A 144,179-nucleotide genomic window follows, 5' to 3' on the forward strand; every position below is an offset into this window, starting at 1 on the left:
CTGTGGGCAGTGCAGTTACTGGATTTGTATTTTTTGACCTCTGAATATAAGCATAGGGAAAACAAAAAAAATGTGGACTATGGTTCTGAAAGGGTTAACATTCTCATTTGTCGACTGGCAGTGGGGGAGAGGAGAGAGGGAAGGAAGGAGCAGGGTAGAGAGGGGGGAAGGTGAATGACTTCTATTCGATGAATAAGCACTGCAGATCTAGCTGAAAGGGGTTAAGGTTTCTCCCTGTCTAGAGAGCAATGATGGATAGCGAAAGGAATTTGATGGGAGCAGGGTTTTTCAGTATAGAAAACAACCTTTTAGAGAGAGCGAGAGAAAAAAAATCTGGGTCACATGCTTGTTGTTGCTTTGCCATCTCTTGTTTCCTGGGTTACCCTGCCAGACACACACTCCACCCACTGAATTTAGTATTTGCATATTAATGAGTGGAGGCATTCCGCCTTTGAGGGACGAATAATTTCTGCTTCCTGTTTCTCTGATGGTCCCTCTTTTTTTCTCCTTCCCAGAGATTTCAGTACGTGACATCAACACACACAGGACACCATGAAGTAGAGAGAGGCTGTGCTGTCTGCTTGTTGCAACCAGAAGAGGAAAAAAGGATTAAACAAAAACATATATACGTATAGGAAGGGAGTTCAGAGATGTGAAAAATGTCAGGAGGTTGTTCATGTCCTGGTGAGTACAGTATACTCCAGTAACTAATGGGTAACCAATTAACTTTATTGATGTGGAAATTTGTGATTTATGTGGGGCTGGGTTGAGGCCTGTGGTTCCACATTATTTTCAGTTCAAGCATAGCTGTGGAAGCAGAGAGAGGGAAAAAGATCCTTAATGTGTTTCTTTTTGTGGTTGAACCATTTTAGGTCTGATCTGCAAGAATTTTTTTTCCCCCTGCAGTAGCACTCGTAGTGTGTAACAAAATGATGCCTGATTGTTTTATTTTAGATTTCTGTGCACACACACGTGTGTGTTGCACTTGTGGTTATTGCGTATTTAGTAATCTTGTAAAACACAAAGTAAAATGGGTTTTATAATATCCTCCAGGAGGCACATCATCAGTAAACTTTTACATTTGGTTTTGTAAGCGTGTGGCACAAAACTAATAATTCTCATTTGCTTTTGTAACTGTTATGCTTACCTGCCATTTCATTCCAATAAATATTGGAGATATTTACTTACCATGCTTTTTAAAACAATTAGTGAGCTTCCTGGAAGCGAAAATTTGTTGGTGGCTTGGTACAGACCAGGAATTTATGTAAGCTTGTATACCACAAGTATTTGGGGTGCTTGCGCCATGTCCCACAGATGAAGAGCATTCCAGATTTGGCTCCCTATCTGCCAAGAGTCTCACAATTGTATTGAACGGTTCTGAGCTAGTGAAGGAATAAGTTAGGTTGGTTTCTTGCTTAACTTTGTTTTCAAGACTTCCTAGGCTTCACCCACTTCTAAAGCCTCCTCCAGGCAACGACCCTCCAAGGTACCAAGGGATTGTCAGCTGGAGGAGGCTACAGAGGTAAAGTGGACTGGAGACCATGGATGTATTTGAAATCTTATTGCCTCAACTCTGAAAGATGTGCCTTTAATTCCTGAGTCCTAAGCTCTGCAACTCCCTCCTTAAACATGTTGAGATATCGTTATTCCACCAGCATTTTCCTTAAAACCTACGTCTTTGAATGAGCTTTTGGCCACCTGTCTAAATATTTCCTTATGCAAGGTATCTTTGTTTTTACCCTTTTTACATAGTTTCACTAGGTCATTGCCTCCTCAAAAACAATGATTGCAGATGCTGGAAACTAGATTCTGGATTAGTGGTGCTGGAAGAGCACAGCAGTTCAGGCAGCATCCGAGGAGCAGTAAAATCGACATTTCGGGCAAAAGCCCTTCATCAGGAATACAGGCAGAGAGCCTGAAGGGTGGAGAGATAAGTGAGAGGAGGGTGGATGTGGGGAGAAAATAGCATAGAGTACAATAGGTGAGTGGGGGAGGGGATGAAGGTGATAGGTTGGGCGGGGAGAGTGGAGTGGATAGGTGGAAAAGAAGATAGGCAGGTGAAACAAGTCATGGGGACAGTGCTGAGCTGGAAATTTGGAACTGCGGTGAGGTGGGGGAAGGGGAAATGAGGAAACTATTGAAGTCCACATTGATGCCCTGGGGTTGAAGTGTTCCGAGGTGGAAGATGACGTGTTCTTCCTCCAGGCGTCTGGTGGTGAGGGAGCAGCGATGAAGGAGGCCCAGGACCTACATGTCCTCGGCAGAGCGGAAGGGGGAGTTGAAACGTTGGGCCACAGGGTGTGTGGTTGATTGGTGCAGGTGTCCCGGAGATGTTGCTGGAAAAGCGCAGCAGGTCAGGCAGCATCCAAGGAGCAGGAGAATCACTGTTTCGGGCATGAGCCCCTCTTCAGGAATGATGAGAGTGTGCCAAGCAGGCTAAGATAAAAGATAAGCAGGAGGGACTTGGGGGGAGGGGCGGTGGAAATGTCCCGGAGATGTTCCCTAAAGCGCTCTTCTAGGAGGTGTCCGGTCTCCCCACTGTAGAGGAGACCGCATCGGGAGCAACGGATACAATAAATGATATTGGTGGATGTGCAGGTAAAACCTTGATGGATGTGGAAGGCTCCTTTAGGGCCTTGGATAGAGGTGTGGGCGCAGGTTTTGCAATTCCTGCGGTGGCAGGGGAAGATGCCTGAATGGGAGGGTGGGTTGAAGGGGCAGGGGGGGGGCGTGGACCTGACCAGGTAGTCACGGAGGGAACGGTCTTTGCGAAAGGCGGAAAGGGGTGGGGAGGTCTGTTTGGAGGTGGCGGAAATGTCGGTGGATAATTTGGTTTATGCGAAGGTTGGTAGGGTAGAAGGTGAGCACCAGGGGCGCTCTGCCCTTGTTACGGTTGGAGGGGTGGGATGTGGATAAGGTGCGTTGGGGGGCATCTTTAACCATGTGGGAAGGGAAATTGTGGTCTCTAAAGAAGGAGGCCATCTGGTGTGTTCTGTGGTGGAACTGGTCCTCCTGGGAGCAGATACGGCAGAGGAATTGGGAATACGGGATGGTATTTTTGCAGGAGGTAGGGTGGGGAGAGGTGTAATCCAGGTAGCTGTGGGAGTCTGTGGGTTTGTAAAAAATGTTGGTATCAAGTCGGTCGTCATTAATGGAGATGGAGAGGTCCAGGAAGGGGAGGGAGGTGTCAGAGATGGTCCAGGTAAATTTTAAGGTGAGGGTGGAATGTGTTGAAGTTGATGAATTGCTCAACCTCCTCGCGAGAGCACGAGGTGGCGCCAGTGCAGTCATCAGTGTAGCGGAGGAAGAGGCGGGGAGTGGTGCCGGTGTAATTATGGATGATCGACTGTTCTACGTAGCCAACAAAGAGACAGGCATAGCTGCGGCCCATACGGGTGCCCATGGCTACCCCTTTGGTCTGGAGGAAGTGAGAGGATTCGAAGGAGAAATTCTTAAGGGTGAGGACCAGTTCGACCAAACGAATAAGAGTGTCGGCGGAAGGGTACTGTTGGGGACGTCGGAAGAGGAAGACACGGAGGGCTTGGAGGCGCAGGTCATGAGAGATGGAGGTGTAGAGGGATTGGATATACATGGTGAAGATGAGGCATTGGGGGCTGGGGAAACGGAAGTCTTGGAGGAGGTGGAGGGCGTGGGTGATGTCTCGAACTTATGTGGGGAGTTCCTGGACTAGGGGGGATAGGACAGTGTCGAGGTGGGTAGAAATGAGTTCAGTTGGGCAGGAGCATGCTGAGACAATGGGTTGGCCAGGGTGGTCAGGCTTGTGGATCTTGGGAAGGAGGTAGAACCGGGCAGTGCGGGGTTCCTGGACTATGAGGTTGGAAGCTGTGGGTGGGAGATCTCCTGAGGTGATGAAGTTCTGTATGGTCTGGGAGATGATGGTTTGGTGATGGGGAGTGGGGTCATGGTCGAGGGGGCGGTAGGAAGAGGTGTCCTCCAGTTGGCGTTTGGCTTCAGCAGTGTAGAGGTCAGTGCGCCAGACTACCACTGCGCCCCCTTTATCTGCTGGCTTGATGGTGAGGTCGGGATTGGAAGGCTGCGTGTTGTGAGGGTGAGGGGTTGGAGTGGGGGTGGGGGGGTGGACAGGTTGAGGCAGTTAATGTCCCGGCGGCAGTTGGAAATGAAGAGGTCAAAGGCGGATAATTAGGCCAGCGTGGGGTGTCCAGGTGGATGCAGTGTGTTGGAGGTGGGCGAAGGGGTCCTCGGAAGTTGGTGGGAGTCCTGATTGTGAAAGTAAGCTCGGAGGCAGAGGCGGCAGAAGAAGTGTTCGATGTCACGGCGTGTATTAAATTCATTGATGCGTGGACGGAAGGGGCTGAAGATGAGTTGCTGAGGACTGACCGTTCCTCCTCAGTGAGGGGAGAGTCTGGAGGGATGGTGAAAACTCGGCAGGGATGTGGAGCTGGGAGTGGGGGGGGTGGAGGTGAGCGTTCCAGCACCACTAATCCAGAATCTAGTGAAACTATTGCTGGACTACAAATCCAGAAATGTAGCTAATGTTCTGGGGATACGGATTCGAATCCCATCACAACAAATTGTAGAATGTGAATTGAAGAAAAGAAATCTGGAATTAAGCACCTACTGATAACCATGATCTATTATCAGTTGTCAGAAAAACCCGTCAGGCTCACTAATGTCCTTCAGGAACGGAAATCTGCCATCCTCACCTGGATTACCATGTGTGTGGCTCTAGAGCCACAGCAATGTGGCTGACTCTCAACTGCCCTCTGAAATGGCCTAGCAAGCTGCTCAGTTGTATCAATCGTGACAAAATCACAATGAAGAAACTAGACCACTTGGCATTGACCTAAGATTGGAGATGACAATGGCAAAAACAACACAGTGACAAAGTCTACCTTACTAAAATCTGAAGGCTAGTGCCAAAATTGAGAGGGTAGTCTCACAGACTAGTCGAGCAACAACCTGACATAGTTATGCCCACAGAATGATACCTTCAAGACATAGACGTAGACATACCACCATCGTTATCCCTGGATATGTCCTGTCCCACTGTCAGGGACAGACCCAACAGAGTTGATGCACAGATGGGTGGGAATTGCCCAGGGAGTCCTCAACATAGACTCTCAACCCCATAAAGTTTTGTGGTTTTAGGTTAACCATGGGCAAGGAAACCTCCTGCTTTTTTCCATGTAGAGTTCTCCATTGGCTGATGAATCAGTACTCTTTAATACTGAACAAGACTTGGAGGAAGCACTGAGGGCATAAAATATAATTGGAGTGGGAGACTTCAATGTCCACCACCAAATGTGGCTCTCCATCAGCAATACGGATGGGTAAGGTCCTAAAGGATATATCTGCAAGATTTGTCTCTGGCAGTGATGAGGAAACCATCAAGGGAAAAACGTACTTTACCTCATCAGGTTGCAAATGCATATTTCCACGACAGTATAGATAAGAGTGATCACTGCATAGTCATAGAGTTATAGAGATGTACAGCATGGAAACAGACCCTTTGGTCCAACCCGTCCATGCCGACCAGATATCCCAATCCAATCCAGTCCCACCTGCCAGCACCCGGCCCATATCCCTCCAAACCCATCATATTCATATGCTCATCCAAATGCCTTTTAAATGTTGCAATTGTCTTTGTGGAGATGACATCCCAACTTCACATTGGGAATACCCTCCAACCGGAGGCACTAACACTGTGCTAAATGGGCATCTTGAGGCTATCAACAGCAGCAGAATTGTACTTCAGCACAACCTCCAACCTGCTCATCAGACAGTGCAGGAGGCATGATAGGAGCAACATCAGGCATACCTAAAAATGGCATGTCAACCAGATGAAGCCACCAAACAGGGCTACTTGCATGCCTAATAACATAAGCAATAAGTGATAGAGCAAAGTGATCTCACAACCAGTGGATTAGATCTAAACTCTGCAGTCCTGCCACGTCATCCATTCAGGAATGGTGATGGACAAGTAAACAATTCACCGGATGAGAAGCTCTGCAAATATCCCCATCTTCACTGTCAGAAAAGCCCAGCACAGCAGTGCAAAGACATGGCTGAAGAATTCACAGAAAACTTCAGCCAGAAGTGCCAAGTTGATGATCCATTCAGCCTCATCCAGTGGTCCTCGACATCACAGATGCCAGTCCTTGGCCAATTCACGTGATATCAAGAAATGGTGCAAAACACTAGATAGTGCAAAGACTATGGGCCCTGACAACATTCCAGCAATAGTACTGAAGATTTGCTGCTCCCCGAACCAAGCTATCCCAGTACTGCTACAACACTGGCATCAACGTGACAAGGTGGAAAATTGCCCAGCTATGTCCTATACACAAAAGGCAAGTCAAATGCTACATGGCTAATTACCACTCTCAAGCATCTGAAAAGTGAGGGAATGTGTCAGCAAAAGGGCTATCAAGTAGACCTGTTCAGCAACAACGTGCTCAGTGATGCCCAGTTTGGGTTCTGCCAGGACCACTCAGTTCCTGATCTCATTTCAGCCTTGGGTCATTCATGGACAAAAGAGCTGAATTTCAGAGGTGAGCTGAGAGTGACAGTCCTTGATATTAAGGCTGCATTTGACCAAATGTGTCATCAGGGAGTCCTGACAAAAGTGAAATTGATGGGAAGTGGGGCAAGCTCCCTGCTGGTTGGAGTCATACTTAGCATACAGGAAAATGGTAGTGATTATTGGAGGTCAGTCATTGCAGCTCCAGGACATCTCTGTACCAGTTTCTCAGGTTAGTAGAAAAAAGTATAAAATATTTTTAAAAAAGGATAAAGTAGAAAATATTCTGACTCTTACAAAATAGATTCTTTTTGGAGAGTTTGGAGAGGGAACTGATTGATAGAAGGATCAAAAAGAGACATTTGAGCAGATTAACAAAGGTTGCAGAAAGTATGCAATTCTACAATGCTTTTTAGGCCCTCAATATGTCTCAAAGAACTCTACAATGATGAAATATTTTTGAAGTCCCCATGATTTTTGTTAATGGCAGAAATGCAGCAACCTCCCATAAACAGCTATTCTGTAAGAACTTAGTTAGGGGATAAATATTATTCAGGATGCCAGGGAAACTATCCCGTTGTGCTTCAAAATAGTGTTGTAAGATCTTTTACGTTCACCTGGGAGGAAGACAGTACTGCACTGAGAATGTCATTCTATATTATGTACTCCTGTCTCTGTGGACATACCTGAACGCTGAACCTCTGACTCCGAGGCAGGTGTGGTGCCTACTGAACCATGTTTGACATGAAAGGTCAGTGGGGAGGAGCCTTTGAAGAGAGAATTCTATGGAGTGGGGTCAAGCAAAGCACATTTGGGTTCACTAGTGTTGTGGACATGGTATTGAATTGGTAACCTTGAGTTCAAATCAGTGGCGAAAGTGAATTAAGAATAAGTCTGCTAACTTAGGTACTGCCAGGGATAGAATGAAAATGAAAACTGATGGATTGTTGTTAAACAGGGATGGAAACCTGCCACCCACTACAACAACAACCTAATTGTTTGTAGCACCTTTTAAAATCTGTCAAACCAATGGTGGTCCTTCAGAGTAGCATCACTGTTTAGTTATGAGTTTCACGGAATCCCTCCAGTGTGGAAACAGGCCCTTCGGGCCAACACATCCACACCGACCCTTTGTAGAATAACCCACCCAGACCCATTTCCCTACCCTATTACTCTAGATTTACCCCAGACTAATGCACCTAACTTACACATCCCTGAACACTATGGCAATTTAGCATGGGCAATTTAGCATGGTCAATTCACCTAACCTGCACATCTTTGGATTGTGGGAGGAAATTGGAGCACCCAGAGGAAACTCACGCAGAAACTGGCAGAATGTGCAAACTCCGCGCAGACAGTCGCCCAAGGCTGGAATTGAACTTGGGTCCCTAGCGCTGTGAGGCAGCAGTGCTAACCGCTGAGTCACGGTACTGCCACGGTGTTGTTTTAAATAGAGACTCTGGGAAGTGCAAAATGAAATTTGCAAAAATGGCATCTTCTAACAGAAAAGGATACAGATTTTATGGGTTAGTTGATAATCACTAAATATCGTCTACACAACTCAGGAGAAACCTTCTTTGATCAGCTGAGAGTATGATACTTGCTACCACAAGGAGTGCTTGAGGTGAAAAGCATAGATGCATTTAAGACGAGGCTAGATAAGTGCGTGAGGGAGAAAGAATTAGGATATGGTGAGATAAAGGGAAGTTAAGGGGCCTATTTCGAGCTGAAATGCTGTCATACACTGACTTAATTGGCCTGTTTCTTTGCATGTTTTTAATGTAACTTGATCGTATCAAATAATATTTGACAGTGAGCAACATAAGGAGACTTTATAACTGGTCATCAAAACATTGCTCAAAAAGGTAGGTTTTAAAAACTTTCTTAAAGCAAGAGAGCTGATTGAAGAGGCAGAGACATTTAATGGGAGATTTCTAGGGTTCTGAGCCTTGACAGCTGGAGACATGGCTGCCAATAGTGAAGCAATTAAGATCAAGAAAAACTGAAAGAACTGTGGATGCTGTAAATCAGATTTGAAAACAAATTGTTGGAAAAGCTCAGCAGGTCTGGAAGTATGTGTGGAGAGAAATCAGAGTTAACGTTTTGGGTCAATTGTCCATTTCTCAGAACTGAGGAAAGGTCACTTGACCTGAAATGTTAACTCTGATTTTGGTCCACACATTCTGTCAGACCTGCCCAGCTTTTCCAGCAACATCTGCTTTTGTTTCCAATTAAAATCAAGGATGCACAAGAGGCCAGGACTAGAAGAGTGTAGTAATCTCAGATATTAAAAGGGTTGCAGCAAGTCAAAGAAAAAAGGGTGAGAATTTTAAAACGAAGGCATTCCCAGACTGAAAGCCAATAAAGGTTGGTGGGTCCATCAGGTGATATGTGAGCAGACCTCTAAGGAATAAAGGGAACAGAAGGCAATTTTATTTGAAGTTCATTCTTTCGATGTAACAAGGCTGACATTTATTTCATGAACGTAAGTGCCCTTAAAACAATGGCCGCACTTCTTTGAGACCCTGTAGTATATGTATTGCGGGGCTTCTCACAGTGCTCTTGGTTAAAGGATTTTGACTGTGTTGGAAGAGATTGCAGTTATGTGGTGGGTAGAGGCTACAGGGCAAAATGGTTTCTCATTAATGTGTTAAGGGTTGGGAGCAAGTGGAGACAAATGAGCAGGACACAGCGTGAACGAAATTTGGGTGACGGGAGGTTTGGAGAAGTTGAAGTTTAAAGAAGATAAAGGATGTCAAGATAATTTTGAGATACTTTTATCACATGTATATTACTGGACCAATAATTATGACACCTGGACTGAAGATCTCGTAACCATGTTTTCAAATTCCAACCCTTTACAATCAGTTAAATCTAATTCTGGTGACCATGAAATTACCAGATTCTGGTTAAAAACCCCATCCAGTTCATCTGATGTCCTTTAGGGAAGAACATCTGCATTATCTGGCCATGCCCATGTCTCCAGCAATCTCTTTTTATTCTTTAATATTGAATTGGCCAAGAAGACAAAAGTTGTATTCAACAAGGTGGCTAATGATCACATTTACAAAGGCAGTATGGGTGGGTAGTAAATGCTGGATGTAGCCAATGTCATTTGTATCCCGTGAATGAGTAAATTAGGAAATATAACATGGAATGGTGAGGGTCTGATGAACTAATGGACTAACCACAGCTGCTACTTTAATGTTAGACAAAACTTCATTTTTGTACACCTCTCATGCCCAGACAGTGTAGCATATCCAAATCTGTGCTGTTCCCAGATCGTCTTTAATCTTCACAAACCGTTTACTCACTGATTCCTGTGGAATAGCTCCACTAGCACTCTTCACAACTTCAAGGTAACCAACTTTTAGAATGAGCAAATTACCATGAATGTTGGACATCTGATTTAAAAGCTGTTGTTTACATGTGAGCTTGGAAAACAATTGTCAGCTGTGACTTAGAGGTGGCATTATTCTCTTTTGAGTTGGAAGGTTATGCGTTAGAGACCTGAGACTTGAGTATGAAATCAATATGTTCCCAGCGCAGTACTGAGGAGAGCTGTATTGTTTGAATGTGGCATGAACCTGAGACTGTGTGTGTCCTCTCAGATGGACAGAGGTGTACCACCCCAGCTGGGATCAGTTAACCCAAGACTTGGACCCTTCATGGTTGATATCTGAGGAATTCCCCGTGTTTAGCTGTTTAGGCCTCAAAGAATAATGGTGCCGTGATGAGATGATGGAAGGTGTAGAGCATCCACACAGTCCTGAAGATCGCTCTCCTTGACTTTTCATTATGTTCTGAGTGAGGTGTTCCCTGTGTTTTTCCTGCTGTTTACTGTTAAAGGCTGTAATTCTTCTCCTTTAATTAAATGTCTCTCTTCCTGAAGTTTTAATAGTCAAGCAGGGTGGAAGTCTGCTCTAGAACGTGACCCTGCCAAATGAGGTTGTTTAACTATCAGCTGAGGACTGCAGAGCCAATTTTTTTTCCTTTTTGATTTGGAAAAGTAAAAAAGCCATAGTAGAACAAGGAAGTTTTCAAAAATCCTGAGAGGCAAAAGTAAGTTTTGGTAGTACAAAAGGTAAAATCTTCCCCATCCCATTTGTCATTTCCTGAATTGTCAGATGGAGAATTTTTTTTGGGGGGGAATGTGGCCGGGTGCAGCAGAGATGGGGGCGTATCCAAATAGACTGGAACCACTCCTAAATAGACATGAGGCAAAACTTAACCCAAAAGCATTTCATGGTCGGCCCTTGTTTGGTTATTGGATGTATTGTAAGTCTGCCTGTCTGTCTGGGAAGGGGTCATGTTGAAGAGTGCACACTTGCAGGGTTTTTGGGAAATGAAAGGGAGGAGTTAGACCAAATTAAACGGCTCTTTCTTAAATGAACATTGGTCCTTTTAAGAATAAGACTGGGGAGTTGATAGTGGGAACACAAAAATGGTGAAGTCATTAAATCAATATTCTCTCTCATTCCTGATGAAGGGCTTTAGCCCAAAACGTTGATTCTTCTGCTCCTCAGATGCTGCCTGACCTGCTTTGCTTTTCCAGCGCCACACTCTCTACTCTGATCTCCAGCATCTGCAGTCCTCACTTCCTTCAAATCAATATTTTGTTTCAGTTTTCACAGTGGAGGACACCCATTCCAATAGTAACAGGTAATGTGAGACTATAGAAAGTGAAGAATTTAAAACAATTCTCATCACTGGCAGAGAAAAATCTACCGAGTTATCTATAGATGGCAAACCTGTCCCCAGGGCATAATGGCCTACATCTCAGGGCCTTAAAGGAAGTGGCAGCAGAGTTGGTGGATCCAACATTCCCTGGATATGGGAAAGGTTTCAGTGGATTGAGAAAAATGCTAATAGAACACCCTTATTCAAAATGGAAGGAGTCTGAAAGTAGGAAACTATAGACTTGTTAGTTTAAAATGTGTCATTAAGAAATTGTTAAAAATTCGTTATTAGAGAAGTAATATCAGGACATTTGGAAAATCCAAATATAACCCATCAGAGTCAGTATGGTTTTATGAAAGATAAATTGTGTTGGACTAGTTTGCTAGAGTTCTTCAAAGCTGAAACTGGGAAGATCGATAATAAGAATTCTGCAGATGTAGAAGGGATTTGATAAGCTGCCATCCAAAGGTTAATCCAGAAGCTAAGATCACATGGGGTTAGGAGTAGTTTATTAGCTTGGATAGAGAATTGGCTAATCAACAGAAAGTGGAGAGTTGGAATATGTGGGTCTTTTTCTGGTTGGGGGCCCCAAACATTTGCAATATATACTAATGACTTAGATGCAGAAGTACTGCAGCCAAATTTGCTAAAATAGATGAGAATGTAAGTTGCAATGAAGAAATAAGAAATGTACAAATGGGTATGCATAAGAATGGTGAATGGGCCAAAGTTTGGCAAATTAAGTTTGATAAGTTTGGAATACTGAATTCAATTCTGATTCTTCTGCTATAAGAAAAATGTCATTGAGTCCTACAACATGGAAACAACAGGCCCTTTGGCTCAAACTGGTCCATACTGACCAAAACGTCCATCCACGCTAACTTCATTTCTCTGCAATTGGCCCATATCCTTTTCATCCTTTTCTATCCACAAAAGTTGACCCTCAGGTTCCCTTTTATTCTTTTCCTCCTTGTCCTCGATTCCGCAATCCTAGGAAAAAGACTAAGTGCATTCACTCTATTCGTGTTTCTCATGCCATTTAGCTTGACAGGGTTCAGAAAACATTTACAAGGATGTTGCCAGGGTTGGAGGGTTTGAGCTAGAGGGAGAGGCTGAATAGGCTGAGGCTGTTTTCCCTGGAGCCTCAAAGGCTGAGGGGTGACCTTTTACAGAGGTTTATAAAATAATGAGGGGCATGGATAGGGTGAATAGCCAAGGATTTTTCCCCAGCGTAAGGGATTCCAAAACTACAGGGCATACATTTATGGTGAGAGGGTGGTCTGTGTATGGAATGAGCCACCAGAGGAAGTGGTGGAGGCTGGTACAATTGTAACATTTTAAAAGGCATCTTGATGAATATATGAATAGGAAGGGTTTAGAGGTTTATGGGCTAAATGCTGACAATTGGGACTAGATTAATTTAGGATATCTAGTTGGCATGGAAGAGTTGGACAAGAGGATCTGTTTCTGTGCTGCACATCCCTGTGGCTCGATGAATTTATGTGGATAAATATGAGGTTATCATTTTGGTCAGAGGAATGAATAGAAAGACAACTTATGACCTAAATGGAGTGAAACCTCTGAAAGCTTTGGTGCAAAGGTTTCTGTATGTCCTTGTGCATGAGTTGCAGAAATGGAGTATGGAGGTACTGTAGGTAATAAGGAAGGCAAATAGAATTTTGGCATTTATTGTGAAAAAGTAAGGTATAAAAGTAGGGAAGTGTGCTGCACTTTACAAGGCATGAGTGAGACCGCACCTGGTGTATTATGTACAATTTTGGTCTCCTTACTTGAGGAGTGATATAGTTGCATTGGAGACAGCTCAGAGGAGTTTGACTAGATTGATTCCAGAGATTAAGGGGTTTGTCTTCTGAAGAGACATTGAACAATTTAGGTTGTCTGGGGTTTCGAGGAATGAAATCTATTTGAGGTCTATAAGATGCTAAAATGGATTGACCCAATAGACATTAGAGATGATGTTTCCTCACGTGGGCAGTATAAAGCAAAAGGTTTTAGGGAAAGGAATAGCAAATTTAAAACCAGGATGAAGAGAGGTTACTTCTCTGTGCTGTAAATCTGTGACCTCTATCTCAGGGTATGGTGGAAAGGGGAGCATTGAGAAAATTTAAGAGAGGATAGATAGATTTTTACTTAGTACTGTGTTGAAGGGTTATGGTGAGTGGGCAGAAAAATAGATTTGAGGCTGAGATGAGATCAGTCACAATCATATTGAATGGTAAAGCAGACTCGAGGGGCTGAATTGCCTATTCCTGTTTCTAGTTCTCCTGCTCAAATGGCCTCCTTATGTGTTGTAAGATTCTATAAGTCTAGGATAGTATCAGGTTTGGTTGTGATGCCTTATATGGTTTAATGCTTAGTTGGACTAACAAATCATGAACAGCCAACAGTGTGAGAGATCAGTAGTTGTCACAGAGTAATAAAACAACTCTAGGACATGAATTTAACTCTGGGCACACAAAAGGAGAGAGAAATCTATGTTTATGCAATACTGCGTCATCCTCTGGAACAGTGGGGTACAATGGTAAAACGGCATTTTTAATGGATTAATAATCCTGAGGATATAGGTTCACAATCTCACCATTGTATTAGAGTCACAGAGATGTACAGCATGGAAACGGACCCTTTGGTCCAACCTGTCTATGCCAACCAGATATCCCAACCCAATCTAGTCCCACCTGCCAGCACCGGCCCATATCCCTCCAAACCCTTCCTATTCATCTACCCATCCAAATGCCTTTTAAATGCTGTAATTGTACCAGCCTCCACCACTTCCTCTGGCAGCTCATTCCACATACGCACCACCCTCTGCGTGAAGAAATTGCCCCTTAGATCCCTTTTATATCTTTCCCCTCTCGCCCTAGACCTATGTCATCTAGTTCTGGACTCCCTGACCCCAGGGAAAAGACTTTGTCTATTTATCTTATCCATGCTTCTCATAATTTTGTAAACCTCTAATAAGGTCACCCCTCAGCCTCCGATGCTCCAGGAAAAACAGCCCCAGCCTGTTCAGCCTCTCCCCATAGCTCAAATCCTCCAACCCTGGCAACATCCTTGTCAATCTTTTCTGAATTCTTTTTCAAGTTTCACAACATCTTTCCGATAGGAAGGAGACCAGAATTGCATGCAATATTCCAACAGTGGCCGATTCAATGTCCTGTACAGATGCAACATGACGTCCTAACTCCTGTACTCAATACTCTGACCAATGAAGGAAAGCATACCAAACGCCTTCTTCACTGTCCTATCTACCTGCGACTCCACTTTCAAGGAGCTATGAATTTGCCTTCCAAGGTCTCTTTGTTCAGCAACACTCCCTAGGACCTTACCATTAAGTGTATAAGACCTGCTAAGATTTGCTTTCCCAAAATGCAGCACCTCGCATTTATCTGGATTAAACTCTATCTGCCACTTCTCAGCCCATTGGCCCATCTGATCAAGATCCTGTTGTAATCTAAGGTAACCTTCTTCACTGTCCATTACACTTCTAATTTTGGAGTCCTCTGCAAACCTATTAACTGTATCTGTTATGCTCGCTTCCAGATCATTTATATAAATGACAAAAAGTAGAGGACCCAGCACCGAGCCTTATGGCACTCCACTGGTCACAAGCCTCCAGTCTGAAAAACAACCTTCCACCACCACCCTCTGTCTTCTACCTTTTAAGCCAGTTCTGTATCCAAATGGCGAGTTCTCCCTGTATTCCGTGAGATCTAACCTTGCTAACCAGTCTCCCATGGGGAACCTTGTTGAACGCCTTACTGAAGTCCATATCAATCACATCTACCGCTCTGCCCTCATCAATCGTCATTGTTACTTCTTCAAAAAACACAATCAGGATTGTAAGACATGATTTCCCATGCATAAAGCCATGTTGACTATCCCTAATCAGTCCTTGCCTTTCCAAATACATGTACATCCTGACCCACAGGATTCCCTCCAACAACGTGCCCACCATCGACGTCAGGCTCACTGGTCTATAGTTTCCTGGCTTGTCCTTACCACCCTTCTTAAACAGTGGCACCACGTTAGCCAACCTCCAGTCTTCCGGAATCTCCCCTGTGACTATTGATTCTACAAATATCTCAGCAAGAGGCCCAGCAATCACTTCCCGAGCTTCCCACAGAGTTCTAGGGTACACCCGATCACGTCCAGGGGATTTATCTACCTTTATGCGTTTCAAGACATCCAGCACTTCCTCCTTTGTAATATGGACATTTTGCAAGGTGACACCATCTAATTTCCTACTTTCTATATCTTCCATATCCTTTTCCACATTAAATACTGATGCAAAATACTTGTTTAGTATCTCTCCCATTTTTCTGCAGCTCCACACAAAGGCTGCCTTGCTGATCTTTGAGGGGCCCTATTCTCTCCCTAGTTACCTTTTTGTCCTTAATGTATTTGTATAAACTCTTTGGATTCTCCTTAATTTTATTTGCCAAAGCTATCTCATGTCCCTCAAGTATACTCCTACTTCCTTTATGCTCTTCCAAGGTTTCACTCGATCTATCCTGTCTATACTTGACATATTCCTGAAGAAGGGCTTATGCCCGAAATGTCGATTCTTGTGCTCCTTGGATGCTGCCTGACCTGCTGCGCTTTTCCAGCAACACAGTTTTCAGCTCACTGTTGATATCCCATCCAATAAGCTAGTGTGATAATGCCTGGTGTCTGACAGTGTGTGGCTGCAGGTTAATTTATAAAGGAAAAGGGTTCTCGTAAACCAGCCTGTTACTGGACCCCATCTACTGGATCCCAAGCTCATCAACCCAGGATCATCACCTTCCGACTTCACAGTGGAAGTTTTACTGTTGGATCTACCTTGGCTCACAAAAATGAAACTTTGAAACATTTGGTTTTGTTTTGTGAACAGCCTCCAGATAGTCCTCTCATTTACATCACTCAGCAAATCTTGAGTAGATCTAGTAAGTGCATTCTTTCTCCGTTTGTTATTCTGAATTGAATTCGAGGTTCACAACAGGCAGTTAGAATTGGCCTCCGTATCTGTAACTGATCACTGTTTAGCAGTTAACCCAGATAGAGCTCCCAAAACAGCCCAGCAGATGGCAGAATGTTCACACAACCATATACATTTGCACACAAACATGTACCACAACCACGAATACAAAGGAACACAAAAATATGGTTGTGCACACTCATGTACAGACAAACATGCATTCGAACATGTCCACACAGGCAAAGTACAGCACCAGTGGCACACACATACATAAGTACTGTTATTGCACTTGCTAATCTTCCTGTTTATGACCAGTACAGGATAAACAATGCCATGCACGCATACACTGTGATCCCCTGCAACTCAAAGCTTTTCTTTGCGGAACAGGGGAAAGGTAGAATTATAGAATCCCTGCACTGTGGAAACAGGCTATTCAGCCCATCGAGTCCGCAACAACACTCTGAAGAGCTTCCCACCAGACCTACCCCGCTACCATATCCCTGTAACCCTGCATTGCCCCATGGCTAATCCACCTAGCCTGCTCATCCCTGGACACTATGGGTAATTTAGCATGGCCAATCCACCTAATCTGCACATTTTTGGACTGTGGGAGGAAACCCGTGCAGACATGGGGAGAATATGCAAACAGCATACAGCTGCCTGAGGGTGGAATCAACCCTGGTCCCTGTCGCTGTGAGCCAGCAGTGCTAGCCGCTGTGCCACTAGATTTGATTAAGAACCATCTTAATACTGTCGCAAAATGCGGGGAACATCAGATTACCTGGACTGCATGATTTTAAAGAAAAACCTGCTCACAAACTATGACATTGAAACAACAGCAATATTACTGTAATAAATCAACTCCAGCACCAGGGATTAGAGCTTTAGACTTGTACTACAAAAATAAACACACATGGTGCAAAGTAAAGACTAGAATATTTAAACTTTTTTATTTCCTCATCCCTCATCCCCTTGTTCTCTGTCCAACTTCTATTCCTTTTAATTTTCAATTTTATCTTTTTGTTTTCTGACTAGGGCATACATGCTTAGTTTTCTTAAAAATGCTCATAAATTCTTACAATAGAAAAATTAAGCAGTGGTGAACATCAGTCATAATCTAACTGAATGGCAAAGCAGAGTCGAAGAGTTGAATGGCCCACGACCTTACGATTCAGAGTTAAGAGAGGTGATGAGCGAGCCATGGTTTTCATTGGTGAGAGGAAGTGAATCTCAATAAATATGCAGAGAAAACCTGGGTGGAGGGAACTGCCAATTTGTTGTCTTGCAGTGAAATATTTTCACCATACCAAGGTCTGATACAAGGTTGTGTTTGAGATTCTCTGTATTCTGACTAATCACAACTTTTGCTAAGTCTTTCTCTGACCCTCTATCCGAGCACACTGCATCAATAATTTCACACAGCCATTATATATTTAACAAAAGGTTTCCAACCCTTCACAATGCACTCCAGGAGGCATGCACATCATTATTAAAGATTTATAGAACTCAGTCCAGCTTCACTAAAGTTTACCTATTATGAAATAGATTCCTATCAGGTACTGAATTTAATGTTAAATTAAGACTGGACTTCATATGTTTTCATTGTTTTTTTTAACTGAAAGTATCTGTCTCTACAAACTTCCTTTATCTCCACAAGTTTTTATCTTTCCAACTCTGACTGGATTGGGCTACTAGGACTACTGACCAATAGTTGGTTAAAGCAGAAGGTTTTAGTGAAAGGAACCATAGTTTGAGATAACCGTAGGCTGCTTTCTCTCATTAAAGTGACAATTGATGAGTTTAACCTGAGTCACATGCCTCAAGTGAGGGGTGAGATAGTGACTTCAGTTTGTATGGGAATTGATCCCGTGCTTGTGGCATCACTGTCCACCACAAACCAGCTGCCAGTCAGCTGAGCTAATGAAGGGTCCAAAAGGAGGAGAGAGAAGTGGAGATGTTTAATAACTCCATTTCAGAGCTTCGGGACCAATACCTAAAGGATGGCCACCGATGTTGGAATGACCAGTGTCCAGAGCTGGAAGAATGCAGAGAGGGATTAACAGTTCATGAGAGGCAAGGCCATGGAAGAGTAGAATATAAACATATGGGTGAGGCTTTTAAGATCTAAGTGTGAAAGAGTAGATTATTGCTGGCTGGTGAACAGACAATTAGAAGCCTGTCGTGATGAGTCAGATCTTGTGCTGTCCGCAGAACCTAGTAACAGGAAGACAATGCTGTCCTTGAGAGGGGGAGGGGACAACATGCAGGAAGATTCTAAGAAAACCAAAACAAAGAAGGCCATTTGTAGAGAATTGTGGAACGTTTAAGTAAATTAATGGGATATTATCTTCAATTTCATAGAGAAATGGCCACTCATCAATGCATTAGGGGAACCTCTATTGCTAAACCTAATTGTACAATTCTTCTCATTGTTTATTCATAACTTTCAACACACACCTTAGTCTGCATTTTCTCCTCTATTCTATTTTGTATTTTAAACTCCAACTCAATTCCCAGTTCCCAGATTCAGTCTTTATTGACTTGCCTTCACTATCGTTCCCAGTTTCTCCCTGATGCTGCTGACACTCCAAGGAGTTAGACTGCTGTTTATTGTGGCCAGCTCCGAGAACAATGACGGAGACCAGTAGTAACATTAAGGGTACAACACAAAGAAAAGTCCTAATTAGTCAGTGTTGCTATTTATATTTCACACAAGCCTCCTCTCCTTCACCTGACCTTATCAGCCTACACTTTTATTTTCTATTCAATTGTGGGTGGTACGGTGGCACAGTGGTTAGCACTGCTGCCTCACAGCGCCAGAGACCTGGGTTCAATTCCCACCTTAGGTGACTGACTGTGTGGAGTTGCACATTTTCCCCGTGTCTGCGTGGGTTTCCTCTGGGTGCTCCAGTTTCCTCCCACAGTCCAAAAATGTGCAGATTAGGTGAATTGGCCATGTTAAATTGCCCATAGTGTTAGGTGCAGTGGGGAATGGGTCTGGGTGGGCGCGCTTTGGCAGGCCGGTGTGGACTTATTGGGCCGAAGGGCCTGTTTCCACACTGTAAATAATCTAATCTAATCATATGCTTATCTAGCATCCCCTGAATTGCATTTATACTATTCACCTCAATCACATTCTGCGGTAGTAATTTCCACAGTCTCACCATACTCTGGGTAAAGAAGTCTCTCCTGAAGCTCCATTGGACTTTTTAGTGACCATATTACTCTGATGGTGTCTAGATTTAAAGACCTCCCAGAGCTTTTTCTTTTTGTCTATCCTGCCAACTAATTTTTTTCTCTGTAAGACCGCTATTAGATTGCACTTCAGCTTTCTCTTTTCTGGCGTAAGGAATCTGCAAAGTGACAATGAGAGGTCACATGAGTGCATAGAGTGACTGATAAGAGTGTGGAGCATAATGTGGGAAGATGTGAACTTGTCCACTTTTTGGCTGGGAAAATACTTAATGCATTATCTTATCTAAATTGAGTGAATCTGCAATATTGAGGATTCTGGGATCTATCAAACAAGTTAGTCTGCAGGTATAGCAAATGACTAGGAAGTTTAAATAGAGTATTTGTATTTATTGCAATGGGAATTAAATATAAAAGAGGGAAGTTTTGCCAAGTTGTACAGACGATATCAGGAGTACATTGAATAATTTTGGCTCCTTACTTAAGAAAGGATGCAACTGTGTTGAAAGATTAAATTGTCTGATTCTTGGAATGAAGAGTTTATCTTCTCAGCAAAGTTTTTCAACAAGTTCAGCCTGTAACCATTGGAGATTGGAAGAGTGGGAGGTGATCTTTTTGAAAGTTATAAAATCCTGAGCGGACTTGACAGAGGTGAGAGCATGTTTTCCCTTGTGGGAGAAACAAGAACTAGGGGGTCACAGGTTTAAAATGAGCGCCTCCCATGAATTGAGATAGAGATGAGGTAGTATTTTTCTGAGTGTTCTTCCATCCCCAGACAGTGGTAGAGACAGGATTGTTCACTGTATCTAAGTCGGCCTTCAAAACATTCTTGATTGACACAGGAGTCAGAAGTTACGGGGCTAGTCAAGAAAGTAGAGTTGCAAGTTCGTCATGTAGTGATTTAGGCTCAAGGGCAAAATGGCCTACTCCTCCTAATTAGAGCGCTCATAGCAAAAAAAAGTTCCTCAGTCCTGGTATCATCCTTGTGATTTATCTTTGCACTCTCCAGTGCCTTTTATTCTCTTTATTGTCGTATTCCAAGCATGGTCCAGTCAATGTTTTATACAAATTTAACATAATTTCTCTGCTTTTTAATTGTATCTCTCTAAAAGTAATTTGTTTTTCTTATAGTTGTATTAACCATCACTGCTTTGATCTGTAAACCTGTATCCCTGCATTTGTCTATTACTCTATCTTATTCAAACTTCCAGGATCCAAGTAATAGCTGATCTCCTAATTCTTCCTACCAAAATGTACCATCTCAGTTTTATCTATATATTGGACTGTTATCCAATTATGTGCCCGTTCTGCAAGTTTACTGCAGCTTTTGTGTATGTTGAATCATTTTTTTAATATGTAAATACACCTTTCCAATTTGGCATAGTTTGTAAATTATGAAATTATACTTCTTATTCCTGAATCTTCTTGATGAAGGGCTTGTGCCCGAAACGTCGAATTTCCTGTTCCTTGGATGCTGCCCGACCTGCTGCGCTTTAACCAACAACACATTTTCAGCTACAAAATATTAATGTAAATTGTGAATGGCTGTGGTCCCAGCACTGACCTTTTTTTATATTCACTGTGGAATGTCACTTTCCCACTTCTGTCAGTCTGTATAATTACCTTTTAACCCTGCTCTCTGTTTTGCAGGCAGCTTGTTGTTTATTCTGCTAAATGTCTCCTGACTCCACATGCCATGAACTTAGTCATAATACTTCTATGCAGTTGGTATCTTTTATCAAAGATCTTTTATTACATCTACTGCATCACCCTTATCCACCCTTTCTGTTATGTCTTTGAGGAATGCAATGAGTTTCATCAGGCATGACCTTTCGTTTTCAAGTCTGTTGCTGACAGCTTCACTACATTTCTGGTTTCTAGATGGTGATTTGCTAGTCCGTTTTAGATCTTACCTGATTTCCTTTATTATTGATAATCCATTCCATGCAAACCAATTTCAACCAATATATGTCTTAAACACTAACAAAATAAGATTTCTAGCCAAGGGTTCTCCATTAGTGAGGTGTGTGGTGCAGTAAGTTTAAAAACAATTAGGTATGTGTGAAGAGATGAGTTGAGAAATGTGGTGAGAAGACAGATGAAGTTGATTGACATAGTGAGTAGAATGCAAAGAGAGAATAGATGTATGGAATTAAGAGATATGATGAGAATGTAGTTGGATGGGTATGTGGTATATGGCAGCAAGGTAGGGTCAAGAGAAATGATGGTACTGAGAGATACAAGGCTGGATTTTCATCTTTGACCAAGAAAATTCCTGATTTTGCATGCCTGCCTTGCATGCTGGATGTGTGTAGGGATGGAGTAGTGACTACAGACTCCAGAGGAATACCTTTTCAATCCAATGTGTAGTTGGGAGGTGCAAGAAGGTTAACCAACTTTGGAAAGAGTTCAGAAATGAACATGGGCTCCTGATTGCTGAAGTTGGCTGTTGGAAAAACTCACCTCCAGTGCTTTGGAAGTTGAGTAATAAAACTATTGTGCCCTCTAGCACTCACCCTAACACTCTCTCAATCCCTGTATAGTGGGCATAATTGGGTGCCATACTTGGCATGGAGGATCTGTGGTTAGAGCTCAGTCATCCATTCAAGTGTTAAAGCAGCTGAGCCCTAGGGATAACAATGTTTGATTAACAGCTGTGGCTGTCTGATCTATTCTGTGAATTGCACCTTTTTTTACTCGCATGATGTGGCTGTTCATGTACTTGTAGTTTCTTCTGTTGATATTTTAAAAGTCTGAATGACTGACACTTTCATTGACTGGTAGTGAAAAGAGATTTAAGAAATTAGCAAGTTATGAAAGAATGACTTTTTTGAAAGAAAGTTGTTTTTGTTATGGTAAGATTAATTGGCTATATGCAGTGGGTGAATGGGCATAAAAGTGAAATTACTTAGCGTGAAGGATATGACAGGACCATAGAGGTCACTAGGGGGCAGAGCTTGGCATGAGGGTTTTGAGCAAAATCTTTTGAATATAGCTTTCAAAAGGTTCCCTCAACCAGACTGTGATTCATGACAATTCTGAAGTGCTGTGAATTCAACCATTTGAAAGCTGGCCTGACTCCCAAGAAAATTATCAAGGACTCTGACCGTCCTATCTACTCAATTAGTGCAGACCATGTTTGGATGCAGGAAGTGGGTCTTGAACCAGATTATACCATTAATTGGCATGGACAAAGGTTGGAAATCCTAAGATTGGGGGTTAGGAATCCAGGAATTAGCTCCGGGCCACCATTTTTAAAATCCTTCTTGACTAATGGAAAATGTACTCACCATAGAATACATGGGGTAAAAAGATATTTGGGGGGGAAGCTGGGGTTGAGGGATTTGTAGGGATTATATGGGGCAGTCAATGTGGGATTTAGGGAGTTGGGGGTTGCAATTGGCACATATAGTTGGTAGATAGATGCTTGTGATTAAGATGAAGCATTGTTAGGCCTAATGGCAATTTCCTTGCAAACATTTGCTGAGCTGAAAAATGTCAAACTAGTTCTTAGGAACTAGTTATACATGAATGTCAGAAAGCTGAGTGCTGCTCTGAAATTAATTTGCACTGATAGGATCTTTGACTCTGAGGTTCTAGGGAGGAGATTAATAATCCAGCTGCAGCTGGTTTGGTAATTAGGCATCAGTTACCATGGAAAGGAATCAGATGGTGTTTATTGAAGTGAGCTCTCCCCTTCCTCTGCATTTAGCTTTAATTTGCTCTCTTTCCCTCCCCTTCATTTATTTATTTGCTTTTCTGTATTCAGTTCCTGTTCTTTTTATAATCTCAGTTTGGGAATATGGGGAAGATGTTCGAACTACGTGGAAGTTCTGGTTGCTTTTTCTTAAGATATCCATGCTTCAACAATTCTGACCTCTTGTATACCCCTCACTTTGACCATGTCTTCCTTCAGCTGATTAGGTTCTAAACTCTGGAATTTCTTTTGATAAATCTCTCTGCGCCTTTCCATCTAAGACACTCCTTAAAACAATAACCTTGATCACCTGCCCAAGTATCCCCTGAAGAAGGGCTTATGCCCGAAACATCGAATCTCCTGCTCCTTGGATACTGTCTTACCTGCTGCGCTTTTCCAGCAACACCATTTTCAGCTGTGATCTCCAGCACCTGCAGACCTCACTTTCTCCTATCTCCTTATGTAGCATAGTATCAAATTTCATACGGTGATCACTCCTATGGAGTGCCTTGGGAAGTTTTTCATGCCTTATACTCCATCCAGAAACTTCAAATGGGAAGGAAACACATCAGTTAGAAGTCTCCCACCTGGTTCTGCACTTGCCCTTGACTTGACCTTCTCTCCAATTTGTATTCTCCTTCACTGCGTAGAAGAGTTCCCAATGGATAGCACCTTTGTTTGGATCAGAAAGTCCAATATTTAAGCCTTACTCCAGAAATCTGAAGCCACAGAATCTAGGCTTGTTTTTTGTTGTTAGGATATGGGTATCATTATGAGGTCAGTATTTATTTCTCATCCCTAATTGCTCTTGAGCAAATCAGTGACTCATTCAGTACAATACTGAAGGAGTGCTGCACTGTCAGAGGCACTGTATTTCACATGAGACATTTAAATGAAGTAATGTCTGCATTCTTCCTCATCTTTTTTGAGTTTTGTGCAAAGACTAGTCTGACTCAGAACCATGGTTTCCATACATAGGGCACAATCTATCCTCTTAAATGAATGTAAGGGTTTTGTGGATGCAGCTAGTCGTGTGGATAAGAGGGAAACAGTGAATGTGGTTTACTTAGATTTCCAGAAGGCTTTTAATAAGGTCCCATATAAAAGACAAACATGCAAAATTAAAATGTAAAGGGTTGGAGGTCGTGTTCTGAAATGGATTGAGAACTGGATGTCAGGTGACAAAGCGTAGGCATAAATGGATCTTTTTTCCGAATGGCAGGCAGTGACTCATGGGCTACCATAAGGATTAGTCCTTGGACCCCATCTGTTCACAATATATATTAAAGATTTAGATAAGGAAACAATGTGCCATAAATCCAAGATTGCAGATAATAAAGAGCTGGGTGGGAGGGTGAATTGTGAGGAGCATGTCGTGAAGCTTCACTCTGATTTGGACAAGTTTAAGTAAGTGGGCATATACATGGCAGATGAAGTATGGTTTGAATAAATATGGGGTTATCCACTTTGGGAACAAAACAAACAGGCAAATTATTATCTGAATGGCGAAGGGATTAGGAACGGGGGATTTGCAATAAGACCTGGATATCCTCATATACAGGCTGCTGAAAGTAAGCATGCAGGTGCAGCAGGTGGTGAAGAAAGCAAATGAATGTTGGCCTTCATAGCAAGAGGATTTGAGTACAAGAGCCAGGATGTCTTGCTGCAACTGTGTAGGGCATTGGTAAGACCACACCTGTAGAATTGTATGTGGTTTTGATCATCTTATTTGAGGAAATATTAAGGTTACTAAAGAAAGGTTACCAGACTGGTTCCTGGGATAGTAGACTGAAGTGTGGGAAGAAGCTAGAGTAGTAGAGGAGGGAAGTCCCTTTTCCTGTTGACTGTTGAAAGAAGACACACAACACCAAACCTTTCCAGACTGGATACAAATTTCACCAAGGTCAGTGCTGAGTCCCAACCAAAAAGGGACACGCAACAATGCTGAAAGGAGGCGAATGATCTTTTGCAGTTCACAAAGAGAAGTGCCACTATCTTCTCTCTGCTACCTCACTCTCGAGGGCTAGCGCTCACTCTAACTCTGCCTCTGCACCTGCATTTCGTTACGACCCTTTATATTCTAGTCAAGGGCTTTCACTCATTTTATCCTCCCAAAGTACCAACCCTTCCTGTCCTTTATGCTTTGTATGCACTCACTCGGGACACTTCTTCAACTTTCTTGTTCCTGCATGAGCACTAACTATGTTTGCATCTATTTTCATCATATTCAATCCTTCTGTTTGTCTCATTGCAAGGAAATCTGGTCCACCCATAGTCTGATTTCTCAAGAGCAACCTAACTGACACCCCGTGATCTTCATACTGCTTACTTGCTCTTGATTTGCAGGACTGAGCATGGCCATCTCTCTGGACCGCAATAGTACGAGCCACTTGACTGATTGTAATAGTACCCCCAGCGGAGTATAGTCTCCCTTTGACTTTCACACATCAAATTTTGCTTGAAGCACATATGCGGTGTGTTTCCTGTGTCAGCTGCTGGCAAATGCTATAGTTGTAACATTGATGTAGCACAGTGCAGTAAAGTGACATACTCAGCACCTATATGGCTGATCGATTGACTGTTTGGTGATCCCTATGGTCAAAGGTGCCTGCCCCTTGTCTGTGCTTAAAAAAAGCAAGATGAACCGCAGAGCCTAACAGCACGTAAATTGACTCAGACTGTATATGCTGAGAGGCAGTGTTATCCAGAGAGAGGCTGCCAGTTTTCAAGTAAGCTGTATATTCAATAAGCACTAAGAAAGCAAGCTAAACATCATAGGATCCATATGTATATATCAACACAGAAGTATCCTATGAAAAAGTTTCAGATACATGTCTTTCACAGCATGCGAAGTAACCTGGCAGAAACATGCAAATTGTACAAGTCCCTGAGTTCCACAATAAAGTATTGAAGGCTTGCGAGGTGGCTAAACTTGTATGAGAGCAGGCATGGTGATGTAGTGAGGTTGTGAGTTGCCAAGACTGAGTTGTGTGGATGAAGGGTCTAGGACGATGATGACCATGAAACATGCAGAGATATTGTACATAGAAAAACCCCCATTGCATGATGGCTAGAACAGACATTCACCCATCAACTACCTGCTCTGTTTCACCCCTCAGATTTATGTGCCATTCATTTCCTCACTGGAGGAGAATAGAATTGGATGTGAAATATGAATAGAGCGAGTTGGGGTTGTAATGAGATCCAAATTCATGGAAATAAGCTACCCACCACTTTGAATGTGAGATACTGAATTTGCCATTCAAGGGAAATTTGCATGATTTTTTTTCTCAACAATGAGATCTAATTTTTACATTGTACCCCTATTTTGCCATCTTACTTGCCAAATTGAAGGGGAAAGTTATGTCAGTTACGCATTAGCCTTGGGCTTCTGACTGGGAGCATGTCTGACCGGGCAAGACTTCTAAATGGAGTAAGTAAAAGTTATGCAATATATTTGTGCATTTTGAATCTTTTCCTGAATAGTCCTAGAGCTTGTGCATGATTTTCTTCTGAGAAGATAATAAAACGTATTGCTCAGAGAGGGGCTCAGATTAAAAACAAGAGCCAGCCTTTTCAGGAGTGAAATTAGGAAACAATTTTATTTTTAATCATGGGATATGGGAATTGCTGGCTCGGCCAGCATTGAATACCATCCCTAATTATCCTGGAAAACGTGCCTTTTTGAACTACTGCAGTTCATTTGGTGTAGGTATACACCCACAGTCCTTTTAGGGAGGTCATTTCAGAATTCTAAGCAAGCAACAATGAGAAACTAAGTTATAATTCCAAAGTAGGATGATGAGTAACATGATGGGAAACTTGCAGGTAATGGTGTTCTCATGTATCTGCTGTCTTTGTCCTTCTGAATGAAAGAAATCACAGGTTTGGAACATGCTATCTGTGGAGCCTTGGTGATTTGTTGCAGTGCATCTTGTAGGATTAGATGGGGTGCCAATCAAGCTACTTTGACCTGGATGGTGTCAAGTTTCTTGAGTGTTATTGCAGCTGGATTCAACCAGGCAATTGGGGAACATTCTATTACACATCCTGCGTTTGAAGGTGGTGAATAAGCATTCAAGGAGTTATTTTCAGCGAATTACTCTTTATAGAATTCCCAGCCTCTGACCTGCTCTTCTAGCCAATGTATTTATATCTCAGAATTGTTACAACATAAAGGAAGGCCATTTCACCCATTGTGTCTGCAGCAGCTCTTTAACTGAGCACCATTTCCTCATGTCAAACTCCTGTTTTATCCCCACCTCCTTGCACAATCTTACTATCTAAATAATTATCCAATACCCTCCTGAATGCTTCAGTAAACCTTTCTTTACCAAATTTTCAGACACTGCATTCCAAACCCTATCAATATTAAGCAGGAAGTGCTGAATGTCTTGAAATGCATAAAGGTGGATAAATGCCCAGGATCTGATCAGATGTACCCTAGAACGTTGTGGGAAGTGAGAGAAGTGATTGCTGGGCCTCTTGCTGAGATATTCGTAGCATCGATAGTCACAGGTGAAGTGCTGGAAGACTGGAGGTTGGCTAATGTGGTGCCACTCTTTAAGAAGAGTAATAAGGACAACCCAGGGAGCTATAGACCAGTGAGTCTGATGTCAGTGGTGGGCATGTTGGAGGGAATGCTGAGAGACAGGATGTACATGTATTTGGAAAGGCAAGGACTGATTAGGGATAGTCAACATGGCTCTGTGCTTGGGAAATCATGCCTCGCAATCTTGATTGAGTTTTTTGAAGAAGTAACAAAGGGGATTGATGAGGGCAGAGCAGTGGATGTGATCTATATGGACTTCAGTAAGGCATTCAACAAGGTTCTCTATGGGAGACTGGTTAGCAAGGTTTGATCTCACTGAATACAGGGCGAACTTGTCATTTGGATACAGAATTGGCTCAAAGGTGGAAGACAGAGGGTGGTGGTGGAGGGTTGTTTTTCAGACTGGAGGCCTGTGGCCAGTGGAGTGCCACAAGGATCGGTGCTGGGTCCTCTACTTTTGTCATTTATATAAATGATTTGGATGTGAGCATAAGAGGTACAGTTAGTAAGTTTGCAGATCACACCAAAATTGGAGGTGTAGTGGACAGCGAAGAAGGTTACCTCAGATTACAACAGGATCATGATCAGATGGGCAAATGGACCGAGAAGTGGCAGATGGAGTTTAATTTTAGATAAATGCGAGGTGCTGCATTTTGGGAAAGCAAATCTTAACAGGTCTTCTATACTTAATGGTAAGGCCCTAGAGAATGTTGCTGAATAAAGAGACCTTGGAATGCAAGTTCATAGCTCATTGAAAGTGGAGTCACAAGTAGATAGGATCGTGAAGTAGGCATTTGGTATGCTTTCCTTTATTGGTCAGAATATTGAGTACAGGAGTTGGGAAGTCATGTTGCGGCTGTACAGGACATTGGTTAGGCCACTGTTGGAATATTGTGTGCATTTTTGGTCTCCTTCCTATCGGAAGGATGTTGTGAAACTTGAAAGGATTCAGAAAAGATTTACAAGAATGTTGCCAGGGTTGGAGGATTTGAGCTATAGGGAGAGGCTGAACAGGCTGGGGCTGTTTTCCCTGGAGTGTCGGAGGCTGAGGGGTGACCTTTATAGAGGTTTACAAATTCATGAGGGGCATGGATAGGATAAATAGCCTAAGTCTTTTCCCTGGGTTGAGGGAGTCCAGAACTAGAGGACATAGTTATAGGGTGAGAGAGGAAAGATATAAAAGACCTAAGGGGCAACTTTTCATGCAGAGGGTGGTACGTGTATGGAATGAGCTGCCAGAGGAAGTGGTGGAGGCTGGTACAATTGCACCATTTAAGAGGTATTTGGATGGATATATGAATAGGAAGGGTTTCGAGGGGTATGGGCTGGGTGCTGGCACGTGGGACTAGATTGGGTTGGGGTATCTGGTCGGAATGAACGGGTGGACCGAAGGGTCTGTTTCCATGCTGTACGTGTTTGAAAATGATTTTTTCCTCACATCACTCTTGCTTCTAGAGTCATAGTCATACGGCATAGAAACAGGTGCTTTGGCCTACCATAACCAACAAACACCTAAATACAACAACCCATTTACCTGTACTTGCTCCATGGTGTGCTGTGCCCTGGTATTTAAAATGCTCATCCACATGCTTCTTAAATGTTGGAAGTGTACCTATCTTTCACCATTCTATCAGAAAGCACATCCCATATTTCTACCAATGATAAAAAAACATTCGTTAGGTCTCCTCTAAAATACTTACTCCTCAATTTAAATTTAAGCTGTCTGGTATGAGGCACTTCCGCCATAGGAAAAAGATTCTCATGGTCTCTCAATTTTATATAGCTCTATCAGATCTTGCCACTCGGACTCTGTTCCAACTTATCCAGTTTCTCCTCATAACTGAATCTTCTCATCCCACGCAATCTGGGGTGTGAATCTGCTCTCCCCTCTCCAGTGCAATCACATCCCTCCAATAGCGTGGTGACCACAGCTGCACACACAATTCCTTCTGTGGCTTAATCAATGTTTTATGAAGTTGTATCAAGACTTCCCATATTGTTCCCATATTCTGTGCCCCAGCTAATGAAGGCAGCTATCTCATTTACATTCTTCACCATCCTGTCTATCTGTGCTGACAACTTAAGGGATCTGTGGACTTTCATACCAAGGTCCCTTTGTTCCTTAATACTCCCTAGGGTCTTACCATTCATTTGTATAACTCTCTTTTCCTTAATAGCCCTCCCAAAATATATCACCTCTCACTTATCAGAATTAACTTCCATCTGCCATTGCTCTGTTCATGAGTCCATGAGTGGGTATTGAAAATTGGGCCAAGAAACTAATATTTATTTCTGGAAAAATACATGGATACAGGAATATGGGGAGAAGGTTGGTAGATAAGATTGTGGGATATTTGAGTGGGAAGCTGAGTGAGGTTGAAGGATGTGGAAGAAAAAGTTGGATTGACAAGTTGAAGGCCTGCTGTTTCTCATGAAAGGGAAGTGGAGCAAAAAAGGATAAATGGATTTTGGGTCCAGACCATTTATGATCTAGCTGAATGATAGCACAAACTCAATGGATTGAATGACCTCCTGTTCCTATGTCATCCTTAAATAACTTTGCCATTGCATTTATCTGAGTAAATGTTACAGACGTTAGATTGGCCTTCTTGAGAGTGAATCCACAGACAGTGACTGGCCTGGTTGGAATCCCCAGCAATGCACTCAGATCCAGTGTGGATCAGCTAGTGGGAGTATTCACAGACATCTTTAACCTCTCCTTACTATGATCTGAAGTGCCCACCTTTTTCAGGAAGACCACCATCATCCCAGTGCCAAAGAAAAATCATGTGGCATGTCTCAATAACTACCATCCAGAGGTTCTGACCTCCATAATTATGAAGAATTTCAAGAGGTTAGTCATTGCATCATGTTCACTCCAGCCCACCAAATGGCCTTGATTCTTTGCAATTTGCCTACTGGTGCAACAGGTCCACAGCAGACACCATCTCCCCGCCCCACACTCATCCCTGGAACATTTGGATAACAAAGATACCTATGTCAGGCTCCTACTATTGACTACAGCTCTGCCTTAAACACCATAGTTCCAAACATACTCATCTCCAAACTCCAATGCCTAGGCCTTGGCTCCCTCTTCTGTGTAACTAAATCCTTGACTTCCTGATCCAGAGACTGCAATCAGTAAGGATAGGTGACTAAACACCTGTATGATAATCTTCAACACTGGTGCCACGCAAGGCTGCGTACTCAGCCCCCTACTATACTGTTTTGTACACTCACGACTGTACGTCCAAATCCTGCCCCAACTCCATTTACAAGTTTGCTGAAGACACCACTGTTAGGTGTCGGATCTCAAGCAACAGTGAAATAGAATATGTATTATATAAATACATGAATTGTCAAAAAAGAGATTGAATGCTTAGGGGCATAGTGTAAAGACAACAATCTACCCGTCAACATTGGCAAAATGAAGGAGCTTATCAGTGACAATGGAGCTGAGGTGGAGATGGTTGAGACTGGCAAGTTCCTCGCACTGATGATCACCAACAAACTGTCCAGGTAAAAATAATGTTGACTTTAACCCCAGCAATCTGTCCAGGAACACCCATGACTGTCAAGAAAGGACAACAACGCCTCTACCTCAGGAGACTAAGGAAATTCGGCATGGCCACAAAGACTCTTACAAATCTTTATAGATACATTGTAGGATGCATCCCAGTGTGGTGGCAACACAGAAGAAGAAGACCAGAAGAAACTACAGCCCAATCCATCATGCAAACCAACATTCCATACATTGACTCCATCTATACTTCTTGCTGCCTCAAGAAACCAGCATCAAAGACCTGTCCCACCCCAGTTATACTCTCTTCCATCCTCCCATTGGACAGAAGGTATAAAAGTTGGAAAACACGTTCAAACAGATTCAAGAACACCTTCTTACCCTCTGTTATCTGACTTTGAATGGACCTCTCATATGTATTAAAGTTGATCTCTCCCTCTGCACCTTCTCTGGCTGTTGTGCTGTATTCTGCACTCTATTCTGCTATCCTGATGCACTTTGTATGGTACGATCTGACTGTATATTACAAAAAACAATCCTTTTCACTGTAGCTCAGTACATGTGACAAGAATAAATCAAACCCAAAATGTATTGAGACACAGGGAAATACAACATTGCAAAATCATATCTTAATCCTCACTCATTAAGTCAGGAAATATGAGATATAGGGAGATTTGGTTATCTGGATTCAGAATTGGCTGGCTGACAGAAGGCAGAGAGTGGTTGTAGATGGAAAGTATTCTGCCTGGAGGTCAATGTTGAGTGGGTCCTGTAGGGATCTGTTCTAGGGCCTCTGCTCTTTGTAGTTTTTATAAATGATTTGGATGAGGAGGTTGAGGGGTGGGTTAGTAAATTTGCAGATGACACAAAGGTTGGAGGTAGTATCAAGGGCTACTGCAGGCTGCAGTGCAACATAGGATGCAGAGCTGGGCTGAGAAATGGCAGATGGAGTTCAACCTGGACAAATGCGAAGTGATGCATTTTGGAAGGTCAAACTCAAATGCTGCATATGGGATTAAAGACAGGATTCTTGGCAGTGTGGAGGAACAGAGGAATCTGGGTGCGCAAATACATAGATCTCTCAAAGTTGCCACCCAGGGATAGGGTTGTTAAGAAAGCATATGGTGTTTTGGCTTTCATTGACAGGGGATTTGAGTTTAAGAGCCGCGAGGTTTTGCTGCAGCTCTACAAGTCCCTGGTGAGACCACACTTGGAATATTGTGTCCAGTTCTGGTCGCCCTACTATAGGAAAGATCCAGAGGCTTTGCAGAGGGTGCAAAGAAGGTTTACCAAGATGCTACCTGGACTGGAGGGCTGTCGTATGAAGAAAGGTTGAATAAGCTCGGACATTTTGCTCTGGAGAGAAGGAAGGAGAGAAGAGACCTGATCGAGGTGCTCAAGATAATGAGTGGAATAGACAGAGTCGATAGCCAGAGACTATTAGGTAAAAACAAGGACTGCAGATACTGGAAACCAGAATCTAGATTAGAGTGGTGCTGGAAAAGCACAGCAGGTCAGGCAGCATCCGAGGAGCAGGAAAATCTCTCCACTCTGCAGGCACCCTGCCTCTATTTCTGATGAAGGGCTTTTGCCCGAAACTTCAATTTTCCTGCTCCTCGGATGCTGCCTGACCTGCTGTGTTTTTCCAGCACCACTCTAATTTAACCAGAGAGTATTCGCCAGGGCAGGATTCACTGGCACGAAGAGTCATAGTTTGAAGATATTAGGAGGAAGGTATAAAGGAGACGTCAGAATTAGGTTCTTTACGTAGAGAATTGTGAATGCATGGAATGCGTTGCCAGCTGTGGTGGTGGAAGCAGAATCGTTAGGGACATTTAAGTGACTGGACATGCATTTGGATAGCAGTGAGTTGAGGGGTGCGTAGGTTAAGTTATTATATTTTACATTAGGATGAAATCTTGGCACAACATCATCGGCCAAAGGGCCTGTTCTGTGCTGAACTTTCTATGTTCAACCGTATTTTTTTTAAATTCCATTCTTGAGATCTGTGCATTGCTGGCTGATATTTATTGCCCATCCATTTTTCCCTGAAAGGTTAATTGTGAGCCTCTTTCAGAGAGAAATTAAGAGTCAATCATATTGCTGTGGGATTAGAGTGATGAGAAATACAGAATGAACAAGGACATCCTGAATGTTTGCTCAGAAGCAAAACTGAAAACAGTAACTCTTGCATGTAATCTGCACATACTCAAATGTTAACCGTGTTATTTATTTATATATATTTTTAGGTTGTCCTACCACGCTTGCACTACTTATGCCATTGTGTAATTGAGATACAGCAATATGATAGAACTGTTATCAGTACAGGCCAGGCTTCTGCCTGCGGTTTTCCAGCTCAATGCCTGTGAGAAGTTGGAGCCCAGAGGCCCCATTGTGGTCTTGCTTACTCACCCTACCTCTGTGGTGCAAATGCTAATCTGATAGTACCCAATTGGGTAGTCAGTCTAATACACAGAAACACTCAACTACCCCTGCTCCCCACCCCTGTTCCCACCCCTTCATCACCCTATCTGTAGCCTGGAACAGTCAACAGTTGGAACCGGGGAAGCCATTACAGTTTTGTCCAATAGTAGATAAAGACAAATCGACACTGAGCAAATTCAATTTTGAAAAAGTATTGAAAGGAATACTTGTTGCAGGAGCTGTTTTGGAGTCATGGAGGAGGAGTACAACGCTGGAGGTATGTAACCTGAATGAAAGAAAGAATTACATTTATATAGCACTCTTCACAAATATTGGATGTCTCAAAGTGCTTTACAGCCAAAGAAGTATTTTGTGAAGTCTAGTATGTGTTGTAAAGTGGGATCTACACTCTTCAAACCCCCACAGAGCACAATGTGACAATCTGTTTTCAGTAATGTTTGTTGAGGGAGGGCACTGGGGATAACTCCCTCTGCTCTGCTTCAGAATGGGATCTTTTATATGTCCCTGAGCAGGCAGATGAGACCTCAATCAAAAGACTGTGCCTCCGACAATGTAATTGTGGTTAATTGAATGCTGACTAGAAACAGGATTCTCCTTCACTCTCCATCTGTCTAAGGGCGGCACTGGCAACAATGCCATCTAATATCGCCCCTCTCCCACTTAGAGTAATTAACCCTCGTCCAAATAGGACAATAAGCAAACAATAACAAATTATTGGAGAAACACAGCAGATCTGGCAGGATCTGTGGAGAGAAAAACGGAGTTAGCATTTTGAGTTTAACTGGAAGCAACAAGGAAAAGATAGTATTTAGCTGATTAACTGGGGGTAGGGGGAAGGCAAGGAGTGAATGGATAGGTGGATAGGGAGCCGAGAGAGACAGTGAGAGAAAGAGACGAAGAAATGGATAGGCAGATAAAGAGATTGTTTATAGACCTGGGAAGAAGTAATGCTAGATCAATGATAATGGGGACTGAGTCCCTGTATAGAGCACAGAAACAGGCCCTTCGGTCCAACTCATCCATGCCAACCAGATATCCTAAATTAATCAAGTCCCATTTGCCAGCACTTTGCCATATCCCTCTAAATCCTTCCTATTCATATGGCTTTTAAATGTTGTAATTGTACCAGCTTCCACCACTTCCTCTGGCAGTTGATTCCATCCACGCACCACTCTCTGTGTGAAAACATTGCCTCTTAGGTCACTTTTATGTCTTCCCCTCTCACTCTAAACCTATGCCCTCTAGTTCTGGACTCCCCATCCCAGAGAAAAGACCTTGTCTATTAACCATATCCAGGCTGCTTGTTTATAAACCTCATTCAAGTCACCCCTCAGCCTCCGATGCTCCAGTGAAAACTGCCCAAGCCGATTTAGCCTCTCCCTACAGCTCAAATCTTCCAACGCTGGTAACTTCCTTGTAAATTGTTTCTGAACTCTTTCAAGTTTCACAACATCTTTCCGATAGATGGAGACTGGAATTGCACACAATATTTCAAAAATGTCCTAACCATTGTCGCAACATGATCTCCCAACTCTTCTACTCAATGCTCTAACCAATGAAGGAAAGCATACCAAAGGAATTCTTCATTATCCTACCTACCTGTGACTCCACTTTCAAGGAGCTATGAATCTGCACATCAAGGTCTTTGTTCAGCAGCACTCCCCAGGACCTTACCATTAAGTGGATAAATCATGCTCTGACTTGTCTTTCCAAAATGCAGCACCTTACATTATTGACTGTACTGAAATCAAACCATTTCATTATAGAACTTGGGGTTGTGGAGATAGGTAATGGCTAAGGAACAGGGTGTTGGTGCTCTGAAATTGTTCGACTCAATTTTGAGTGCTGAAGACTCACTTCTTCCATTTCTTCACCCCACATCATGCCATCAGCATAAGCACCATCTTTCCCTCGCTGCTTTTAGTACCGAAGAAGGGTCCAAGGTCTCAAAACATTGACTCTGTTTTCTCTTGTCAGATACTGCTGGACTTGTAAAGCTTCTTCTGCAATTTCAATTTTTGTTTGTTTCAGATCTCCAGCACCTGCAATTCTTTGTTTTATTTTATGGAAAATAAGTTTCACTCTCATAGAGACACAGTTTTACAGCACAGAAAGAGGCCCTTTAGTGCATTGTGTCTGTGCCTGTCATCAAATATCTATCGGTTCTAGTTCCATTTTCCAGCAATTGTTCTGTAGCCTTCTACGTGATGGCCTTCAAGTGATCATCTTAACTACTTAAGTAGTATAATAGTTCCTGCCTCTACCACCCTTTTCAGGTGGTATGTTCCAGATACCTACCACCCTTTTGGGTGAAAACATTCTTCCTTATATTCCCTCTAAGTTTCCTGCTGTTTACCTTAAATCTGTCCCATTGTTTATCGATCCCTCCACTAAGAGCAAAGGTTTCTTTCTGTCTGCCCTATACTTGCTGTCCATAGAGTCAACATCACTTTAGAGTGATACAGTTGTATATCTGTAGCTTGAGGGGGCATTCTCCACAAATATGAGATAAATTGAGGAGATAGCACTCCAGGAACTATAATTGCAGGTACAGCGATTGACCCTGAGCCATTGGCATCATTCTGGATCAAACATTGGCCAACTGAGCAAACTGATCCCTGGCCCAACCATCACCACCACCGCCACAAGCTTAGGGTTTGATCATCTTATGCGGTACAATTGGACATAAGGGGGAAGAAAACAAAGAACTGCAGGTGCTGATAATCAGAAACAATAACAAATCATTGGAAAAAGTCAGCAGGTCTGGCAAATTCTGTAGAAAGAAAGCAGAGTTAATGTTTGTGCCCAGTGACCCTTTTCTGATCAGTTGGTCTCTGAGAGCTGATATCAATGGCTAAATATCTCATGCCGTAAAATGTACTTCCTGGCAAATGATGTAGCCCATTCTGTGGAGAAGATCCGCTTGTGGCAGTGATTATACTAAGTTAGGGAGCTCTGCGCTGCTAAAATATAGCATTATAATACACTAGAATGTAACATGCAGTGTGGTAATCCACTGCTAAAGAACTGCTCTGTCACTTGACATCTCTATCACATTGTCTGTCTCTGTCTTGCTTGGATTGTCTGCTGCTGAAAGCTACATCTAATCCTTTACCTCTAGACTTGATTATTCCAATGGTCTTGTGCCAGCTTTCCAATTTGCACCCTCCGTAAACATAAGCTCATCCAAAAATCTGCTGCTTGTATCCTATGCTCCGTGTTTAATCCAAAACATTGTGTTTCAAGGAGGAGGTAGATATAGTTCTTCTGGCCAGAGGAATCAGGGAATATTGGGGGAGGACAGGATTAGGGTATTGAGGTCAATGATCATCCATGATCCTATTGATTGGTGGAGCAAGCTTAGGGGTCGACCTACATTAATTCCAATCCAGCAATATCTCAAAATTAAAATTCTTATTTTTGTCAAATCCCACTCCGTCCCTATCTCTGTAATCTCCTACAACTCTCAGATCTCCTTGCACCTTTATCTTTGGTTTCCTATATTTCCGATTGAGAACCATTCCAGCATTTATGCCTGTGCCTTTAAATGTCAATAGCCTAAGGTCTAGAACTTTTTTTTTCTAAATATCTCCACCTCTCTACCTTCCTTTTCTTTTAATATAGTCCATAAAATCTACTTCCTTGACTAAGTCTTTGTAAGTGGTGCACACCTGTGAAGTGCCTTGGGACATTTTACTCTGTTGAAGGTGCTACATAAATGCATGTTGTTGCTTAGGTGAAGGTCAGGTTTCCTGTAAGTAACTTAAAGAATAATTGTTTCTTCAAAGACTGACAGTTGCTTGTAAATTCCAAGGTCAGACAGTCACACAAAATGATCGCTTTCTTCTTAAGTTTTTTTTATTATTTGTATTGTATGTCACATTTTGAAGGTAGTAATTTTATATGTATCTTTGTGATTATAATGTTCTAATATGATGTTCATATTTGATTCTTTTCTTTTCTGAAAGTTTTACTGTGAGCTTTGCAAGAGAAGGGAGGGGAACAGTCCCTTATTTTTAATTTAATTTGGCCACAGCAACTAAGTTGATGTGGTCCTATAAACCCAAACTATTAACTGGTCTCTCACTTAATCCAGTGGCTAATTTTCACCTGCAAATGCCATTAATGGATTTCAGAGGGCAATCTACCATAGGAGGCATCACAGCAGTACCTGAAGGTCCTCCCAGATGAGCTTTATAGTTGCACATCATTCAGATAATGTTGGAGAGCTGACAAGAGTGGAGATTGCTGGATGAAAACTGGTGTGAACTGTTGGTGGTTATGATTAGACAAAGACTGGATAATGATTGGGGAAAGGGAGGGTGAGTTGATGACTGACAGTAGTGATCTGGAGAGAACGATTAATGGTGTCAGTGGAGGTTGATCAGGATGAGGGCTGGATGTTGGTGGGGATGAATATTGATGGTGGATTTAGTGAATAGATTTCTTGGAGTGGGCTCAGTGAATATTGATCAGTGAAGGGCGATGGATATGGTGGATTTAAAACAGAGGTCTGCTTTTGTCACTGATTCTGTGGCCTCGGGCGTTACAATGGCAATGTCACTTGGATAGGAAAGAAAGATTGCTGGATTAAATTTAGAAAACAAGGCTGCTCATATGTAATTTTCAGGGCAAGGATATGAGCGAAGGAAAACTGAACAATTTAAGATCTTGACAAAAGATGAATAATGGGTGACTGCCATTTTAATTTTATTATTTTTTTTCTCAATTTGTTTCTTTTTGCAAGAACCTTTTTAAAGACAAAGGCATATTTTCATTTCATTGTCTGACTCATTTTCACACGTGACAGTAACATTCAGAATTGTTTCAATTTATTTCTTACTTTCATTTCTGCCTCTGAGTAATAAGTTTGACCTGATATAGACAGCATTGAACATGAACTCTTATGATTTTTTAAATGTAATTTTGGTCAGCACATAAATATAAATTTGCCATGTTGATTCTCACCAGTAATAAGGAAGGCTGATAGCAGTATCTCTGTGAAGGCCTGAATGCAGTTTCTTTTATAATTTTGGAGATATAATTTTAGCTCCTTTACTTAAATATGCATTTTCTTTTGCATTTGCAGATGTATATTTGTTAGTCCTTCCTTTGTCTTGGAAGCTCTGTGCAAGCAGACGGAGAGGCAGCTTGTCTCCCCTGGGGAGTCAGAGTGATTTGCTGCTGGAGGTTTGGGATGTGAGGGGTGGGGTGGGGTGGGGGTGAGTCATATCCAGGATCCCTGGCTGGTATTGTGTGCCTGGGAGCAGGGGGAGGTGCTGGGAATGGCCAGCTGTCTGCCACAAGCCTCTGTGATTCAGTGTAAACCAGGGCCACATACACACACACACACAGACACATAGTGAGAGGGGGAGAGAGAGAGAGAGAGAGACCGGGCCTTTCCACACGCCTATTGTTGTTTGCTGACAGCTGCCTGCCCCCCCACCCCCTCCACAGAACAAAAGACTTGGGAAGGCTCGCAGAGAGAGCAGACATTTCCTCCTCACTTCAGGGCTTTGACTTGAAGGAATAATAAATAAATAAGATTATATTGCTGAAGTGTTTTATTCTTTGGGGGAGGGATTTCTCGGTTTCCCAGCCCCCCTCTTGGATCAGCTTCTACCAAGGTAAAAAGAAAGCTTCTTTTTACTGTTTCTTGTTGCTCTGTGTGTGTGTGTGATTGCTCCTCAATTCTTGGCACTTCTGTTTGTTTTAACTTGGTACTGCTGCTGAAAGACAAAGTGGGAGCATAGGCCTGAGGCTGGAGTGAAACTGAGGAGATTCCTTGTTGTTTGGTGTGTCTGTGTCTGTGTCTGTGTTTGTGTGTGTGTGTGTGTGTGTGTGTATTCAGGAGGCGGAGGGGGGGGGAGTGGAGGTGGAAGAGAAAGAGAGTGAAAGGGGGTTGGTTCACTGGTCTCAGGCCTGCTAGAGGCTCGGTGTTGCAGAGAGAAAATAAAATCTGAAATGCTGCTAGCTATTTGTAGCTAGTTTTATTTTGAAAGTTAAGTATATTGAATCTGGCTTGGCAGCCTGGGAGGAAGCTGTAAAGTTGATGAAAAACGAGCTTTGAGGCCTGGTTAGAAAGGCACGCCTGTCAGTGATGAGACAACAAAACAAAAATGAGTAAAGGGGTTGGAGATGGTGCTGGTCCGTGTACTGCTTACCATGTGATGTATTAAACAGGCAATGTTACAGGAGTTATTAAGCAGATAATCTTGGACACGATAATCGACAAGAATCTGTAGCTGGGTATCACAAGTGAGCTTTGCACTATTATATCCCTCTAGTCTCCAGTCGTGTCCACTCTCATTTTCGTGCTCCTTTCTAAAAGGTGTATTAACCCGTTAACTGCCCAAGCAAAGACTGAGTTGTGTTGAGGAAATTTTGTTTTGCTGGCTTCTTAAACTGTACAGGGTGCAAGCCTGTTTTCTCTCTGTGGCAATGAAAGACTTGGGATCTTTGGAGTGCTGCATGAAAGCAAGAACATTTTTATTCATTTCCTACTTGCGAGCCCTTAGTACCAACTGTTTCATGTATTGGTGTTAGGGAAACAATATTAACCCATAGCGTTCTCAGGGAATGATAATTCAGCCTCTGGTCAAACCAGTACTACTTTATTTTTCTAGCCTCATACAACAATCATTGAAACTTAATCATGTTGGTGAATCCTAAACCAAGTGGAATTTACAAATATTATATGGATTCACTGTCTGCATTGATTGCTTGCAGGTTCTGTATTTTATTTTGAGCAAAACAGAGTGTATCTACAAATACAGATTCACCCCATAAACTTGTGTGCACGCGTGTGGGAGAGAGAGACAGAGTGAGTATGTGCGTGAGTGCATGTGAGTGTGTGTTTTTGAATGTATGCAAGTTTGGTAAAGTGTCTGAGTGTGCTGGGGCACAAACCTGTGAGAGGGTGCGAGCATGGGTATGAACGTGGAAAGTGTATGTGTGTGCATATGAGAGAGGATCTGTGTGTGTATGTGAGAGATGTATAAGTGCAGTGTGGTCACCTGTAGTGTGACATGAACCCAAGGTCCCAGTTGAGGCCATCCTCATGGGTACCAAACTTGGCTCCCACATTATCTTGAAAATGTGACTTAAAAGAAGTTCTGGGATTTACTTAATCAAGAACCGAAACCAGCAATCCATTCTAAAAGATGAAAGACGTAACTATCTAGATTTGTTCAATGTATTATTGTATCACTGTAATCTTTTGCTATAAATTCTGTCTCTTATGGTCTTGCTTCACAACTACCTGATGAAGAAGCAGTGCTTCGAAAGCTAGTGCTTCCAAATAAACCTGTTGGACTATAACCTGGTGTTGTGTGATTTTTAACTTTTGCCTGTATGGAGTTTGCACATTCTCCCCATGGTTGAGTGGGTTTCCTCTCACAATCCAAAGATGTGCAGGTTAGGTGAATTGGCCATGCTAAATTGCCCATAGTGTTCAGGGATGTGTAGGGTAGGTGCATTACTTAGGGGTAAACATGGAGTAGTAGGGAAATGTAGTAGACTGATTCGCAGGGTTATATAACATGGAATACAGGGAGAACTAGCTATTTGGATACAGAACTGGCTCGAAGGTAGGAAACAGAGGGTGATGGTGGAGGGTTGCTTTTCAGACTGAAGACCTGTGTCCAGTGGAGTGCCACAAGGATCAGTGCTGAGTCCATTGCTTTTCATCATTTATATAAATGGTTTGGATGTGAACATAGGAGGTATAGTTACTAAGTTTGCAGATGGCACCAAAATTGGAGGTGTAGTGGACAGCAGAGAAGATTACCTCAGAGTACAAAGAGATCTTGATCAGATGGGCTAATTGGCTGAGGAGTGGCAGATGGAATTTAACTTAAATGTGAAGTATTGTAATTTGGAAAGGCAAATCAGGGCAGGCTTATACATTTAATGGTAAGGTCCTGGGGAGAGTTGCTGAACAAAGAGACCTTGGAGTGCAGCTTCATAGATCCTTGAAAGTAGAGTTGCAGATAGACGGGGTAGTGAAGAAAGTGCCATCATGTGCCTTTATTGGTCAGAGGCATTGAGTATAGGAGTTGGGAGAACATGTTGAAGCTATACAGTACATTTGTTAGGTTACTTTTGGAATACTATATTCAACTCTGGTCTCTCTGCTATAGGAAAGATGTTGTGAAACCTGAAAAGGTTCAGAAGATAACCTTGGTTTCCAGGATGTTTCCAGGGTTGGAGGGTTTGAGCTGTGGGGAGAGGCTGAATAGGCTGGGCCTTGCTATTTCCCTGGAGCATTGGATGCTGAGGGGTGACCTTATGGAAGTTTATTTTTAAAAAAAACGAGGGGCATGGATAGGGTGAATAAACTAGGTCTTCTCCACACGTTAGCAGAGTCCAAAAATTGAAGGTATAGGGGCAAGATTTAAAAGGGACCTCAGGGCAACTTTCTTCACACAGGATGGTGAGTGTATGGAATGAGCTGCCAGAGGAAGTGGTGGAGGCTGGTGCAGTTACAACATCCGGATGGGTATATGAATTAGAAAGAGTTCAGAGGTATATGTGTCAACTGCTGGCAAATGGGACTAGATTAATTTAGAATATCTGATCGTCATGGATAGTTTGGGCCAAAACGTATGTTTCCATGCTGTACAACTCTGTGACTATAATGGATTATCTACTGTGTGGGAATTTGCTGTCTGCAAGTTGGCTGTCCCATTTCCGACAATAAAAAAGCATTTTGCTGCCTAGTTAAAAGAAATAAGCCTCACGTTGTTCATTAATGCCATCGACTGACTTTATACATAAATTCTATTTTTTCTGACCAATCACACATCCCCAATTTCTCCATTGATCTCAGTCTTAAATATATTAAATGACTGACTATCCTTTGGCCTGAGCTGTAAAGAATTCCAAAGATTTTGAACCTGCTGAGTGAGGAAATTTCTCATCTCAGTTCTATACAATCTACTCCTTAAAGCATTTTGGGATTTCCTGAGATGGTGAAAGGAGTTTTATTTTCTTTACATTCAGTGGAACTAAATTTATCCTGTAGTTCGTGGATATGAAAGATTGACCTGGGCACACATCCGTAATATTAGGCAGGTGATTTTGGGTCAACTGCATGAAGCAACTTGGCTGACTCTTTTTTCACCACAGTTGGAAATCGTTTGTTTCCACTGCTTTTCAGTGTAAGTTAATATAAGCTAAATTGACTGGACATTGGCATGCATGAATATTGGGACCTCAGGAACAACGGTAGCATATAAATGGAAATATCATCAACTGCAAGTTTCCCTCTAAACCACATGACTTGGAACTATATCGCTGTTCCTTCACCATTGCTCAGAAAAATCCTGACATTCCCTTCCCAACAGCACTGTGGGTAACTGACATCATATGGACCACAAAATTTAGAGAGAACAGCTAATCAGCACTATCATGAGAATTTGAGATAGCAACAGATGTTGGCTTTGGCAGTCAATCCCATAAACAAATGAAAAAAGGAAAGAGCCAAGTAAGAGTATACACTTGGCATTTTTGGAGTTACTTTCCATACATTGATACCAAACTGCCAAGGCAAGCTTCCGTGGATGATCAAATGAATGACTGGTATGGAAATGAAAACATGTAACACTAGTTAAACTTGATATGTTTCCAGGGTTCAGAGTGTAGAGAAGCATATTCTGTATCTAACATTCTGCTGTCTCTGGTCTGGAAGTTTTGATGGGGACAGCGTAGAAGTCGCTTTACTTTCAGTTTAAGAGTAGAGGAAGCTTTCCTCTGTATCTAACCCCATGGTGTCCCTGTCATGAAAGTGCTTGATGGGAACAAAGTAGCTGAGCTCTACGTTGTATCTAACCCTGTGCTGTTCCTGTCTTGGGGGTGTTTCATAGGTATAGTGTAGCCAATGAATGTTTTTCAGATATACCTACTCTTGCAACTTGGAAAATTTCCATAGTTTAATGGGTCCATCATGTGTCTTGCTTGTACACAATTAGCATTGTTGCTAATGGCTGGTGAAATACAGTAATTAAACAAAGTTAGGTGAGTCTGTCACTTGTGATTCTGAGGCAGTGCAGTTGGTTCCTATGGATTTTCGAGGACGTTCCTCATCAGGCATTAAGGAGATAATTTGTAAATGTCAACTAGAGGCTGTTGATAAGGCTCTGCAGAAGAAATAATCAAAAATAACAAAGTATGTAATTGGTGGTAACTGGTGATGTGAGTTGGTGGTTGGGAGCTAGGATATGCAATATGGATAAAGGGCTTGGTGTCTTTTTTGTGGAATGTAGCATGTGACGCTCCTCAGGGAACATGTTCTTAGCCCATTTTTTTAATCATATCTATTAGTACCAGAAATAAAGGAAAAGAATAATTCCTCATCCAAATTTGATGGGACACTAAATTAACAGAAAACAGTTTGCCACTGCAGCACACTTGTCTGCAGGTTGAAAGTATCACTTTGCTGTATTTTTCAAAAATGCTGTGAGACAAAACTAGCAGCAGGTGAAGGCTATTTTACCCCTTGGACCTGTTCTGCTACTCAGTTAGAATCATGGCTGATCCGTATCTCCAATGTATTTGTTTGTGCTTTGCTATCTACCAGTGAAAATCCATCGCAGAATTTTAATGTTCTGTTGATCCCCAGCATCAATAGCCTTTTGGCAGAATGAATTTGAAATTCACATTGCCCAAAGCATTTTTTTCCAATATCACTTCTAAATAGCCTAATTCTAATTCTTAATTCCTCTAACATAGCAATAATGGGCCAAATAGTGTATTTTTGTGTGATGTCATTCTACAAATTGATCTCATTTTGTCATATGGAAAAAAATATTAAGAACATTGGAACAGCTCTTAAGCCTGTTCTGCCAATCATTGAAAACCTAATTGATCTGCATCATAAATGCATCTATCTGCCTTAACCCCATATGCTGTAATTCCCTCTGTCCATGAAATATCAATCGATCTTGGGTTTAAGTTATCAATTAAGCTTCTGTTTACTGATGTTGTGCTGAAGCTCCATAATCCTACCATCCTTACTGTGGAGAAATGTTTCCTAGATCCTCGCCTGAATGGCTTTCTTCTGACCATAGACTTTCCCTATCAACTGCTTTCAAAACATTATAAGCTCAAACCAATGATCTCTGCAGCAAACACCAGCCTGCCTTCTGTAATCTCACTTCATAATTCAAACCTTGGAGACCTAGTAATGTTCTGGTGACTTCGTACTTTGATGCAACAAATTTCTATAGTGTGTGAAGTGGGATAGAAATAGAAGTCCAGTTGCTAGGATGAGTTGGATAAGAGAAGACTCGATGCTTGTTGAGGATAAAATCTGAATTGCCTGAAGATCTCCCTGTAATTACATATTTGTGTTTAATTTATTTTTTTCCTGTCTTATTCCAGGGTGCTCGTCTAAGTCATTCAAACTGTACTCGCCAAAGGAACCCCCTAACGGCAACGCATTTCCTCCCTACCACCCAGGCAGCATGCTGGATCGCGATGTCGGGTAGGTGTCAACCTCCTGGGAACAGAGATGCTCTTTACGTTGTTTCTGACAACTTAACATGGTCTGACTCCCAGCTCTTCTCCATGCCTTCTAGACAACCCTAATACAGTCATTGCAGAAGTTGAAACTCACCAGGGTATGAGTACCATGCACATGATTCTCACTGGTGTACATGTCTCTTGCACACTCTGACTCTCACTGTTGCACAAGTTCCCACACTCACTGACTCTGGGTTACAGGTGCCACACACTGACTCTCGCTGAGGTATGGGTGTCACACGCACTGATTCTTACTGGCATCCAGATCCCATACACACCAACACTGTCCATGGTTTAGGCCCCATGCACACTGACTTTCATTGGGGTAAGGGTCCTGCGCACATGGACTCTCACTGGGGTAAGGGTCCCACTCTCATACTGACTCTCACTGGGGTAAAGGTGCCACACACACACACACTGACTCTCACTGGGGTACACATCTAATTGTTATTTGGATAAGAGTTCCATAAACACACTGTGATAAAGGTCCAGCCACTCTAACTCCCAGTATGGTAAGAAGCCCACACATACTGACTCTCACTGGGAACAGGTTCCACACACACTGACTTACACTAGAGAAAATATTTAATTGCATGTGAAGTGCTTTGGCACATCCTGAGAATACGAATAACCCTTCCTTCTTTCAAGTTCAGGAAGTGCTGAAGTGATTTCAAAGAAATGTCTCCAATGGGAGAGTCTGTTATCCCAGCCAACGAATGACAGACGTGATACTGGGCCACACTGACAGAAAGGCTCTGAGTGTGCTGAGTTAGTGGATCTTTGCTGACATTTGTACTACATGGATCTACAATTCTCCACCAGTAGAGGAGGGTTGGAGAATGCTAGTCAGGGTTTGTTTTTTGTCATGACTGAGTCTTGCAACTCCACCTGCAATCAAGCTCAACTACAATGTACCCCATAAGGCTGGAAAACTCGAGTTCCATTCAAAAAGGAGCACTCTTGCCCAGTTGGATAAAGTACCAAGGAATTTGGATTGTGAAGAAAGTCAGCAGGAATAAGAAAGGAAGGGAGATTAACAGGAGCACGGAGTATTGGTAATGGCTGAATTCTGGTTTGAGAGTAGCGTTGTCAAGCAGGTTTGGGAGGTATTGGAGCAAGCAGGTTTACTGTCTGGCTGGCCGAGGACGTTGGAGTCAGAAGGAAACAAAACATTGGATTAGCGAATTACAAAAACAAATGTTGAAATTAAGTACGTGTGTAAAATTTTAGGAATTTTGCAAGTTTCTGCATCAGCATTTGAAATCAAACCACACACTAATGACACAATGAAACTATGTGCAGTGATATGAAGTAACAGTAATGAAATGGAATGTGATTTGGTATCATAGATTAGATTCCAGCATAATTTACTTCTGGGTACTTGTTATTCTAAATATAAACCACCCAAAATTGCATGACTTTGATCCGAGTACATGTATTGGCAGATGAGTTCTTGACCCCTTAAAAGAACTTTTTTATATTGTATTTCACATTTAATATTTAACTATAAGCAAACTTTATGCTTGACAGCGACTGAGGTTAGTTAATTCAGCAAACCAACTGAAACTGCGTTTTCAGTACCTGGGGTTGAACTGACTCTTTAGTGTCACTTCATATAAATACAGCCATCTTCAGAGTCTCCTAGCATTGAATATGACAGAGTGCTGTGTGTTGGCTGGGTAAGGGAGTTACAGTAAGAAGGGAAGAAGGTTGTCTTTTGTATTTTCTACCCTTTTCACCCTGTAGGAATTTGTTCTTGATCTGTTACAGGGGAGGAAGTTAACTGAGTATCTGGGAAATGATTAAGGTTTGTCTTATTCCTGAGTTGTAACATAGTTTAAGAATTGATGATTAAAGTTTATGAAATATATAAAAAGGAAAAAAAATTAAGTAGTTAATTATAACACATTAAGAATACTTTCTGTCGTGTTGCGTTACACATAGCCCGTATCCAAGGCAGAGTTGGAGGAACCTAGCCCAGTGCAGCTTATGTCCTCGGACTTGGAGGGTAGGGATGTAGTGATGGTATCAAGGTCCGAAAGGTGGATCTGTCAGAATATGAGTTCCCTGATTGGATCATCATCATCATCCCAAATGGGGAGCCCTGGCTGACAGATATAAGCAGGAATGTCAGACATCCTGTTCACTCTGACAGCTGGCTCTGAGGGAGCTGGATCATTGTCAAGGACTCTCCACATGTAAATAAAGGGTGACTTGGTTACGGGATGTGAGGCCTCTTACTCAATTTAGATCTCGTGGGACTTGTGTGCTTTCTCAGGTTTGCATACCATCAGCAACTACAGTGGCTTCCTGGCCCAGATCATGACAATTTTAACAATTTGGATGAGGCTTGGCTTTGTTTTGGGGTTTTGCTATGGGCTGACAAGTGCCTTCACCCAAGTAGTGTGCCCCAAGCCCAGTCAAACTGGCAAAGGTATCCATCGGAATACCTTAAAACTCATTTGCTCCTCTTGCTACACATTCCAATGATAAAGCCAGTTGTAGTGCCTGTTTGAAGTCCAGTTGGGCTTCAGCTAGTCGGCAGCTTTTGACTGGTTATATCATCAATCCCACATACCAAATGGTCTCTCAGCACCTCATTAAGGGTTAAACCAAAGTCACATGCCTGTCGTCTTAATCTAGTCAAAAATTCCGATATTGGTTCCCTTGGTTCTTGAATTGCCAAGTAAAACTGTTAGTATCTCAGAATTAGAGGAGGCTTGGAGTCATAATGTTCCTTGATTAAATTGGTCAGCTCTTGAAAAGTTGCCTCAAGGGAAAGTTAAACTCATAATAATTGAAAAAGCTGTGGGTCCACAGGCTGTCAGAATTATTTGTTGCTTTTAATGTCATTTTTTTTTCCTGGGAGGACAAAAATGCATTCTTTCCACGGACTGAGCCCAGTCTTTGATGACAGAATCGAATGAGTCAAGCTTCCCAAATAAAGGCAGGATGTCAGAAATGCTTACCCCAACTCAAAGATGACTGTCGTGAGTGAATTTCTTTAGGAGTATGCTTTTCTTTCATTGCCCTGAAATAACTCCACAGAGGCCGGTATCCTCTCACTAACTCACCCTTTATTTATATATGGAAAATCCTTGACACTGATCCAGCTTCGTCAAAGTGGACAGATGTCTGACTCTCCTGTTTTCAACAATCAACTAGGGCTCCCTGTATAGGGCTGTTAATCTAGTTCAATCAGGGAACTCACATTCTATGATATCCTCCTGACTGATCTCATTACAATAACTACATTTAATAGTTGTGTAGACACCATATTTATGTAAACATCTGAAATCTTAACAAAAAGAGGAACTGTGGGAGTTTAACTTATTTAAAGTCATAGAAATGTATAGCACGGAAAGATCAAAACTCCTATGAAGGCTTTAAGAAAGCTGTTAGCTTTAATGAAGTTCAAGTTGGCAAATCTCCATAAGATGCCATGTTCCCTTTGGCTGTGAAATTCTTTCGCCATTCTAAATCAGAATGAACCACTGAGGCTAGACAAACATACTGATGGACAAAGAAAGGCATGGGACTAATTTGTTTATACAATGGAGCTGAGGGAAATTCAGTCCAAGAGGAGGGATATGGGCCAGGTGCTGGCAAGTGGGACTAGATTGGGTTGGGATATCTGGTCAGCATGGATGAGTTGGACCGAAGGGTCTGTTTCTGTGCTGTACATCTCTCTGACTCTATATGTCGAGCTGTTACTCACAGATGTTTATAGCACAGAAGGAGGCCATTCAGCCAATCATATTCCTGTTGGTCAATAAATATCTGTCTGCACTAATCTCATTTTCCAGTTTGTAACTGTAATCCTGGAGGCGACCACAACACAAGTGAAGATCATAATGCTGCATAAATGTTAGAGTTTCTGACATTTCATAGAATCCCTACAGTGTGGAAACAGGTCATTTGGCCCATGGAGTCCACACCAACATTCTGAAGAGCATCCTACCCAGAGCCACCTCCACCTATCCTATCCTATCCCTGTAAATCTGCATTTCCCATGGTTAATCCACCTAACCTGCACATCTGCAGACTGTGGGACAAAACTGGAGCACCTCAGAGGAAACCGACGCAGACGGGGAGAATGAGCAAACTCAACACAGGCAGTCACCTGAGGGTGGAATTGGACCCAAGCCCCGGTGCTGTCAGCCGGCAATGCTAATCACTGAGCCACAATGCCGCCACCAAAATCCAGACCGCTCGGCCACATTACCTGTAAAACACAACCACCCTTTCAGGCAGTGAATTTCAGGCAACCATTAGGTAAATCTAATTAAATCTACAACTTGTCTCTTAGTCTTCTACCTCCTATCTTAAAATTATGCCCCTTTCCCCATCCTCTCTTTTGACCCCTCTACTGGAGAAAGTGCCTTCCTAGCCACTCCAATTGTGTGGTTCATAATCTTATACATTTCTGGCAGGTCCTCTCTCAACCTTCATTGCTCCAAGGAAATTAACCCCAGCAAATCCAATCTTTCCTCATAGGTCAGACCCTTCAGCCCAGGCAACAACCTGGTAAATCTCCTTTGCACCCTATTTTGAGCAATCTCATCCATCCTACAATGTGGCAACCAGCACTGCATGCAGTACTCTATTTGTGGCCATTCCTGCATTTTATACAGTTCTAGAATGACTTCCCTGCACTTGTACCTGCTCATAATTCCCAGGATTTATAAAGCCATCAGTCTTCCTAGTTCATGCTTCAAAAATAACTTGTGGTGCACAAATTATTTTAATGTAAAGGGCAGAAGGTTTTGCTGGGGGGGGGGGGGTGAGGCATTGAGGGACAAAGCTTCACCAGAGCATAGTGGGAATTTGGAATACACAGTCTGCGAGGTTTGTATAGTTGGGAAGCCTCATAACCGTTAAAAATTACCTGGATAAACACATGTATCATATTCAAGGCGATGGGCCAATGCTGGAAAGTGAAATTCGTTTTAATAAGTGACTTTTTATTTGAAAGGCCTTTAACTCTATAGCTACAACTGCTTCTAATACGCACAGAAACAGTAGAATATGAAAGGGTATTCTTTTATTGACCTGCAATACCACAGCTGCCTGATGGTGGGGCTGCTGACTCGGCAACAATAATGAATGGTACGCCACCTCCTGGCCACACTTAGTAACGTGGTTCAGAATTCACAGCAGCGCCACAACCTGGCATGTAGTTGTAATGCAGTTCTTGTGTTGTAATGTTGCGGTCTATTTCTAAATTTCAGAAAGTTTGGAAAATATTCTGTATCATTTTCTTTAAACACATATTGAACTATCTGCCACTGTTTTCCTAACTAATTTACTTATTAATGACTGGAATTATTCCTCAGTTAGTTTCCTAACCAGGTCAGTAATTTGCCTTCAATTCCCTGAGTTTTAACTTTAGTTCATGGTGAAGCATTCAATCCAATGTCTTCTGTATGTTTGCAAATAGCATCCACAATATTTCCCCGATTGCTAATTTAATCACCTCCAATGTAAATTAAACAAGTGTTTGTGGCCACACAGCCTAATGTAAGGTAGAATGCATGCTGCTCATAAGTTATCCCCTTAAGATGCTTTAAAGTTCCCCTCCAAGCAACAAATCATCATGACTTGAAACTATATCACAGTCAAAATGCTCAAAATCCTGAAATTCCTTTCCTAACATCAAGGTTACCAAGGTTATTCTAGTCACTGATCCTCTAATATTGAAAAAGTGCTGGGATGGCATGGTGGCTCAGTGGTTAGCAGCGCTGCCTCACAGTGCCAGAGACCCAGGTTCGATTCCAGCCTTGGGTGACTGTGCAAAGTCCACACACATTCTCCCCATGGGAATCTGCATGGGTTTCCTCTAGGTTCTCCGGTTTCCTTCCAAAATCCAAAGATGCACAGGTTAGGTGAATTGGCCATGCTAAATTGCCCATAGTATTAGGTTAGGTGCATTAGTTAGGGTAAATGGAGGATAAAGGGTAGGGGAATGGGTGTGAGTGGGTTACTCTTCGGAGGGTTGGTGTGGACTAGTTGGGCCAAAGGGCATGTTTCCATACTGTATGATTGGCCGTGCTAAATTTCACGTCCAGGGATGTGTTAGATGGACTAGCCATAGGAAATGCAGGGTAACAGGGATAGGGTAGGAGTAGCAGTGTGGGGCTGGATGGGATGTTCTTTGGCGAGTCAGTGCGGACTTGTTGGGCTAAATGGCCTGTTTCCACACGGAAGGGATTCTATGGTGATCTACACCTTAACAGCAACATTACCTGAAGAGGACATAAGGATCCGACTAAGAAATATGTGGATAGTTTAAGTGAATGGACAAATATCCAACAAATGGAGTACATTATGGGAAAACACAGTTGTCTATTTTGGCAGAAAGAATAAAAAGAAGCATATTATCTAAATGGTGATAGATTGCAGTGCTCTGAGATAGAGAAACCTGGGTGATCTAGTATGTGAATCACGGAGGTTTCGTGTGCAGGTTGAGGAAATAAGCAGGAAATCTAATAGAATTTTATATTTTATTGCGAGAGGAATTGAATGCAAGTGTAAAGAGATTGTGCCTCAGCAGGGCACTCGTGAGAACTCATCGGGATTACTTTGTACAGCACTGGTCATGGAAGGATGTTAATGCATTAGAAGCAGTCTAGAAAGCTTACTAGATTAATACTCTGAATGAACAGGTTGCCTTATGAGAAAAGGCTAGACAGACTACGTCTGTATTCTCTGGAGTTTGCCAGAGTCAGAGCTGACTTAATTGAAACGTACGAGACCCTGAGGGGACTTGACCTGGTAGATGTTAAAAGGATGTTTCTTCTTGTGGAAGAATCTAGAACTAGGGGTCATAACTTAAAAATAAGGTATCGCCCATTGAAGACAGGGATGAGGAAACAATTTTTCTATCTTATAGCATGATGAGTCTTTGGAATTCCCTTCCTCAAAAGATAGTGATGCAGAATCTCTAAATGTTTTTAAGGCAGAGCAGATAGATTCTTGATTCCCGTGGGGATGGAAGGTTATTGGGGATATGCAGGAGTGTAAAGTTGAAGTTAAAATCAGGTCAGCCATGATCTTTTTGAATGGCAGAGCAGATTCAAATGGCCAGGTGGCCTAGTCTTAATTCCTTGTTGTATGATCGTACCCCAAGGACTGCAGTGGTTCACGAAGACGGCTTTTCACCACCATCTCAACAGCACTTCGGGATGGGCAATAAACACTAGAGAACCAGGGGAAGGCCCATCCCGTGAAAGAAACAGAAAACATGCCTGTGTGGTTGCATAAAAATTGTCATTAAAATGAATAGGCTGCAAGCGAAGAAGACACCAGTCACCTCTTCAAAAAAATCAAATCAAGTTTGTCAAGCGTTACCGATTTTGTACCAATGTGTGATTCATCTCTCTGAGCAACTGAAGTATTCAGTCCTAATTATAAACGGTGATCATTTCCTGACCGTAGCCGTTAGGCCAACTGGTCTATAATTCCTCTTCTTTCCAAAACTCACCTTTCCTGAATGACAGAAAGCTGGCGTGCACAGCTTTCCGGTCTAAATGAAAACAGGACATCATCAGTATTCAAGAAAAGTGCACTGGCCCTAATTCCTAACATAGGCTTCCCCCATGTTGGATCAAGGACGTATTGGGTGGAATTCTCTAGACCGATTGGCAATGTTTTCAGAGCAGGAACATTGCAGAGAAAGACAATGAATTGTACTCCCACTTGTTACTTCCATAGCAACTTCACAGGGAGAGGCAGATTGGGAACACAGTTCAGACACCTTCCGAGGAGCAGGAAAATCGATGTTTCGGGCAGCACGGTGGCACAGTGGTTAGCACTGCTGCCTCACAGCGCCAGAGACCCGGGTTCAGTTCCCGACTCAGGCGACTGACTGTGTGGAGTTTGCACATTCTCCCCGTGTCTGCGTGGGTTTCCTCCGGGTGCTCCGGTTTCCTCCCACAGTCCAAAGATGTGCAGGTCAGGTGAATTGGCCATGATAAATTGCCCACAGTGTTAGGTAAAAGGGGTAAATGTATGGGTGGGTTGCGCTTCGGCGGGTCGGTGTGGACTTGTTGGGCCGAAGGGCCTGTTTCCATACTGTAAGTAATCTAAAAAAAACCCTTCAGGAATTGCTGATGAAGGGCTTTTGCCTGAAACATCGATTTTCCTATTCCTTGGATGCTGCCTGATCTGCTGTGCTTTTCCAGTGCCACACTCTTGACCCTAATCTCCAGCATCTGCGGTTCTCGCTTTTGCCTAAATTGGTTGCGCAGGAGGGAATTCTCCTTGCTGAATTTAAAAGTCAATTAAAGTATTGAAGAATCAGTTTGGAGGAAGTTTGCACACAAGCTCCATTTCGAATAGAGTAGTAGTTCCACACTGGACCTGCAACGTGACACAGAGGAGAAGGCAACAGCAAAGCAGTAAGACTTCCCACCAAGAAACTGACCAGCTGAGAGGGTTTTATCAGTTACACTGAAGAGATTATTATTATGGCCAGGTGAGAGGACGATTTTCAAAGCGCTCCTTCTCTTGAGAGTTCTATCCTTGCTTGACAAATGATTGTCGTCTGCTTGGAAGGCACTTCATCTATATAGTACTTCTTCAACCGTCAGCATTCTGAGCAGCATTGGGTAGCTGCACTGTCCGTTTCTGTTGAAGTAAATAGCAGGGGTATCACCAACACCAACAATAACACTGCTGCCTCACAGCACCAGGGTCCCAGGTTCGATTCCAGCCTGGGGCGACTGTCTGTGTGGAGTTTGCACATTCTCCCCGTGTCTTTGTGGGTTTCTTCTGGATGCTCCAGTTTCCTCCCATAGTCCAAAGATGTGCAGGTCAGGTGAATTGCTAAATTGCCCATAGTGTTAGGTGCATTAGTCAGAGGGAAATGGGTCTGGGTTGGTTACTCTTCGGAGTGTCGGTGTGGACTGATTGGGCTGAAGGACTTGTTTCCACACCATAGGAAATCTTATCAAATCTAATCCCTAAGTAGCAGGTGCAACAGCACCATCTGTCTTGTCCTCAGCCCCATACCCCACAGGCAGAGGAGTTAGGACACCAACTGGATAGAGATGAGACACAAACACTCTTGACATGTTTGAGATCAGGGAGTCAAATGGCTCAAGCTTTCAGAGCAGGTCATTGCTGACAGCTGCGAGGAAGCCCTCCTTCCCAGTAAAGCAGCTGGGTGTGCATTGCCAGCGGTCATTAAGATGATTGTCACTGGAGTGTCTAATCCCTTACCTCTCCCATCTTGCATCTTTGTCTGTCACCAACATGTGTTGCAACTGCAAGGAGATAAATAAAGGAGGTCTGAGTGCTGTTAATGGCTTATGTGCAGAGGAGGGAGGGATACCTTTTGTGAGCGGGCATTTAGAGGCATGGTGTAAAGGGCAATAGATTGCGGGCAAACATGAATGTTAGCTTGTTGGATGGGGATATGAGGAACCTTTAGATGGAGGAATGAATGGAGTGCAGGGGATGTTGACCTAAAGCGTGCTGTGCAGCAGACTGCTGGACAATTCTGAGAATGTGGATTGGCAGTTGTTAGTATTACACCATTCACCTGTCCTGTCCTCCCTGAGGTCCTGCATCCTCTTGATACACACTCTTCTTTAGTGTGAAGGTGAGACTTCTTTAGTCACTTTACAACATGCTTGCTTGGTTGGAGAAGTGGTCTCTTTCTCATTTCCAACCTCAGTTGTTGCTCCAGGCAAAAGTGAGAGACCTGTGTGAGGTGGGCAGCCTGTTCAGATTTCCAATCACTGTGGCTTCTGCAGTCACAAATATCCAAGTGCTGCTGAGAGTATTTCCGAAAGATGTTTTGGTCCCTTTAAACAGAAACCCTTCCTCTCACCAAATAGTCATAGAATTGTACAGCACAGAAACGGATCCTTCGATCCAACTCATCCATGCCGAACAGATATCCTAAATTAATCTTGTCCATTTGCCAACATTTGGCCCATGTCCTTCTAAACCCTTCCTAATCATGTACCCATCCAGCTGCCTTTTAAATGCTGTAATTGTACTAGCCTCCACCACTTCCACTGGCATTTCATACACACATAACCCTCTGCGTGAAAAAGTTGCCCTCTAGGTCCCTTTTAAGTCTTTCCTCTCTCACCTTAAACCTATGTCCTCTAGTTTTGGACTTCCCTACCCTGAGAAAAAGACTGTGGCTATTCACCCTATCCATGCCCCTCTATAATGTCACCTCTCAGCCCCCACTACTCAGCCTGTTCAGCTTCTCCCTACAGCTCATTTGGCTGCATCATCCGACCAACTTTTCTAATTAATCAGAAGAAATTAGCTCTTAATCAGATGACTCTGGTCAGGAGCACCATGAAGGACTGCTAACTGGGAGATAAAATTTGTCCCAAAAATGGCCCTGCCATTGTGCCAGTCATTAAAGTGATACGATTCCACCCATAGTCGCAGAAAACAATCCCCTTAAGAAATTCACTGCCTGTACTAGTCTACTTAATCAATACAAAATTTAAAGTTAAATTTCCCAATTTAAAGCACTCTGCCATTGCTACATGCTTGTCTAATCATTGAATTTATACTGTCAGCTGCTCTCAGACTTGCCTGTGCACACCACCTTCTCCAGTCTAAAATCCTTTTCCATGTCTTAATGCTACTTGTCAGGTCTCCAGGGCCTGCTGACTTCTCATTATATTCCATTGTTCATTGAAGTGGTTTAATACTTAATCAGTGTCCACCGTTGCCTCCTACCATTACCTCTGTCTTTCCCATACATTTTATGACTTAATATAATCAGATTCCAGTCCTGACCGTCTTGCAGAAACCTTCTCAGTGAATGTCTACTGCATTATACCTTCCAAGTTAAATTTTTGCCTGCAATTCAAATCTCCATGTTTGTGTATTAAATGCTTAGTTGGGCCACACACTCTAACCTTTAGCTGTAATTTTTTTTTCTCATCTATTTTCATTTCTCCCTTCCGGATTAATTAAATGCTTTAGTTTTTCCATGATGTGCAGTGGTTAATAAAACACAATTTCAAAATAACTAATCTAAGACTGTTGTAGACAATCCTATTTATCCTTTCTGTTTGAATTCTAGTGACAGACTGGTCCAGATGGAAGGACGCAACCTAACAATATAGTACAATAAGCTTTTATTTTTACGTCCCCTGGTCAATCAGGTATACTTTGGATATCAATAACCCAAGCAGTTTTAACAGTGGGATATACCCGACTCACTTTTATTGAAATAAAACAAAAACAGAAATTGCTGGAAAAACACTCAGGTTTTTTTGAGCAAATTCTGTTTTTGTTTTGTTTTTTGTTTTCAATTTCCAGCAGTCACAGTTCCTTCCTTTTTTTTTAACTTCTATTGAAGCAAGGTACAATACAAAATGCTGCCATCATAGTGACACATCACAAACTTACCCGCATAATGCTTACAATTGCTAGTGATTCGTTTACGTTGACTTATCCAAGACTCAGACCAAAACAGGTGGTCATCTCATCTGTCTGAACATCCAGTTGTTAATCAGATGTCCCTGTCCTAAGCTAGCTATCATTCTGCAGCACACTTTCTCCAACCCCTCTTTCCATATGGACAGGCTGTATATTGAAATTTGATACTGTCCACACTGAGCAATTTGATAACTTTGACCATCACAAACATGTTATCTACCTTAGCTATTTGATCAATTGCTCCTTAAGACTTAATTGGTTCTTCTTGGAAAGAGGCATTTCTTGGTTTTAACAAACTTTGACCTCAGCCTTAGCTTGCTAATGCTGTTGTAACCTTATGTCATCTGATTGATCGTATAGTATTTACACAACATAATTCTATGATCAAGCACTCTGTTTAGTTGATAAATAATCGACATGACATCTAATTCATTGTCTTGTAAATGTAGTGTGTCAGTTCATTACATTACTGCTGAGTTTAAAATGGTTTATAGAATACACCCACGTTCTTTCAGACACAGAAACAGTAGATCCTTCTAATCATTAGGAACTATCTGACTGACTTTTTTCAATAGGACAAGCTTCATGTTTTCTCATTTCATTTTGAATAACCCAGCAAATTTTAGGTTAATATCTACTTACCTTTTCCATTGCTGTACAAGCATATTTTCTATGAAATGATACTGCTTTCCCTCTCGCCATTCATTCACATTCCTAATTGGCTTAACTCATCCAGTTTGCAAATGGCTAGGATAATAATCAGGAAGTTAACATTCTTGAGTTCTTGCTTTTTACTTTAGTTCCTAGTTCTTGAGATTCTTGAAACAGGACATCTTGCCTACTCCTTTCTGTGTTGTTAGTACCACCATGAATCACGTGGATCCTCGCTTTCCAGGTTAAGCAACATACCTCAAGGGACTCTTTGTTCTGCTTACGAAGATACCATTCCCCCTAATTATTACATTTCCTGCACTTAATACATTAGGCTTTCCCTCCTCTTTCTTGACATCTTCCCCCATCCTTTCTTTTGATGGCTTCCTGCTGTTTTGGCTGTCCTTACAGTCTTTACCCTGAGTCTCCCAGTTACATTCTGAGTGGTGGATAAGAACAATCTCTTTGAATCCTCATTCGCAGTCTCAAATGAGTTCTCTTTCCCTATATCTCTTGATCGTCCTCAATGAAATCCTGTTCTGCTCTGAAAGGTGTGACTAAAGGTTGGAACAAATTTGTCATCTCCCTCAAGTTTTGGAGTATTTCAAACTTACTGTCCAATTCCATCTATCAGAGCCAAGAAGATTTAAGATGGAGACACCAGCTGTGTATCAAACAAACACAAAATGTTGGACAAACTCTGCAGGTCTGGCAGCATCTGTGCAGAGAGAATCAGAGTTAACGTTTTGAGTCTGGTATGACTTCTTCAGAACTGCCACTTTCTCAAAACAGAAGAAATAATGCAACATCATTTGGTGATTCAAATAAGGATAAAGTATTGGCGATCCACACAGCTAGTTTGCTGACAAAGCCAAGTTAGGTGGCAAAACCCTAAATGACCTGAAACCAAAGTTCTTAAGAAGTCAGACCAGACTTGAAAAGTTAACTTTTTTTTCTCTCATTAGATGCTGTCAGACTTTTTGCTGAGTCTCTCCAGCATTCTCTGTGTCTGTTTCAGATGTCTAGCATCTGCAGTATTCTGCCTTTATTCAGCTTTGTAAGGTTGATTTTATAGAGACTTATAAAATCATAAGGTGAATGGCAGATGTCCTTTCCCTAGGGTGGGCAATTTCAAGACTAGGTTACATATTTTTAAGGTGAGAAGAGAAAGATTTTTTTTAAAAAAGGGGAATTTTTTCTTTACACCTGAGTGATTCACGTGTGGAATGAACTTCCAGAGGAAGTGATGGATATGGGTACAGTTACAATGTTTAAAAGACATTTGGATAAGTACATAGATAAGAAATATTTGGAGGGATATGGGCCAAGTGCAGGTAGGTGGGACTAGTTCAGTTTGGGATTATGATAGGCATGGACTAGTTGGACCAAAGGGTCTGTTTCCATGGTTTTGAACTCTATGTATGAGCTTACTTGGGAAGGTTCCTTGTGCACAAATTATGACATACTGCTTGCAGACTTTTCACCTTTTTTGCCCCATCTTAGACTCAAATATTTATACCTAATTTGTTTTTCTATGCTGTAACTTCCAATAAGTGCTAAAACACTTGACAAGTTTTAAATACTTACTGCCTCGAGCTTCCACAAACAAAACCGATCTATATTCCCTTGCACCAAACTTCTACTCTCACTAGATCCCTATCTTTGCATTCTGTTTACTCTGCTTGTCAATACTTTTCATCAGCAGCTTCTTCTGCATTTATTTATTATGCACTTTACTAACTTATTTTAATCAACCTGCTCAAGCAAGTTATAACACAACTTTGCTGGATGACTGAAAACAGCAGTAAACAGTGGAGAAGACTCGAGGGGTCCAAGCACTCCTGCTCCAATAGGTTAAGTTCTTGGGTTAGCGAGTTTTGAGAAGATTTGTAGCTCAGGTTGAGGTTTTGGATGTAGGTTTGCTCGCTGAGCTGGAAGGTTCATTTCCAGATGTTTCATTACCCTCTTCAGCACAGGAAATAACATCACCAACTCAAAGAAACCCAGACATATAAATAGAAAGCAGGAATATTCAGCATTGCTTCATCTGCGGCCCATTGAAGATGTTACCTAGTACAGTAACAAAACGTCTGGAAATGAACCTTCCAACTCAGCGAACAAATCTACATCCATAAGTTCTTGGGTTCCTAAGAATGATCAACACAGCATAATAGATGTATGTGTGGACTTTTGATAGCCAATATGTTACCCTGTTGAATTTATTGACAAGATGGCAGGCCGTGGAATTAAGGGAAGTGGCTGTATAACATAAAATTGGTTCAGTGCTAGGAAACAGATATGAGTGGTTATTTTCTGGAGTGCAAGTGGCTTTGCAGTGGTACTTCCTGTGGCTCAGGTAAGGGTTAACAACTTTGTAATTTTTTTAAATATAAAATATCTTAAGCTCAGTTTGCAAATGACATTAAACTTGATGAAATAATTGATAGTGATGAGATTGGTTAGCAGCTGCAGGATGACACAAGGTAAGATGATGAAATGGGCACATGAACTACAGATAAGAGTTCAGTGTGTAGAAGTGGAGAGTGACAAACCTGGGGGGTGGGGCGGGTCTATTTTGCAAAGCGTATACACTCGAAATAGCATAATCCTGAAAAATATAAAAACAAATTATTTGGTGACCATTTTGCCAAATCTTTAAGATGGCAGTGCAAGTTGATGAGGTGTTTGATAAGCATTTCAATCACTTGGCTTTGTTATTGGAAGGATGGAATACAAAATCAAAGAGATCATACTACAAGTTTATGAATCACAAGTTAGCCTCAGTGAGAGAATGATGGACTATTCTTGGATCCACACTGAAGGGAATACATAAATCATTGAATCATTACAGTACAGAAGAATATAGTTCGCCCTATTGTATCCATGCTGACCATCCTAAAGAGCCCTGAAGAAGGGTTATATCTGAAATGTCGACTTCTCCACCTCCTGATACTGCCTGGCTTGCTATGCTCTTCCAGTCTCCTGCCTGCCTACGTTGGCCATCCTAAAGCGCATTCCTTTAAGTGTATCTTGGTATATTTGATGATAATAAATAAAATAAAATCAAAATTCACATACTGCCACCAGCTCCCCCCATTCCTGCACATTCCTCCTGTTCATATATTTAGAATGTTTAGAGAATTTATAGCAGAGAAAGAGGTCACTTTGCCCATTGTGGCTCTGCCATTCAAAGAATAAACCACCCCCCTTTTTGTTTTTCAGCCTTTTGTCCATATCCCCAGAGATTATGTGTTAAAATGGATATTCAGTCACCTTTTAAATAAATTGAGGATTTCTGCTACCACTACATCTTTGGGCAGCAAGTTCCAGACCTCGATGAGTGTCTTGCTGAAGAATCCTCTCTTTATCTTCCCTCTAATCATTCTACCAGTTACTTCAAGTGTATGGCCCCCAGGCACTGACTTCTCTGATATAACAAATGGGCCCTTACCATCTATTCCATTTGTATCCTTCACAACTGTGTACATCTATCTCAATCTGCTCTCTTCTCAGTCTATTGTCTGCCTGTTTAAAGGCATACAATCATAGTCTATCCACTTCAAATAGCTGCAATTTTCTAGTCCTGGCAGCAACATTGTAAATCTCCTCTCTGAAACATCTTGAGTGCAATTACATCCTTTCTGCAATGAGGTGACCAGAACTCCAATGTAATACTCAGGTTGTGGCTTGACTAGTGTATTAAAACTCCAGCAATACCCCCCCTGCTCTATAATCTCTGCCCTGGCCAATAAGGTGAAGGATTGAAAATGCATTCTCAACAGCCTTATAGATCTTCCCAGTTACCATCTGGGATTGTTAGACATTCATTCAAAGGTTGCTCACTTTCTCTATACCTATAAGACATTCAGCCCATCGAGTCTGCTGAGCCATTGAAGAGATTTATGGCTGATCTGATACTTCACAAATCCAATTTTCTGCCTTGTCCCAAAACCCTTGATTTCTTTTCCTGATTAAAGAACTGTCCAGTTCAGCCATGATTATAACTAATGACCCACCTTGAAAATCCTCTGTGAAAAGAACACCACAGATTTACTACACTCTGAGAGGAAACAAACAGTCTCCACTTCTGTCATAAATGGGCGACCTAATATCTGATATATTGCCCTCTGGTCTGAGACATTCTCAAGGGGACATTCTCTGCATCTAACCTATCAAACCTTGTAGATGGTTTATTTATTTCAATAAGGTCTCCTGTAATTCTTCTAAAATCTAATGAATCCAAGCGATCTCCTTTCATCAGGAAATCCCTTTACACTTGGAATCAACCTAGTGAACTTTCTCTTGACTGTCTCCAATGCTAATTTTGTTTACACAGATAGGGGACCAAAACTGTTTACAGATTTCCACATGTGGTCCAATTAGTCCCTTGTACAGTTTTAGCAAGACCTATTTTTACACACTATCCCTTTGAAATAAATGCTACCATTCCATTTGCCTTTCCCAGTACCCGTTGAACTTGGATGCTAACATTTTGTGATTAACACACACAAATCCTTCTGAGCTACCGCTTTCTACAGTCTTTCTCCATTTAATTGATATTCAGCTCCTCTATTCTTCCTGCCAAAGAACATATGCTGATGTTTACTGACAGTATATCATATATACTCATGTAAAAGTCAATCTCGTGGAAAAGTCGACCCCCTATTTTTGGCCAAAAAATCTGGTATTTTCCATATATCTTGTGTAAAAGTCGACCCTACTATATTGGACTATAAACCTCTTACAAAGGAAACTGCATGTTTCAATTAATCCACTTAAACTAAATCTCATTCACTCAGTCATTCATTCCGGTCATTTGTTTACTGTATTGCGTCTCCATTCATTCGTTCATAACTCTACTTACCCCACTTAGTTTACCACACCCCACGCTTTGATTCTTTCATTCAGACTGGTATTAAATCTATTGGTACTATTGCATTTCGTTCACTATACATCCAAAAGTTAATATTGTTAATAAGTTAATCGTTTTAATTGTGCCATTATATCAGAATAAAAGTGAGATATATTAGCTCCATATATCTTAAATCCTTTGACAAATTTGTTAATGTTGATGAGGTACATAACATAATGAGAGTAGACGGGAGAGAAATGGCAGAATTTGGCGGGTAAGTTCAAAATGCTTAGACATTCAAAAAAGTTTTGCTTTAAGTGTGTCATTATACTAGGCCATGATGATGTTGAACTGTGTGATTTTGCAGAATTTCAAAGAATCTTTGACATATTAAATTTTTGTACCAGTATGTATAAAGAAAACTTATTGAAAGTAATTCATTCTTGTTTCTCTTGCTTTTATCCGGTAATTACCTTTATCGTAATTCATTGTGTTTTTCTTCTTTGCCCAGGATTATTTGAGCAATCAAATCGATTTCTGCTAATAATACGGTATTTCAAACTGCAGCATGAATTTCAGCCCCTCAAAACTAGTGCCCGTATGATAAGCAACCCTATAAATTGAACCTTTAAGAATAGTCTAAAAAATTGGACTTTTACATGAGTATATAAAGTAATCCACCTGCCACGTTTTTAACCACTCGTTTAACCCATCTTTATCCTTCCGTAGATTCTTTGTGCCCTCCTTATTATTGACCTTCCGTCTATTTTTGTGTCTTCCGCAAACTTAGATATAACACATTCACTTTACTTACCTAAAGTCATTAATTTATATTGTAAATAATTGTGGCTCCAACACTGATCCCTGTGGCCCTTCAGTAGTTACAAGTTACCATCCTGAAAGTGTCCCCTTATCTCAGTTCTCAGCTGGTGTCCAGTTATTGTTTGTTATATACACAAATGATATAGATGAAAACATGAGCTGAATGTTTAACTCTGATAAATGCAAGGTGATGCATTTTGGAAGAAACAATGAGATGAGGGGGCATTTAATGAATGGCAGTATACTAGGTAGCTTAGAGGAACAGAGGGAGCTTGGGGTAGTTATTCAGATTCCTGAAGTCAGCAGAGTACATGACTAGGATAGTTAAGAAGGCATGTGGGATACTTGCTTTCATCAGTCATGGCATTGAGTATAAGACCAAGGAGGTAATGTTGGAGTTGTACAGAGTGTTGTTTCAGCCACAGCCTGAGGATTGTGTGCAGTTCTGGTCACCTCACTACAGGAAGGGTCAAGGGGTATTGAGGAGATTCACCAGGATGTTGTCTTGGATGGAGCAATTGAGCTATAAGGAGAGAGGAAATAGGCTTGAATTGTTTTCTTTAGAGTGGTGAAGACAGGGGAGATGTGACTTAGATGTATAAGATTATACGGGTATGGACAGGATGAATAGAGAGCAGCTGTTCCCCTTGGTTGAGGGTTAATCACGAGGGGACATAGTTTTAAGCTAAGGAGCAGGCGATTCAAAGGGGATTTGAGAACAGACTTTTTCACTCAGAGCGTGGTAGGAATCTGGAATGAACTGTCTGGAAAGGTAGTGAAGGCTAGAAATTTTACAGCCTTCTGTAAAAGTCTGGATGAGCACTTCAAATATTATAAAACTAAAGGATATGGCAGAAGTGCAGGAAATTGGGATTAGTGTGTCTTTATGGTATTTATTGTTCGTGGAGACTTGATGGGCCAAAGGGTCTATTCTGCACTGTATGACTCTATGGCTGTCCTATTAGCTAGTCAGTTTTGTAGTTGCTTGTTTTTGGTCTCTTTCCTTTTTTTAACTGAAGTTTTCCAATCCTCAGGAACATTTCCAGAATCTGTGGATTTTCGGTAGATAACTACCCATGCACCCACTATCTCTATGCCTACTTAGAGTCTTAGAATTAGAGAGGTGTTCAGAATGGAAACAGACCCTTCGATTCAACTTGTCCATGCGACCAGTAATGCGACTTGTCCATTAATCCCAGTCTATTAATCTAGTCTGAACAGCCTCTCCCTATAGCTCAAACACTCACCCCTGGCAACATCCTTGTAAATCTTTTTGAACCCTTTCAAGATTCATAACATCTTTCCAACAGCAGGGAGATTCTTTTAATAATCTTGAATGCATCCCATCAAGTCCAGTTATTGATCTTTAGCCCAATTCTGTAGTGATAGTTATTGCATTTATTTCCCCTTCTTTTGCTCCCTGATTACTTACATTAAATTTTGGTTCTTAAATAATCAGTCGTATTCTAGAATGGCAGAGAAGACTTCTTGGGACCGAATGTTCCTCACAAAGGGTTTGGTAGAGTAGATTCTGTCTGGTGAGTGGGCCAATAATCAGATGTCATACATTTAAAACCAAATGTAAAAAATCTAAAGAGTAGATGAGGCAAAATTATTTGCATTCAGAGAATCGTCAAGCTCTGGAATGTTGTTGCTGAAAAGGTGCTGAAAACTGATTCCATAAATAATTTTAAGGAGGCAGAACAAAAAAAAGGGATTGTGGGACTCAAGTACAACTGCTCATTCAAAGAGAAGGCACAATGGGCCGAATGGCCTCCTGTGTGCAGGTTTCTCTTGATGCTGTATTGTTTGAATGGTAATATCACAACAGTACCAGTTGGTGGCGATATTGTATATCCAGGCATTATGTGTACCATAATGCCCTCAACCAGAGGGGGCACTCTTCAATAAAACACTTGATTTTGTCTGGCACTTCTGCAGTGTGCTGTGTGAAATGACTAATGTTCTTGTTCACAGTTCAAAATAAACGTTTTGAAGGAAACATCATCACTTCCAGGAATACGAAACTGAAACTTGCCATCTCTGTGCACAACACAATTGCTGCAATTCAGCCTTTCATGCAAATTGTATTGAGATCAGAAACCTTGTGACTGAAATTCCCCTTATTTCCAAGACTTGTCTGTGCATCACTGTCTTGAACTGATACTCCAATGGTATGAGTAAAGTTTTCCAGACTAGAGAGAAATTCTGGGATACTTATATATTTGAGCAATAAAAAAATCCTGATCTTTGTTGATTTGCAAATGTAGGCTTGCCCAGCCAGTATTTATTACCAATCCTTAAATTGCCTTTGAGAAACTGATGGTCTCCTTAAATGCCCACTGCCCTTGTCCTTCTCAATAGTTGAGGTCACAACTTTTGAAAACTTTGTCTGAAGAAATGGTGACAAGTACTGTGGTAAAGGAGTAGAGGGTACTTATAATGTTGAGGATTAAAAGTGGATCCAGCTGTATTTTAAACTATCCTATTTCCTTTCTCTTCCTCTTAACAGTCCGACACCAATGTATCCTCCGACTTACCTGGAGCCTGGTATTGGGTAAGTGGCAGAATTGTAATCATAGTTTGACCATCAGTTGGATGGATCTTGTACTGGTGCATACAGAACTCAGAGTCTCCATGTTTGAATCAAAATCTGTCTATGTGTTTGACTTCCCATTCTCACAGGCATGAACTGAAAACTGTGTGTATCGAAACTGAGGTCATTGCAGGCAGACCTGTAATCCATTCTTCCTGCAGTGCTTACTTTGGAGTTAAATGGCTGTCCTGCTTACATTTTATTCATGATAACCAGTCCTTATTTAAAGTAACAATGGCAGAATTAGATCTTTATATTTAATTAGTTCATGTTCACTTTCTAAAAAACCACTTAATATGATTCCATATGATTATATAATTCTTTAGCATTGAGGATGTAGATTTGCTGACTGAGCTGGAAGGTTCATTTCTAGACGTTTTCATCATCCTACTAGGTAACATCTTCAGTGGGCCTCCGGAGGCCCACTGAAGATGTTACCTTAGTAGGATGATGAAACATCTGGAAATGAACCTTCTAGCTCAGTGAGCAAACCGATGTCCAGAACCTCAACCTGAGCTACAAATCTTCTCAAGACTCTTACCATTGAATTCATGATACACTATAAGATGTCAAATACCATGCTACAATTCCAACATGACTTTAACAAATAATGGTTTACTTAAATGCTTGCACCAATATTACCATTAATCTCTGTATTTCATACATGTTAACACTAAGCTGCAGTACATCAAGGATACATCAATTCTGGCACAGATACCATGGATTATTTAATATAATTTTCTCCCAATTATGGTGCTACCTAGATTACATGGACAACGTAAGCTCTTCAATTACTTTCTGATAATAAAGTGACTAGGCGACCTATGTAGGACTCCAAGACATGGATGAGTGATCTTCTCATTCCTTCATTTCTGAGAAAAGTATACCAGTTCACCGGAACTGAAAGCTATTTGAAGTCATTGTGCACTAACTACATAAACAACAAAGGGAGGTGATGGCCTAGTGGCATTAATCCAGACACTCAGGTAATGTAATGCATTGTTCAACAATTATTCTCTTTTTTAACAGGAGACACACACCTTACATGAATCAAACTGACTACAGGATATTCGAGCTCAACAAACGATTGCAGAACTGGGCAGAGGTAATTCTGCTTATTAATGGAAAGAATTTTCGTGTGGCAAAATGTTACGTTTTCCATTTCTGATACTTGGTGCCAATGTTTTAACACCTCCAGGATAGGTAAAGACAAGCTTAGTTACAGAGTAAACTTTCCTCTACATTGTACCATTGAGCACTCCCAAGATCTGTACACCAGGGTCGATAGAGTTAAAGCTCTTCTAAGCTGTCCCTGTCAAAAAAGCTCCCAAGGTGGATATAGCACAGGCATACAGGAAGTTATATTCTATCTATTGCTGGGCCGCAGGATTGCAACTACTCTTGACTTTTTTCCAGGCCTCTAATCTATGAAGCTGAGTTTAAGAATGCCATTCAACTTTGTTCTGCTGAGGGTAATTAACTTCGCTTTTAATTGGAATTGAGCTGGGGCTACCCTTCTCAGTGCCACTCAGCTAGAATTTAGTGTGATTGATCCAATTGATGCTCATGCTTATGAACCACATGAGCCTCCTGCACTCCAACGCTGTCTCATCCTTTCAGCATGTCCTTTTAATAATTTCTTTGTGTGTTTATTTGTCTAACCCAAACCATGTGCCTGGTGAGATTAGCTTGAAACTTCTCAATATGAAATTTTGTGATAATAATGCAAGCTTGTTGTGAATTGATAAGATACTGTTCAAGACTCTTCTGCATCCTGACCACTGACTGCTTGCAAACTCCTGACTGTTGGGTTTCTATTTTTGTGAGTGTTTGTTGAAGAAGGCATTTGGAAAACATTTTAATGACTGAGAAGGTAATGGTTGGAGTCCCAGTGTGAAAAATCGTTGTCCATGATCAGAGCTGCATAGGTGGGTTTGAAAATCAGGGATTGAAGAATGACACTGGCTTGAGAAGGATATGAGAATACAAGGAGCAGGCCATTCAGGCCTTCTAGCCACGTAATAATATCATTGAAATACCTGCACACAGGCTGGTCTCCTGTCACCAAATTTACATGTGCACAGTACATTGGCTGTGGCCAGCGAGCTTGGAGCCAGTCCCTGAAGTCAGGAGATTCTCTGAATTTCCTATTCATTTCCCAGTTTCAATCCTTACAAAACAGCAACAATGACATTTGTACATATAAGACAGTCCAATTACATATTTTCCTGTTCCTTTTTTAAAAAAAATTATTAAGCAATTACAAATCAGTTTACAAAACACACAGTTCACAAAAAAACAGTTAACATTTACAGCTGTGTACAACAGCAATTTTACAAGGAAGAGGACCAGCAAAACCAGGCCCCAAGCCTCATTGTTCAACCAGTTTTCAGGGAAATGAGGACAAATTTCAAATCCAAAGTTTCAATCCTTGCAAAACAGTAACAATAACATTTGTACATATAAGACAGTCCAATTACATAATTTCCTGTTCATGTCTGTCAGCCAGGCCTCCCTGATTGGCTTAGGTTAACAACTCCAATCAAGGATCTCATGGTTCATCTCATAAGATCCACCTGGTTCCAAACACTACAATCACGGAGGAGTCAAGACACTTCTGTTTGTTTTAAATGACCAGCCTTTCATTTTCAACTACCCCACCCTCAACTCAGTTTAGGACTCGCAGGTCAGGGATCACATTCACCAAGTATCAACTCTATTAATCATCTTTATAAGTTTTTATGCTTCAATGAACTATATCAGTCAACTTGTAGAGAAGCTAGGGCAGTGGTGACGGTCTTAACATCAGTACAGTCTGGCTATAACTTTCAGCAACTTGGGCTGAGACAATGCGTCTGCCTATCTTATCCAGTCAATCTTTCACCTAATTCATCTCATTGTTCACACAATATTTCTTATCCTCCCTCCGTTTCACACTTTGTCCCATCCGTCTCTCTTGTACCATCTTTATCAATCTTCTCCTATCTGCCCCTCAACATTTCTTTTGTTTTTTTAGATTACGTACAATGTGGAAACAGGCCCTTCGGCCCAAAAAGTCCACACCGACCCCCGACCCGCCGAAGCGCAACCCACCCAGACCCATTTCTCTACCCCTAACACTGTGGGCAATTTAGCATGGCCAATTCACCTGACCTGCACACCTTTGGACTGTGGGAGGAAACCGGAGCACCCGGAGGAAACCCACACAGACACAGGGAGAATGTGCAAACTCCACATAGTGAGTCGCCTGAGGCGGGAATTGAACCCGGGTCTCTGGCGCTGTTCGCTCATTCACTCTTTCTCCTTCTTATTCTCATACTTACTTTATAACTTTCTTATTTGCTGTCTCTTAATCTTTCATTTGGTTACCTCTCATTCATTTTGTTCTTCATTTTCATACTCTATCTTTCTGTGTCTCCTTTTTTACATTCTAGTCTAACTGAATCATGCTTTCTTCAGGAATGTGACAATCTCTGGTGGGATGCCTTTACCACAGAGTTTTTTGAAGATGATGCCATGTTAACCATCACCTTCTGTTTGGAAGACGGACCAAAGCGATACAGTAAGTGAAGTAGTTCCATGGTTTAATTCTCCAAAACATTCTTACCCTCCCCTTCCCGATGCCATACTCTCCACTGCTGATGACACCAGCAGTGAGCTCCTACAGTATCATTGGATAGAAAGTTTCACACTGGTTTAGCTGAATTCTCTCGAGTGCTATTTCTTCTAGTATCAGATTAAAAAATTAAAAGATCTGCAAACTTTCAGTGACTTGGAGATGGAGGCGTCCTCTTCGATTAGGACACTACCAGGTTCAATCCCTGACTTCCACTGAATTCAATGATTTGCCTTGGGTATGAAAATAAATCCCACCCCCACCAAGGTTTGTTGCTGCTGATCACCATCCTATAACTCTGCAGAAGCACGTAGACTTGAATGAAACAAGATTAGGTTCAGCCTTGATGCTGTCCTGGTTTAGCTCATTCAGTCTGACACTCGCCTTCAAGTCAGCAGGTTGTGGATTTAAGCCCTACTTTTGAGACTTCAATACAGCATTTAAAGTCACATTTCACTACAGTACTGACGGAGTGCAGCAGTGTCAGAAATGCTGTATGTTAGATGAGTCATTAAACTGAGGCCTTGTGTGCCTCGTGGATGGATGTTGTAAAATGACATGAAGCTGTTTCACAGAGGAACAGGGGAATTCTCCCTGGTGGCCTGACCAGTATTTATCCCTTAACCAACACGACTGAATGTGGAGCTGCTGGTGTTGGACTGGGGTGGGCAAAGTCAGAAATCACATGACATCAAGTTATCGTCCAACAGGTTTATTTGAAATCTCGAAGCTTTCGGAACGCAGCCCCTTCGTCAGGTGAAGTGAAGAGAACAGCACAATTTATAGGCAGAGAGATTAATAGATCATACAACTGGTGTAGTGGAGTGTCGAATAATAAGTCTGCAGGTGACTGAGTGTTAGACGATGTACTCCGTCTTGGTCACCTACAGAGACTTAGTATTCGACACTCCACTCACACCAGTTGTACGATCTTTTGGTCTCTCTGCCTATAAATTCTGTGTCTGTGTGCACTTCACCTGACGAAGGGGCAGCGCCCCAAATGCTTGTGCTTTCAAATAAACCTGTTAGACTATAACCTGTGTGACTTCCAATATTACTGAAAAATAGATTATGAGACAGTGGCTGTGGGCAAATTGGTTGATGATTTCTCATATCACAGCAACAAACTATATTTCAGAAATTAATTTGTGAAGTGCTTCAAAGTAGATAAACGGTGCTATAGAAATGCAACCTCTTTTATAAAGTCAGAAGTGGGGACATTCGCCAATGATTGCATAATGATCAATATCATACGCAGCTCCTCGGATACTGAAGCAGACCACGCTGAAATGCAACAAAATCTGGAAGGTGTCCAGGCTTGGGCTGATAAGTGGCAAGTAACATCTGCGCCACACAAATGCTAGGCAATGACCAACAACAATAAGAGATAATCTAACCACCACACCTTAATATGCAATGGTATAACCAGTACTGAATCCCCCACTGTCAACATCTTTGGGGTTATCATGGACCAGAAACTCAACTGGACTTGCCACATAAACACAGTGGATGCAAGAGCAGGTCAGAGGTCAGGAATACTCCGGCGACTAATTCACCTCCTGACTTCTATACTTCATCTTTAAGGCACGAGTGTCAGGGGAGTGATGGAATACTCCCCATTTGCCTAAATAGGTGCAGCTCTAACAACACTCAAGAAGTTTGATGCTATCTAGGACAAAACAGCCCATTTGATTGGCCTCACAACCATAAACATGCACAATTCCATCACTGATGCTGAGTTGCAGCAGTGTGTACTATCTACAAGATGCACTGCAGCAATTCGCCAAAACTCCTTAGACAGTACCTCCAAACCCACGAACACTTCCATCTAGAAGGACAAGGGCAGCAAACCACTACCTGCAAATTCCCTTCCAAGCCACTTACATCCAGATGTGGAAATATATTGCCTTTCTTCCATTGTTGCTGGATCAATATTCTGGAATTCCCTCCCTAATAGCGTTGTGGGTCAACCCATAGACTGAAGTAATTCAAGGAGGCAGCTCGCCACCTCCTATTCGAGGGCGACTAGGGACGGGCAATAAATGCTAGCCAGCCAGCAACACTCATGTCCCACAAATGAATCAATTAAAAAAAAAAGCCTCTGTTTTGACTGATTTTATTTTTTGGTGAATGGGTAAAGTGCTGGAGGAAGACTGGCAGCAGAGGAAGATCGTTACCTACATATCACATGTTAATTTCTATTTCTTCAAACTTTCTCATAGCTATTGGCCGGACTTTGATCCCACGCTATTTCCGCAGTATCTTCGAGGGAGGAGCAACTGACCTGTACTATGTCCTCAAACATCCAAAGGAATCATTCCACAATAATTTTGTATCATTGGACTGTGACCAGTGCACAATGGTGACACAACACGGGAAGCCCATGTTCACTAAGGTATGGCCTGATTCAGGAAACGAACCTTGTCGCCAAGGAGTCATATATGTGGGGCCTGTGATATGAAGGTGGGGAGCAGCTGAGTCCCAATTTCCTATTTTTCACAGGTTTCACAGAGTTTGTGTCTCTACAGTAGCTCTAGACAGCCTTATGAAGTGAGACAGACTGAATTATGTGATGTTGCAATAGCTCAGAGGATCTCCTGCACTGGTGGCATGAACTCCATTTACATATTTAGGTATATGTTCCTTTTAGATTAGATTCAATTCCCTCCAGTGTGGGAATTGAGTGTTCTCTGTATAAGCAGAAGCAAAATGTTTGTTCAGTTCATCTGTCATTTTTTTACTATCTAATGTCAGCTTCCTATAGTCACTCTCTAAAGGACCATCACTCACTTTACTCTTTTTCTTTTAAATACTTTCAGAATATCTGTTTTTACATTCCTAGCTAGTTTCCTTCTATATCCAATTTTTTCTTCTTCATTGAACTTCTAGTTATTCTTTGCTGTTCTCAATATTCTAACCAGTCACTTAACCTATGACTCATCTTTATGGGGTCAAATGCTTTTTTTCTGAAATTTGATACTTTGCCTAATTTTTTTAGTGAACACCAAATGTTGAGTCCTCCCTTTTAGAATTTTTCTTCATGGTAGGAATGTACTTATTTCTGAGTATTCTGAAATATCCCCTCAAATGTCTGTCGCTGTGTCTCTATTGGTCTGTCCCCCAGCCGAGTATATCAGTTCACTTCCACTTGCTCAGCATTCATGCCCATATAACTACCCTTATTTAGTTTTAAAACACTAGCTAGATGTAAAGTTCAGTCATATTGTGCTTGCTGTTACCTATGGTTGTCTTAGGTGATTATTTAATCCTCCCGCATTAAACAATGCCAAATTTAATGTGATCTGCACTGGTCATTTCCAAAAGGTGCCCTTGTAAAAGAAATTATGAACCTTTCATTCAGAATGCTATTGCCAATCGGATTTTTCAGATTATATATAGATTAAATGCACCCGTGATTTTTGATGTCTTTTTTATCAAAACCATATTTCTTCTTGTCTACTTTGTCCAATATTGTGGCTACTGTTTGGGGTCCTGTCGGCCACTTCCACTAGTGACTTCTTTCCCATACTATTCCTCATCTCCATCCAATTCCACATTCTGACTCCTAGGCCAAGGGCATCATTAAATATTGCACTAAAATCACACTTTTATCAACAAGAAGTCTTAGGATAAAATCTCAACAAAAAAATTAAGTTAGAGTTTGTAACTCTACTTACATCAAATAAACATTTTGCATTTCCACTCAAATTAGAGATGCTGCTGGCAAACCCTGATTCTATAGTTAAATTTGCAGAGGTGAGGTCTGGATCATTTTTTGATCCCTTCTTTGCTTTCTTTGTGTTGTACAACATCTTTTTAAAAAGGTGGGTAAATGATTTCTAGGCCCGTCATTATCTTTCCAAGAGCAACTTGAGCTGGGTGACCAATGTCAATTTGCCAGTGATGAATGAGAAAAACTGAGGGTGTAGCGTAATAGATTTATAACGAAGCTGCAGCTATGCGGTGCAGTATGCTGTTGAAATTGGCTCATCTACCATTGTTATTCATCTGACCAATGATTGTATTTTTAGGTATGCGTGGAGGGGCGGTTATATCTGGAGTTCATGTTTGATGATATGATGAGAATTAAGACCTGGCATTTTAACATCCGGCAACACCGTGAGCTGATCCCACGCAGCATCCTTGCAATGAATGTGAGTATCTACTTGCCAAGGCTGTGCTCATTCAGTCACTGAAATCTGTAAACTGTGGTCTTTATTCTCAGCATGCTTTAATAGTGGGGCATTTGCTGTTCAAGTCTCCAACCCTCACCTTGCCATGCACCTTGAAATTCACAAGAGAATTTTCTTCAGAGATTTGCTTCCTATAGTTCCAATTCAAACACATTGAGTAAGAGAAAACCTCTGCATTGTTTGGAAGCAATAATGTGTTTAAAAAGTACCTGCTGCTTCTAAAGACCATAAGGTGTGAGATCAGGAGTAGGCCATTTGACCCATCATGTCTAGCCCTCCATTAAGGAGATCATAGCTTACCTGTTAACCCTCAACTCCACTTTCTTGCCTTTTTTTCATACCCCTTTATTTCTGAATGATTCAAATTCACTATGTTCTGAGAGAAGAAATTGCTCATCATGTGTCTTACATGGGCAACTTCTCACTGAGGTTATGCCCTCTGGTCCGAGATGCCCGCAAGGCTTTTTTTTTATGTTTCACTAAGGTTTCTTCTCATTCTTCTAAACTGCGATTAATACAGGCCCAATCTACTCAATAAGAAAGTCCCTCCATACCTTGGATCAACTTTGTGAACCTTCTCTACTATTGCCAGTGTATCTTGCCTTAGATAAGAAAACCAAAATTGTTCAGTGTTCCAGGTGTAATCTGACAAGTGTCTTGTATAGTTTTTGCAAGGTGTCTCTATTTCTACACCCCATAACCTTCGAAATAAAGGACAATATTCCACTTGTCTTTCTATGTCTCCTGTAATTTGAATGATAGCATTTTGTGATTTATGTACAGTAACTCCCAAATATCTCTGTTTTGAGATTTCTGCAGTCTATCTCCATTTAAATAATATTCAATTCTTCTTTACCTCCCACCACTGATCCCTGTGGCACTATAATAGTTATGAGTTGCAATCCTGAAAATGCCTCCTTTATCCCAACACTCTGTATCTTCTATTATTCAGCCAATCCTGTATCCAAACTAATACACGACCTCCACATCTTATCTCATTAAGTAGCCTTATATGTGATACTTAAGCAAATCCCTTTTGGAAATCTAAGCATGGTTTTCCTTTATCTATCCTACTTGTTATACCCTCAAAGGATTCTAATAAATCAGTCAGGCATGATTTTCCCTTCATCAAGCCATGCTGATTCAGCTTGATTACATTGTGAAATTTTAAATGCTTCCATTATAATAGATTTTAATATGTTCCCAATCACTGATGTTAATCTAACTATTCTATAGTTACCTGTTTTGAATTCACTCCCTTGTTGAATAAGGGTTTTACAATGCCAGTTTTCTCATTTTCTGGGATGTTTTCCAGAATCTAAGGATTCTTGAAAGATTACTATCAGTACATGAACTATCTCTGTAGTTACTTCCTTCAAAATCCTATGATGTGACACACAAAGTCCAGGGGATTTAACAGCCTTAAATCCTTTAGATTTTCCTACTATTCTTTTCTCTATAATGTTGATATTACATTTGTTTCATCCTCACATTTTACTGCATGATTTAGTAATTTTGAACTGTTATTAAAGTCAGCCGTCACGACAATTGATGCGAAATATCTATTCAGTCCCTCTGCCATTTGTTGGATCCCTGGTATTATCTTTAAGGGGCCTATGTTCATTTTGGCCTCTCTACTCTCTTTTATATATTTGAAGAAGTGCTTGCCGTGCATTTTGACATTACCTGTTAGTTTACTGAAGAGGTTGGTTTTCTCTTTATAATATTTTAGGTCATTGTTTTTCTTTAAAACCTTCCCAGTCTTCTGGTTTACCCCTGATATTTTTGCCACGTTTTATATATTTGCATTCAATTTGGTACTATCCTTAACAACCTTGTTGATCATGTTATCCCTTCTGAGAATCCTACTTCCTCTGAGATCTATCTTTGTTTTGAATCATGAACTGTGTTCTTAAATGTCTACCATTGTCTCTCAACTGTGTTTTCTACTAACCCTTTCCCAGTCCATTTCAAATGACTTTGCCTTCATTCCTTTGTGATTTGCTATATTTAGGTTAACACAGTTGTTTCCAACATTTGTTTCTAACTGTCATATTGAATGCCAAATTCCATCATGTTATGGCCATTGTTTCCAATTGGATAATTCACGAAACCTGCATCATTACACATTAACATTGAAAATAGCCTGATCCCTCAATGGATTCACAACATATATTTCTAGGAAACTGCTGAATACTCTCAGTGAATTCTTCCTTGAATTTTTCCAAATCAACATGAAGATTAAAATCACCCATGATTAATATGCTATCTTTTTTACATGCCCTCATTATCTCCTACCTGGTGCCTATAGTTTACTTCCAACATGTTGACTGAGTTTTTTGAAGAAATAACAAAGAGGATTGATGAGGATAGAGTGGTAGATGTGACCTATGTGGACTTCAGTAAGGCGTTCGACAAGGTTCAGCGTGGGAGACTGGTTCGCCAGGTTAGATCTCACGGAATATAGGGAGATATAGAACTGGCTCAAAGGTAAAAGACAGACTGGTGGTGGAGGGTTGTTTTTCAGACTGGAGGCCTATGACCAGTGGAGTACCACCAGGATTGGTGCTGGGTCCACTACGTTTCATCATTTAATAAATGATTTGGATGTGAGCATAAGAGGTAAAGTTAGTAAGTTTGCAGATGACATCACAATTGGAGGTGTAGTGGACAGTGAAGAAGCTTACCTCAGATTGCAACAGGATCTTGATCAGATGGGCCAGTGGGCCGAGAACTGGCTGATGGTATTTAATTCAGATAAATGCGAGGTGCTGCATTTTGAGAGAGCAAATCTTCGCAGGACTTATACACTTAATGGTAAGGTCCTGGGGAGTGTTGCTGAGCAAAGAGACCTTGGAGGGCAGGTTCATAGCTCCTTGAAAGTGGAGTCGCAGATAGAAAGGATACTGAAGAATGAGTTTTGTATGTTTTCCTTTATTGGTCAAAGTATTGAGTACAGGAGTTGGGAGGTCATTGGCGGCTGTACAGAACATTGGTTAGGCCACGATTGGAATATTGCGTGCAATTCTGGTCTCCTTATCAGAAAGATGTTGTGCAACTTGAAAGGGTTCAGCAAAGATTTCTTTACAAGGATGTTGCCAGGGTTGGAAGATTTGAGAGATAGGGAGAGGCTGGGACTGTTTTCCCTGGATCGTCGAAGGCTGAGGGGTGACCTTATAGAAGTTTACATAATTGAGGGGCATGGATTGGATAAATAGACAAAGTCTTTTCCCTGGGGTGGGGGAATCCAGAACTAGAGGCATAGGTTTAGGGTGAGAGGGGAAAGATATAAAAGAGACCTAAGGGGCAACTTTTTCATGCAGAGGGTGGTACATGTATGGAATGAGCTGCCAGAGGAAGCCGTGGAGGTGGGTACAATTGCAACCTTTAAGAGGCATGTGGATGGGTATATGAATAGGAAGGGTTTGGATGGGTATGGGCTGGATGCTGGCAAGTGGGACTAGATTGGGTTGGGATACCTGGTCGTCATGGACAAATTGGACCGAAGGGTCTGTTTCCATGCTGTACATCTCTTTGACGATAGGACTCTGTGTTTTCTTCCCTTCATTGTCCTTACCTGCACCCATATGGATGGAAGATCATTTCTTACTATCATACTTATGGCATCTCATTAACTGCTAGGTTCCAAATACTTTGGGCCTTAAAGTAAACAGCCATAAATTTTGCTATTTCCCTCCCTTCTTTCCCTTGACTCTATTTTTTTTAATGCTTGCAGATGTACCCTCTTGATATCATTATCCAAAAGGTTGCCCTGCAATGCTGCCATATTATTTAACTTTGTAAGCATGTGTTTCACATCTCCTGATTGCAGCTCCCACCCAATTAATTAAAAGCCATCCCATCAGCCCCACATTTCTGGTGAAGCCCAAACAACTCCCTTCCGCTGCAGTACTGGTGCCGTCCCCATGAATAGAAACCTATTCCACCCTCACCAATCCTTGAGCCACGCATTTAGCTCTTGGATTTTATTTACCGTTTGTCAGTTTTCCCATCACTCAGGTAGTAATCCTAAGATTTATTATTACCTTTAAGGTTCTGCTTTCTTAATTAGCTTCTAATTGTTCAAAACTGTTCTGTTTAAATACAATCTTCTTTCTAATCCTATTAGGACCATCAGTAAAGTAATTTGATTTCATTCTTGTGCAATGTTAACTTGATCGTGCAAATTCAAGAATGCATTTTAGTTAATAGCACAAGCTTGATAAAATTACTTCCCATAGTTCTCAAGAAACTTTTCCTGTCAAAATGAATGGTTTGAAAGTTTAAAAGCCCAACTAAATAGTTTCACTCTCTATTGTTTTGGCTAGTGTCTTTGAAGTGTTTACACTTTGAATATTCTCTTCAATTAATATTTCAAGTGAAATTTCCTTGCCTTTTTAATGTGTGATGTAACTTCCACAAGTTAACGTTACACTGTCAGTTTATTCTGTCGCGTTCTGCTCTGAGGAAGGTGGAGTTGAGGTCAGAAATCAGCCATGATCTTACTAATAATTGAACAGCCTCAAGGAATTGAATGACCTTGTGCTGCTCCTATTTCTTATGTACTTCAGTCCAAGCCCCAGGCTCTCAGATGCAAGGGATTTGGTCCTTTGCAAAGTGATAGGTCATTGATGGCTAAGGTGTGTCACGTGTAATGACACCCGATCTGTCAGGTCAAATAAGTCAGTGGAGTTGCAGATAGACAGGGTAGTGAAGAAGGCACTTGGTAAGCTTGCCCTTATTGGTCAGTACATTGAGTATAGGAGTTGGGAGGTCATGTTGTGGCTGTATGGCACGTGGGTTAGGCCACTTTCGGAATACTGCATTCAATTCTGGTCTCCCTGCTATAGGAAAGATGTGAAACTTGAAAGGATTCAGAAAAGATGTTGCCAGGATTGAGCTACAGGGAGAGGCTGAAAACGCTAGGGTTATTTTCTCTGGTGTGACAGAGGCTGGGGGGTGACATTATAAAAGTTTATAAAATAATGCAGGGTATGGATAGAATGAGTAGCCAAGGTTTTTTTTCCCAGGATAGGGGAGTCCAAAACTAGAGGGCAGAGGTTTAAGATGAGACGGCAAACATTTAAAATTAACCTAAGGTGCAACTTTTTCACAGAGCGTTATACATGTATGGAATGAGTTGCCAGAGGAGGAGATGGAGCCTGTTATAATTGTGACATTTAAAAGGCATCTGGAGGGGCATATGAATGGGAAGGGAGATTTAGAGGGATATGGGCCAAGTGCTGACAAATGGGAATAGGTCAGTTTGGGATATCTGGTTGGCATGAATGAGGTGGACCAAAAAGTCTCTTTCTGTGCTGTACGTCTCTGAGTCTATAAACTCCCTCACCCAAGCCAGAAGAACCTGAGTGTTGGCATTAGTAAGTCGATCCTCACCAACCAGTTAATTGATCTTATTCCATTTCTTTTCCTCACAGTCCCAGGACCCACAGATGCTGGATCAGTTGTCAAAGAACATCACAAGATGTGGCCTGTCCAACTCTACTCTCAACTACCTCCGAGTAAGAGCACTTCAAAGTAAAGCGTTCTAGTTTAAAAATCCACTCAGAAGAAACAAGGCACCACAGTCTCTTGGTGACACTTCAGTCCTTGTCAGATATTAATGCTACACATCCCTTAGAAAACTGAAATTGAAAGAGAAGTTCTACTTCGAGCAAAATATACTTATTCTCTATGGCATCGGATTTTCCAGCAGTACTTCATCATTTTTTTGCTGCATTTCTGAGCACTTTATCAAAATAGCTCTGCTTCAGCTATGGAGCATCCCAGCTATTAGACCACAGAAAGGCACCATTGCAGGAGCTAGCTATTGATTATAAATACAGCAAATACATGTCCAAAGAACAAGTCCTTTGATTTCCTAAAGTGGTCCTTAGCCACTACTCAAATCAATGCCATTCTCTCAATGTCCTCACCACGGGCAGCTATTTCAGGATAGATTTGTTGTGTCAAATTAAACAGGTTCAGTCCTCATCTTTGCTTTCTTTTCAACAGAGTAGCAGATTTAATTAGTACATTGAAATGTATAAGTTTGAGTTTGATTTATTGTCGCATATACCAAGATACAGTGAAAAGTGTTGATTTGCTTGTCATATAGACCGATCTTACCATACAAAATGTATCAGGGTAGCAGAGCAGAGTGCAGAATACAGTGTCAAAGCCGCAAAGAAGATGTAGAGGGAGAGATCAACATAAACATTTGAAAGGACCGTTCAAAAGTCGAATAACAGCGAGGAAGATGTTCTTGAATCTATTCATAGGTGTTTTCAAACTTTATATTTTCTGCCCAATGGAAGAAGGTGGAAGAGAGCATAACTAGGGTGGGAGAGTTCTTTGATTTGCTGGTTCCTTTTTCGAGGCAGTGGGAAGTACAGCTGGAATCAGTGGATGGAAGGCTTGTTTGTGTGGTGGACTGGGCTGAGTTCATGACTCTAGTTTCTTGCAGTCCTGGGAAGAGCAGTTGCCATACCACTTTGTGATGCATCCAGATTGGATACCTTCTGTGGTGCATCTATAAAGATTGATCACAGTCTTTGTGGCCATGTTGAATTTCCTTAGCCTCTTGAGGAAGTAGAGATGTTGTGCTTTCTTGACAACCGCCTCGATGTGGTTGGACCAGGACAGGTTGTTGGTGATCATTACTCCAGGAACTTGGTGCTCTTGACCATCTCCAGCTCAGCACCATTCATGGAGACAGGAGCTTACCCTCCACTCTTCTTCCTGAAGTTAATGACTAGCTCCTTCATTAAGCTGACATTGAGGGAGAGCTTGTTGTCTTTACACCATGTCACTAAGCACACAATCTCTTTCCTATACTCCATCTTGTCATTGTTTGAGATCCGACCTAAAACGGTGGTGTCATCATCAAACTTGTAAATGAAGACATGAGTGTATAAGGCCTATAGTAAGGGGCTGAGTACGCAGCCTTGTGGGGCACCATTGTTGAGGATTATCGTGGAGGAGGTTGATTGCAGTCTATGAGTCAGGAAGTTGAGGATCCAGTTACAGAGAGGGAAGCCAAGACCTAGATCTTGGAGTTTAGAGATAAGTTTGTTTGGAATTATGGTGTTGCAGGTGGAGCTGTAGTCATAAGTAGGACCTTGATGTAGCTATCCTTGTTATCCAGATGTTCCAGGGATGAGCGCAGGGCCAGGGAGATGGTGTCTGCCGTTGACCTACTGCGACATGTCCATTGTAGGGACATTGCTTAGGATCAAGGCAGTCTGATAGGCTGGAATTGATGTAAGCCATGACTAACCCCTCAAAGTTCTTCATAGTCAGGGAGGTCACTGGGAGTAGTCATTGAGGCACACTGAATGATTTTTCTTTGGCACTGGGATGATGGTGGTCTTCTTGAAAGAGGTGAGAACTTCAAATCAGAGTAAGGGGAGATTAAAGATGCCTGTAATATTCCTGTCAGCTGATCCACACAGGATCTGAGTGCACAGCTGGGGACCAAATGAGTGCTTTGCAAACTGTGACATCCTACAGTAAAGGTTGCCAAATTGTGGCTGCTAAGCCTTAGGCCTCAACACCCAGGCTGCTCAATTCCACATTTATGTATAATTATTGTTTGTTTGAGTCATTTTGTGGTGTGGCACCAGGAAGAAATTATTACAGTATGATTTAAAATGAAATAAACTGTACTGCAAGCAATTGGACTTCAGCTATAGGCAACTGTGGCCACATAATACATGATTTAAAATACTAATTCTTAGGTTGAGGGCATTACCTGAAGATGGCAGTTGAACCACTTTGTAAACCAGTACAGCCCATGTAGTGTAGTTACTTCACAGTGCTGTAAGGGAGTTTGAGGAATTTGACCCAGTGATGATAAAAAAAAGGGCATTACAGTGCAGTACAGGATCTTGGGCCCTTCTGCACTGACCTGTAGAACTGATTCAAAGCCCATCTATCTTACACTATTCTAGTTTCATCCATATATTTATCCAATGACCATTTAAATGCCCTTAAAGTTGGCAAGTCTACCCCTGTTGCAGGCAGTGCGTTCCATGCCTCTACTACTCTGAGTAAAAAAAAACTACCTCTGACAAAAATATCTGATATATCTCCAACCAGATGTTACCGAGCCAGATAGTTACATGATTGACTTTAAGCTATCACCTGTGCGATAATGAGCAGTAATATTCTACTACCAAAGCTAGTCCATAGCAATGTCTTTCACTGCAGCTCAAATGGAGTTTTGCTCTTGAATGTAATCTTTAAATTTATCTTGCCAGATCTTTGGCTGACCGTGCCATCTGATAGTGTCCATTCCACTGCCCCTTTGGCGCAACATACCTTCTGGAGGTGAAGAACATGTACTGTCAGTCTTACTTATCTCTGTCACAATATCCTGCAGGCACTTCGTTCAGTCTTCCTTAGCACTTCTTCATCAGTGACGCTAACCCTCCATGTAACACTCAAGATCTTAATGTAGGCAGGGCTTTTCAAAAATCCCCAAATACCAGTCTGTTACTATCAGCAATTATAAATTTATGCTATTAAAAATAAAGTTTATTTAAATTTTATATATGACTTCCAAGGTGTCAAGGTAGAAAGATGAAAAACATTGATTCCTTTGTTCAAAGTCTGATTATCAATTTGTTTTAATTTGTTTTTGGGACATGACAGCATTTATATCCTGGATAATTATCATCTTACTATATTTCATCATTTCTGGGTATGGGTGTCACTGGCAAAATTTTGAAATTTCTACAACAGATGGTCATGTTTGACTCAGTAAAATACAGTAATGATTACAACATTTCAATATATTCCAGATTGAGTGGTGGGAATTCTGGGTGAGTTTGAGTTTGATTTGTTGTCACATGTATTGAGGTACAATGAAAACTATTGTTTTGCTTGCTATACAAGGAGATCGTGCCATACAAAGTGCAACAGGGTAGCAGAACAGAGTGCAAAATACAATGTTACAACATGGTGAGGACAGTGCAGGAGAGAGAGAGAGAGGGGGGGGGGGTGGGGGAGAGAGAGAGAACATGCACAGTTACCGCCTTTGCTGTTTGAATTCGTGTATCGCTGGACATCGGAGTGCATCTGGGAAAATTAACAAACAGTGAAATTCACAACTAATCTTGGAGGAACTGTTGGGCGAAGTTCACAGCACAGAATCAGATAAGTTAATTGTTGTTTTAAGTCTGTCCAAGAGAAAGGCTGTATTACTGAGTACAGTGTGTTCTTTTTTGATTATATGTTTTTGGAGAGAAGTCTCTTGATTAAACTTAAAGTATAAGCCATAGCTATTAATTTAACCTGGGGCAGTGTTTGTAGAGGAATAAGACTGTGTTATTTTCTGTGTCTGTAGATTGTGAAGGAGCAAAAATGGCCTTTGCATCTCGTCAGATGTGGGAGTTCAAAGAGAGTTTAAGGGTTACTGCGGATTATATCTGCCTTCAATGCTGTTTGATGCGAATCTTATCAGATCGAGTGGATGAGTTGGAGAGACAGATAGAAGTGATGAGGAATTTGCAACAGCAACAGTTTGTGATGGATGGCAGTTATAAGAAGGGGAGAAAGTCTCAGATACAGTCACATAGATGGGTTAACTCCAGGAAGGGTAAGAGAGGTAGACAGCTAGTGAAGGAGTCTTTTGTGGATAGACCCATTTCAAACAGGTATGCTGTTTTGGAAAATGTAGGGGGTGATGGATTCTCTGGGGAACATAGCACGAACAGCCAAGTTTTTGGTATTGAGACTGGCTCTAATGCAACGAGGGGTACGTCGGCTTCCAAGAGATCAATTGTGTAAGGGGATTCTGTAGTCAGAGGTACAGACAGACGTTTCTGTGGCCAGCAGAGAAAAAGCAGAATGGTGTGTTGCTTCCCTGGTGCCAGTATCAAGGATATCTCAGAGAGGGTGCAGAATGTTATCACGGGGGAAAGAGGCCAGCAGGAGGTCCGTGTCCACATTGGAACCAATGACATAGGAAGGGAAAAGATTGAGATTCTGAAGGGAGATTACAGAGAGTTAGGCAGGAATTCAAAAAGGAGGGTCCTCAAGGATAGTAATATCTGTATTACTCCCAGTGCTACAAGCTAGTGAGGGCAGGAATAGGAGGATAGAGCAGATGAATGCATGGCTGAGGAGCTGGTGTATGGGAGAAGGATTCACATTTTTGGATCATTGGAATCTCTTTTGAGGTAGAAGTGACCTGTACAAGAAGGACGGATTGCACCTAGATTGGAAGGGGACTAATATACTGGCAGGGAGATTTGCTAGAACTGCTTGTGAGGATTTAAACTAGTGAGTGGGGGGTGGGACCAGGGAGATGGTGAGGAAAGAGATCGATCTGAGACTGGTACAGCTGAGAACAGAAGTGAGTCAAACAGTCAGGGCAGGCAGGGACAAGGTAGGACTAATACATTAAACTGCATTTATTTCAATGCAAGGGGCCTAACAGAGAAGGCAGGTGAACTCAGGGCATGGTTAGGACAATAGGACTGGGATATCATAGCAATTACAGAAACATGGCTCAGGGATGGGCAGGACTGGCAGCTTAATGTTCCAGGATACAAATGCTACAGGAAGGATAGAAAGGGAGGCAAGAGAGGAGGGGGAATGGCATTTTTGATAAGGGATAGCATTACAGCTGTGCTAAGGGAGGATATTCCCTGAAATCCATCCAGGGAAGTTATTTGGGTGGAACTGAGAAATAAGAAAGGGATGATCACCTTATTGGGGTTGTATTATAGACCCCCGAATATTCAGAGGGAAATTGAGAAACAAACTTGTAAGGAGATCTATAATAAGGTAGTTATGGTAGGGGATTTTAACTTTCCATACATCGATTGGGACTGCCATAGTGTTAAAGGTTTAGATGGAGAGGAATTTGTTAAGTGTATACAAGACAATTTTCTGATTCAGTATGTGGATGTACTATTAGAGAAGGTGCAAAGCTTGACCTACTCTTGGGAAATAAGGCAGGGCAGGTGACTGAGGTGTCATTGGGGGAGCACTTTGGGACCAGCGACCATAATTCTATTTGTTTTAAAATAGTGATGGAAAAGGATAGACCAGATCTAGAAGCTGAAGTTCTAAATTGGAGAAAGGCCAATTTTGACGGTATTAGGCAAGAACTTTCGAAAACTGACTGGAGACAGATGTTCGCAGTTAAACGGATGGCTGGAAAATGGGAAGCCTTCAGAAATGAGATAACGAGAGTCCAGAGAAAGTATATTCCTGTCAGGGTGAAAGGGAAGGCTGATAGGTAAATGCTGGATGACTAAAGAAATTGAGGGTTTGGTTAAGAAAAAGAAGGAAGCATATGCCAGGTACAGACAGGATAGATCGAGTGAATCCTTAGAAGAGTATAAATGAAATAGGAGTATACTTAAGAGGGAAATCAGGAGGGCAAAACGGGGAATGAGATAGCTTTGGCAAATAGAATTAAGGAGAATCCAAAGGGTTTTTACAAATATATTAAGGAGAAAAGGGTAACTATGGAGAGAATAGCGCCCCTCAAAGATCAGCAAGGCAGCCTTCATGTGGAGCCACAGAAAATGGGGGAGATACTAAATGAATATTTTGCATCAGTATTTACTATGGAAAAGGATATGGAAGATATAGACTGTAGGGAAATAGATGGTGACATCTTGCAAAATGTCCAGATTACAGAGGAGGAAGTGCTAGATGTATTGAAACGGTTAAAGGTGGATAAATCCCCAGGACCTGATCAGGTACACCCGAGAACTCTGTGGGAAGCTAGAGAAGTGATTGCTGGGCCTCTTGCTGAGATATTTGTATCATCGATAGTCACGGGTGAGGTCCAGAAGACTGGAGGTTGGCAAACGTGTTGCCACTGTATAAGAAAGGTGGTAAGGACGAGCCAGGGAACTATAGACTGGTGAGCCTGACCTCGGTGGTGGGCAGTTTGTTGGAGGGAATCCTGAGGGACAGGATGTAAATGTATTTGGAAAGGCAAGGACTGATTAGGGATAGTCAACATGGCTTTGTGCATGGGAAATCATGTCTCACAAACTTGATTGAGTTTTCTGAGGAAGTAACAAAAATGATTGGTGAAGGCAGAGCAGTAGATATGACCTATATGGACTTCAGTAAGGCATTTGACAAGGTTCCCCATGGGAGACTGGTTAGCAAGGTTAGATCTCATGGAATACAGGGAGAACGAGCCATTTGGATACTGAACTGGCTCAAAGGTAGAAGACAGAGGGTGGTGGTGGAGGGTTGTTTTTCAGACTGGAGGCCTGTGACCAGTGGAGTGCGACAAGGATCGGTGCTGGGTACTCTACTTTTTGTCGTTTACATAAATGATTTGGATGCGAGCATAAGAGGTACAGTTAGTAAGTTTGCAGATCACACCAAAATTGGAGGTGTAGTGGACAGTGAAGAGGGTTATCTCAGATTACAAGAAGATCTGGACCAGATGGGCCAATGGGCTGAGAAGTGGCAGATGGAGTTTAATTCAGATAAATGTAAGGTGCTACATTTTGGGAAAGCAAATCTTAGCAGGACTTATACACTTAATGGTAAGGTCCTAGGGAGTGTTGCTGAACAAAGAGACCTTGGAGTGCAGGTTCATAGCTCCATGAAAGTGGAGTCACAGGTAAATAGGATAGTGAAGAAGGTGTTTGGTATGCTTTCCTTTATTGGTCAGAGTACTGAGTACAGGAGTTGGGAGGTCATGTTGGGGCTGTACAGCACATTGGTTAGGCCGCTGTTGGAATATTGCATGCAATTCTGGTCTCCTTCCTATCAGAAAGATGTTGTGAAACTTGAAAGGGCTCAGAAAAGATTTACAAGGATGTTGCCAAGGTTGGAGGATTTGAGCTACAGGGAGAGGCTGAACAGGCTGGGGCTGTTTTCACTGAAGCGTCGGAGGCTGAGGGGTGACCTTATAGAGATTTACAAATTATGAGGGGCATGGATAGGATAAATAGACAAAGTATTTTCCCTGGGGTCAGGGAGTCCAGAACTAGAGGGCATAGGTTTAGGGTGAGACTTTTTCACGCAGAAGGTGGTATGTGTATGGAATGAGCTGCCAGAGGATGTGGTGGAGGCTGGTACAATTGCAACATTTAAGAGGTATTTGGATGGGTATATGAATAGGAAGGGTTTGGAGGGATATAGACCGGGTGCTGGCAGGTGGGACTAGATTAAGCATTAAGGTGGATAATGTAACATTCCTCTTGTCTTTGTCTCCTATCTAATTCTGCTCCTTACTCATCAAATCCTCATTCTCCTTCTGCCACAAATTCATTCTTCCCTCCTCATGCTTCCCATTGCTCTCTTCTCCTCTCTCTGGCAGCTCTGTGTTATTTTAGAGCCAATGCAGGAGTTGATGTCCAGGCATAAAACCTACAGTTTAAGCCCAAGGGATTGCCTCAAAACATGCCTGTTCCAAAAGTGGCAGCGGATGGTTGCTCCCCCTGGTAAGTACATGAGAAGCTTTGTTGTTTTTTCATTACTATACATCTGCCAACAGTGGAAGAAAATGAGAAAAACAATGATTCCTGTTTACAAAAACACTCCCATGAGGAAGTTCGTTACACTCATTTAGAGGGTGTAACAAGGAATCACTTCAGTGATCAATGGTCTGCACCCTGAGAACCTTTCTAAGGCTGGGCTTGACCATCTAAAGAAAGCATTGGACAATCTTGGTTAAACTTTGGTGCTCTAGCAGTTCTTCCTTGACATACAATTACTGAGAAGACAAGGATTTTGACATTCATGTTTTCAAAATGGATGAGATGCATGTGGAGGTACAGGAGGCACTGACAGTCTCCCTAAAGAATGATAATGAGGCTCGAAGCCCAGTTTTCGGTTAGCTTCAAGCCTGTAAACATTCATAAGGGAATGCCCATCACATAGTATAAATGGCAGTACTTGTGTTCCCTAATACTTCCATGAGTAACTTGAGACTACAAAGATGCTCAGTTGAATTATTTGAGTTTATATTTAAACTGATGTATGATTCATTAGAAGAGGGAAGGGAGAGAAACAATTTTTGCCTTGCTGGACAATTTTGTGTGTAATATGCTTGAAGCTGAATGACATTAATCATCAGCATTCACATGACTATCAGTAATTGAACAGGCTTTACAATGATATAAACCAGGGTGACGAAATAAGACCATGCTTTCTGGAAATGATGTCCAAACACTGATGAGGAGTAAACCATTTATATCTATCAGCCTAAGTGAATAGACACACACCCATTTCGTACAACTTTAAACAAGACAGACTAGAAGATTGTGGGTTTTCAAAAAAGCACCAGGTCAGCTGATACAGAAATAGAAAATTGTCACTGACAGAATAATATATCTGAATGCGATGGACCTACCCTGGTTGTAAATGTTTGGGTTTCATTCCCCAAAACAACAGATCAATAAAAATTATCTATAGGCTGAGAGTTGAGGTGAAAATACCTCTTAAGCAAGTTTAAGGAGTTTTGGTAAAATTACTAATTATAATAATAATTATTACTATTTCATAATATAAAACTAATAATTATTATTATGATTATTATTAATTGATACCGATTGCTTGTTTTGGCAGCTGAACCAGCCAGGCAGGCACCAAGCAAACGCAGGAAAAGGAAAATGTCTGGGGGCAGCACCATCAGCAGTGGCCCAAATTCCAACGCCAACAGCAACAACAAAAAGAAGAGTCCGGCTAGTAGCTTTGCGCTGTCCAGTCAGGTACCTGTAAGCATCCACGTTTCTTTGCCCTTCACTCACTGATCCATACGAGGACAGGAAATGAGCTGATTTTCCACTTTTTCTGAGAGATTTTCTTTGGATTTTACGTTGTTGTTATCACTTTGTTTCACTCTTTCTATGAAGTGTCAGCTTTGAATGCTAAGCTAGTTACCACTGGTACTGCTTGGTCTAGGGTGATCACTCAGACACCTTACCTAAGGGCATGATGGTGGGACTGTGCACCCCAGAACCAGTCAGTAAGTCATATCTTCAAGAGCTGGACCTGGAGGTGGGGGGGGAGAAATGGAAATTTAAGTGATGGGGAGGGCAAATAATAAATAGAGAAGTGTTGGCATATTAGATACATTGGTTATTGAACTTTTCCAAACTTCACCGAATGGATGAGTTTCTGACCATCTGGATTTGCTGGAGTGAATTGGAAATTCTATTCGGGAGAAAGAGGAGGAATGTCTAGCAGACCTGGTCCCAGCTGTGATTTGGGTTGTCTACCTTTTTCTTGACAAAATGTTATGTATATGGGAGTGTGAGAGATGGATTTGTAGATCATGAGGGCAATAAAGGAAATGAATGTCAATGGTGGGTAGAATATACTAACAAATTGACACATGAATTCCAACACTACTGTCAACTGTAGACTCATGTGAAAATCATACGCAAGATAGTTCTCTGTTGTAGGTACTTCTAGGTGTGTGTCTGGAGTTCTGTGTGCGCGGTTTAAATTTGATTGTGTGCGTTTTGTTGTTTTATACCTATATGCCTCAAATTTAAAATTTTCATTCTTGGGTTCAAATTTTTCCATAGTCTCTCCTTTCACTAACTGAACCATACAACCCTCCCAAGATCTCTGCGTTCCCCAGTTCTGGTGTCACGTGCTTCCTGGATATTGTTCTGCCTGATCATTGGCAGACATACCTTCAGCTGTCAGGGAACTTCCTCTTTAAATCTCTCCTCCTCCACATCTACAAGGCCATCACAAGAGGATAAAGGACAAAAATTGACATTGAGCCACACAATAAATACTTGGATAGGTGACAAAAGTCTTATTCAAAGAGTAGATTTCCAAGAGTGTTTGGAATTTCTTCCTAAAGCTCCCACCTGTATCCCTCTCTTTCTATAAGACTCTTCCCACTAAAATCTGTTGGTTTGACAAAGTATTTGGCCAATTGTCCACTGCTGCCTTATTTGGCTTGGTGTCTTTTTTCTTGCTTTGCCCTCCTGTGAAGCACCTTGGAATGTTTTTACTGTGTTAAAGGCGCTATATAAATGCAAGTCATTGTTGTGTTCAGGTGTTTCTGTGCATGTGCGTGTTTGTATGGGTCTGTTTGTCTATCCTGTCACAAATTGTTCTTTAAATGAGCTGAGGTCACCTCCCTGTTACAGGACGTGATGGTGGTGGGTGAGCCCACCCTGATGGGGGGCGAGTTTGGCGATGAGGACGAGCGGCTTATCACACGTTTGGAGAATACACAGTATGATGCAACCAATGGCATAGACGACGAGGACAGCTTCAACAACTCCCCTGCGCTGGGAGCCAACAGCCCCTGGAACAGTAAGCCTCCATCGAGCCAAGAGAGCAAGTCAGAGAACCCAACATCACAGGCCTCACAGTAAAGATGTACAAGACAGCCAGTGCCGTTCCAAAACCCAAAATAAATCTACCTTTCAAAGTAAAAAACAAGTGGAGGTACCGGGGGCTGGTTTGTCACTGTGCAACCAACTTGTGCCGCCAATGATGCAAGCATCAATCACTGATCTCTCCTTCCCAAACTATCACTAATTATTGGATATAATACCTGCTTCTATAGATTTTCTTAGCTACTTCAAAGTATTTTCATTTTAATTATCTGTCTTTGAAAAAAAGTGTTAATAAACAGCTTGCTGCTGAGAAGATTTAAAACCTGCGCCAATTCTAGCTCCTCTCTGTTCCTGCTGAGCGTTCTGTCATTTGGGCTTTGGACAGGAAAAGAAATTGCTGTTCTAGAGGCTTCCACAGCTGGCACAGTAGGCAAATGAGCCACCCGTGCATTCTGGGTTGTACGGACCAGGATTTTCCGAAGTTCGGTCTCCTGGACTGTGCTGCGATAACTGATTTCAGCAGAGAATATGAGCGGGGACGGGTTGCTACAATTGGCCTCAGTTAGGGGCCCCACTCGTCTGTATGATCACCATCTGGTGACATAGATATGATACCATTGCATGATTGTTGAGTGAAGATGGCACTGTGATGCCCAATGTGGTTGAATAGCGCACAGCCACATACTCTCTTAGATTTCATGAAGAATGGAACACCTGGACAGGCAATTTGTGCCAATGGCGCTGTAAGTGATAAGTGAGAATGGGGTAAACACTGGGGATGGGGGAGGGGGTGTTGATTCTTGGTATCCAGATTTTCTGTTTCTTCATCAATAAGACTTCTAGAAACCACATCCCCACATAAACTCCTTAGCGTGAGTTTCCAAGACAAATCTACAGTGACACACACATCTGAATCCGCCAAACCCCTGCATTTTTAAAGCAGCGATGGACTCCATGGCTTGTATATTCTTTGAAAGGATATTGATGATTTTATTGCATGGTATTCAAAAAACATTTAAGCTTATTTGTTAGTAAAGTATTCATAGAAATTGTGATGATTCTCTCCAGACCTTCAGAAGCTGATTCAATGAATAGATAAGTTCAGTAAATCAGACACATCCCAGGTGTGTCGCTCCTGGGCAAAGCTGAATTTGGCATCTTGCTCAGGGCAATGCCATGGGCACTACACTTGGCCTCAGCACCCTTGGGCTGGAGGGGCAAAAACACCTGGTCATGACTGATATCCCGTGATTAATACTGGAAAATTACTGTGTCTGGATATAATGTGAGGACAGAATCAATCTTGGCTGTGATAACTCTCTTAGTTAAATACCCTGCTACCACTCACTGTCTTAGCATGTATGTGAAGACTGGCCGTTTAAATGCGGTGCTGGAGACCCCTTCAAGTTCTGACTGATGCTGACAGATCTTCTGCTGCTTTCTGATGTTTCAGATTTCATACGTAGATTTGTCATTTCAATTGTTGGTCTTTGGCCATGCTTAGACATTATTGTCCATGAGGTAGGTATCTTGTCAAGTTTTATTTTAATACAGGATGCCTCTCATGGTTTGGAGTGCAAATATTTCCAAATCTGCTCTTTAACTAACGCAACAAACTAGTTCTCTTTTTAATGTGCATTGTGAAACTGGTCAAGGATCACACAAGTTCTTGACCTAAATCAACTGGAACAGTGAATCTATTGTTTTGGGTCCTGTGAGCTAGAGTCTAGAACCTCACAGTGGATCTAGTGGTTATGGATCCTGTGAACTGAGATTCCAAAGTGCTCCTCTGTACAGTGCAGTACTTTTACACACTCTTGGGGAGATTGCTCAGCTTTGACTGTAGCCTGCATTTCAATTTTAAATAAAAAGAACTTGCATTTATATAGCGCCTTTCACAACTTCAGGACGTCCCAAAGAGTTTTACAGCCAATTACTGTAAAGTTTTGAAGTTTAATCATGATTGAAATGTAGGAAAATTAAGTCCTAATGGTTGTAGAGTCTGCAGGTCTGTATTGGACAAATGCATCTCTACCTAGTAGATTTCTAAGTATTAATACAAAAATAAAGAAATAGTTAATATAGTCACTTGGTGGTACAGATCTAGAATGTGGGAGAAAGTGAGGACTGCAGATGCTGGAGATCTGAGTCAAAAAGTATGGTGCTGGAAAAGCACAGCAGGTCAGGCTCCTTGGATGCTGCCTGACCGGCTGTGCTTTTCCAGCACCACACTTTTTGATTCCGATCTAGAATATGCTGAGAAAAGAAATTTAGTGCAAGATAAAAAGCTTAGGCAAATTGTCTCTTTTCAGTAAGATTCAAACAGATAATATATGAAAATCAGACAAAAAACAGGAATTGTAGGAAAGACATAGTAAAAGTATAAGAATATATTTTGGATGTCCAGATTGCAAGTTTTGGCATGGAGTGGTATTAGATTGCGAAAAGGGGTCCACACCCAAAACATTAACCTGCAATTTCTCTTTACAGACACTGACAGATCCACAGTGTGTTTCTGGTGTCTTTTCTTACCGTAGTCTGATAAAAATGCATTCCAAATGAGACAGTTTAGAACCAGTCCTGAATCCTAGCACTGTGATCCAGTTGATTGATGTCAATGCTGTTCCTTTGCTGGATTCAGTTGGAGATGCCATGGAGATGAACTACTGGTTGCCACTGACACATCAGAATCAATAAATAAGTCAATCCTGTGCTGTGGGGTTGTGTTAATGACCTTGGAAAGGCTTAACTGAACCATACATTGATGTAGACAGTCAACAAGCACAGTATGCATGTACAAAGTCTTGACAGTAGCACTGTCAATCAGACTTGCCCCTTCTCCTCATCCCCACCTCTTAAAAGGGAATACAGTTTCTGGAAAATGTATATCTGTAATAGTACCTTTTTAAACAAAAATGTTTTTGAAGTTAAAGTTTTGCCAGAATGAACTTTACCCGCCACACCTAACCCCTGGTACCTATTTGAACAGAGACAGTGAGGTGGAAACAGAGAATTCTTGGCTGCTTGACATGATTTTCTACTTGGCTGTAAATCTGTAGAGAGACAGTACAAATATAAGATGCACATTGTCTTGTTTTATACAGCAAAAGAAATCTGGAAAAAAATTAAAAAGGCATAATGCTGAACAATTTCCCCTCAAAATTGTTTGTAATGTTTTTTAATGTTATCTTGTGTAGGGGAAATGTGTTTTATTTTCTTTGTTTCAAAGCCTTTCCTTGTTCCGTGTATCTCTGCTTGTATATTAAATGCTAGTACTTAACGATCTGTATTGCTGTCATTAAACGTTATGTAAAACTTACAATAAATGCTTCTGGATTTTCTTTTCCTCATCAAACAGAAGAGAAAACTTAAAAGTGCACAAAACTTGATGGACCATTATGACATGCATTACAAATTGGTTCCATGATAAAAGACACAGAAGGGATAAGGGGAGGAGGTTATCTCTCTGATGGGACATGGCAATTGGGGCTTCAACTTTTCACCGTATTTATTGATAACTGAATAAATTAGTTGTATGTCTAAGTTTATGGTTAAACTAAGAAAGGACAGTAAGCAATGATAACTTGCATCTTTTAATATACCGAAATGACCCAAGGCACTTCAGAGATGGCATTCAGTCACAGGTGTTTGGCAGGTACCCAAAGGTTTTATGTATAAATGTTGCAGAAAGGAACAGAAGTTCCCTATCTCTGTAACTCCTCCAGCCCTGAGAACACTTGAGATATCTACAAATTCTGATCCATTTTATCCCTGATTTTATTCTTTACATTTAACTGCCTGAATTCCTGAGCTTTGGAATACCCTTTGTAAAATTCTTCATCTTTCTGCCTCACTTCCTGCCAGCTTTAGAGCAGAGAGGGTACATAATTGAGATGTACATGATTTTGAGGGGCATAGATAGGATGGATGGAAAGTAGTTGTTCCACTTAAAATTAGGATTAGAATCCCTACAGTGTGGAAACAAGCCCTTATGCCCAACAAGTCCTCACTGACCCTCTGAAGAGTGACCCATTTCCCCTATCCTATATTTACCCCTGACTAATGCACCTAACTTACACATTCTACACCTACCCTACTATGGGCAATTTAGCATAGGCAATTCCCCTAACCTGTACATCTTTGGATTGTGGAAGGAAACTCACGCAGACACTGAAGAATGTGCAAACCCCACACAGACACTCACCAGAGGCTGGAATCAAACCCGGGTCCCTGGGGTGCTTTGAGGCAGCACTGCTGCGCATAGTTGAGGGCATAATTTTAAGGTAAAAGGCAGATATTTTCGAGGGAATTTTTGAGCTTTTTTTCCAGAGGGCATGGAATATTTGGAATGCACTGCCTAGAAGGGTAGCTGAAGCAGGAAGCTTCACACCTTCAAAAAATACTTCGGTGACCACTTAAAATGTCAAAGCATTCCAGGCAATGGGCCAAGTTCTGGAAAGTGGACTTAGTGTAGATTTAGTTTTGTTGGTGCAGACTCAATGGGCTGAAGAGCCTCTTCTGTGAGATTCTATGATCTCCTAATTTAAAATTAAGAATCACACAACACCAGGTTATAGCCAAACAAGTTTATTTGGAAGGACTAGCTTTCGAAATGCTGATCCTTCATCAGGTGGTTGTGGAGTATAAGATCGTAAGGCACAGAATTTATAGCAAAAGTTTACAGTGTGGTGTAACTCAAATTGTATATTGAGAAAAGACCTGGATTGTTTAAGTCTCTTTCATTCATCAATACATTGAAGGTGTGAGCTGCCCTGTGTGAGACTGTCTGTGCCACAATATTCAAACTGATTCTAATTTAAAAAAAGATTTACAGAATCTTACAAGATTCATGCAGTTTTTGAGCAAAATAAAATGTAATTCTGCGAGTACAAATTCACCCCACAAAACTTATGTGTGCATGTGGGTGTGGGGTGTGGGGTTGAGTGTCTGTGAGAAAATGTGTGAGTGAGCGTGTAAAGGGGTATAAGTCTGTGAGAGGGTGCATGAGAGTGTTGGAATGTGCGAGCATATCAGAGCTTGTGTATTAGAGGGTCTGTGTGAGTGGATCTGCAGGAGAGAGTGTGTGTGTGTGTGTGTATAGTGCAGTGCAGTGGGGTCACCTGTAGTGTGACATGAACCCAAGGTCCTGGTTGAGGCACTTGTAACTACTCAAAGATGGTCTCATAAGAATGCGGTACAATGCTCAACTCATTGACCACCAGTTCCAATGTGCCACAGTGAGAAACCATAGTGACCTCCTCAGGAGACAGACATGAGTGACAACCACAGGGCATCCTTCATTGTCCAGTACTTCCCAGGAGCCGAAAAACTACATGTTCTTCGCAGCCTGCAACACATTATCACTGAGGATGAGCACCTTGCCAAGATCTTCCACATGCCTCCACTTCTCACCTTTAAACAACCACCAAACCTCAAACAGATCATTGTTCGTAGCAGACTGCCTGGCTTTCAGGCCAACACCATATAACCTTGTCACACTAAACGCTGCAAAATGTGTCAGTGTGTCGACATAGATACCATCATTACGTGTGGGGTCACCTCCCACTGTATACAGGACAGGTATTCATGTGACCCGGCCAATGTCTATCTCATACGCTGCAGGCAAGGATGCCCTGAGGCATGTTACTTTGGTGAGACCAAGCAGAGGCTAAGGCAACGGATGAATAGATACAGCACAACAATCAACAAGGTAAAAACAATGACTGCAGATGCTGGAAACCAGATTCTGGATTAGTGGTGCTGGAAGAGCACAGCAATTCAGGCAGCATCCGAGGAGCAGTAAAATCGACGTTTCGGGCAAAAGCCCTTCGTCAGGAATAAAGGCAGAGAGCCCGAAGTGTGGAGAGATAAGGTAGAGGAGGGTGGGGGTGGGGAGAAAGTAGCATAGAGTACAATAGGTGAGTGGGGGAGGGGATGAAGGCGATAGGTCAGGGAGGAGGGTGGAGTGGATAGGTGGAAAAGAAGATAGGCAGGTAGGACAAGTCATGGGGACAGTGCTGAGCTGGAAGTTTGGAACTGAGGTGAGGTGAGGTGGGGGAAGGGGAAATGAAACTGTTGAAGTCCTCATTGATGCCCTGGGGTTGAAGTGTTCTGAGGTGGAAGATGAGGCATCTGGTGGTGAAGGAGGCCCAGGATCTCCATGTCCTCAGCAGAGTGGGAAGGGGAGTTGAAATGTTGGGCCACAGGGCAGTGTGGTTGATTGGTGCGGGTGTCCCGGAGATGTTCCCTAAAGCGCTCTGTTAGGAGGTGTCCAGTCTTCCCAATGTAGAGGATACCACATCGGGAGCAACGGATACAATAAATGATATTGGAGACAGGAGTGTTCCCTCCCAGTAGGAGAACACTTAAGCCGCCTGGGACATTCGCCCTCAGAGCTTCGGGTGACCATCCTTCAAGGCAGACTTCAGGACAGGTAACAACGCAAAGTGGCTGAGCAGAGGCTGATACCAGGTTCTGTACCATGGGGATGGCCTCAACTGGGACCTTAGGTTCATGTCACGCTGCAGGTGACCTCATTGTACTACACACACATACAGACGCACACACACACACTCCTACAGACCCATACACTCATGCAGACCTTCTCTCATACACTCATATATACACTCCCACACTCATGCATACATGCATCCTCTCACAGACTTACACCCCCTTACACTCTCTCTCTCTCTCTGTCACACACATACACACACACTCTCGCTCTCTCATAACCCCACCATCCCCAAACACATATAAGTTTGTGGGGTGAATTTGTACTTGGAGAATTACATTTTGTTTTGCTCCAAAACGGTATGAATCCATGTAAGATTCTGTAAATCAGTTTTTTAGATTAGAATTAGTCTGAACATTGTGGCACAGACAGACTCACATAGGGTACTCACAACTTAAATGCAGTGTCTGAGCCGACATGACACCAATTGTTAAAAGTTCACTTGAGAATGTAACTTTAAAAACGTTCTGTGATTTACAAATGAAAGAACTGAAACCAACATGTTCATTCTAAAAGATGAGAGACTTAACAAACAATCCAGGTCTTTTTCAATATATAATTTCAGTTACATCACACTGTAAACTTTTGCTATAAATTCTGTCTTACCATCTTATACTCCACAACCACCTGATGAAGGAGCAGCGCTCCGAAAGCTAGTGCTTCCAAATAAACCGGTTGGTGTGTTAATTTTAAACTTTGTACACCCCTGCCCAACATCGGCAATTCCAAATCATTCCTGTTTTAAGACACTCTTTTGAACAAGCTTTTGATCATCCCGTTATGAGGCTCTGCCATGTTTCTGAAAAGGCCTCTTTAAATCAAATTAGAAAATGCTACTATATTTAATCCACTACGAAAATAGACTTTATTGTTCAAAATCATAAGGCTTTTGATAACGTAAATAAGGAGAAAATATTTCCACACTTTCCTTTTTATGTATAAACAGTATTAATGCTCTGAAACGTCCAAGCTGTTTCATAGGAAATGTACAAAATAAAGTTGGTGCATCGGAAAGGGTAAGGACTAATTGGATAGCTGTCAAACAGTATGATGAATCGAATGGTCCCCATCTTTACGGTGTAATTCTACTTTTCTTTGTTTATACTCATGGAGCTTTCTCCAAATTCCAACAGAAGTACATTAACTGATTTCAGTTATGAGCGATGCAGCTTGGAAGGCCACACGCAAAGTGGAGGAACAACACCTCATATTCCGCTTCGGAAGCTTACAGTCCAATGGCCTTAACATCGCGTTCACCAGCTTCAAAATTTCTCCGCGCCCAACCTCATCTCATGTCCAGCTTTCCATCTCCCCTCACCACCACACCACCTCCTTGAACTGACCTAACCCGTCCATCTTCCTTCTCACCTATCCTATTCCACCCTTCCCACTGACCAATCACAGTACTCCCAAGCTGCATCCACCCATTACCATCCCACCTACTATTCCCCCAACCCCACTTTCACCCTGTATTTATTTCTGAGCGCCCTTCCCGGTCCTGCTGAAGGGTCTCGACTCGAAAAGTCAACCTTCCTGCTCCTCCGATACTGCCTAACCTGCTGCGCCTTTCTTTAAATCGACTCGGAAGGCTATATTGGCCTCGAGGTTAGAGGTGTGTAGACTCATCAAAATGATACTCTAGAGGGTTGGTTTATGAAGGTAGGTTGCATAAACTTGACCTTGCATTCTCTTTAGTAGATAAAATTGAAGGGTGACCTGCTTTAAGTGTTTACAACATCAGCATGATTTCATATGACAAAATGAAACCAGTTCCTTCTGGGGCGGGGAGACTACTACATAATACTAAAACAAAACTGAGAACACAATACTTTCCACAACCCTCGGAGTTTAACTTTGCAGTTGCACTGATATAATCACGGGGTCGTGAATATCTGGAACTCCATTGAATGGGCTACAGACCCCCATTCACCTATTGTACCTTTTACTACCTTCTCCCCACCTCCACCCCCATTTATCTCTTCATCCTGGAAGCTCCCCGCCTCCATTCCTGATGAAGGGCTTTTGCCCGAAACGTCGATTTTCCTGTTCCTCGGATGCTGCCTGGCCTGCTGTGCTTTTCTAGCACCACTCTAATCTAGACTATAGATTAAAAGAGTGTTGCAGTTTTCGAGCCTGAGATGGGTGGATTTTTGCTGGATAGGATGTGTAGACGTGTGGCGGGGAGATTGATTTCTATCACCGAATTAAATGGTGGAGCAGGTCAGGCAGGCTGACTGAAGTGATTTAATGCAAACCCAATGTTAAACTCCCTTGACACACCTCGTCATTGTCCACATGGGAAATGGTCACGAGTTTAATTTCCACCAACGACCGGTAGTATTGAAATTGAGAGTATACCTGGTGTAAAACTCCGATAGAATAACTAACCCTTATTACAAACTACACTTTTTTTTGGTTCACAAACTGACCATTCACTCCATTATGTACTCGATGGTTCTTTGCAAACTTTATAATTATGCCTTGTGACACTGCAACAGCGAAGGTTTGAAGTTAAACATGAAAGCACTACACTTCTGGTAGCAGCTGTCAGTTTTCACCGATTGCATCTATTCACTGGATAGGTGTGGTGAATACAGGCTCATTAAATGCCTCCATTTGATATTGTGAAAGTCAAAATGTCATTTGACATGATTTGATACATGCAGTTCCAGGAATTTCTCACTCCGCAGTTGTGCCAAACAGTTGAGTTATCCAGTTTGCTCATTATTGCAGCCAGGACTAATGAACGTTCAATAGTACTCTATATGTATTCCCAGTCACTATGTTTCCGGGTTGGTTAAGTGTTGAGCAACTCAGTGCAAAACACACTCCTGTACAAGTTAAAGAAAAGGAAGACCGAAACACACCAGAGTGAGACTGATTGAAATGATCTTCGGCTATTTGACAGAATAACATGATAATACCGTAACACTACATTCAGCACCAATAGATAATCAGAAGTGCAATATATGGACTTGATACACACAACTTCCAAGGACTACTTCACTTGGCGTAACCTATAGTTCAAGGTCTTGGTATTGCTTTTCCCTCAGAATCTTTGGATGATCCCATTCAGTTTGACAATTTGTAAAGAGTATAAATAACATTTTTGATAATTTTATAAGCTGCTGGCCCATGCAATGTTTCAAACAGCTCCTCCCAAAGTGATTTATAGCTTCTAAGTCTAGCCACACAAGAGGGAGTTAGGTCATTTCGAACAGAGATAAGGGTGTAGCTATGGGTATAAAAATTAGATTCTCGGGATGATCACGAGCAAGAATCTCAAGGACCAACGCGCAAATGAGGAATCCTGAGTTAGGGACTCAGTGCCAGAATCAACTAGTCCAAGATCGATCAACTTGGCTGGATATGGATAATACTGTATTTGAATTGTGAGGTTTGCATATTCTCTGTAACTGTAAAAAATGAGGTCTGCAGATGCTGGAGATCACAGCTGCAAATGTGTTGCTGGTCAAAGCACAGCAGGTTAGGCAGCATCTCAGGAATAGAGAATTCGACGTTTCGAGCACAAGCCCTTCATCAGGAATAAGAGAGAGAGAGCCAAGCAGGCTGAGATAAAAGGTAGGGAGGAGGGACTAGGGGGAGGGGCGATGGAGGTGGGATAGGTGGAAGGAGGTCAAGGTGAGGGTGATAGGCCGGAGTGGGGTGGGGGCGGAGAGGTCAGGAAGAGGATTGCAGGTTAGGAGGGCGGTGCTGAGTTGAGGGAACCGACTGAGACAAGGTGGGGGGAGGGGAAATGAGGAAGCTGGAGAAATCTGAATTCATACCTTGTGGTTGGAGGGTTCCCAGGCGGAAGATGAGGCGCTCCTCCTCCAGCCGTCGTGTAGTTGTGTTCTGCCGGTGGAGGAGTCCAAGGACCTGCATGTCCTCGGTGGAGTGGGAGGGGGAGTTAAAGTGTTGAGCCACGGGGTGATTGGGTTGGTTGGTTCGGGCGGCCCAGAGGTGTTCTCTGAAGCGTTCCGCAAGTAAGCGGCCTGTCTCACCAATATAGAGGAGGCCACATCGGGTGCAGCGGATGCAATAGATGATGTGTGTGGAGGTACAGGTGAACTTGTGGCGGATATGGAAGGATCCCTTGGGGCCTTGGAGGGAAGTGAGTGTGGAGGTGTGGGCGCAAGTTTTACATTTCCTGCGGTTGCAGGGGAAGGTGCCGGGGGTGGAGGTTGGGTTGGTGGGGGGTGTGGATCTGACGAGGGAGTCACGAAGGGAGTGGTCCTTGCGGAACGCTGATAGGGGAGGGGAGGGAAATATATCCTTGGTGGTGGGGTCCGTTTGGAGGTGGCGGAAATGGTGGCGGATAATACGTTGTATGCGCAGGTTGGTGGGGTGGTAGGTGAGAACCAGTGGGGTTCTGTCTTGGTGGCGGTTGGAGGAGCGGGGCTCAAGGGCGGAGGAGCGGGAAGTGGAGGAGATGCGGTGGAGGGCATCGTCGATCACGTCTGGGGGGAATCTGCGGTCCTTGAAGAAGGAGGCCATCTGGGCTGTGCAGTGTTGGAATTGGTCCTCCTGGGAGCAGATGCGGCGGAGACGAAGGAATTGGGAATATGGGATGGCGTTTTTACAGGGGGCAGGGTGGGAGGAGGTGTAGTCCAGGTAGCTGTGGGAGTCAGTCGGTTTATAATAGATGTCTGTGTTGATTCGGTCGCCCGAGATAGAAATGGAAAGGTCTAGGAAGGGGAGGGAGCAGTCTGAGACAGTCCAGGTGAATTTCAGGTCGGGATGGAAGGTGTTAGTAAAGTTGATGAACTGTTCAACCTCCTCGTGGGAGCACGAGGCAGTGCCGATACAGTCATCGATGTAGCGGAGGAAAAGGTGGGGGGTGGTGCCAGTGTAGTTGCGGAAGATGGACTGTTCCACATATCCTACGAAGAGGCAGGCATAGCTGGGGCCCATGCGGGTGCCCATGGCAACTCCTTTAGTTTGGAGGAAGTGGGAGGGTTGAAAAGAGAAGTTATTCAGGGTGAGGACCAGTTCAGTCAGTCGAAGGAGGGTGTCAGTGGTAGGGTACTGGTTGGTGCGGCGGGAAAGGAAGAAGCGGAGGGCTTTGAGTCCTTCGTGATGGGGGATGGAGGTGTACAGGGACTGGATGTCCATAGTGAAAATAAGGCGTTGGGGACCGGGGAAGCGAAAATCCTGGAGGAGGTGGAGGGCGTGGGTGGTGTCCCGAACGTAGGTGGGGAGTTCTTGGACTAAAGGGGACAGGACCGTGTCGAGGTATTGGGAGATGAGTTCGGTGGGGCAGGAGCAGGCTGAGACAATGGGTCGGCCGGGGCAGGCAGGTTTGTGGATTTTGGGCAGGAGGTAGAAACGGGCGGTGCGGGGTTGTGGGACTATGAGGTTGGAGGCGGTGGATGGGAGATCCCCTGAGGTGATGAGGTCCTGGATGGTCTGGGAGATGATGGTTTGGTGGTGGGAGGTGGGGTCGTGGTCAAGGGGGCGATAAGAGGAGGCGTCCGCGAGCTGGCGTTTGGCTTCAGCGGTGTACAGGTCAGTGCGCCAAACTACCACCGCGCCTCCCTTGTCTGCGGGTTTGATGGTGAGGTTGGGATTGGAGCGGAGGGAGTGGAGGGCTGCACGTTCTGAGGGTGAGAGGTTGGAGTGGGTGAGAGGGGTGGACAGGTTGAGTCGGTTGATGTCACGGCGGCAGTTGGCTATAAAGAGGTCGAGGGCGGGTAGGAGGCCAGCATGGGGTGTCCAGGTGGATGGGGTGTGTTGGAGGCGGGAGAAGGGGTCGTCAGAGGGTGGGCGGGAGTCTTGGTTGTGAAAGTAGGCACGGAGGCGAAGGCGGCGGAAGAATTGTTCAATATCTCGCCGCGTGTTGAACTGTAACTGGCTCGTTACGTGATTCATTAATAAAACATTGTCCTCAGTATTGGTATTTGTAACATTTGCTGCTTTTCCCTGTTGGGTCTTAAGGAACATATAGGTATCTCCTACATTTCGGCCGTTCCCCTCGGCTTCCCCTTCCCGACCTCTCCTCCCTTTGCTCCCGCAACAGCGATAGTGACCCCCTTGTCCTTACCTACTATCCCACCTGCATCCACATTGAGAATCATTAGCTTCCACTTCTGACACCTCCAACCAGGTGCCACCACCAGATACATATGTGTTTCCTTTCTGCCCCCATCAGCCTTCTGCAGGGCCCGTTCCCATCTGGAGCCCCTGATGCACTCTTACTTCCCACAGCCCTGCGGCATCTTTCCCTACAGCCACTAAAGGTGTAACGCCTGTTCGTTTGTTTTCTCCCTTCTCAGTATCCAAGGGCCCACTTCACACAATCTAGTCTACTGCATTTGCGTAGACTTGGCGACAGTATTGCGGAACACCTACATTCTGTCCGCAAAAGAAGACGCTGAGCTTCCAGTTTCCTGCCACTTCAACACACCACCCTGCTCCCTGGCCAATATTTCTATCTCAGGCTTGCTGCAGTGCTCCAGTGAAGATGAGCAAAAACTGGAAAAACACCACCTCATTTTCTGCTTGGGAATTCAATGACCTTCTGGACTCAATATCGAGTCCAACAGTTTTAGGGCAAGAGCTCTTCCCATGTCCTTACCCAACTCCAACACATCAGATTTTGTTGTCATGTGGTCTACTATTAAACACAATCCTTGTCAGCCACTAATTGTACCCATTAGCAGCTATTCATTTTCCTCGGCTGATTGTTATTCACTCCTTTGTCTGTCAGACTCTTTGGGCTCTGTCTCCACCTGTCATTTATTCTTTACCATCACCACCACCACTCCCCGCCCGTCACTGGTCCCGAAACGTTAATTCTGTTGTGGTTCTGTTCGCCGAGCTGGAAGTTTTTGCTGCAAACGTTTCGTTCCCTGGCTAGGGGACATCATCAGTGCTATTGGAGCCTCCTGTGAAGCGCTACTTTGATGTTTCTTCCGGTATTTATAGTATTTACCACTATAAATACCGGAAGAAACATCAAAGCAGCGCTTCACAGGAGACTCCAATAGCACTGATGATGTCCCCTAGCCAGGGAACGAAACGTTTGCAGCAAAAACTTCCAGCTCGGCGAACAGAACCACAACGACGGACACCCGAGCTACAAATCTTCAACCAGACTTTAAACGTTAATTCTGTCTTCTCTCCACAGATATTGTCAGACATGCCGAGCATTTCCATCAATTTCTGTTTTTGTTTCTGATTTCCAGCATCTGCAGATCTTTTGGTTTTTACTAAGTGGTATTATGATGTTTGCGTTCAAATCTTTGCAATTGTGATTATAAAGTTTGTAAACCTTCACCTCCCAATGTGTTGAAATGCACATTTTTGAGCTGTAAACATGCAGTTTGTAAGGTTTGTTATTCTGTCTGGTTTTGGGTTATTACACAATGTATTTTCTTTAATGCCGCCAGTCTTTAATTACTTAATTACATTCTTTAATTACACCGTTCAGGAAACCTAACTGAATAATAGCTCTGTAAACTGGGAAACGCCACACATTGTCAGAAATAATTTAGGACTAAGACTTGGATTGGATGAGCACGCAGTGCAGGTCACAGACCTTAATCCAATGTATACTTCATGTACATGAGAAATATTTATGGCTATATGTTTTTTATAGTAAAAATAAACGCTTTTGGTTTCTTGAGAAAGGAAAACAATAAGGGTGGGACTCATTGTGTTTCAAAACCTGGGCTCTACTGAACAATTAAAGAGGAATTATGGTAACTAGAAATAAATTATCAAGTGTAGACCAATGAGAATGACAGAACAGAATCAGCTGCTACCATTGAGTTGGTGAGGTTTTGTAAATCTCTGCTGCAACCTTGAGTGAAAAATAAGAACTCAATGATTGGATTGTGGAACAGAAACAGAATTTCCTAGCAAAGATGGCAGCATCTGTGGGGAGAAAGCAGAGTTAACATTTTGAGAATGGTGGCTCTTCATTAGAAATGATAGTAACCACAAAAAAGTGCTATTTATGCTGAAGATGAGATTGGGGTAGTGGGGAAGGAGTGTGCGGATACCTGGGGAATGGAGCCCAGAGAAAGAGAGATAGGAAAGAAGTAGGCAATGGATTGAATGATTAAAAACAAAAATCCCAATTTTTTGCATTTGTTCCATATCCTTGAATGTTATGATTTTTCAAGTGCTCATTCGTGTACATTTTAAAAATTGTAAGAGTTATCTCTAATGCCCTCCCAGGCAGTTCATTCCAGACCACGTATTGGATAAAAAATGATTTTCCTCTAACCCCTCAACCTCCTGCTCTTCAACTTAAAATAATGCCCCCTCATTACTGACCTTTCAACTCAGGAGAACAAATGCTTCCTATCCACCCTGTCCAGGCCCCTCATAATCTAATACACCTCAGTCGAGTCCTCCCTCAACCTTCTATTCTCTAAAGAAAACAACCCAAGCCTCACCAGCCTTTCTTTAAAGCTAACATGCTCAAATACAGTATCCCGGTGAAACTCCTTTACATGTCATTCAATTCAAAATATCTCTGTTCCACTGAGTTTCCTCATGTCTTGCTATTCATTGGGTAATCCCTTTTCTTGTTACTTATTACAAAATGCTTCATGTCACACTTTTCTGGGTTAAATTCCACCTGCCACTGATCTGCCCATATGACCAATCTGTCCAAATCAATAAGGGACCCAATATTGATCACTGTGGCATGCCACTTGATAGCAGCCTACAATCAGACAAATAGCCTTTTACCACCACTCTCTGTTTATACAGTCATAGAGTTATAGAGATGTACAGCATGGAAACAGATCCTTCAGTCCAACTTGTCCATGCCAACCAGATATCCCAACTCAATCTAGTCCCACCTGCCAGCACACAGCCCATATCTCTTCCTATTCCTATACCCATCCTTTTAAATGTTGCAATCATACTAGCCTCCACCACTTCTTTTGGCAGCTCATTCCATACATGTCCACCTTCTACGTGAAAAAGTTGCCTCTTAGGTCTTTTTTATATCTTTCCCCTCTCACCCAAAACATATGCCCTCTAGTTCTGGACTCCCTCACTCCTGGGGAAAGACTTTGTCTGTTTATCCTATCCATGCCCCTCATGATTTTATAAACCTCTAAGGTGACCCCTCAGCCTCCGACGCTCCAGGGAAAACAAACCGGCCTATTCAATCTCTCTCTATAGCTCAAATCCTCCAACCCTGGCAAGATCCTTGTAAATCTTTTCTGAACTCTTTCAAGTATCACAACATCCTTCCAATAGGAAGGAGACCAGAATTGCACGCAATATTCCAAAAGTGGTCTAACCAATGTCCTGTACAGTCGCAATATGACCTCCCAACTCTTATACTCAATACTCAGAACATAAAAGGAAAGCATACCAAATGCCGCCTTCACTATCCTATCTACCTGTGACTCCACTTTCAAGGATTGATTCTGGGTAATCCAAGATGGAAGACGGGAAAATTTTCTGGCTTCACAGCTGCTCCTTTTTTGAGGTATTTTAGGTGCTGCAGGTGATTTCCTCGAATTCCAGGAGCAGCAATTACTGTTTCATATGCTGTTGCATTGTTTTGGAATTTTGGAAAAAAAAATCAATAAAACAGTTTTAAAAGGGAGAAGAACAGACAAAGGGAGGATATGGTGAGGTCATTGCAGGACAGAGAGAGAGATGCATCTGGGAAAATTAACAAACAGTGAAATTCATAACTGATCTTGGAGGAACTGTTAGGCGAAGTTCACAGCACAGAATCAGATAAGTTAATTATTGTTTTAAGTGTGGCCTACAGAGAATCTGCAGTAGTGAGTAGAGTGGGTTCTTTCTTGATTATGTTTTTGGAAATATATCTCTGAATTAAACTTAAAATATAAGCCATAACTATTCAGTTAACCTGAGGCAGTGTTTGTAGAGGAATAAGACGGTGTTAATTTCTGGGTCTGTAGATTGTGAAGGAGCAAAAATGACCTTTAATAGATGTGGGAGTTTAAAGAGAGTTTAAGTGTTACTGCAGATTACATCTGCCATAAATGCTGTTGGATGTGAATCATATCCGACCGAATGGATCGGTTAGAGAGACAGTTAGAAGCAATGAGATATTTGCAACAGCAAAAGTATTTGATGGATGGCAATTATAGGAAGGGGGGAAAAGTCTCAGATACAGTCACATAGTTGGGTTAGCTCCAGGAAAGGTAGTGCAGCTGGTGCAGGAGTCTTTTGTGGAGATACCCATTTAAAACAGGTATGCTGCTTTGGAAAATATAGGGGGGCTGGTGGATTCTCAGGGGAATGTAGCATGAACAGCTAAGTTTCTGGTATTGAGACTGGCTCTAATGCAACGAGGGGTATGTTGTGTTCCAAGAGATCACTTGTGTTTGGAGATTCTCTAGTCCAAGACACAGACAAACGTTTCTGTGGTCAGCAGCAAAAAATCAGAATGGTGTGCTGCTTCCCTGGTGCCAGTATCAAGAATGTCTCAGAGAGGGTGCAGAATGTTCTCATGGGGGAGAGGGGCCAGCAAGAGGTCATTGTCCACATTGAAACCAATGAAGGAAGGGAAAAGGTTGAGATTCTGAAGAGAGATTAGAAAGTTAGGCAGAAATTTAAAAAGGAGGTCCTTGAGAGTAGTAATATCTGGATTACTCCTGGGGCTATAAGCTAGTGAGGACTGGAATAGGAGGACAGAGCAGATTAGATTAGACTTACAGTGTGGAAACAGGCCCTTCGGCCCAACAAGTCCACACCGACCCGCCGAAGCGCAACCCACCCATACCCCTACATTTACCCCTTACCTAACACTACGGGCAATTTAGCTTGGCCAATTCACCTGACCCGCACATCTTTGTGACTGTGGGAGGAAACCGGAGCACCCGGAGGAAACCCACGCAGACACGGGGAGAACGTGCAAACTCCACACAGTCAGTCGCCTGAGTCGGGAATTGAACCCGGGTCTACAGGCGCTGTGAGGCAGCAGTGCTAACCACTGTGCCACCGTGCCGCCCACCAGATGAATGCATGGCTGAGGAGCTGATGTATGGGAGAGGAATTCATATTTTTGGATCATTGGAATCCTTTTTGGGGTAGAAGTGACCTGAACAAGAAGGACGGATCGCACCTAAATTGGAAGGGGACTAATAGTTGCTCGTGTGTGTGTGTGTGTGTCTATCCCCCAGGGAGATAGTGCGGAAAGACATCAACCTGAAACTGGTACAGTTGAGAACAGAAGTGAGTCAAACAGTCAGGGACAAGGTAGGACTAAAAAATTAAACTGCATTTATTTCAATGCAGGAGGCCTAACAGGGAAGGCAGATGAACTCAGGGCATGATTAGGAACAGAGGACTGGGATATCATAGCAATTACAGAAACATGGCTCAGGGATGAGCAGGAATGGCAGCTTAATGTTCCAGGATACAAATGCTGCAGGAAGGATAGAAAGGGAGGCAAGAGAGGATGGGGTTGGCATTTTTGATAAGGGATGACATTACAGCTGTGCTGATGGAGGATATTCCCGGAAATACATGCAGGGCAGTTATTTGGGTGGAACTGAGAAAAAGGAAAGGGATGATAACCTTATTGGGATTGTATTATAGACCCCCCAATAGTCAGAGGGAAATTGAGAAACAAACTTGTAAGGACATCTCAGCTATCTGTAAGAATAATAGGGTGGTTATGGTAGAGAATTTTAACTTTCCAAACACAGACTGGGACTGCCATAGTGTTAAGGGTTTAGATGGAGAGGAATTTGTTAAATGCGCTCAAGACAATTTTCTGATTCAGTATGTGGATGTACCTACTAGAGAAGGTGCAAAACTTGACCTAGTCTTGGGAAATAAGGCAGGGCAGGTGACTGAAGTGTCAGTGGGGGAGCACTTTGGGGCTAATGGCCATAATTCTATTAGATTTAAAATAATGATCGAGAAGGATAGACCAGATCTGAAAGTTGAAGTTCTAAATTGGAGAAAGGTCAATTTTGACGATATTAGGCAAGAAAGTTCGAAAGCTGATTGGGGGCAGATGTTCGCAGGTAAAGGGATGGCTGGAAAATGGGAAGCCTTCAGAAATGTGATAATGAGAATCCAGAGAAAGTATGTTCCTATTAGGATGAAAGGAAAGGCTGGTAGGTATAGGGAATGCTGGATGATGAAACAAATTGAGGATTTGTTTAAGAAAAAGAAGGAAGCATATGTGAGGTATAGACAGGATAGATCGAGTGAAACCTTAAGTATACTCCTCCTTCCTTTATACCCTAAGAGGGTAAGCAGGAGGGCAAAAAGGGGACATGAGATAGCTTTGGCAAATAGAATTAAGAAGAATCCAAAGAGTTCTTACAAATACATTAAGGACAAAAGGGTAACTAGGGAGAGAATAGGGCCCCTCAAAGATCAGCAAGGTAGCATTTGTGTGGAGCCACAGAAAATGGGGGAGATATTAAATGAATATTTTGCATCAGTATTTACTGTGGAAAAGGATATGGAAGATATAGACTGTAGAGAAATAGATGGTGGCATCTTGAAAAACGTCAGTATTACAGAGGAGGAAGTGCTGGAGGTCTTGAAGTGGGTAAAGGTGGATATATCCCCAGGACCTGATCAGGTATACCCGTGAAGTCTGTGGGAAGCTAGAGAAACGATTGCTGGGCCTCTTGCTGAAATATTTGTATCATCGATAGTCACAAGTGGGGTGCCGGAAGACTGGAGGTTGGCTAACATGGCGCCACTGTTTAAGGGTGGTAAGGACAAGCCAGGGAACTATAGACCAGTGAGCCTGACGTTGGTGGTGGGCAAGCTGTTGGAGGGAATCCTGAGGGACAGGATGTACATGGAAAGGCAAAGACTGATTAGGGACAGTTGACATGGCTTTGTGTGTGCGAAAATCATATCTCACAAACTTGATTGAGTTTTTTTGAGGAAATAACAAAGAGGATTGATGAGGGCAGAGTGGTAGATGTGATCTATGTGGACTTCAGTAAGGCATTCAACAAGGTTCCCCATGGGAGACTGATTAGCAAGGTTAGATCTCATGGAATACAGTGAGAACTTGCCATTTGGATGCAGAACTGGCTCAATGATAGAAGACAGAGGGTGGTGGTGGAGGGTTGTTTTTCAGACTGGAGGCCTGTGACCAGTGAAGTGCCACAAGGATCAATGCTGCTTCCTCTACTTTTCGTCTCGCGCGTGCTCTCGCTCTCTCTCTGTCTCTCTCGCACGCTCTCTCTCTCTTGCGCTCTCTCTCCCTCTCGCGCTCTTTCTCTCTTGCGCTCTCTCTCTCGCTCGCGCACTCAATCGCGTTCTCTCTCTTTCGCTCGCGCGTACTCTCTCTCGCGTGCACTCTCTCGTTCGCGCGCACCCTCACTCGTTCGCGTGTGCCCTCTCTCGTTCGCGCGCGTGCCCTCTCTCTCGTTTGTGCGCGCGCTCTCTTCTCTCGCTCGTGCGCGCCCACTCTCTCTCGCTCTCTCTCGCGCTCTCTCTCTCGTTCACTTGCTCTCTCTTTCTCGCTCGCTCTCTCTCTCACTCTCTATATATCGCGCGCTCTCTCTCTGTCTGTCGGTCTCTCTCTCTCGCGTGCGCTTTCTCTCTCTCTCGCGCGCTCTCTCTCTCTCGCTCTCTCTCTCTCGCTCTCTCTCTCGTGCACTCTCGCGCTCTCTCTCTCACTCGCGCGCGCTCTCTCTCTCGCTCTCTCGCGCGCTCTCTCTCGTGCTCTCTCTCTCTCTCTGTCGGTCTCTCTCGCGCGCGCGCTTTCTCTCTCTCTCGCGCTCTCTCTCTCTCGCGCTCTCTCTCTCGCTCTCTCTCTCTCACTCGCGCACGCTCTCTCTCTCGTTGGCGCGCGCCCTCTCTCTCTCTCTCGTTCGCGCGCGTGCTCTCTCTCTTGTTCGTGCGTGCGCTCTCTCTCTCGCTCGTGTGCGCCCACTCTCTCTCGCTCTCTTGCGCACTCTGTCTCTCGCGCTCTCTCTCTCGTTCACGTGCTCTCTCTCTCATTCGCGCGCGCCATCTCCACTCGTTCGCGCGCGCGCTCTCTCTCATTCACACGCACTCTCTCTCACTCGCGCTCTCTCTCTCTCACTCGCGCTCTCTCTTTCTCTCTCTCGCGCTCTCTCCCTCTTGCGCACTCTCACTCTCTCTCAATCGCGCGCTTTCTCTCTGTCGCTCTCTCTCTCTCGCTCGCACTCTCTCTCACTCTCTCGCTCGCACTCTCTCTCACTCTCTCGATCGCGCGCTCTCTCACTCTCTCTCACTCTCTCTCACTCTCTCTCACTCTCTCTCACTCTCTCTCTCTCTCGCTCGCTCTCTCTCGCTTGCACTCTCTCTCACTCTCTCGATCGCGCGCTCTCTCTCTCTCGCACGCGCTTTCTCTCTCTCTCGTGCTCTCTCTCTCGCGCTCTCTCTCTCTCGCGCTCTCTCTCTCTCGCGCTCTCTCTCTCTCGCGCTCTCTCTCTCTCGCGCGCTCTCTCTCTCTCGCGCTCTCTCTCTCTCGCGCTCGCTCTCTCACTCGCGCGCGTGCTCTCTCTCGCTCTTTCTCTCGCTCGCTTGCTCTCTCACTCTCTCTCACTCTCTCTCTCTCTCACTCTCTCGATCGCGCGCTCTCTCTCTCTCGCGCGTGCTTTCTCTCTCTCGTGCTCTCTCTCTCTCTCGCACGCGCTTTCTCTCTCGCTCGTGCTCTCTCTCTCTCTCGCTCTCTCTCGCGCTCTCTCTCTCTCGCGCTCTCTCTCTCACTCGCGCGCGCGCTCTCTCTCGCTCTTTCTCTTGCTCGCTTGCTCTCTCACTCTCTCTCACTCTCTCTCTCTCTCACTCTCTCGATCGCGCGCTCTCTCTCTCTCGCGCGTGCTTTCTCTCTCTCGTGCTCTCTCTCTCTCTCGCTCTCTCTCTCTCACGCTCTCTCTCTCACTCGCGCGCGCTCTCTCTCTCTTGTTCGCGCGCGCTCTCTCTCTCTTGTTTGCGCGCGCTCTCTCTCGCGCGCTCTCTCTCGCGCTCTCTCTCTCTCTCGCGCTCTCTCTCTCTTGCGCACTCTCTCTCACTCTCTCTCAATCGCGCGCTCTCTCTCTCTCTCTCTGTCGCTGGCGCTCTCTCTCGCGCTCTCTCTTTCTCGCGCTCTCTCTCTCTCACTCGCACATGCGCTCTCTCTCTCGTTGGCGCACGCTCTCTCTCGTTCGCGCGCTCTCTCTCTCTCTCACTCGCGCTCTCTCTCTCTTGCGCTCTCTCTTTCACTCGCACGCTCTCTCTCTCTCGTTCGCGCGCGCGCTCTCTCTCGTTCGCTCGCTCTCTCTCTCTTGTTCGCGCGCTCTCTCTCTCGCTCGCGCGCGCTCTCTTTCTCGCGCTCTCTTTCGCTCTCTCTCGCGCTCTCTCTCTCGCTCTCTCTCTCCCTTGCTCGCGCGCGCTCTCTCTCTCTTGCTCACGCGCGCTCTCTCTCACCCTCTCTCTCTCTCTCGCGCTCTCTCTCTCTCTCTCCCTCGCGCGTGCGCTCTCCCTCTCTCGCTTGCACGCGTACTCTCTCTCTCTACTCTCTCTCTCTCTGAGTTTGAGGGTTGGGACTGAGACAAGGTGGGGGGGGCGGGGAAATGAGGAAACTGGAGAAATCTGAGTTCATCCCTTGTGGTTGGAGGGTTTCTAGGTGGACGATGAGGCACTCTTCCTCCAGCCGTCGTGTTGCTATGGTCTGGCGATGGACGAGTCCAAGGACCTCCATGTCCTTGGTGGAGTGGGAGGGGGAGTTGAAGTGTTGAGCCATGGGGTGGTTGGGTTGGTTGGTCCGGGTGTCCCAGAGGTCTTCTCTGAACTGTTCCGCAAGTAGGCGGCCTGTTTCCCCAATATAGAGGAGGCCACATCGGGTGCAGCGGATGCAGTAAATGATGTGTATGGAGGTGCAGGTGAATTTGTGACGCATATGGAAGGATCCCTTGGGGTCTTGGAGGGAAGTAAGGGGGGAGGTGTGGGCGCATGTTTTGCATTTCTTGCGGTTGCAGGGGAAGGTGCCGGTAGTGGAGGTTGGATTGGTGAGGGGTGTGGATCTGACGAGGGAGTCACGGAGGGAGTGATCTTTTTGGAACGCTGATAGGGGAGGGGAGGGAAATATATCCCTGGTGGTGGGGTCCGTTTGGAGGTGGCGGAAATGACAACGGATGATATGATGTATATGGAGGTTAGTGGGTGGTAGGTGAGGACCAGTGGGGTTCTGTCCTGGTGGCGATTGGAGGGGCGGGGCTCAAGGGCGGAGGAGCGGGAAGTGGAGGAGATGCGGTGGAGAGTGTTGTCGACCACGTCTGGGGGGAAATTGCGGTCTTTGAAGAAAGAGGCCATCTGGATTGTTCGGTATTGGAACTGGTCCTCCTGGGAGCAGATGCGGCGGAAACGAAGGAATTGGGAATATGGGATGGCATTTTTACAGGGGGCAGGGTGGGAGGAGATGTAGTCTAGGTAGCTGTGGGAGTCGGTGGGTTTATAGTGAATGTCTGTGTTGATTCGGTTGCCCGAGATAGAAATGGAGAGGTCTCGGAAGTGGAGGGAGGAGTCTGAGACAGCCCAGGTAAATTTGAGGTCAGGTTGGAAGGTGTTAGTAAAGTGGATGAACTGTTCAACCTCCTCATGGGAGCACGAGGCAGTGCCGATACAGTCATCGATGTAGCGGAGGAAAAGGTGGGGGTTGGTGCCAGTGGAGTGGCGGAAGATGGACAGTTCCACATACCCTATGAACAGGCAGGCATAGCTGGGGTCCATGTGGGTGCCCATGGCTACTCCTTTGGTTTGGAGGAAGTGGGAGAATTGGAAAGAGAAGTTGTTCAGACCAGTTCAGTCAGTCGAAGAAGGGTGTCAGTGGAAGGGTACTGGTTGGTACAGCAGGAAAGGAAGAAGCGGAGGGCTTTGAGTCCTTCGTGATGGGGGATGGGGGTATACAGGGACTGGATGTCCATGGTGAAGATAAGGTGTTGGGGACCGGGGAAGCGAAAATCAGTCAATGTACATCAGTCAATGAGAGCAAGGATGCAGGTACAGCAGGCAGTGAAGAAAGCCAATGGCATGCTGGCCTTCATAACAAGAGGGAGTGAGTATAGGAGCAAAGAGGTCCTTCTGCTGCTGTTTAGGCCCCTGGTGAGACTTCACCTGGAGTATTGTGTGCAGTTTTGGTCTCCAAATTTGAGGAAGGACATTCTGGCTATTGAGAGTGCAGTGTAGGTTCACAAGAATGGCAAGACTATCATATGATGACAGATTGGAGAGACTGGGCTTGTATACACTTGAGTTTAGAAGGATGAGAGGGGATCTGATTGAGATGTATAAGATTATTAAAGGATTGGACACTCTGGAGGCAAGGAGCATGTTTCCACTTATGGATGAATTCAGAACCAGAGGACACAGCTTAAAAATAAGGGGTAGGCCATTTAGAATAGAGCTGAGGAGAAACTTTTTCACCCAGAGAGTGATGGATATATGGAATGCTCTGCCCCAGAAGGCAATGGAGGCCAAGACTTTGGATACTTTCACGAAAGAGATGGATAGAGCTCTTAAAAATAGTGGAATCACGGATTATGGGGACAAGGCAGGAACAGGATACTGATTGTGGATGATCAGCCATGATCATAATGAATGGTGGTGCTGGCTCGAAGGGCTGAATGGCCTACTCCTGCACCTACTGTCTCTTGTCTATTAAGGATAAAAAAACCTGCTCGTACACTATCCCCCTCACCTCCGTCCATGGCCCCAAAAAGTCCTTCCAGATGAGACAGAGGGTCACCTGCCTCTCTGCTCGTTGGATGCTGCCTGATCTGCTGTGCTCTTCCAGCACCACTGATCCAGAATTTGTTTTCCAGCATCTGCAGTCACTGTTTTTACCTCTTCCAACCTAGTTTACTGCATCAGGTGCTCCTGATGTGGTGTTTCTAAATTGGGGAGGCTGAATGTAAACTTAGGGAATGGTTCACCGAGTATCGCAGCTGGGCCCACGGGGCCGACCGGACCTCCCAGTCACTGCCCATTTCAACTCCCCTAACCACTCTCTCTTTCTGACATGACCATCTTGGCCTTCTCAATTGCCAAAACGAACCACAGCGCAAATTAGAGGAACAACACCTCATCTTCCGTCTGGGCAGCCTATAGCCCAGAGGACTCAACATTGATTTCTCCAATTTCAAATAACCTCCTCTGCATCCCCGGATTCCCTTTCCAGCCCCTCCCTATCCCTTCCACTGCTCCCTGCCACCAACCAGATTCATTCCTCCCATTGTTCAACCAAGTTGTGCCCTCTATCTGTCTTCACCGATCCCCCTTCACCACCCTGTCCCCAACAAATCCCTTTATGTGCAGCTCTGCCCACACCCATCTCCAATCCTGAAGAAGCGTTACACCTGAAACATTGACTTTCCACCTCCTCATGCTGCCTGGCTTGCTGTGTTCTTCCAGCCTCCTGCCTGTAAAATTTCCACATGTCAACATAAACCTGGATACTGCCTAGGTCATATTTCATTTGGACATGGACTACTTCAGGTTCTAAGGAGTGGTGAATGGTGCTGATTATGCAATCATTGATGAACATCCCCACTTCTGAACTTATGGAAGGAAGGTCATTGATGAAGCAGCTGAAGATGGTTGAGCCTAGGACAATACCCTGAGGAACTCCTGCAGTGGTGTCCTGGATTTGAGATGACCAAACTCAAATTCCTCAACCAAACAACCACAACCACCTTCCTATGGGTCAAATATGACTGTAATCAATATACTTTTAAAAAATATATACCCAACTCCTTTATCAATTTTAAACAGTGGCAAAGTCAAATAGAATACCTGCAAAATATATTTCCATTAACAGTATAGATGTATAGGTGTACAATAGAGATCACAGATATCAAATACTGACTTCTTGTTTTCTTTTCTTATTTATTTTTCCTTTCCATTGATTCCAGGCTTATTAGAGCCCCTTAATGCTATGCTCAGTCAAATGTGGCCTCGATCACTTCCATCCAATTCTCTGGAATTCAGCTCTTTTTTTTCCATGTTTGAACCAAGGCTGTAATGAGATTAGGAGCTGAGTGGCCCTAGCAGAAACCACACTGGGATCAGTAAGCAGGTTGTTGCCAGGCACTATTGATGACACCTTCTGTCACTTTATGGATGATTGCGAATAAACTGATGGGGTAGTAATTGGCTGGATTGGATTTGTCCTGCTTCTTGTGTGTAGAATATACTTGGGCAATTTTCTGCACTGTCGGGTAGATGCCAGTGTTGAAGCTGTACTGGAACATTAGCTGGGCATGCAGCAAATTCTGGAACACAAGTACTATTGCTGGAATGTTTTCAGCACCCATAGGCTTTTTAGCATCCAGTGCCTTCAATCATTTCTTGATATCACATGGAGTGGAGTGGAGTGAATTGAATTGGCCAAAGATTGGCATCTGTGATGCTGGAGACCACTCGCGATGGCAGAATGGCTCATCCATTCAGCACTCCTGGCCACAGATTGTTGCAAATGCTTCAGCCTTATCTTTTGCACTGATATGTTGGGCTTTTCCATCGGTGACAATGTTTAAAATCACACAACACCAGGTTATACTCCAATAGATTTATTTGGAAGTACTATTTTTTGGATCGCTGATCCTTTGTCAGGTAGCTAGTGCTAACATGAGGGTAGTTGTGGAGCCTCCAACTTCAGTGAGTTGTTTAATTGACTGTTACAATTCATGACTGGATATGGCGGGATTGCAGGGCTTAGATCTGATCCGTTGGTTGTAGGATTGCTAAACTCTGGCATCATTTGCTGTTTATGCTGTTTGGCATACAGATGTTCTCTTTGATAGCTTCTCCAGGTTGCCACCTTAGTTTAGATGTATGGTGCTGCTACTGTATGGTCTCTTGCACTGTCCATTGAACCAGGGCTGATCCCTTCCACAGTGAAGGAGGGGTGACCTGACTGAAGTTTATAAGATTGTGAATGGCATGGATAGAGTGAAAAAAATGAGTGTTTTTCCCAGGAAGCAAGGGTCAATTATTAGGAGACACAGGTTCAAGGTGGGGTGGGGGGCCAGAGTTTAGAGATGTGACAGGCTGGTTTTTCATGCAAAGGGTGGTGATTGCCTGGAATATGCTGTCACAGGAGGTGATGGAAGCAGACAGAATAGCAGCATTGAAGAAGCACCTGGATGAATGCATAAACAGGAAAAAGGAATTCGGATCCTGTGAATAAAAACTGTTTTAGTATGGAAGGGCAAAATGTGTTGGTGTAAGCTTGGAGGACCGAAAGTTACTGCTCCTCTGCTGTATTGTTCTTTGTTCTCTTTGTTCGTATGGTAATGGTTGAGTGGGGAATCTGCCGGGTCATGAGGTTGCAGATGGTGTTAGGTGTACAATTCTGCTGCTGTTGATGGTTCACAGTACCCAGTCTTGAGTTGCTAGATCTGTTCAAAGTCTGTTCTATTTAGCATGGTGATATTGTCATGTAAACATTGGAGGATATTCTCAATGTAAAGATGGAACTTGGTCTACACAAAAACCGTGCAGTGGTCAGTTTTATCAATACTGCAATAGATAGATGCATCTGCAGCAGGCAGATTTTAGAGGATGAGGTCACGTATGTTTTTCCTTGTTGTTGACTCCAACACCATCTGCCAGTGACCCAGCATGGCAACTATGTAATTTAGGACCTAACTAGCCTGATCCCTGGCCACTCTTGGACATTGAAGTCCCAATCCAGAGTAAATTTTGTGCTTTTGCCACCCTGAGTGCTTCCTCCAAGTGTTGTTCAACATGGTGGTAGAGATTCACTAGCTGAGGAAGGACATTTATTCCTGATGAAGAGCGTTTGCCCGAAACGTCGATTTTGCTGCACTTTGGATGCTGCCTGAACTGCTGTGCTCTTCCAGCACACTAATCCAGAATCTGGTTTCCAGCATCTGCAGTCATTGTTTTTACCTGTATGTGGCAATCAGCAGGTTTCCTTGTTCATGTTAAACCTGATAATATGAAATTTCATGGTGTTCACAGCCAATGTTGAGGACTTCAATGGCAACTTCCTCCTGATTGTATACCATTGTGCCACCAACTATGCTGGGTCTGTCCTGTTGATAAGACATGATATATCCAGGTATGGTGATGTCTAGGACATTATAAGGTATGATTTTTTGATTATGATTATGTCAGGCTATTAATTGTCTCATAGACTAGTCAAGTGCCCCAATTTTGGCACTAGCACCCAAATGTTAGTAAAGAGGACATTGCAGGGTCAGCAAGGCTGTTTTTGCCATTGCCCATTTGCAATGCCTACATTGAGATGGGATCATGATTAAAACAATTGTGTGGCTTGTAGGCCATTTCTGAAGGCAGTTGAGAGTCAAACATATTGGCATGTTCTGGATTTACATGTAGGTCAGACCAGGTTAAGATGGCCATATTTCCTTTCTTGAAGGGAATTAGTGGATTTTTCTCACAAGTGCCAGTTGGTTATGGTCATCATTAGATTTTTAATTCTAGAAATTGTATTGAATTCAAATTCCACTCTCTATCATGGCAAGATTTGAACTTGGATATCTGAAACATTTTTCTTTCTGGTATAAATGTCATTATTCCGCTTAAATAATAGACATTTATGCTTTCATGATAGCTTCCTTCTTCAGTTTTGGCAACTGGTGCTTGATTTTGTTTCTAATGTTCTCGGTCTTCATGACTTTGCAGCAATCAAAGTTATCATTTGGCTCCGTTTGCATGTGCTTTAACTTTCATTGCCCAAAGGTTACCATTATCCTAATGATTCTTCTCATTTACACAAGCAGCTTTTACAAACTTGCGACAAACACCAAGCTAGATTTGAATCTTGAAGTCAGTAAGTTGCATTCATTTAAATGGCATTCTCTATCATTTGACTTCACTGCAAGGTCCATCCATTACTGTTATCTTCTGGTCAATAATATTGGTAATTACCACCAGTTGGCTTGTAGACCATTGCGGCTGTCGACCAGCACTGTCTAACGGTATTATTATTGCCATCGCCACATGTTAGGCTTTCTCATAGCAAAGTATAAATCAGAGTGGTGCTGGAAAAGCACATCAGGTCAGGCAGCACTACAACCCCCAGATCATCTCTTCCTGCCTCTATTCCTGATGAAGGGCTTTTGCCAGAAACCTCGATTTTCATGCTCCTCAGATGCTGCTTGACCTGCTGTGCTTTTCCAGCATCACTCTGATCTAAACTCGGGTTTCCAGCATCTGCAGTCCTCACTTTTGCCTTTCTCGTTCCAAGTACAATCCAAGTATGGGTTGGGGGAGGGGAAAATAGGATATGAAAGCAGTGTTTTAATATATAAATAAAGGCTTTTCGACTTTCTGTTTCATTTTCGGCTGTTCTGGGGCAGCATTATTGAGACTTCTGCTTAAATACAACCAATCACCTGCCACATTTTTGGCAGCTGCGGTGGTCACCTAGGATCAACTTCAATGAAATACTGCCGGGATCTGTAAATAATCGAACCCAAATCGAAGCAAGATCGCCGACACGCCTTATTTCTTACCACTCCCCAATGACAGAAGAAAGTGAGGTCTGCAGATGCTGGAGATCAGAGCTGAAAATGTGTTGCTGGAAAAGCGCAGAGGGTCAGGCAGCATCCAAGGAACAGGAGATTCGACGTTTCGGGCATAAGCTGAAGAAGGGCTTATGCCCGAAACGTCGAATCTCCTTCTCCTTGGATGCTGCCTGACCTGCTGCGCTTTTCCAGCAACACATTTTCAACTCCCCAATGACACTACACACAAAAAAAACAGAGTTGCTTGGATGGTTCCATATTAGAACAACTCATATGACAGTGTACGTGATGTAAGGAGATGGCGGACTGCCAACTCCGCCTATTTGTGACACAAACAAATCTTGAGTTTGTTATTGGGTTACACACAGAGTTCGATTTCACTTGTTGCTCTTTCTACGCAATAAACCATGTTCACTGCTCAAAAGTGGCAGCGAATTAAGTCTGGGTATCGTGGGCCTGAAGACTTCTACCCATTGAGACATGTCGGCATCCGTGAATGGGGCAGGGGCTTCACTCTCCCGGACTCCGCTGTCTTGGGTGGAAATATCGACGTTCTCCAACCGGGGAGGCATGCTGAGTTCTCCATCACAAATCTCATTCATGTCACCGATTCAAATGGAGCCCAAGGTATTCTCGACGATCAATGCTTGAAGAAAGCAAAGATAAAGCAGATTGGAGAAGAGCTCAAGGTTCTCTTCTCGTGGTGGAGCATCCAAGTCAGCCCGCAAGAAGTAGACAGGAAAAAGGAAGTTAAGAGAAATATTATTGACGAACAGCTGAGGCAAACCATCCAGGAGTCTCTACCCCAAAATGTAAAATGTTTGCGGGAAGACCTTTTGAAGCAATATATCAGCTCTCCCGCTTTCTTGGAACAATCCTATTACGGAAATTTCAAATTCACCTACAATATCAATGATCTAATCGGTGAATATAAAAAATCGGTTTGTCAGGGTAAAGATCCCGTGTTCAGCGTATTGGGAACTTTCAGATATAACATCGAAATCATGCACACCGTGGCAGTCCATCCTCCCGGGGTCAAAATATTTGAGCAATGCCCTCACCTCCCTTCTGAAGTGATTTCCCAGGAAGGTACCAAATGGGTCTGGAGACCAGAATCCACAGGTTCTGAAATCCGAGTGCTCAAGCAGAATGACAGTGGGAGCTGGTGGGTCGATGAGTGTTATCCAGACTGCCGGCGGTGGGAATTCGTGAGCTTTGCTTTCTACCTGCCAGATGAGAAACCGGAGTTCCCGGTCCGGCTGGAGTTCAAACACCTCACTGTCTGCGATATGGAGGAAAGTCAACGATTTCGGCCGCCTTATACGTACATGACCCGGGAAGAAGCGGAGAATTTCTATCAGTTATTGCGCTGCCGAAATAGACAGCTGTAAGCAGTCTTTATCTAAATATTATATTTCTGTCTATACCGGTTACATTGAATACTTTCACTTTTTTGGAAACGTGATAAATAATGTTGAATCTAAAATCTAATCGGGAATACAGGGAATTTGATTATGTCGCGCTCCATTTTGAGTTGATAGATTATGGATTAAGTGAATGACAATGTCGCCAATGAATGTATCTTCAATGAAATGGAGTACAAATAAACAAATATAATCTGATCTGTGCATTTTTTAAATATGTGACGTAAAAATGAATATTTTTGAAAAGCAGTGTTTGCTGACATTGGCAACGGTGGCAACTACGCATGTGCGCTAATCTGGAAACGCGCACCCTCACGATAAAAAATACTGCACTGTGGTGGGAGCAAAACCGGCGCTAACAATATGAAGGATCAAAAGTAAAAGGGACATCAACACGGTGAAAATATTCAGTGACTTGCTAGCTACAGAGGATAGATTAACATTACTCTCCTTGTCAAAATCGTATGAGAAGGACTCGATATTCTAAATTTATAACGCAGAAAGAATCATGTTGTTAATTGGCAACTACTTGTTGCCATGTCACCCTCTGAATAGAGTCAAAGTTTAGGCTTGACAGATAATCCAACTGCAGTGTAGACTATAAGACATAGGGACAGAAACAAGCTATTCAGCCCATCGAGTCAGCTCTGCCATTCAAATAGATGATAAGTCAAAAGAAATACTGGAATAGATATTGGAATCCAAAGTAGACAAACAGACAAACTGGAAGAACACAGCAAGCCTGGCAGGATCAGGAGGTTGAGAAGTCAATGTTTCAGTTATAACCCTTCTTCAGGAATGGAGGAGGGGTTGGGGGGTGCGGGGAATGGTGAGGTGGCGATAGGTGAGCACAGATGTGTTCGATGGGAGGAATGAATCCGGTTGGAAGCTGAAAGGAAGGGTCGGTAGGTGCAATGGAAGGGAGGAGGCAGGGCTGGAAAGAAGTCAAAGACTCGCAAGAAGTCAAAGAATCGTCGGCAGAGACATGGTGGACCAAAGAGCCTGTTCTGCCGTGGAATACGATCAATACCTCCTTCGTCGCAGGGACCTGGATAATGGTCAATGGATTAACAATTAGCTACAATAAAAGTCCCCTCTTCTTTCGGCTGCTCCTGTTTTACTTAAGGTTCTACACAATACTAGCTGATTCACTCTTATCTAACTCATCTTGTCAACCACATTGAAATTATATAGTATAACACCGCTTAGATCCATTATTCGCTATTGTGAAGAGTGACGGATTCATCGTCAAATGTCTTCAAAGATTCCTTCGCAATGCCCTATAGTGTCGCCTCAGGGAGGCGACTGCCTAATGGTGTTATCTGTAGACTATTAATCCAGAGACTCAGCTAATGTTTTGGAAACTCAGGTTCAAATCCTGCCATGGCAGATGGTGGAATCAGAATTGAGTAAATAGCTGGAATTAAGAGTCGAGTGATGACCATGAATCAGTTTCTGATTGTTGGAAAAACCACCTGGTTTACTTATGTCCTTATTGGGTGGCTCAGTGGTTAGCACCACTGCCTTACAGGGTCAGGGACCCACGTTCAATTTCACCTTGAGGCGTCTGTCTATGTGGAGTTTGCACATTCTCCCCTGGTCTGCGTGGGTTTCCTTCCACAGTCAAAAGATGTACAGGTTTGGTTGACTGGCTATTCTAAATTGTCCATAGAGTCCAGGGGTATAGAAGGTCGGATGTTCTTCAGAGAATTGGTTTAGACTCAATGGGTTAAATGGCCTAGGATTCTGGTAGAACTATTTCTAGCAATAGAATTCACAGAATTCAGCCCTACCAACTCTCAAAGCCACTCCCTCTCCAAATCTGTAGAAATACTTTCGTTTCAAGCTGCCATTTAAGGGCATCTTCATCAGCTTGTGGTGAGATGATGAAAATTGATTGGCTCTACCCATACCTTCTAACCATACAAGGATTACTATTGGAGTTGGCTTGCTCCAGAGAGCAGAGATTCAAACCAACTAGAAGTGAGACATTCCACCCTTCCTGTCTGTTTCCCCACTTGATACGTTGTCCCTTACCTCTTCGGCTGGAGAAAGCCATGTACACTACGCAGAAATGGCATCGGATTAACGTGGGGTACGGCGGTCCTGAAGATTTCTACCCCTTGAAACATGTGAGTCACAAAGAATGGGGCAGAGTCTTCACTTTTCCCGACAACGCTTTACCTGGTGTAAAAATTCATGATCTCCAAGATAGCGAACGTAGCTCGTTCTTCATTACAAACGTTACCCATGTCACTAACTCCGATGGAGCCAAAGGCATCCTCGCTGACCAATGCATGAAGAAAGCTAACCCAAAGAACATAGGAGAAAATTTGTACGTCCGGTTCTCGTGGTGGCATGTCGAAGTGAACCAGAGGGAAAAAGAGGAACAGAAGGATAAATACAAAGAAGACACGGAAAGGTGGCTAACAAATAGAACAGGACAGCAGCCCCAATATGTACGGAATTTACGGGACGCCCTGTTGGAGCAATATCTCAGCTCTCCTGCTTTTCTGGAAGTATCCAATTACGGTAATTTCAAATTCACTTATAATATCAATGATCTAATCGATGAATATAAGAAATCAGTTTGTTGGGGTGAAGATCCCGAGTTTAGAGTGTTGGGAACTTTTAGATATGATCTCGAGTTGATGCACGCTGTGGTTGTCTACACTCCCGGTGTCAAGATATTCGAGCAATGCCCTCCCGTCCCTTCTGAAGTGATTTCCCGGGAAGGTACCAAATGGATATGGAGACCAGAATCTACAGGATCTGAAATCCGAGTGCTCAGTGATGGTGGCGAAGGGAATTGGAAGGTCGATGATTGTTACCCAGACAATCGTTCCTGGGAATATCTGAGCTTTGCTTTCTATCTGCCGGATGAGAAACCGGAGTTCCCGGTTCCTCTGGAGTGCAAACACCTCACTGTCTGCGAAATGGACAAGAGTCAAAGATTCCGCAAAGTGTATCTAACCCGGGATAAAGCGGAGGAGATCTATAGATCTCTCTGTCCCTCGAACAGAAGAGGAACTGTGGCGAAAGAAACAACTCGGAATTGAATAGACTATCTTTATCCTTCTGGAATACTTGCGCATCGCTTGCTAATTTGAAATATTGTTTTTAAAAATATTAAGACACTGTATTTCTCTTTGTGGTATTTTGCTGACTTATTAACCACTGTCGTGTCCTGCAGACTCTCTGCAGTGTCAGGACAGATTACTTAAAGGTTAAATGTTTTGACAAGTGAACGAAGTATATATTCTGTTTTTCGGCCCGATATGCGGCGTTTCGGCAGCACTTTCAGTATCAGAGCTCCAGCATCGCAGTTCTTTGTTTTACTTCCGTTTTATTTAAAGGTGGCTCCTCGGATACTGTGGTTTTCCAGCACCACACTTTTCGACTCATATATATATAAGTACTGGGGCGTGGGACAGCATATTTCAGCTTTATTAATTTGCAAATATTTAAATTCACTGAAATAAAGTTAAATGAAAAAATTCAACTGCTTGATTTTATTAGACATTTCGTAAAGCGGCGTTGTTTATGCATTAAGTTAAAAATCACAACACCAGGTTATAGTCCAACAGGTTTAATTGGAAGCACACTGGCTTTCGGCCAGCCGTTCCTTCATCAGGATGTTGTGGAGGGCACAAGCGGGGTGTCGCGGAGCGTCTGAGGAGAGAAGTAGCTAGGTGTCTGTCAGATAAGCACGTTAACTAATAAATACTCGTTAATCTATAAATTTATCTAACTTTTCCTGAATAACTCCTGTACTGAATTTGATCGGAACCATCTACGCGTCCAAATTAAACAGAGACTTTCGGAGGGTTGCAAGCACAGTGGAACTGGCCATGGAAAATTAAATTTCATGCGAAAACGGCAGATCCTCACGGACCCATATGCAAACCTAACTGCGCTGGTCTGGACAGCAGAAAAATCTAGGCCAATGAGCTCGTTTACGGATAAAGGAAAGAATAGCATCAAGCTGTGATGCTCACTCAGGGAGTCGCTGCAGAACTGGTAGGCTGAAATGACCCATTCTACACTGTTAAAAATCACACACCACCAGGTTACAATCCAACAGGTTTATCTGGAAGTACAAGCTTTCGAAGCGCTGCTCCTTACAGGTAACTAGTAGGGCAGGACCGTAGGACACAGAATTTATTGTGCAAGATCAAACTGTCAAAAATGATGCGATGATTAGAACAAACCGAGATTGCTGTTAAGTCTTTCATCACTTAGAATGGATTGCAGGTTTTGATTCATTAATATGTAAATCCCAGAACTCTTTTCAAGTCACATTCCTGAGATGACTTAAGGTTTCACAAAATAAAAGTGACATTTCAGCTCAGACAATGTATTAAAGGCGAGAGGCTAGAGCCTGTTTGCATTCCAACCTTGCGTCAAACCACTTCTATTTCCAAAGTAGAAATTTATAAAATGGCACATGGGCTGACTGCCAACAGATTGTATTGTGTTCAAAAAGCACGCAATGTATCTGCAAATGCAAATCTACCTCATATAAATGTTGACTGTGAGTATTCAGATCTAGATGCTTTGACAGAGGTAGTGATACTATCACTGATGCAGTGGCCACCCTTTTGTGGGATGCATAGCTGAAGCCAAATTCTTATCCTCATGTCCAAAATTCTCCTTGAACTCTTCTCTCCATGTCTCTGCAACTGTCTCCAACTGCACAGCATTTTAAGAACTTTGAATTCCTCAATTCTAAATCCTTTCCGCCAAAGCTTCATTCAGCTGATCATTAAAGGGCATGCCTTCAGTTGCCTAAGTCCTAAACTCCAGATCAATTTCCCCAAATATTCCTCTTCCTGTAAGAAATTCCCACTGTTCAAGGAGGTTTTGGTCATTTGCCGCAATGTCTCATCTCTTTTAGCTCTGCGTCAATATTTGTTTTATTGCACCTCTGGGAAACATCTTGGGAAGTTTTACAAAATTAAAGATGATCTATAAATAATGTTAGCATAACAGATTCACTTGGTTGAATAATAATTATCGGTATAAAGAAAGTGTTATGGACCAGTCATCCGCAAAATATTTTAATAAGGTAATTGAGACCCTAACTTTTTCTTATATTAAAGGCAAATATGTAGTGCAATGTTCTAGATGCAATGCCACTGGTCAAACTCCTCGATGTTAAGCAAAAACACATTTTATTTAAAGATTATTGTTAAAATACAAACAAAGAAAGAACTTAGAATAACTTTATTGGAAAACTTAACCTAATAATAGATACAGTAACATTAATAATTTACTGTTCCAATATAATATAATCCCAAAAACACATCCCTTGGCAAAAAGGCAAATTCAGACAGATTCTCACATGCAGTTCTCCAATCCAGGAGAAAAAGACATCAAGACATAATTCAGAGAGAGTAACAGCCAGGAGACATTTACTGAACCTTCCAACTCTGTTGAGACGTCAACATCTTCTGGATCTTGAAAACCAAAATCCAAAATTCCTGATGTGAGAGAGCTGGCCACACCCATTCAGGCTGTTAAACAAAAACCCAAGGCCTTCCAATGTGTTTATTCATTTGGTTTTGGTACACTGTTGGGTGCCTGTACCTTACAACCGCTCTTCAACAAAACAAAACCAGGATAAAATAACCTCTTAAAGCCACAGCATTGTCAAATAATAGGCATACAGAACTGAACTACAAATGCTTAGTTGCTGTTGGATAGGAACTCAGTAACTGAATTCATAACTTACAAAATTGCTTTGAAGCTCTTCAGTAGACATGTCAATGGTTACATATGCCTGGGCCTAAAGACAGATATTATAGGTAGCTGCAGTAATCAAGACAGAATTAGTCCAGGTTTTAGCAGAGAGCTGGGAACTAGATCTATGTCCGAAGGCAAAAAGACATTGATGGGCCAGGAGGCCTAGGTTCAAGCCCGATGTGCTCTGGGGGTGTCACCTAACACAGCTGATTTTTTAAAAAAGACACTTATTTTCTCCACGTCAGTATAATTTTTGGCCTTGCAACTGAAAAGTGATCAAAATCAGTAAAACAGGGAATAAAGAATTTCACAAAAACTATTGCTGTAAAGGGCACGTGAGCTTTCCCTGCAAAATGATGATACCGACACCATGGGCTGAATGGTCTCCCCCACTGCTGCGACTATCCTATGACTCCGTGCTAACTTTGACCATTTACCAGATTTCAACTGTAGGAGAGAAAATGACAAAACGCATCAAAGTTTCAAGCCTCACCAGGTTCCACGGGATTGAGGCCGGGGAGAGAGGCGCAACGTTCATTAATTTTAACCTCGTGCGAAAAACCCGTTTTCCTCGACCGTCACCGCGACTTGCTGCCGACACCTGACGCTGAAAGAGCTTCCAGAACATTCGCGCGGGAACCCGCGGGAAGCTCGAGAACATTGTCGCTGGGGTTTCCAATCAATAGGTCCGCGGTGTAGATGATACAGGGTCAATACCAAGGGGTAAGATGGAGCTGAGGAGAATTGCATAACTTTCACCAAACTGAATTGTTGTGATTTGCAAAGTCACCACTGTCCTCTCAAAAAACAGGACGAAAATTATGGAAGAAATTAAATTCTAACAGACACGGGCGGCGGTGACGTCATCACGTAGTCCGTGTACGTCATACGCAGCGTCCGCTCTGCGTGCCGCCATTGAGACACAGTGAGCGATGGAATGGGGACGGCAGCGGAGACATAGACAGGGCAGGGCCTCGGTTACTGCGACACGTTTTATCCTCGCCACCCCCACCCCCGATCCGGCACCCGCTTCCTCCCCCCAGTCCGACCTCTTTCCCCACCCGTCCCCGACCCTCTTCGCAAACCGATCCCTTCCCCTCCGTCCCGATCTCTTCGCCTTCACCAGTCCGATCCCTTCCACCACTCCTCCCCTACCCCGAACCCCACTCCCCTCCCCCACTCCAATGCCCACTCCTCCCCAATCCCCTCTCCGAACCCCTTCCCCACCCAGATCCCCTATCCTCTCCGAACCCCGCCCCATCCCCGATCCCCATTCCTTCCCGGTCCCCGCCCCATCCCCGATCCCCACTCCTCCCCCATCCCCCGAAACTTTTCCCTTCCCCGATCCCCTTCCCCAACACCGTACCCAACCTGATGACTTCCCCACCGTCGCCGGCCCGATGTCCTCATCCTCTCCAGTCCGATCCCTTTCCCCACCATCCCGGGGTCGATCTCTTCACATCCTCTTCTTTCACGGCTGCATCCGTTAAATGCGCATGCGCCAAAACGTGAAGCGTGCACAGCCCATTTGGTGTAGGTGCGCTTATCATCACATTGGGGATAGTGCCATGTTGTTCAGAATTTTCGTCAGCGACAGTAAAAGAATGTTTTGCAGGTCTGCTGTCCTTGTCTTTCTTGATTGTGTAGGTTGCATATTGGAAGATTCTGCGGAATCAACGTGCGTCAGTTGTTGCGGTGCATTTGTAACCATCAATTGGTGATGGGAGTGAATGTCGAAGATGGGGTATCAATGATACGAGTAAAAAATGAGGTCTGCAGATGCTGGAGATCACAGCTGCAAATGTGTTGCTGGTCAAAGCACAGCAGGCCAGGCAGCATCTCAGGAATAGAGAATTCGACGTTTCGAGCATAAGCCCTTCATCAAGCCCTGATGAAGGGCTTATGCTCGAAACGTCGAATTCTCTATTCCTGAGATGCTGCCTGGCCTATCAATGATACGGGCTGCTTTGGTTTGAGGGTGTCAACACCCCCGATATTGCTGGATTTCTACTGATCAGATCAGCCATGATTTAAATGTAGGGCAGAAGAGACTCGATGGGACAAATGGCCTACTTCTGCTTCTACATTTATGGTCTTATTGACACTCTGGGTTCAACCATTCTGCAGTTGAAGTAGGAGAAAATGAGGACTGCAGATGCTGGAAAGCAGAGTGGAGAGTGTGGTGCTGAAAAAACACAGAAGGTCAGGCAGCATCGGAGGAGCAGGAGAATTGACGTTTCGGGCATAAGCCCTTCTTCCTGAAGAAGGGCTTATGCCCAAAACATCGATTCTCCTGCTTCCCCGATGCTGTCTGGCTTGCTGTGTTTTTCCAGCACCACATTTTTCAACTAGGATACTAACACCCAATCGAGTTTGGATTTATTGTTTTGCCAACAGCAAAACAATTAGACGATCTGATGTTGGGAGGGGAGGGGGGTATAAAGTGCAGACAGTTTGAAAATTGGTCAGAGAACAACTGCTGTCGTGAGAGACACTCATGGAGAACTGACATCTTGCTCTCAAAGAAATGAGAAACATTGTCTATCAAAGGTAGCTTTTTCATGTGAAACATATTCACAATAAAAAGAAAGAAGACAACCCAGGGAGATCCTCATCTGGAAGAATAAAGACACAGAAGAAGACAGCGGCTGTATGGTTTTGAAATTAAATGGGTATAATTTTAATAAGTGTCTTATTGGAACAGCGTATTGTCATATGCAGACAATAAACAGTTAAGCGAAAAGAGGGCTTAGAGTTATGAATAGTTGTTGAATATTCATTGTTAAATAATAAATTGATGTTATTTTCTTTAAATTTTGGAATTTGGGAACTTTTTGTCACTAATATTTTAACAGATTTCGACGTGAGCTTTTCTGGACGTTTGGTTTAATTGACAGTCATATTCATCTTTGTGTCATCACGCAACCAAGACCACTGAGCTCCAGAACTCAGTACAGCCTTGGTCCAAACATTTGAAAAAGAAGCGCACTCCACAAGAGAAAGAACATAGGACAGTGGACTGAATGGCCTCTCTGAGCTGTATGATTCTAAGGAGAGGATTCCAGTCAAGTGGTGTGGATGAGTGAATCAGACCAAGCTACTAAGAAACTAAATTTAACATTTAAATTATATAGCTGTGTGTTGAGATTTTTGCCTTATGTACAGACACTCAGATTTTGAGCACTATAAATTCACATCATCACGATAGTATCTGCCCATTGTTGTTAAGATATCAAACTACAGGGTGCAGGATTTCGCATCCAAAGATCTGCTGGAATATGGATCCCAAACAATCTATTTTGGCTGATTGTGACCAGCCAGTCTTGAGCATGCAGAGGACTCCAACTCAGCACATTCCATAATCTGTCTGTGGTCTGTGACTTAGAATTTGTTAAATATTGCTGACATGTAGGAAATTTCAAACGTGCAGAAACTGACACCAATCCATCATTTTGCATCCTAACTTGAAGCAAAAATATTAATTCTCTTTCTACAGTTGTTGCCAGATTTGCAGAGTTTCTCCAGCTATTTATGTTTTTGTTTCAGTTTTCATCATTCACAGTTTTTTTTTGAGTGTGTTCTAGCATATTGCACTATTGTTTCCTGTCAGTTTTTGTATTTTGAAAGATTGGTTATTGTTGGGAAATGAATGTGCACAATTTTTTGATAAGTCTGTAAATTGCAGTATCTTCCTCTTCACTTTTTATAACTTAAAAAAAACCTAAATAGGCTATGATGCAAATGAGACAAATTACAAATGTTGTTAATTGACCTCCACATACAATTTAAAATTCCAGCTTCAATCTGCGATATAAGGCAACTTTTTAGGAGACACATTGGCACAGTATAGATAAAGAAGTCCAAAATCCAGGAGCTTGTCTTGAGGAAGCAGCTATTAAGCAACCCAGCTTTGTGGTAGTAACTGAGTATGGTGAAAGTGTGTTGAGCAGGCCAGTAGATTGTTTACCAGCTCTAATTCCAGTGTCTTTCCAGTATTGACCTGTTCTTCTGAAAATCACACCACCAGCTAAGGAGTAGGATTCCACAATGAATATGAAATTTGAATTAAATTATGTCAGCAAAACTGTATCTGCACGTTTATCCTGATCCCTGAATAGGGGTGGAAAAACATTCACTATTGAATTACCAATCAGTTAAACCTGTCAGGAACATGATTTTGGCCAAGAAGAGGTCCAAATGATCAGCTTTTGAAGTTATTTCAAGGTTGTATTGAAAGATTGACTGTGTAGCCAAGCATGATTCTGATCCTGTACTAATGCTCTGTGACATACAGTTCGGTCATTTGCGACTGAAGTTGTGTCGAAGTTGTCATTCCTGGCAGAGTAGCAAATCCAACAGAGTGATGGACTTTGATAAATCGAAATGCCAAGCAGGTAACTCCAGTTTAGCTGAACATGTGCCGGTTCTCACATGAACATGGCATCCAATCAAAGTGGAGTTACAGTATGAAATCATCTTGTTCTGTAGAAGCCATTATTTAGTCTCAAAAGTTTCCTGTGAAAAGACATTGAAATGAAAAAATAAGAAATTTACAAATAGATATGCATATGTTAGGTGAATGAGCCAAAGTATGCCAAATTAAGCTTGATGTGGATAAGTCTGAGGCTATCCATTTTGGTTGGAAGAATAAAAAGGCAATTTAATATTTAAATAGAAAGAAACTTCAAAATATTTTAGCACAGAGGGATCTGTTTTGCTATAACTTATGTAATATTTCCAGTACTTTTCTAACAATAGATGATAGGCTCACTGATCTTTTGCTTCCCTTCTCTTTTGAATAGGGATGTCACATTGGCAGTTTTCCAAATGTCTTGTATTTCTCCAGAATCCAAGGATTTTTTGAACATTACAATCATCACATCCATTATCTGTATAGCTACCCCTTTCAGGATTTTGGAATGCAAGCCATCAGGGCTAGGGAATTTATTTCTGACTTTCTTTAAAGGTAAAGTTGCCATAGATGACTGGTATGGTTTTAACCTGAGGGTCATCGTGCCTCAGGTAAGTCAAGAGATTGAGAAGGAGAATCCTTCAAGGACACCTCAGCAGTTGTAGAAATTGAATCCACACTGCTAGCATCACAAATCTGCTGTCCAGCCAATGAAGGGAACTGATGTTGATTTGCTTGTCTTCAATGATGGTGATGGTACTTAATTTCTCCCATGTATACTTAAGAATTAATGGTATGTTTGAAGTATCTTCTGCTGTAGAAGACTGATGCAAAACATCTGTTTACCTCCTCTGCCATTTTCTTATTCCCATAGTCTCCCCAGATTCATTTCCAAAGACATGTATGTTCACTTTGACCTCTCACTCCATTTTGATGTAGTTAAATCAGATCTTATTGTTGGTTTTTAAATCCCTTGCTAATTTTCCCTTATGTTTTTAGTCTGTAAATTCAGTTGGATTCTGAATTTATCCTAGTCTTCAGTGCTATCACCGACTTTTACCTCCTTAATTTGCTTGGTTAGCCATCATTGGTTTATCCCTCGCTTAGAGTTTTTCCTCTTTACTGAGATGTATTTTTGCTGAGAGACATGAATTACCTCTGGAATGTCTGCCACTGCTTGTTTAATGTCATTTTGCTAACCTCTCTGACCAGTTCATTTCAACTAACTCTATCCTCATTTCATTGTAATTCCCTTTATTTAAGTCAAATACGGTTGTCTCCCATCCAAGTTTCTCACCCTTGAACTGAATATAAAAATTCTATCATGTTATGATCACCACTTCGAAGACAATCTTTTACTCTGAGGTGCTTTATTGAACCTATTTCATTACCCTTTGCTAGATCCAAATAACCTGCCCCTTGGCTAGCTGTAGGACATACTGCTCTTGGTAACTCCCTAATGCACTGTTTGGATTTGTTGTCATAGCTATGCTTTCCAATTTGATTAACCCAATAAACATGAAGATTAAAGTCACCTGTAAATATTACTTTTTTTTACATGCTCCCACTACTTGTTGATTTACAGTGTAGCCTTTCCTACAGAATGGCTACTGTGTGGGGTCTGTGCAGTGCTGCTGAAAATTATTTCTTTCCCTTGCTGTTTTTTTTAATCTCCATGGATTTGAGATCATGTTAATTTACTTCAATTTGTGCCCTCGGTCCATCTACTTTATTTTGAATGCTTTGCGTATTAAGATACAGATCCTTTAAGTTTGTTCTATTTCCGTACACTTTTTTTGGTTCCTTGGTGCAGTGCTCTGCAGGAACAGGGGAAGCGGCCCAGTGTGGGAGCGAGAGCAATGACCCAGTGCAGTGTGTGACTGCAGCCAGTGGTAAGACCGTATGGAGGCCTCCACACTGGTCTGCTGTGCAGAGCCCTTGGAGAGAAACTGATGTTTACCTTTTAACTTTGCTTCTTGAAAATTTTTCTAACCTATGGTTATATTATGTATAGCTCTAATGTAAGTTTTTTTCTTCATTTCTCTATTCTGTAGCTAAGGATTGTACCTAGGTACCTTTGTAACTAAGATTGTACTGTGTGTTGACATTGTTACACTGTAACTAATCTTGTAACTGAAGGAGCTGTGCCTAGGTACCTTTGCACCTAAGATGGTGCTGTAAGCGCAAACTTAAACTCATGGATCATAGAATCCGTACAATGTAGTAACAGGCCTTTTGGCCCAACAAGTCCACATGACCCTCCAAAGAATATCCCACCCAGACCCATTCCCCATCTCTATTACTTTACATTTAACCTGACTAATGCACCTAATCTACACATCCCTGAACACTGTGGACAATTTAACATGGCCAGTTCACCTAATCTGCACATCTTTGGATTGTAGAAGGAAACCAGACCACCGGAGAAAACCCACATAGACACTGGGAGAATGTGTAAACTCTACACAGTCAGTCACCTGAGGCTGAAATCACACCCAGGTCCCTGACGCTGTGAGGCAGTAGTGTCACTTTGTCACTTATGTGACAGTAAAACCACTTGAATTCAAATATTTTTGATTCTGCTTTGTACTCATATTCCCTCAGCAGACCCTCCTTTCTTGCACTTATATTGTTAGTACCTATGTGGACCCATGACAATCCTGTCCAGTTCCTGTGCAACTCAGATGAGATATCCTGAACTAAGGAACCAGGCAGACAACACAGAGTCTCACCATCCTGGTCACAAAGAACACAACCTATTCCCCTGATATTATATTATATTATCCCTGAATACAATTACAGTTCTCTTTTTTCCATTCTCCAGAGTGACTCCCTGTACCATGGTGCTATGATCAGTTTGCTTATCCTTCCCACAGCTCTCAATGATGACCACACAGGGAGAAAGATCTCATATCTGTTAGACAAACTCAAGAACTGAGGTTAGTACTACCACCTAGACCCCCTACCTGCTCCCCATATAGTCACATCCTCCTGTCCCTGACCACTGGCCAAATTTGAGACAGTTAATTTAAAAGGTGGACTGCCTTTTGAAACACCGCATCCAGGTAACTCTCCTCATCGCTATGTGTTGCAATGCTTGAAGCTCAGCCTTCAGCTCATCAACTCTGAGCTGGATTTCATCAAGGAGCCAACACTTGCAACAGATGTGATCACTATGAACCAGAATGGGTCCCACCAGCTCCCATATCATGCAGGTACAATGCATTGCCTGGCCATGTATCTAATAGTTCTTAATTCTTTAACAAAATTCTTATTGGTCTTTTATCTGTAAATGTTTCTCCTTTTGCACCTTTGATCAAGAACTAACTTTCATTGGCAACTTTTATCAATCAAGAACTTGTGGCTTTCCTGTGATGCTACCATGTTGGGTGGGCTCCCAATCCCAGGGTTCAATTTATCCTGTTAAAAAGACCTTTCAAATTATGAACCAAAATGAAACAAAAAGCATCTCTCTCCCTCTCAATTAAATTCCCATGTTGCTTCAAAATTTCAGAAATATACCATCATTCAGGCTGTGACTTACTCTGTATGTAATCTCTCCTTGCAGCTATATGAGTCTTATAGATAATGTGCTTTCAGAAGACCGTCTTTTAATAGAGCTGAGGTAAGCTGAGTTAATGCATACTAGTTAAACTTCAATAGTTATCAATAACTACATGTATTTGGGCCGTATTCAGGATTCAGGTGATTGGCTAATAACTGTTCCTCAGTCAGCGCTGTCAGTTACCTCACCAATCTTTTAATTTGATAACAAATTTAAACTTTTAAGGAAGAGGCAGAAAAGACATACCAGTTCTCTTCCCACACTGTTCCAAAATCCCAAAGATACACATTCACTTAGGTAGTATTAGATTAGATTACTTACAGTGTGGAAACAGGCCCTTTGGCCCAACAAGTCCACACCGACCCGCCGAAGCGAAACCCACCCATACCCCTACATTTACCCCTTACCTAACACTACGGGCAATTTAGCGTGGCCAATTCACCTGACCCGCACATCTTTGGACTGTGGGAGGAAACCGGAGCACCCGGAGGAAACCCACGCAGACACGGGGAGAATGTGCAAACTCCACACAGTCAGTCGCCTGAGTCGGGAATTGAACCCAGGTCTCTGGCGCTGTGAGGCAGCAGTGCTAACCACTGTGCCACCGTGCCGCCTATCTTACTCCAGATATGATCTCTTCTCAATAATCTCCAGCACACTACCCGCTGAGTCATAACAGGGTCTTAATGCTCATTATAGATTCATCTATCTTTCATGGGATCGTGTATAATCTATCTTTGTTTATAAAACTGTGAGCTTTTATAGAATCATAGAATTTTACAGGACAGAAGGAGGCTATTCAAACCATCATGTTTGTGCTGGCTCCCAAAAGAGCTACGTACTCTACAGTCCTGTTGCTGTAGCCTGATAATTCATCACTTTCAAGTATATATCCAGATTTCTTTTGAAACCTCATAGCGCATTCCAAATCATAACAATTCTCTGAGTAAAGAAGTTTCTTCTCATCTCACTCCTAACTCTCTTGCTGAGAAATTGTAACCCCGAGTTACCGACATACCAACTAGTGGCAACAGAATATCCTTCTTTACTCTGTCAAAATTGTTTATAATTCTGTACACCTCCATATGATTACCTATTAAACTTCTCTGCTCCATGAGAATAAACCCAATTTCTATAATCTGTCCTTGTATCTAAAATCCCTCATTCCTGGTATCATTCTAATAAATCCCCTGAGTACTCTCCAGGGCTTTAAGATCATTTCCTAAATAAGTGACCAAAACTGAATGCAATACTTCAAATGTGTCTGACCAACTGTGACAATACTATGGCTTGAAGAGGTTATTTTGAAGAGTGGTTTTATGGTAGAGGTACCAGGCAGTTCTACCAGGCAGAACCACTAGAGTAAACACCTCGTGAGGTCTTGGGGTGTTTTTAAAAGTTGGAACAATAGAAGCAGCATGAATGGTTGTGGTCAAGCTGTCACAGAACCAGGACTTCTAATGTTTTCAGCAGCAGTTGTTGCTGGGGTCTCAGCAGCATTGGAAGATGCAGTTAATCTTTGCCATCTCTCTCTCTCTCTCTGAGTTTTCTCTGGATGTTTTTCCCTCTGGGCTGCTGGAGTTGCATATGAGACAATTCTGATTTCTGAATTTGCCTTTTACCTAGTTATGGGATGTTACTGTATTTTAGCAGTTACTGTTTAGCAGTAAAATAACCAATTATTCTGTTAATTTTTCTGGTAGAAAAGTTATTCCAAGTTTTACTTTCTTTTGTTGCATTTTAACAATAATGTTTGAATAAAATGTGTGTTGCTTAATGTTGAATAGTTTGACCAATCAAATTGCATTCGGAATTTACGTGCACCTTTAAAATAAGAAAATGTTAGGGTCTAGGCAACATTCTTAATACATTTTGAGAAGATCTGGTCTAATCCAAAACAAACTGGGGGCTTTCATCGGGATTGAAATAGAGTCATAGCATCATAGAGATATACAGCACAGAAACAGATCCTTTGGTCCAACTCATCCATGCCACCCAGATATGCTCAATCAATCTAGTTCCATTTGGCAGCATTTGGCCCATATTCCTCTAAATCCTTCTTATTCATATACCCATCCAGATGCCTTTTAAATGTTGCAATTATACCAGCCTCCACCACTTCCTTTGTCAGCTTATTCTGTACATGCACCACCATCTGCATGAAAAGATTGCCCCTTAGGTCCCTTTTAAATTTTTCCCCTCTCACCTTAAACCTTTGCCTACTAGGTTTGGGTTCCCCTACTCTGGGAAAAGACTCTGACTATTCACCTTATATATGCCACACATGATTTTATAAAGTTATATAAGGTTACCCCTTAGCCTGTGATGCTCCAGGGAAAATAGTCCCAGCCTATTCAGCCTCTCCAGATAGTTCAAACCCTCCACCCTTGGCAACATCCTTGTAAATCTTTTCTGAACCTTTGCGAGTTTTACGCCATTTCTATTGCAGGGAGATCAGAATTGAATGCAGTATTCCAAAAGTGGCCTCTCTAATTCCAGGTTGGGTTTAGAATGATTGGACTCAAATGCAGTAAGTGGTAAGTGTTAGTGTCTTTTATTTTGTGTATTGAATTTGGTTGGTTTAGCCAGGCTGTGACTAGTGGAATAATGGCTCTTTCAGTCACTGTGAGTTTCCTGGGGGTGGAAGAAGTCACTTTGTGAGTTTTACAAAAAATGAGCAAGCTGAAAATGTGTTCCTGGTTAAAGCATGAGGGAGGAAGAGAGCTTCTTCAAGGAAGGCATCCTTGCAAGAGGATTCGCAGTAAAAAATGAGCAAGGCAAGGTTTTTGAGATTGGTTAAAAAAAATGTTGGAGTTTGGGTTGTCTGTCTGCAAGGAAAGGGGAGACAGTTGTGGAAATTGCATAGCATTTTCAATCGTCAGGAATGCCATCGGAATCTTTGGAAATGGCTAAACTTCAATTGCAAATGAAGCAGCTTGTATTGAAGGCAATAGCAAGGGAAATAGAAAGGAAAGAGTAGTCCTGGCAGAATAAAAACAAAGGAGAGAATAGCTCTGCCTGAACAAAGAGAAAGAGAAATGAAAAGTTTGAATTACAATTGAAAGCAGAGGGAAAAGAAAAGGAAAGGAAGACCCTAGCAGAAGAAAGGGAGAAGGAAAGAGAAGAAAGGGAGAAGGAAAGAGAAGAAAGGTAGAAGGAGAGAGTTTTTTGAACTTTAGAGGTTGGAACTGAGAACTCAAAGCTGACTTAAAAGGTATAGGTAGAGGTGAGAAGCAGGAGTAGTGATGAGCACAATGATGGAGAGCAATCCCATTTTGCCAAAGGTCTGATCTGGGTCTGTTTAAATGTGTCCAAGTGTTGGAGAAGAAAGATGTAGAAACCTTTTTCATGTCATTTGAGAAAATGGCAAAACAAAATTGATTCAAACATAGTTGGTCGGAAGAGCTAATGAGGTATTTGCATCACTATTAAGGGAGGTATCTGGGGAATATAATGAGGTGAAAAATGCCTTCTTAAGAAAAATGCTAGAACCAGAAGCCAACAGACAACATTTCAGGAATCTAAGGAGGGAACCTGGCCAAATTTATATTAAATATTAAAAGATCAAACAAAATAATTTTGATAGGTGGATAAGGGTATTGAAAAAAGATCAAACATATGACCTTCAAAAATTCAGTTTCTGATGTAGTGGGAACTTGTGAAAGAGCAGAGAGTTAAAACTGCAAGATTAGCTGCGGAAATGACAGATGTTTTATGAGTTGATTCATAAATCAAAGTTTGGCTTCCAACGTCAGTTTGAATCCGTGAGTGATAGAAATTGAGCAAAGGAGAAATCCTTAGCTGGTAAGGAAAAAGGAGATCTCATTGAAGATAGCTTACCACAGGGTATAAAGGAAACCCATGAGGGGAAAAGAGAAGTAAAAAGAGCTCAGGTGTTTTCACTGCAATAAAGTAAGCTACATGAAGTCGCAATGTTGGTGGTTTAGAAAAAGCACTGGGAAGACAGATATGGGAAAGCCAGTGAGCTTTGTTGAAGTGGTAAAGGAATAATTCTGTGGAAGCTAATAAGCTGCACCAGACTGGACAACCTGATCAGGGGTTGGTTAAGAAAGAAGTGCCAGACCTCTTTAAATAATTTGCAAGGGTAAGGTTTATCATGTATGCGAAGAGGGAGCAGGTAAAGAAATTTAAATTTTAAGAGGTACAAAGCAAGTCAGTCTTTGGTGAGAGATGAGTAGTTATGTAGTTCAGAATGAGCATTGCCAGAAAAGGTGGACATATATGGAATTCAAGATGAGAAGTGCAGTGGTCTATTATATAAAGTGAGGTCGGAGAGTCTGGTGAAATGTAGAGAAGTAATGGTAGGAGTAACAGAGGAAATTTGTGGTTCCAGGAATAGAATTTATCCTTGTTAATGATATAGCTGGATCACAGCTGGGAGTGATGTCTACTGTGATTGAAAAGCCAGTAGAGAATCAAGCAACTGAAGAATTATAGAAAGTATATCCTGGGATATTTCCTTGCTGTATGGTAAAAGATCACAAAGCCACAGTCGAAGCAGGAGGAGAGATCACAAAATAAATGTAAGGAAGTTGAAGTACATTTATCAGAGACCATGTTTGATCAAAATGGTTGAAAAAAAGCAAGAACAGGTGGAGGACAAAGTAGATATTTTTAGTTCAAAGTAATTAATTGAATTACATCAAAGATTAAAAACCTAAAGCAGTCGTATCAAAAAGTATACACAGAAGTAGAATCTGAGTGTATCTCAGAATGTTACTATCTTAAAAATGACATCTATATTCAGGCAGGTTAAAAAAGGGCAGAAATTTATCAGGTATTGCCACTGGGTTATTGAAAGGATGTGTTGTGGGTAGTAAATGAAGTACCAGTCATTTGGGAGTAAGAAAAACTCACCCCAAACATGGATTGCATAAGGATGAGGTTGAATTTTGCTGCACATGTCATATGTGTCAGGTAACTGGGAAACCTCAGGAAGCGACAAAACCAGCACCCTGAATACCAATTCTTGCATTTCATGAACCTTTTAGAAAGGTCTTAATTGATTGTATAAGACTCCTATCTAAAACAAAAAGTGGTAATCTGTATTTGCTGACCATAATGGATGCGTCTACTAAATTTCCCGAAGTCATTCCATTAGGCTAAAAGGATTGTAGAAAGTGTTACTCATTTTTTCTACTAGAAATGAGCAAACCCCAGCTCTACAATAAGATTAAGGATCAAATTTTACATCAAAGTTATTCAAGGAAGCTATGGACAGTTTAAGAATAAAGCAATTCAAATCCACTGCGTACCATCCAGAATTATAGGGAGCTTTAGAACGGTGGCATCAAACTTTAAGGACAATGTTGAGGGATTAAAGCCAAGATTATCCATTGGATTGGGATAAAAGAATTCCAATTGTATGTCTTGCTAGTAGGGATGCACCAAATGAATCTACAAAATTCAGTCCGTTTGTTTAGGCATGTGGTGAGAGGGCCACTGAAATTAATGAAGGAGAAATTGGTAAGTCAGAGTTCAGAGACCACATATTTGGACTATGTGTCAAATTTTAGGGAAATATCAAATAGAGCAGGTGATTTAGCTAGATAGCATTTGAAGGTAGCACAGCAAGTGATAATACAGAAAGCAGACAAGAAATCAAAAATTCTCAATTTTGCTAGTGGAGATAAAATGTTAATGTTACCTCCAGTGGTAGGTGAACCTTTAAAGGCAAGGTTTAGTGGCCCTTATCAAATTGAAAGGAAATTGAGTGAGCTGAATTATTTGATAAAAATGGCAGATGGAAAGAAATCTCAAAGTTTGACATAATGTGCTCAAAATTTTGATTTGGAAGGAAAACTAAAGGAGAATGTGTTACTTGTTACAACACAGAGTGAAGAACCAAGTTCAAATGATTCTGAATTGCACATTCCTCAAATTAAATTGGACAATATGTGAAGGTTCTCAAAAATTGAGATAAATTACTGAGTTTCCTTCCAGAGCAAAGTCAAAATGTCCTGAAAGAATTAATAGAATCACTTGGGGTGATATGTGGGAATAAGTTGGGAAGTACTAATCTAATTATGCAAGATGTTAATATAGGAAATGCTGTTCCAATTAAGCAACATCCTTATAAACCTATCCCTCTACATTTGACACAGGTTCAAAAAGAGATTGAACACATGCTCAAGACAACATAATCAAAGTGAGTAGCAGTGACTGGAGCTCACCTGTAGTAATGGTGCCTGAACCAGTTGGTACCCATTGATTATGTATGGACTATTGCAAAGTCAATGCAGCTACAAAAGCTGATTTATATCGTATTCCACGTATGGAAATCTGTATTGTGAAGGTGGGACAAGCAACTTATATTTCTAAGTTGAACTTACTCAGTGGATATTAGCAGGTACCTTTATCCAAAGAGCAAAGACAATTTTGGCTTTTACGATACTGAATGTACAGTATCAATTTAAAAACATGCCATTTGGTTTGAAAAATGTGCCAGCCACATTTCAAAGACAAACCAGTGAAGTAATTTTGAGGTTATCAATTATATTTGTGTGGTATAATTGACGACCTGGTGATTTTTAGTCTCGCATGGAAAGAACATTTGCAGCATCTATAGGAATTGTTTAATCGACTTTGGAAGGCGGGCTTGATGATAAACCTGGCTAAGAATAAGTTTGCAAAAGCTCAGGTCATGTTCCTGCCATGTCATTGGGTATGGACAGATGGCCCCATGGGATGTAAAAACAAATATTATGAAGGAATTTCCTGTACCATTGATGAAGAAGAGAATGCTACGATTCATGGGATTGAGTGGTTTTGATCAGAAGTTCAAATCAAATTTTAACAGGATGGCTGCTCTACTGCTGAAAATGTGTTGCTGGAAAAGCGCAGCAGGTCAGGCAGCATCCAAGGAGCAGGAGAATCGATGTTTCGGGCATGAGCCTTCTTCAGGAAATGTCGATTCTCCTGCTCCTTGGATGCTGCCTGACCTGCTGCGCTTTTCCAGCAACACATTTTCAGCTCTGATCTCCAGCATCTGCAGTCCTCACTTTCTCCTGGTTGCTCTATTGACTGACTTATTGAAGAAGTACAGAAAATCTCAGTAGACAGAGGACCGTCACAAAACATTTAACAGTCTGAAAGCTGTGTTAGCTGCATCTAATTAGCCATTCAAGGTGGCTATCGATGCGAGTGATGTGGGTGTTGATGCTATACTCCTGCAAAGAAGTTGACAAGAAGATAGAAAGACCTATAGGATATTTTTCCAGAAAATTGAGTAATCAGCATCAGAAATATTTCATGATTGAGAAGGACACCTGAAGCTTGGTGTTGGTGTTGTGGCATTCCAACATTTATATTGCCTGTAATGTGTCTGAGACAATTGGATATACTGATCATAAACCCGTAAAATATTTGGAGAAATTTAAAGACAAAAATTCCAGACTGTTTAAATGGAGCTGACTACTGCAGCCATTCAATTTGGAAAGTTACTCATGTGGCAGGATGAGAAAATGTAATTGCTGACACATTGTCACAAATTTGATGAAGGAAGACTGAGGCGTTCAGTTGTGGGTAAATGGACTGAAAGAGTGTCGTAGTGAACATTTACATGCTTAGAGTCAATGTAATGTACATGCATTGTGTATTAATAGCATAAGATTAATGTCTATTTTAAAATGAAGCTGTCTTTATGTATTGATTCTTTTTAAACTGAGGGGGTGGTTGTGATGATACTATGGCTTTAAGACATTATTTTGCCCTGGATTTTTTGAAGAGAGGTTTTAAGGCAGTCTACCAGAATCACGAGAGTAAACAGCTTGCAAGGTCATCGATGTTTTTAAAGCTGGAACGGTTGTGGTCAAATCTCAAAACTGGGGTTTGTTGTTTTTTTTCAGCAAAAGTTGTTGCTGGGGTTTCAGCAGGATTGAAAGCTGCAGTGAATCTCTCCTGGCTGCTACACTCCCAGTCTCTGTTTTCTCTGGATGTTTTTCCTCCTGGTCTGCTAAAGTTGCATGTGAGACAATCTATTTTCTGAATTTGTCTTTTGCCAAGGATGCATTTGTGGAATGTTGCTATATTGGAACACTTAGTGTTTGGTAGTAAAATAAGCCTATTGTTCTGTTAGGTTTTTCAATAGATCTAAGTTATTCCAAGTTTCTCTTTCTTTTTGTTGCATATTAACTATAGTGTTTGAATAAATTGTATCTTGCTTATGTTGAATTGTTTGACCAATAGAATTGCATCTGGAACACAGCACCTTACATGTACCTTTTAAAATAAAAAGCGTTAAGGTTTAGGTTACCTTCTTGATATACTTTGAGGGGGTCTGGTCTGGTCCATAACAGCAGTGATTTGTAAAGGTGTAACAACACCTCCTTGCTTTTATATGCTATGCCTCTATTTATAAACCCAAGGATCCTATAGAACATCTTAACAACCGTTTGAACTTGCTTGGCCACCTCCAAGATCTTGTTCAACCCCAAGATCCCTCTGTTTCTGTACTAACCTCAAACTTGTACCATTGAAACTGTTTTTCCATATTTCTGGAACTAAAATGCATTACCTCACATTTCTGTGCTTTGAATTTCATTTGCCAGGTGTCTGCCCATTTGGCTGACTTGTCAATGTCTCTCTGAAGTTGCTCAACGTTATCGTCAATTTACTATGCTATCTAGCTTAGTTTCAACTGCAAATTCAGAGATTTTTGTCATCAACACCCATCTCTAAGTTGCAAATATGAATCAGGAAAAAACAAGAGTCCCAATACTGATCACTGGGCGACACCACTTTCAACTCATCTCCAACCTGAGAAATGTCCATCTATACATATCCTCTATTTCGTGTCTTTTTAGCTAACTTCTAGTTTATGCTACTCAGGACCCATCAATCCCAAAGATTTCTAATTGCTAACCATGTGGCACCATATCAAGTGCTTTCTGAAAGTCCAAACGAACAACATCCACAGTACTACCCTCTTTCACTGCCTGTGTCACCTCGTCAAAATACTCAATCAAATTTGTCAGACATCACCTGCCCTTGACAAAGCCAAGTTGACTGGTATTAACTTATTTTTCTCTTAGTGTGTAGTTACCTTATCCTGTATATGGCCTCCATCAGTTTTCCCACTGCTGATGTCAAGCTGACAGCTCTGTAGTTTCCTAGGTTATCCTTTGCCCCTTTCTTAAATAACAGTGTCATGTTTGCAACCTTCCAGTTGCCTGGGACTAATCCCGTGTTCAGTGATGCCGAGAACATTTCTGTAAACGGTTCTGCAATTTGCTCCTATACCTGTGTCAGCAATCGAGGATGAATTCCATCTGGACGTGGTGACTTCTCTACCTAGATGCTGTAAACCTTTTTAACACCTCTTCTTTCTCTACCATTACACTGCTTAGTTGTTCAACATCCACATTTTCGACTGAGCCATTGTCCTCATTTTCTGATTTGGTAAAAACAGAAGTACTCATTTAGCACCTCTGCCATAACATTTGTTTCAGTGAGCAGCTTATCCTGCTTGTTCCTCATGGATATGACTCTATCCTTCTCAAAACCTTTACCATTAATATGTTGAAGAAGATTTTACTATTTGTTTTCCTGGCAGCCATCCTTTCCTCATGCTCCCTTTTAGCCTTCCTGAAATCAGCCGTAGCCTCTCTCATGCATTTGAGATACTCTTCCTGATTTCAATTCCTATTAAATTTTCGGTATGCATCATACGCCTCCTTTTCATTTCTTATTTTCTCATTGATATCCTTAGTCATCCAGGGTACTCTAGCTTTGGATACCCTGCATTTATTTCTCATGGGTATTTACAAAACTTGCACTCCAACCAGCTCTCTTTTGAAATTCTCTAATTTTTCATTCACTATTTCACACAGAGTTCCTAAATTCATAACTCACCAGTGAACATAATGATCATGGTTAAATGCTGAGCCTGTGGCCAATGAGATCAAAGTCCTTGGTTACAATCAGTTGGTACCAGGGTGATTATGTTAGTGAAGGCCGGTTAGTAGTTGCCACAATCTAGAGTGAACAAGAATGAAATCAAATGCTGACAGAAATGAGGAGTGAGAAATTTCTGGCACCCAGATGTGTCAAATCCATTATAAATTTATTTCTGATTCACAGAATATCATCTGGAGACATTTAACTGTGCACTGAGCCGACCATGACACTTTGAGCGTTATTAGAATAGTTAAAATTGATGACAACTTACAGTTGCAATCAAAAAGCTGTGGTGTTTTGATTTTATTTATTATTGTCACATTAACCATGGTATGGTGAAAAGTTTTGTTTTGTATGCGGTACATGCAAATCATGGCATTTAAAGATCATAAAGTGATTGAGCAAAACTAGGAATACAAAATTATGGCTGCAAGGAAGGTGCACAACAAGCAAAATCAACATTAGATTTGAAATTTGAGAGATCCATATTAGCATTCATTTCGAGAGGGCCAGAATACAAGAGCAGAGTGTACTGCTGAGGCTGCATAAGGCTCTGGTCAGACCATTTGGAACTTTGCGAGCAGTTTTGGGTCCAATGTCGAAGAAAGGCATTGGC

At 42.5% G+C, this 144,179-nt stretch overlaps 2 protein-coding genes across 4 annotated transcripts; both read left to right on the forward strand.

Moving 5' to 3' along the window:
• Positions 1-432: 432 nt before the first annotated feature.
• ldb1a (LIM domain binding 1a) lies at positions 433-92,833 on the forward strand. 3 transcript variants are annotated; one of them, XM_060842194.1, is made up of 11 exons: positions 433-684; positions 44,949-45,051; positions 65,348-65,392; positions 66,461-66,536; positions 68,891-68,993; positions 71,270-71,442; positions 73,079-73,201; positions 78,679-78,762; positions 86,550-86,673; positions 87,800-87,948; positions 89,344-92,833. In XM_060842194.1, the coding sequence occupies exons 1-11, from the start codon at positions 660-662 to the stop codon at positions 89,572-89,574; spliced, it is 1,236 nt and encodes a 411-aa protein (XP_060698177.1). In that variant the 5' UTR covers positions 433-659; the 3' UTR covers positions 89,575-92,833. The 3 variants fall into 3 exon arrangements, with proteins under 3 accessions (XP_060698177.1, XP_060698179.1, XP_060698178.1); XM_060842196.1 differs by having other exon boundaries at positions 87,800-87,942; XM_060842195.1 differs by lacking the exon at positions 433-684 and adding an exon at positions 33,635-33,822.
• A 26,020-nt stretch (positions 92,834-118,853) lies between these two features.
• LOC132826511 (uncharacterized) lies at positions 118,854-120,122 on the forward strand. The gene has a single exon (XM_060842473.1). It carries the CDS (start codon positions 118,908-118,910, stop codon positions 119,889-119,891), a length of 984 nt encoding a protein of 327 aa, XP_060698456.1. The 5' UTR covers positions 118,854-118,907; the 3' UTR covers positions 119,892-120,122.
• Positions 120,123-144,179: the final 24,057 nt, after the last annotated feature.

Source organism: Hemiscyllium ocellatum, chromosome 22, assembly GCF_020745735.1.
Source record: "Hemiscyllium ocellatum isolate sHemOce1 chromosome 22, sHemOce1.pat.X.cur, whole genome shotgun sequence".
In the NCBI taxonomy this organism is placed as follows: Eukaryota; Metazoa; Chordata; class Chondrichthyes; order Orectolobiformes; family Hemiscylliidae; genus Hemiscyllium; species Hemiscyllium ocellatum.

Excerpts from the sequence above, each read along its gene's own strand:
- ldb1a (XM_060842194.1), top strand. The coding sequence starts at position 660 with ATGTCAGGAGGTTGTTCATGTCCTG. Across the intron at positions 65,393-66,460 it reads TACCTGGAGCCTGGTATTGG|GAGACACACACCTTACATGA; the intron begins GTAAGTGGCAGA and ends CTTTTTTAACAG. Across the intron at positions 86,674-87,799 it reads GCGGATGGTTGCTCCCCCTG|CTGAACCAGCCAGGCAGGCA; the intron begins GTAAGTACATGA and ends TTGTTTTGGCAG.
- LOC132826511 (XM_060842473.1), top strand. The coding sequence starts at position 118,908 with ATGTTCACTGCTCAAAAGTGGCAGCGAATTAAGTCTGGGTATCGTGGG.